The sequence below is a fragment of the Tetrao urogallus genome (assembly GCF_951394365.1).
Source record: "Tetrao urogallus genome assembly, chromosome: 7".
NCBI classification, from domain to species: Eukaryota; Metazoa; Chordata; class Aves; order Galliformes; family Phasianidae; genus Tetrao; species Tetrao urogallus.
Window position 1 is genome coordinate 10617781 of NC_136820.1, and position 144179 is coordinate 10761959.

Sequence of the window (144179 nt, forward strand, 5' to 3'; positions counted from 1 at the left end):
CTCTTCCGTTATGCCCTAAGCAGTGAAAGGAACACCGATAATTATAAACTCTCCCCTCTGTAAGTTTTCCTTCCTACCCTTGTAATCTATACTGTACTTACCCACTGCTCACTGCACAGACTGGACTCTCCAACAGCCTGTCTACTGTTTATGTTCTGTGTTACCCTCAGCAGTTTCCTCCAGACTCCTCCAGGATTTGCTGACTGGCCTGAAGCAGGCAGCTCAGCACTGTCTTGTTCATTATTTCCCAAACGGTTACCTGCACATCTTACAGCTGTAGATACGATTCTGAATCTTGCAGCTGCTCCTCAAAGTAGAGGAGCTGATCCACCTCAAAGCAATCACTTGCTCTAGGAACCAGTTTCTCCAGGTGTCTCGTTATCTCTTCCTCACTGGCCTTCTGCTGTCTCGCCTGCTTCAGATACGTGTATACCTTCTCAAATACCTCTCCTCCCAGCTTCTGGATGGCAGATCTAAAGATAAATAAAGGTCAAGTCAAACTTATATTATATATTAATACAAGCAATTGCAAGTGCTGATTTTTCTTTTTTAATGTTCTATCTACCTTTGATTAAAATGTGATAATAACACACCTTATTTGTCTGACAGCAAAAGGAACTAAGATTTTCCATGGAATTACTCTATGGTTGTGTTAAACAAAAGGCCCAGGAGTAAACACCTCGCCAAAATAAAGTCATAAGAGACACGGCCATTGCCACTGCTGCAGACCACCATTCCTTCCCACACCAAATCTGACACACTGTTTTATCTTCAGCAAGTCCAATATGCACGCATAGATCATTGCCCCCGTTTTCATCAAAACCAAGAGAAGCATCCCCAGCCAGGCACACGTCAGTGGCATTATATGAGAATAAGCACATAACAGAATGTGTTGCTTCATTTTAGCTGCTATCAAATAACAAGGAAACTGTTGTACCAGATCAGCATAAACCAACTGGCAATTCTGTCTTTTTCTCCAGCACTACCCTTTATCGGCTGACAGATCTGTAATTCAGTGACAAAGAATACAGTCACAGAAACTTAATGTTGATTTATAAAGAGACAACTGAAAACTGCAATACAGTGAGCAAAATTTATTTTTCCAAAGACAAACATCTTTAAATTCATGTGCCACACGTCACAAGTAATAGCATTCCCAACAGTGGAGGGTTCATAATATTTTGATGAAAAAGTTAATTCTTCTTCAGCATATCATCTGCCTGCATATCTATCTGCCTGCTCCTTGTAAGTCTGCTGCAGGGATTGCATTCACCTCACTGTTTAAACAAACCTGCTTAAGCTCACACACCCCACATTTCTTGTTGTACCCCAATGGTGCCCATCCATACAGCACCCATGGCAGGACTGGGACCTGAATGGCATCAAACAAATGGCAGCAAACAGAGTTTGCTGGCACTTGTGAAGACATCAGCAATTTGTATTGAAAAACATCTTATTTTGGTTAGGTGAAGTTGTGGCTAGGAGCCTTTCCTCCTAACAACATTTTGCTAGGATTTCAAGAGTATTCAGGTTGGGGCAACCATTTCTTTTTCAGGAAATCCCTGCAGGTTCTCAAGTCCACGTTGGACTTGACAGGGTTGGGCTGGACTCCCTGCAGGTCCAGGTGTGACTCAGTCCAGCTTCCCATAACTGGAAAACAGATTTTTTCTCCCAGCGGTGATGTTCAGTGGAAAACGAAAACTGCTGGAAGTGATTAAATGTTGGACTCCGGCAACCAAGGGATTAGATCAGCACAGCAAGCTAAATCGGGATTTGTTAGGCAAGTAATAGAAATTCCTTCAAATCTCAGCAGAATTCCCTGAAATCTCTGCAGAAATACTCTATTTCTTCCCAGTGGTTAAAAATCAATCAATGAGAAGCTATTTAGAAATCATGACTGCTTCATCAATGCCTCTAGAGATCCCTTCTTCTTTCTCTTGTCAACAAATTGTTTTTTTTTGTCATTCCTTTCTATTTAAAGATGAAAAATTAAGCAAACACACATCTCAGGAGTACTGTCTTTGCTAATAAATGTTACCTGCAGACTGGAATCTTTTCAGTGTAGCTTGAGCATGCAAATTAGCTCCTCTGTATAAAACCTGATACAATAGAATTAGGGGAAAAGCGCTCATAGTTTGAAAATTAAGGGGTAGGTGACAAAAATTATAACCTCCTTTTACAAAAGCTCCTTTACATCAAGCTCTATTTGGGCTTGAAAGCTGCATTAATACGAGTTTGCTACCACATAGAACATTTTCTGCAATGGGGACAGAAATTTGGGATCTCAGACAGTACATGTCAAACACAGTACCGAATCTTTTATTATACCAACAGAGTGGGGGAAGCGATTTCCCAGAAAGCAAAGTTAGCTCATGACACCCCTGATCTGCACCAGTGGGTATTTTTCCATCCAAGTGGAGGGACCTTCCAATGATGGATTTCACACCACATTTCCATTTATAGGTACTATTTCACATGAAGTGTGGCACACCTGCATTTACAGCTTCGAAATAGCTAAAAGCCTAACTTCTGAATGTGCTGTGAGAACCGGCACAGAGCTCCCATTTACACTCTCATATATTCTGATTATCAGCCATTTACTCTTGTAGCTCACTCACCTGCAAACTCACTATTTTGCCCCACAAATGAGCCATCATCCTTTTCTTAATCAAGATCCACAAGCACAGCAGGACACCTGACATAGAATCATAGAATGGCTTAGGTTGGAAGAGACATTAAAGAACACTGAACTCCAACTCCCTGCTGTAGGCAGGGCTGCCAGCCACTGAATCAGGCTGCCCTGGGCCCCATCCAACCTGGCCTTGAGCACCTCCAAGGATGGGGCACCACAGCTTCTCTGGGCAACCTCTTGAAGTGCCTTACCACCCTCTCAGTAAATAACTTTTTTCTAACATCTAACTTTCTCCTCTTTTAGTTCAAAGCCACTCCTCCTTTTTCTGTTACTATCAGACTGTGTAGAAAGTTATCTGCTCTATGTCTTAGCTTCTGTTTTCTCACTTTCCACCATTCCACCCGGACTGGGGAAAATATTTCTGCTGTGACATCCCCACTAGAGCTGGAAGCACAGGCTGTGACAGAAGACACAAGTCTTCATATCATCATGCACTGCCTGCCTTTGTTAAGTTTTACCCATTCCTTGCTGGGAAGACATCCCATTGCCTGGACACAGGCCAGCTCAAATTTAACTTCTCCCAATGCAGCCTAGCTACATAAAGTACATTTTATCAAAACTAATTGATACAATTTAAGCTGCAGGCCACAAGCCTTCAGGCAGCCTCACTTGGAGACATTCAGTAGGGAAACTCCACAGTTCCTGAATAAACTAGTTCAAGCAGTTCTCCAAAGGACTGAAATCCAGTTCATCATATGTAAGTGAATGCCCAAAGTGCGTGCTTTCCCACTGCAAACTGGAAGAAATTCAATACTGAGTCCAGCCTCCTTCACTCCTTGTAGCTGCAGAGGGCCACCCCAGTGATCCAGGCGAAGGGGAGACAGGGCTGGGCCCCCCCATGGCCCCCAGCAAGCTCTGACTGCCAGCCTACTAGCTGAGAGCAGCTACTGCCAGTCTCTGCACAGTCATCCTTGGCAGCTGTGGTTTGAATAAAATGCCTCATGCTGCCATTATTCTGTGCAGCACAGAATGCCTAGAGAAAATTAACTGGAACAAGCCCCAGAGGCCATGGAGGCAGACAGATATCTGTTTGTGGCTAATGATAGGCTTTTGGCATGAGACAGAGTTGGTTCTGTTAAGGATAAGGTACTTCTAAGCTTCTGAGAAGCAGTATCAATATCAGCTAAATCATAGGCACTTAGTGCTTTGACTCACTGCCAGTGTCGGAGGGGAGCTAAATAGGAGCCTTCAGAATGGCAATTTTATACTCAGGGTGTCCAACTGTGCCTAAAAATGTGCCAAGTCATTCCATGGAGCTGGGTCCAAATGAATGCATCAGGATATCTAGTGATTTGAAATTAATTTCCTACACATCAGTGCAAAATTACTAAAATTTGACAATATAATAATGTGTTCTCGGCTGGCTGAGGAAGCTATAATTCTTTCCCTGGGTGAACAAAGAATTTCCCATTATCCTGCGGGCCTTTATTTTGACTGTAATGCTACTAGCTATGTGTTAATATTTCTTTTCTGGTCTGGAGATCAACTACAATCCACCTACCTTTATGCAGCACTGACAAAAGCCACAAAACAAGATTAATGCTGGAGTTTGTGCTCCTCCATGGGTGTCAGTAGATGGGTTAATATCTCTCAACAGCTTTTCATCGCCTGTCTTGAAGGATGACCATGACACAAATCAGCAGCTGAGTGAGTTTACGGCTTGTCTTTTGGAGATGTCATTCTGCATGATAGTAACTATCATTTAAAACTATTCTGCCCTCTCTCCTCTGGCCCCAGGGGGAATCAGCCTTTCCCACACAGCATTTTCACAGTGCTTCAGGGAGTTGTGGCGTGGGTTATTCCTCAGCCACCACGCTCTGCACAAGCCACTGCTGAGCACACCAGGACAGTACTGTGCAAGCCTCCCTGGACTGGAAAGCAGCAGTAACATCTCACCTCTGCCACAGCAGACAGCAAACACGCAGCTCCTACATTAACCACTGAAAATTTAGGGATTTAAAAATGCTGATCTTACCCATAATTACCTTGTTGTCAACTTTGAAAGTTTTCTGAGCACGGAATATCCATCTGAGTGGATGGAGACAAGTGGATCACGATTAGGGCTGATGGGGCATAAAAGATATGGCTCAGTAGAGTGAGAGAGGACTCCACACTCATGAGGCCCCATCTGGAGTTTGTCCCCAAACAAGTTATTTCTAATCATTCACTTATTAATCCCATATACAACAGAGTGCTTGCTACTTGCAGCTGAACGTTAGCAACATGTATCTTGGTGAAAATGATAGTTAAATTTTTCTCCCAAAATAGCTTTTCGAAAAAGAATCAGGAAATCACATATCTTTGATCTCATACAAAAAAATAGTTTCCTAACAGTACCAGGGAAATCCTAGAGTATCTGCTACAGCATCTCTCAGTTCAGTGAACAAACAAGTTTGTCTCAAGCATAACACAAAAGGTTCCTTTTCCCTCCAGTTATCTTCCCGTCATTCAGGATGGTGACATTACTGATTATCAATCATTGAACCGTGTCTAAAGCTTCAAAGAAACTGTTCTGAGTTTAAAACTGCATTTGCATCAAAGCTTGATGGTTGCTTTGTAAAGAGCCCTGGAAATCTACTAAGAGAGTTGCATTATAAACTTGTTGATTTACTTTTTAGGAACTTACTTCTCAAGGTAGGGCACTACCTTTCTAGTTCTGACGTCTGTTGGGTCTTGGGAACATGATAGGTATGGCAAAGTCTAAGAAAAGGGCATATTAAAAAAAGAAGAAAAAGCAGGATGAATTTTGGTACAAAAGCTGTAAAATGAAATCTGAATTCTTAAGACTACTCTACAATCACCTTCAAGCATCAGTGGACTTTGACTTTCATTGTAATATCACTGAATGAAAATTTCTTCACTTGATGACAATGATAATTTTTATAACTCATCCTTAATTACTTCGTAACTCTTGAATTAAAGCACCTTCATTTCATTGTAAACAAAACTCTGACACCCTACTTCAAGGATATGCAAAATTTAAAGCATATTTAGGACATGTTTTCACTTGAAATAATAAGAATCTTATTTAAAGCTGGAGACACAACTGAAAAAATATCAACAATGTTCTCTATGCATTTCATTTTTCAAGATAAATCAATAAGTAAAAGCTAACATCAGCTCTTGGAAGAACTGTGAATTAGAATTTAGAGCTGTTGAATTCTGTCTCCAGAAATCAGAATAGAGTTTGTGAGAATGGGAAATGGTGGGGGGTTTTTTGTGCTTTATGAAAAATACCTGGCCCCAGAACTCCAAGCAACCTGTCCAGTGAGTTAATTTGCACTGAGCGCTTAAGTCTTCATTGAATATGAATGATTCAGCAAGTGGAATACTATCATAAATCAATCACTCAGGGATAAAATCTGTCTTCTGGGAGAAACTGGTAGAAATTACAGGCCAAATACTCATTACTCTAAAGTAGTCTTCATTGTCTCTATTGGGAGACAGCAGGAGTTTCAGCAGAGTATTTCCCTCCCTCTGGAGCTATGTGTATAACCAATTTCCCATAAGGTAGGAAAAAAAAAAAAAAGAAAAAAAGCTCTGATTTTTCAGAGAAATAAGTGGGAAAAAAAATATGCGATGAACAAAGAGGTTCTCTTTGAGTCTATTTTTATCACAGCAGCCTGCACTGCTAACCTCTTTCCAGAAGGGTTTGCTGAGTGCCATTTGAGTATTCACTACCCTTATTACTTCCACGTACCTTAATAAACCTCCCAAGGTCACAATGCTGCATCTAGCAAATACTGTCATGATTTTTTAAGTGTATCTATACTGAAAACAGACTATATAATTAATGGCATGTGAGAGCATTCTCACATTTGGAAATGATTGACAAAATTAAGGCACTAGAAAACTGAACAGCTCAGTCTATGTATGATGTATCACAGCATGACAAACTAGGGAAATCATGTTTTATGTGCAAAACAAAAAGATGTATTAGTCTAATTGTAATGTTTTGAATGTTCGGGGCTACTTGACATTTTAAAATGGATGATTCTACATCAATAATTATGTGTTTTGTAACTGGAATACTATTTTCAGGCTGGATGAAAATTCTCTACTGCTAAAGCAATTGTGACATTAGTATCCATTTTAAAAAATCCTTAAAAATTCAGGATAAAAGAATGGCACACAGATCTATGAAATGCAGCCCAGTAAAGAAGGTGAAAAAGTCTGATTTTTTTTTAACATATCCAAGTAAATTCATAAAATCTTACAGTTCATTTTAAGTGCTGGACCTGAGGCTCAACAATGTGTAAAATGAACACCAGGATGAGCATCCCAAGAAATCACATCAAAGCTTAATTGTGCTATTTTGTATAGTGGCTAATAGACCCATTACCAAGTTTGCTCCCTGTACTTATTCCAAGTGCATCATAATGCTGCCCATGGGAGGGGGTTGGAGCTCAATGATCTTTAAGGTCCATTCCAACCTAAGTCATTCTATGATTCTATGATAACAATACTTGTGGACATTTTTATACTGACATGTAGCAAATAACACAGTATTGATTTAATTTAGGCTACATGGCTGAGGGCTTTGTACCAGAGTCAACACGTCCTGTTCTACAGACTGGGTAAAAATCCAAGGACATTTGGATTAATGACCTGGGACTTCAAATCAGAATCCCATTTTCCAAAATCATAAAGGTGGAACAACATATATATACACACTAACTTCAAAGGAAAACAAGAAAAAAAATGGGGAAAAGCACAGTTCTTGCCAAATACTTTTCAATAGCAGCTGGTAAATTCTGACCTTGCTCATAGCTGGCAGGGTGTCCTTTGAGATCTATATAATCAGTACATCCCCACCTAACAACTAAATAATGAATCACTTGCAAGATTTGCTGAGCTCAGATATTTTGGAGAACCAGCACAATTTCTGCTATAGTTCTCTCTCCCCTCCTACAGTACATCAGGGTGAAGGCCTGTTGAAAAGAATAACAGGAAAAACTGAGCAGCCACTAAAATTGAAGGCAAATAGCTATAATACTCTGGATGTGCATCTTAATAATTTTAAAGATACCATCATTTGCAACTCAATAGTACAGAAATTCTGTTACATTACAGCACAAAACACATTCAACCTGAAGATGTGAAACATGAGCCTCACAAATTCCTTTGCCATTGTTCCCTGTGTGACTCTGGATGTACTGGGCAGAAAAGGAGTAGCTTTTTCTTATTATAGTTTTCTAGTTATAGTAACAAACTATTTCTTGAGAAAATTGGATCTATTCAAGTATTGTGATTTATTTCCTGCATGGGAGGGCCTAAATGAATACAACAGATTTTCCAAGATTTACACACTTTCACGTCCCTCCTTACCTTCCACTCTAATCTTGAAGATGTAAACTGATGAATCTAGATACCAAGGATCACTGTTCTAGTTATAAGGATAAAAGTCTATGTGCACTCAGTTTGAATGAGAGGGATAGTACCCCAGAAGTACTAGAGCAAGTAATCCTGGAGATTAGGACACTAACATGCCCTTAACACTAAGAGATGGAGACTGGCCTTTGAAAATGAAGTGCAATAAAAACTGTGACAAGGAGGATGGATATGCAGCTAATATTTTGGCTTAGCCCATGGAAAGTAAAAATCTACATTTATACTGTAAGCTGTTGTGTGATCACAACACTGAAATTACTACTAGAAAACAGTGTTAAACAGAATAACTGAAGTATGTATAAGAGGAAATCTCATGCTCAAAAACATTAAAGCATCAATATCCTCAAGAATAATGTCCTCTACCTGGCTGCAAATATTAGTCACAGCTCAGACAGCAGCAATACTAAATAAGTCTCTTGTCTGCAAGAAAATACTTTAGTCCTGAGGTACATTTACGTCATAATACTTTCAACATGACATTTAATAGCAAACAAAGTTCTCTGAGATATTTTTTTTAAGTCTAAAACTCCAGTTAGATTTTCTGTATTTCTTGCATTTGGCTTCACCTAAAGACGTCCTCAATGATGTCAATAACAAACTCATTTTCAATAGGCTCAGAGTCGGCTCCGAAGAAGGTCCATCCAACATCTAATAAATCACTAAATCAAACAGCCAGTCTCTTTACAACAAGAGTTTTAAAATGTGCAGAAATAAATGTACACAGAGTCTTCTGCACTTCAGGCATTTTTAGGACTACTAATGTTACAGAATATTCAATCACTCGTGCCACAGTGCCCATTCAATCACTTCAGTATGACCTTTCTTTATGAATTTTTAAGATGAACGATACATTTGATGCCAATGTCACAAGCAAAAGAAGTATATATGCATACTGTTCATGAGTCTTAACCAGTAGTGTTACGAGCAGTCACAGGAATAGAAGAAAAATATCACTATATGCCTTTTCTTCATGACTTCTGAAAGACAGCTTCACTTACACTCAGCAGGTGATGATGAAGTCTTTTGCGTGATCATGGCAGACTGCTGTGTGTAAGACTTCAGGGACTGACTAAGAGGTGCTTACTGCTGTGCTAAAGGATTTTAATTTATTTAAAATTTGGGGCATAAAAGCCTTTTCCTTTTACTGACATATATTTTATTGAATTCTAAATTGCATATTAAAGTTCACTGCTATTAAAATGACTCACTGTATGTGTTCATGGATACCTCCACAAAGGAGCACAAAGTACTCTGTACTAACAGCTTTTTCCTCATTTTTTTCATTTTTATTTATTTTTATATTGTAAGTGCAGAGAGAACAAAATACAACTTATATTCCATAGATATTACATTATGAAAAACAAACAAACAACCAAACAAAAAACAGCCTTACTCTGTAAAACACAAATTCTCATTTTTCAAAGCCCAAAAAATAAATTTTCAAATGAGGTTTCAAAAGGAAGCTTCCCCTCACTGGACAGCCAGGATGCAAGTACTACATAATAAAGGGAGGTGCAATTGTGAATACAAGCACCAGCACCAAAGCCCCAAATAAGGCTTCTTCTTTTCCATAAATTTCTGTAAACACTTGTCTTATTTCTCACCTTTAGATCATGAGGCCCTTTAGTGATTGACTTCAGATCTCAAGCACATTGTAAGATTTTTCATACGCTTGTGAAGAGCCATCTGAGATAGTCAGCTACATGGAAAGAGGGGCCTCGTAGTAGGATACACCAAGATGAAAAGGAATATCAGAGAATCACAGAGATTGAAAGGGACTTTGAAAGATCATCTAGTCCAATCACCCTGCTGGAGCAGGAACACCAAGATCAGGTCACCCAGGAATGCGTCCAGGTGGGTTTTGAATATCTGCAGAGAAGGAGAGCCCACAACCACTCTGAGAAGTCTGTTCCAGTGTTCTGTTACCCTCACCATGAAGAAGCTTTTTGTTGCATTTATGTGGAACCTCCTAAGTTCCAGCATGCACCCATTGCCCCTTGTCCTATCATTGGATGTCACTGAGAAGAGCCTAGCTCCATTCTCCCTTATGTACTTATAAACATGAATGAGGTCACTCCTCAGTCTCCTCCAAGCTAAAGAGACCCAGCTTTCTCATCCTTTCCTCATAAGGGAGATGCTACACTTCCTATATAAAATCTTTTTTCCAGTTATGTATCTAAACATGATGGGCCTACCTCTTTTAAAGTAGATTTTGACCTCCATAGCTTCTTAAGGGCTACAACAGCTATCAGTGCTGCTGAAGAAAGCCATCAGTTCATCAGTTCTACCTACCAAGCTTTTCAGAAGCAGAAAACAAGCATTTGCTACAATGACTATTCTGAAGTTTTCCCCAGGGACAACGTCAATCTTTCAGGTAATGAGTATTGACAAAGCTTTGGATATCTTGTAAAGGAGGCTTTGACAAGCTTTATGGACATCAGTGGGGGGGAAAGAAAAAAAAAACAACCTTACAGCTGGTATAACAATTTGATCAGATGGAAAAAAGTGCTTTAGCTTCAGGGGTTTTCTGAAGAACAATGTGGCTCTCTTCTGAGATGTGTAACTGCAAAATCTCTATAGGGTAGCAACAGTGAAACTGCCATTCATTTTTCCTCATTTCTCTCCCTGGTGAAGACAATTTGTCTCTAGAGAACATGTGAGAGTACAGCTTCTTAGACTGCAGCAGGAAATACCATCTGGGATAGCGACAACCATGAGAATGAGAGTGTGGCCAGGTTAGAAAATACTCCTGTTTCCTACATCTAACAAGGCTCCTAAGCATAAAAACTGTATGAGTCACAGAACTCTGTATACTTGGCTTACTTCCTACAGTTAGAATGCAAAGCTGGGAAGAAGCATAATGAGAAAAAGCTCAGATAACCTTTGCAGCTAGTTCAAGAAATTGAGATTTCTTATAAACACCTCAGAAGATCCTAATATTAAATGTGTTAGCATTGAAGTAGAAATCTTGCAGACAGAATGAACTCCACTTGAAAGATAAAGTTAAATCTATGCTGCTATAAACTTTATAATGAATCCTGATATGAAGTATAATAAACTAGAAATTGTTGTCACTGAATTGGGTGACTTTATCATGGCTTTTACTGAGAGGATAACAACTCAAAATGCTGAAACAGGGAATGCAATGGGATTGGTAAGATGATGTTGGAGGAAACATTTGGGGACTATAGTGAAGGAAGCTGGTGACTAAAACAAACAGAATCAAGCTGTCTATAGGTGAAGCTTTTTTTTTTTTTTTTTTAGTTAAAACAGGAGAGAAAGGACACCTACCTACAGTACTTCAGAACATCAATGTCTTCCTCCTTCTACACTCCTGTAAAGGCTTTCAGCACAACTTCATGATGCCCCCTCATGTGAATATATATATAAAGCCCTGCACAAGATTACAGCAGATGCTTCTGAAATTGGCACTCTGACAAACAGAAGTACAACACACCACGTGTTTGCTGATGGATGAACAGAGCAGATGAAGATTCACACATCATTTTGAATAAATATACTTCCTTCTCCCCACTGAAAACTCTCTCACTGTGCTCTATGTGCATTCTCTCATGTATGTGAGAATTTGCAAGGATCTCCTTTTGCATGTGTGTGCTGGATACTGTGCTCACTTACTTGTTCCTTAATACCCTGATATTCAAGCAATGAACATGCTTTTACATACTTAGATATCTAGATATTCAGATATCACATGGTCATACTATTCAGGAGAAAGCACAGTAACATGAGTACATATTTAGGCAGACTTCTTTAAACTACCTGTTACAGTTCACAACAGGGAATCTATACCCTTATTTTCCAAACAGTCACAACAAGCAAAACCAAAGCAACCCTCCCCTCCAGTTTTTCTCTTAATGATTCTTACTTTAAAATGGCTTACGGTATGGCTCACAGATACTGTCTGTTGGTTATTCTCAAGACACCAGCTGAGTGAGCAGCTGACCATTCTCATTCAGGAATTAGATGACAAGGACAGTGTTCCAAAACAATGAGGTCTGATGCATTGAATGTAAATACTGAAATTAATCAAGCTTTTCATAAGCATTTGACTGTTTTATAAACTACACTGTGATGTGTAATTTCCAAAGGACAATACAACAGCACTTCCAATTTTTTCAGCATTTAAACACCATTACAGGCTGATCCTATCAGAACCAACAAACTGTGAAAATAGAGAGACAGCAGTGAAAAGCAGAAGTGATTTCAAGACGTGAATTAATTGTACTTCAGCCCTAGAGACAATGACCATGAAGCTCAAATAGTTAAGGTTTATCCTGTAACTGTAAGAATACAAGGTGAAGGCTAGAAGACCAGTGAGTATTTTGACTAAACAACCTCACCTTGCAACTAGTCGCTGCAACATAATGCATTTTGGATGTTTTTTTTAAAGGACTTTCTACGAAAAGAGAATGGAAAGGAATCAGATACTGTGAAACCTGCTGATTAGTTTCATAATAAGGACTAAACCATGAGGTGAAACCCAAGGAACAGCTGTTTATCAGAATATCATAAAACGGAGAAGCTTCTAACTGGAGTAAATCAGATTATTTCTCTTGAATATACAGCACATTGTACACATGATGTGTTATAAACAGTGATTGGCATCAATACAGTTACAGTTGCATTCATTTTCTTTAGTGGAATCATGAAAACAGGAGCATTAACTGTCTGGACTCTGATAACACACAGCATATTACTGATACTGTCCACTCACACAAGATAGAAATGCCCTTTTTTTAAGGAGCTTAAAATCTGAAATTTGAATGTTTCAATACTGTAAAGAAAAACTGAATTCAGAAATAATAAATAGCATAATGATTATCAGTTCAGTACCTAGATTAGGGAGCAATAAAACTTAGAAAGCAACAAATTACTGACATTTTACTGGAAGAAACTCAAGATATGTCAACCAGTACACTTCAGAGTGGAAGCACAGATCTTTTTTTATAAAGACATTGAAATCTTTATGAATAAAGTTCAGGTGATGGTTAATGATGGTGAGAGCAATTGAGTTTCAAAGGGAGTTGTGCACGCAACTTCCCTTCTCTCATTTGAAAACCCAAGGCAACAGCAATGACATTTAATTTTAATCATTGTATTACTATAGGAAACAAATTTTAACCTTTTTTTCCTTGCTAGAATGAAGTGCAGGTGAGGGAGCAAACCTGGTGGGAATATGAAGATCTGCAGCTCAGTGACTCAGCAGCCAAAACAAACTCGATCTTGGAAAAGATGACAGTGATAGTGCAGATTACAAGAAAACAATCAGATCTGACTGTCAAACTTCAACCTCTGTGCAGGCAAGCAGGTATCCAGGTTGTAAAACATACCTTAGCATGTTAGGGATTTTTTGGGGTGGGGAGACAACACAGTTTCGTTTACGTTCTGCCATTTTGAAATGCATCTTCTTTGCCTAGATATTGGCAACACAAAAAAAATGTTACTTACTCCCTCATGCGGTTCAACTTGGTCTCAGCCATAGTGTTGTTGAGGGCTCTGAATCCCTGGGGCACCCCTGGAGCCATGCTGGTGACAGTTGCCGAACCTACAAATCAATGCACAGACATACAACCTCATTCACCTTCATCCCCTGAGCACTATTTCAGAGTCAAGGGCAGTCAGGAGGAGGAAGACTACTCCTGTTCCTCACAAGGTAGTGCCATATTAGGTAAAGATGAATTACATTATTAAACACACATTAAGGGCACTCCTTTTGCAGTGACATGTAGATTTATATCTCAAAAGCACCAGAATTGTAACATGAATTTTCCTGCTGTGAAGGAATTATTCTATTACAGTAGAAAAGACAGTTACTAAAGGAAATGCTGGGACAGACAAATACTCAACAAAATGAGATTTACTTGGACAATATTTATGCTCTTACATTGTTCTTGCTCTTAGTTGTAAAAAAGAGCAGAAACTCTCTTCCTAATAGGCAAGTCTCTTCTTTGGCTCAATCATTCTGTAAACTCACAGTGTTTTACCAATCAGACAGTAAACCTACTTATGGCATTGCTTTCCTCTTCAGATGAAAATACTGCATGTAAGTATATCTGTGACTATATATGTATACATACATATGCAAATGCTCACACACACACACTTCCTGTTCACATAGTTCATGTGCTGTTAAAATATTTAATGACCCAAGACCAGAGCTGCTGAATCACAGAAGACTGCCAGAGTTGTCAGTTCAAATATCCCACAATTTTACATTGCCACTGCATCACACAAAGCCCCTGCCCAACCTCTGGCAAGCCCTCAGGTTCAAGTTAGTGATTTATTTACTTATTGCCTCTACTGCTCCCACTGGAAGACGATTCCAGAGCCACACTGTGACCTGCTGGCTAAAATCCCCCTTGATTTCCAGACAAAATTTCTTTATTTGCCAGTTTGTTCTCATTATTCTCCTGTTTAGTCCCTCTTTTTGGCTTACTCAGTTCTTCCCTTTACTCCCTTTGCATACTCCTCTCATTTATTTGTAACTGGGGGAGAAAAAAAAATATTTTGCTTTCACCCAAGCAAAGCAGATATGTTAGTTCTTTCCTGCAAAACTATTTGGCATTAGGATTCCAATTCCCCAAAGAGGAGAATGTATATGATGGTGGAACTTCTCCTCTGTAAATCTATGGACCGTGGCATACAGCACGTAAGCTCTGAACAGCCATGATAGGGTTCTGCACAAGACATGAATAAGCCAAAAGTCACACAAAGAAGTTAAAGTCATGCCTTGGCTACATAAACAATCTCCTCTCCAAGCAGGTGTTTTTAACTTGGACTTAACTGGGTTTTAGCTTGGATTACATTAGCATTGATCATGTACAGGCAGAAGGAGCCTGCAGCTACCCTTCTACTCTGAGCAGTATAGACATCCCCAGACAGTACAGAATGCTTCTCCTGAATGCAGAATCGTGACTTTCCCAGGAGTTAGGCTCCTATGTCTTACATGATCATAGATTCTGATCATGTAAATTTGAATATTGAGAGTAAATTTTCTACCATGGAGGATTCAGCTGAATTGTTCACAGTGAGCATCTGAGCACCTCCCAGATTCAGGGCTTTGCAAGTGAACATAGGAAGCAGTCATGGAGATAGATGAAAGAAGAAATGGATCACTGACTTCATTCTCTGGCTATGGACAAACCATTTGACTGTTTAAAAAAGATATCAAACTTCTCTTGCCATCTAATGGCCAACAGTTATCTGGTGCCTACATATTAAAACTGACAGACAGTTAACACAGTTCACAAGATGAAAATTTACAAGCTCATTTCTCACTAGCAACCAATAACTTCATACACTGAAAAAAAAAATCCTGATGACTTGCTTTAACACTACACATGTATATCCATCTATTTTATCCTGTGTATCATGTGATCTCTAAGCATTCAATTACTTCAGCAGCACCAAAGAATTCAGGTATCCAGAGTGGACTTGAGGATGATCCAAGTGCTACGAAGCAATGCTTATGACTTATTGGGTGGCTCACTCCTCTTTTCGTTGGCAGGGAATTAAGGTCCAGATGTAAGGACTTGGGCTTTGATATCATTGTCAGACTGCAAAAACAATTACTTTTTTTTCTGCCCTGAACATGAGTGGTCTAAAGAAAATGTAAACCTTGCATTCTTTCAAGACTGAGTACATTTAACCACAGGTCCCAGCTAAATTCTGATATTTTTATTATTACAGGATATATCATCGTGGTAAGAGCACAGCAAACTCTTTCTATTTAGTGGGTTCAGTCTATTTATTGCTACAATACTTTATCTCCCTTTCTTCTGACATTTCATTATTAAAGACATCCTTCTTGTTTGTTGTTTTTTTTTTCAGGACTCCAGTCTAAATAATTCTTACTTTGCCTACTTTCAACGTTGGCAGTTGGCCAAGAAATGCTTCCTCTTTAAACACAAACTAATATCTATCTTCCTCTTCATAAAATATGATCTTCTGGGTACTGTGAAGCAGCTGCGAGGACTACAGATTATAGGATGCTGTAAAGGTACAGCTACTCATGAAAAAAAAGAGCTCTCAGTGAAATCCACTAACAGCTTTTCACAGTGCTACTATGAAAAGCCTCAAAACTTTTCCTAGAGTGATTCATAACCCACACCAAATTCTATATCACAGGGATTTTCTTAGAAGCACTTACTTGATCAGTAATATATTTTGCACACAGCTTCCCAGCTTGCAACAGTCTGCCTACCCATACATCTACAGAACAAATAACTATGCTTCTTCAAAAGGTGGCCAAGTAACTATTTGCATTGTTAAGCAATTTACTGTTGCTGAATAGTTAAACTAAATCAAATGAAAAAACAAAAACAGTGACTTTTCAAAGCTGAGTACTTTCATTTCCTGTATATGTTTTAAAGATGAATAGTCTTCCAGTCTCTAAGAGAAAACAAGAGGCAAAATTGTCCTCTTGGGTCATGGAGTATCAGTTTTGTTGCACTCACTGCATCCTTCTCACTCTGTCAAAGGGAAAAAAGAGGAAAGAAATATCTGCTCACATTTACTCATAGATACTTACAGTAAAAAAAGATGATTATGATTAGCTGATGAGACGTCTGTATGTTATGTATTAAAGGAATTCATACCTACACTTCTGCTGAAACCCCAAGTACTGGTGTTAGACACCTATTGCATCTCTTGATAATTCATTATGTGTTAAGGAACAGTTATCTCCACTGAATCATAGACTACTGGTTTGGATCTGCTTTTTCAGCTTTCATTTCTACATGAGATCCTCCAATGCCTTTTTCTCTAAGATTGAAAAGTTCCTCAGAATCACAGGTATTTTCCTGAGTTTATAATGTTTTAAAAGTACAAACTGACCAAATTGCCTCTAACTTTCCCTTTGCTTAAGCCAAGACGACTCAGTAAACCTTAGAGGTAGTCTTTCAAACTTCCTTTCATTTTGTAGCTCCTTTCTTGTATGTACTCAGATGTTCTCTAAGATATGCTTGAAACTGTACTTTTTTTTTTTTTTTTTTAAGATTCCTTTAACAATGAAAAATCTATGATAAATTCAGACCAGTCAAACTTCTGCAGCCACCCTATCACAGCCATGAAATTCCTACTGTTTTAAGGAGCCGTTATTACAATAATGTTGCAGGTCTGCAGCCCAGCAACATGGTATTGCCAGTGCTAGTGCCAGCCCACAGGCTTGGGTCTGGGTTTGCAAGACTTCAGCACTGAGGCCTGTCAGGTTTTGCCCAGCTGGAGCTTCATTTCAATAGCTTAAGTTGTAACTGCAGTTCTAAGGACCTTGGGGCTATTAGTTTTATTTCCACTTATCTTTATATTCTTGGTATCACAGAACGATAGAATGGTTTGGGTTTGAAGGGGTCTTTAAGATCATCTAGTTCCAACCCCCTGCTATAAGTAGGGACACCTCTTATAGCAGAGGGTTGCTCAAACAAGTTGCTCAAAACCCCATCCAGCCTGGCATTCAATGCTTCCAAGGAGGGGACATCCACAACCTAGCTGGGCAAAACAGACTTCTCTTTTCTACAACCAGACTTTTTAGATGGATAGTAGAAACCATTAGTTACTCATGTGGAATCTGCCTGATACAGAAACTTTGAGTTGTAGAGACATAAGATGAGGCTATGGGCAAGGAACTGTAAGAAGTGAGGCATAAGCTGGGGACCCTATGTCTACAACTTTCTACTTGTTAAAGAAATGAAGACCTGGAAATGGGCAAAACTAGCTATAGCACTTAAGGTTAACAAAGAAAACATCCAAGCTATGTAAAACGCACATAATGCTTTTGATATGACAGGAATCTGAAGGCCAGTGAAGGAAAAACAACATTGGCAAACACAAGAAAACTCCCCCAAGTGGATCCTCGAGTGAGGAAGAAGCATTCCTGGTGAAGGACTGCATGTGCTGAGGGCTCCACATCCCCTGTCACGCTAGGCTGAAGTTACCAGCATCAATATCAGCGGGAAGGTGACACAACAGCAGGCAAAGCAGGAGTTACAAGAAGCATGGATAAAAAAAATTAACTACATTACTACAGAGAGCCCTTTTTTTTTTTTAACAGCTGTAACCATTTATTCATTTTCTTTTTCTTTCTTTTCTGTAATTATTAGACCTGGAGTAACCATAATTATTTGATTCAATTGTTAAGAAAACGGTCACCATGCATTTTTAAGAGTTCCCTGTAACAACATAACTGAAATATCTTTTCATATCATAAATTGATTTTTTTTTAATGAAAAATGATTAAATTACAGTGAGAATGTTGGAAAACAAAAACAAAAACCAACAAACCAACCAAACAACATGATACAAGCATTTCTGGTTAATAAGCACAATGCTTCTAGGTTTTACATCCTGACATAAAAATAGTCCTGGCTCATAGAGTTCTGACTAAGATGCACGTTAACAAGATGAGATACAGATTAAGATTATTTTAAAGACAGTTTGCAGTCTCTCCAGCTTTGTAGCTTGACATTGAAAGAACATAAAAGAGTAAATATTCAAAGCTCTTCTGCAATACTGAGCTTACAAAGATAAAAGGGACCCTAGCAGATTTCTGTCATATTATCATCACAGGTATTTGTTTGCAACTGATGATGCAAATCTAATTGCTAGCTCAGCTTTGAGAAAGGCTTTAAGTTTCAGCACAGAGTGGCCAGATGATTTTTAATTATTAAATCATAATTTAATTCTTTAATATCATAATTTTAAAAGGCATCTTCTTTTTCTTCATATTGAAAGAAAAAGAGGAAGCCAAGAAACTCTTTAAAACTAAGATTTATTTCTCAAAGAATGCCATTGTTTGGCTTTGGACAATACTCTGGATTATTCCCAGAAGCCATTAGGGCAATTCCTCTCTTGCATTAAGAAAACAAATTATTGAAGTAGAGAGCAACATTTTGTTCCCATTACCACTTCTGTAAACCTCCTGCAGACAACAGGGCTGCAAATTTATTAATAAGTGCAAAATTTGAAAACCATGGGATCTATTAGTGTGAAGGCAAACACATGATAACAGGCTTTCATTCAGTCATAAAGATCACCCTGATGTGGAACTCCAAAGGTGACCAGAGGGTGACTATGAGTGTGATGCCCACACCTTTGACTACTCCCTTATATCCCTTTTTTTCTTAGCTTTTCTCTGCTATCATTCCATGCTCATGAGTTGGGGTGAAACAGAGATCAACAATGGAAGAACAACTGCAAGGAGGATATCCCAAGCTTCCCCTATCTTCTCATTTCAAAGTCACAAGTTTATCATGACTGAGTGTAAATGAGGCACCAAATCAAGGCTATCCACACACAGACTGCTACTGGCACAGCTTAACTTGTAGTCTTCCAGTGGCCACACCACCTCCAGTAGATAGCCATCTTTCATTTATAGCTTCTTTTTAGCTTTTGAGTATGAGAAATAGAGTTTGAAACTCTAGATTTATAGAGAGAATTTGCAGGAGACTTTAGGATTAAATTGCAAACTGAAATTCTCAGTGATTTTCCTATACCCATACTGAAATAATGTAAGGTAGAATATACATTATCCAAATGTGGATCATCTTTTTTTTTGTTTAAAAACAATAACAAACTTCTAAAAATTCATTTTATCTTATTAGTAGTACATTAAGAACGCAATTTTCAGGAAGATCACATTTTTGAGATTTTTTTTTGCAAAATGGAAATAATGGAAATGTGATGAATAAGAATATTTAATAACTGCTGGTATTACATTTAAAGAAGAAATATCATCTTACCCAATGAGCTATTATTTAGGATGCTCTCCAAATGCTTGACCATTGCTTCAATATCACTGTCCTGAGGATAAACGAAATAACAAACAGCATTAGTGTGACCAAAATCCTAAATAAAAAAATACTGTACTGGTGGTATGATCTTACAAACATAAGGAATATTACTTACACCAAAGAGTGTCAGTGCTAGACAACAACAAGATGAATACACTTCTCACAACTTTATAAATATCTTCTTCCTCTAAAACAGTAGGTTTGGGAATGGTGCTATGTAAAAGCAATTATTTAAGTCAGATGTCCAGCAGAACACAAACATGTAGGACAGTTATGCATGTAGCTTAAAGAATATGTTTATTGCTGAGGTTGGTGTGCAATATTTCAAAATATACCAGCATATTATTATTGGTTATCCAAGAAATATCTATAACAGGATTAGAAAAGGAAAGTATAGATTTCATAACTATTCCAAAATTTCTTAAAACTTATATTTACCACTACAAAGTAATACTTATGTTTCATGTAATTGCACCTACTCACATATCTTCTAACAATGAATAATTGAAACTTTAATTGGAGATGGTTTTAGCACTCTTCTATTTTAAGTTTTCTATTGCAAGACAGATAATTAACAGTTTTACTGTGATATCTTTCATGTGAAATGTCATTCGTGTACATTGATGAAATTTAAGATCTGACCATTAGGAAAATATTGTGCTCTAGGAAGCACATCACATTTCATTGGAATGTAAGAGAAAAACCTGAGTTTTTAAAAGCTGTTATCACACCTCATGTGACAACAGGGTGACAACACGGCATCCCTTCACTATTTAAAAATGAACATCAAAAGTTTGACCTCGCTGAAAAATCCACCAAAGATACTGAGAAGCCTGTGGTTTTAAAAAGCCTACAGAATAGGAAAGGGAATTTGACAGAAGCACAGAAGAGAAGCACTCGCATACTTAAGAGCCAACATGGATGAATGCTTGGACATTTCAAACTCAGAATGAATGAAATAATTTTTAATAGCAACAGGCAATACTAAGGATGCCATGTCAGGCACTAGGAACCTAGTGGAACAGCTTTGGGGTAATAATGCACAGTCTGATCCACTGGATCTATAATTCAATGGAGATGTGATGATAATTCATACTCTATCACTGGAGCTACGATAATTTATGCCAGTTGATTATCTGGCTTGCTGATCTCAGGAGCAGCCTGGAAACTGAAAATAGTCAGCTAATGTACTGTATTACTAGAATTTGTAATAATGAAGAGGGCTAATTTGCTATTAAAATTATCACTAAAAGAAAACACAAAGATCAAAGCGATAAACTGCAATAAAAAGCATCTCAGCTAAATCAAAGCAAATGTGAAACTTTCATGGTTTGCTAACTTCTCAAAATGAAACTCCTTCTATGTTTCATATTTTCCAATTTATTTTTAGAAATAGTTTGTTATTCTCTTTCATGTTGTTTCTCATGCAATTAGAAACGTTCCTAAAAAAAAACTGAATGATTAAAAAATGGAAAAGAGCCACTGGCTCAAGAAGCTAGAAATCTGGAAACATAACTGACAAATTTTTGCTTGAAATCTGGCAATCTGTATATAAACTGCAAAAGAAAAGGAAAAAGGACACTGAACTCCAGTGTTACAGCCAACACAACCAAGATGAGATGCTCACATGTGTGAGGACTTAACACTGGTGAAAATTCCACATCTACAAGCAGACCATGCAGTTGAGATCACACAAGCTGTATTGAAAATTACCAATAAATACAAAGTAGATGTTCCAGCTCCATCCTCAAACTTTCAATTATACCGATTAAGTGCGTGACTCCACCTTCTTATATGAAAGGTATCATTTCATAAGGCCACTACTGTGACTGTCATGACATCTGTGGGAGTCTCACATAGCAGGAATTAAGAGCTTCAATCCCTTTCAACATTACGCATCCCAGTCTGTTATTCAATTAGATTACTTGTCTGACCCCCTGCTACTGCTTGAACTACTGCACATATATCAGAGGTTTTTCTTTTAGTTTTCAGTTGAAGTAAGTAATGGGGTCACCATTAAGCACTGCCAGACATAGCATTTCTGGACTCCATCTGCACAAAATTAATCAGTAAAGCAATCTTGACACTGGATAATTGAGAGGTTTGCAATGATTAAGAAGGTAAATACCTTACAGGTCCTTGTCCTGTATTATAGTGGATTGACTTTCAAAAGCTTAATTTGTGGAGGTATTTTTGAAGAAAGATTTAAAGAGTATGAATCCTATCATAGAAATAGGAGTGGGAGTTTTGGTATTAAGTAGATGACTGCTGAAGCAATGCCATGCTATATACTAGCAAGATCAAGTCTATTCTGGTAGGATTTGAAGCTTACTATTAAAGTTGAGCATGATACCACCTACCTTTGAGTGGGATTCATCTCACGTAACTGTTGACATCCAGAATGAAGATGCCTCATGCATGCTAATAACTGCGAATCTCTTTACAATCACCAGAGAGAAAGAGGTACCTCTCAGCATATTCTATCTGACCCACACATTAGGTGTTTTTGCCAAGATAAAATTATTCCCTAAAAATGTCTATTTCTCCTAACTGTACAGAGTTTATATCCAGTTAGGTCAGACACGGGCGTACAGCTAAGTCCAACCTGCTTTGTCTTCACACTTCCTGCATAATTTTTTATTCAAGAAAGGGAAAAGTGAAAATTTTCTCAATTCCTAAGAAAAAGAAAAGATGATTGTGTCCATACCCCCAGTTTTGCCTTATTTAAGTTGCTGGTCAATAGGAAGGAAAATAAGGTCAGCCTATTTGCTTCTTTGATAAAAAGTCATGAGAGACAAATGCTCTGAGGGGGTATGCTTTCCAACTCAGTCTGGGGAAGCCAATTTGCAGAGGACCAATGCATGGCATGCACACAGACTGCCAATAAAGCAAAACCACACAGCCTGGAGGGGCTGGATCCTGACAAGAGACATGAGTGGGACAGATCTTCCAACCTAGCATCAATTCTTGTCACCACTAAATTCTGAATCACTACAAAATGACTGAATGACATTGCTCAAATCTAGCTGCCAACTCCCAATTTATTCTGCGTTATTGAGAAATCTATTTTTATCTTCTGCCCTTTTAATTCTAAGCAGCAGTCTGCCTGTTCAAAAACAGTATTGATTGACACTTAATGATATTGTCAATGAAAGTTGAATGAAAATTTTGAGCAGCTTTCTAAAAGAGAAAAATGGAAAAAACAACACTTAAAGTCTGATAAAAGTGAGCAATAATTTATTTTTAAGATTCCATTGTGGTAGATTTTTCAAGCAAGAGAGTTTTTGTATTTTTGAGTGTTGTGAGTAAACACAGACACAGCAAATTGCAACAACAAAGCATTGACTCGGATATTCCACTGGTTTCCAACTATTTCTTTAGATCACTATTGAATTTGCTGCTAGAAATTGCAGTGTGTTTAGTTTGAAAGCTAAGAGGACATTTCTAGATTGAATGAGGTGTTTATGACTAAACTTCAAGTTTAACTGGTTGAGAGAATTTCAGGATTCCCAACCTATGTGGCAAAAGTAGCATTCTGATTTCTCACACAGGTATTTAATTTCTGCCTTAAAAACTACATCTTAAAGAACCTATTAATTCAAAAATTTCAAACAATATTAAAAATTATTCATAATTTAATGAAGAGTTTTAGCAAACTTGGTTGGTTTCCTAGAATGTAAACGGCGTCATACTCTACTCTGCAGATTTTGCACATTAACTCCACATAACAGTTGTCATCCTAAGCAAAACCAGACAGTACTGTTCAGAAGCACTGCAGCAAAATGTTTTAAGTTGATGGCCTAGGGTGGAAAATAATTGTTCCTGAATGCCTTAGGAAGATCCATTTTCAGAACTGACTTGGACATTTAAGTTCATCAATTTCACTGAGACTTGATCACTGAAGACAGGATTCATTGCAATTCCTTCTGATCAGACCTAAATTAGGTGCCTTTTCCAATAATCCTCAACCTTCAAACTGAGATTTTCTTGTGGCAACCTTACCTGATAAAGCTACTTTGAGTCCTTCAATAATAAATTCTCTTTTCATTGACTTTCTAAGATTCTTGGAAAATTTTACAGATGTGCTGATCGAGACTTGCTGATGTTAATGCTCACAGTTATCATACTACACTAGAATATGGTCAATACAGATAAGAGGAGAGGGCATCTAGAGGTGCCAATCTTTCCCCAGGAATTAGACCTAGAATTCAGATCCTGTGCTTGAAGTATTCTTTCAGCTTTAACTTAACCTAGGTATAACATTACGTTAGAGAACCCCACTCTGTGTTTATGGCTACAAGAAAATTTACTAATAGCAATCCATTTTAAGGCATTCATGGGAGTATGATTCCTAATCTTGAAGAAATGCAGGAGTCTTTCTCAGCAATGCATATGTATAATTGAGACATACTCCTACAGCTAATTCATGATGCTGATATAGACACATATTCCTTACAAAAGCAAATTTAAGTAATATCAAAAAGACGAAATCTTGGAAGGGGTTTCATTTTCTCTAAGAAAACATCGAATGTGTACTGTTTCCCCAAAGGTCACACACACCTGATTTGTCTTTGATACAGTCTGTGACACTTCCACATCCTCTGTTTCGCTGTCTTCTGAATAGGATTCAAACTCCTCATTATAATATTCTTCTGCAAGTTGCGGGTCTTCAGGGATTTCTAGAGGAAATTAAGAGTTTATAGTATTACATAGACAGACAACATTCATGATCTTAGAAGGATGCAATGAATTTTACATCACTCATGTCAATAACAACGCATTCTGAAGTTGAAAATTGTTGGAGAAGTTATCAGATTAAAATGTTCATCTTTGATAGCGTGATAAATAGTGCTAAAACTGCCTCTGTCAAAAGGTCGCACCCTCATCACATAGAAATTAATGAGGATCTATACTGAGTTTCGGATGAAATCACTGAACCATAGAATAATTCAGGCTGGAAGATACCTCAGGGGTTCATCTAGTTCAGCCTCACTCAGAGCATGTTCAGACTTCAACTGAATCCAGCTTTTGTGACCTGAAATTATGTCCCAGTTTGGTTTTTCTCTAACATACATTACTTTCCTAGTCCTGCTCACCGCATCATGGCATCCTGGCTTGTATCAGGAATGGTGCAGTGGGCAGGACTGGGGAAGGAATCCTGCCCCTTACTCGGCACTGGTGAGACACCACCTTGAGTGCTGTGTGCAGTTTTGGGCACCTCAATTCAGAAAGGACATTGAGGTGCTGGAGCAGGTCCAAAGAAGGGCAACAAGGCTTGTGAAGGGCTTGGAGAATATGCCCTACGAGGAGAGAATGAAGGAACTGGGGCTGTTTAGCCTGGGGAAGAGGAGGCTGAGGAGAGACCTTATTGCTCTCTTCCAGTATCTGAAAGGTGCTGGGAGAATGGGGCTGGTCTCTTCTAACTGCTGACAGGATGAGGGGAAATGGCCTCAAGTTGCACCAGAGGAGTTCAGGTTGAATATCAGGAAAAACTTCCTTACATAAAGGGTGGTTAAGCACTGGAATAGGCTCCTCGGGGAGGTGGCTGAGTCACCAACCCTGGATATGTCTAAAAACCATTTGGACGTGGTGCTCAGGGACATGACTGAGCCAAGGGTTGTTAGAGACAGGATAGTATGGTTAGGTTGTGGTTGGACTTGATGATCCTTGAGGTCTTTTCCAACCAGGGCAATTCTATGACACATATCCTGTGATGAATTTAATGGCTAGGTTAAATTGGAAATTTAGGCTAGGAAATTGGAAATAACATATATCAGAGTCCACTGCACATATCCATAAGCAGTGAGTTAGTAAAACGGCTTGAGGCCAGATTGCGCCTTCTTCAGCGAGCGGTCTTTTCTCAGCAAAAGCACTTGTTCATTTTTAAGCAGAGACTAGACTGTGGTGACTATCAAAACAGCAGGATCCCTGTTTTTCTAAAAAGAAAACTTCAATACAAAGGGCTGTCCATTAGAAGCACTGGTCAATGACAGAGATGAGACTAGAGCAGAAGGAAGACCAGCTCGACAGCTTTCCCATTGATATCCTTCAGCATTTGAGCAGGGAGGTGCTCCAGGAAAGCTAACACCTCTACTTTATTCCATGCAGTGCTTACTGAGTTATTATCAAGACAATTTTTGTGCAAGCCCAGGTACAACATTTTTATGCTATCAGTTTTCAAATAGAAAATGTTGGCTAGGCTTCCTTGGCTGCTATTATTATAAGAAATGTTAGCTGAAGATAAAAACAATCTAATATCAAGCTATTGTAAATCACTACAGTCTTAACATCAGATAATGCTGATTTTTCCCATTCTCCCAATTAAATCTACTTCTTTAAATCATAGAACCATAGAACGACTTGGGTTGGAAGGGACCCCAAAGATCATCAAGTTCCAATCCCCCTGTCACAGGCAGGGCCACCAAGAAACATAAACTGACTAATCTTTCTTTAATATTACTGCCTTGAAAGAAATTCAAACAATACTTTGTATAAAATTAAAAATGCATAATAGATGTTGAAAAGATTATTTCACGTGGATAAAAATACCCAAAAGATTTAAATAAGTGAATACAATTAAAAGACGCCCTTGGATTTTGGGCAGAAGGAACCATTCTAATTTTCAAGGCATAAGACACTCAGTGAAAAAAAATGAGTAAAAGTATTTATTGACTGCACTAGGTTGAAGTTTTTCTGTTGAGATTTAAATCTCTACTATTATCTATTGTCCCCAGAGCACTTTCAAAAATACTTCTTACTTTGTACATTTACCTACGAAATTCAAATGTGTCAGTATTTGCTCTCAGGTTTCTCTTTTTTAAGATATTTATGTGAATTCCACTGCCTCGAATTTGTAATAAAAAAAAAAACCAACAATAACTTGTGCTTCCAGAAGAACCTCCAACCACATAAAAAGCTTATTCCACAAAAGAAAGAATTTATCATTGCACCTAATTATTTGAGTTCTCCAAAATGCCATTTGACAGAAAAGTCTAACACTTCATCTTAAAAAAAGAGCTAAATGTCAAACTCTCAAACCTCATTCATTTTTAGCATTGGAAGAACACTGCTGAACACAGATATGTGTTCACTTTCAGACACAGTGAACATTTGTCTTTCTTTCTATCAGGGAGGCTGTCATTCCTGTTATTACTCTAATTTTATTAGGTTCATCTGCATGCTACTTGTATGTCTATAAGCATTCACATAGCTATGAATCAGCCTATTATAATGCAAACATTGCACTACACTAGTGTTTTCTGACCCTCCCATGTTCCTTTGTTTACTGCTGTAGTGAAAAACACAATCCTCCCCTTACCAATTGAAAATCACAATTTACATGCTCTAGATAGAGCTCTACACCTTATCAGTAGCTCACAACCAGATCTCAACTGAGCCTCATACATCTAAACTATCCAAAGATGCTGGCACTAGCTGAATCCTACTTTCACACCAGCTTTTGCATCTTTCCCACAATTTCTCACTTTACCACTTGTGACACTGTTTTGACAGCTACACAAAGATGGTCATTTAATCTGAGTTCAGTAACACAATTTTAAATGCTAGTTCAGACACGAAAGATATTCCAGAATACAGATGTTTACTGTCTCCAGTTCAGAACCTGTTCTAAGTGATATTTCTCCACTGAAAACGGTATGCCCAGTGGATAGGAGCTTGGGAGTTAAATACAACGAGGCTTTAGAACTACTTTTTGTTATGACAAAGGTCTTTAAACAAGACACTTTCAAAACAACAACAAATTCATTTAGAATGCATGATTCATTGTAAGTTTATACTAAATAGAACCAACTCCCTATTGCCCGTTTGCTACAGATGCAGAGGCACAACTCTGATTTTCTGCTGAATTAATCTGGGTACACAAGTGCTTATTTAGTTGAGATCTTGGATCCGTCTAATCTCAAGAACACACAGGCTGGCTATAGCACAGCAGCCAAAAGTCACCATGGTGAGCTGTGCCCATGCTGGCTGCCTCAGAATTTGTTTGGATGTTACACCACAGTGCTGAAGAGCTGTACAGAGTGAGACACTGAATAAACAGCTGGGACTGATTCACCTCTGCTAGAGCTGGAGTGAACAAACCTGGAGAAGTCCAAGTCCGCCTCTTCATAACCACTTGCTGGTCTCAATCTCTCAGTGCATTGCAGATAACTCGAGTGAGCTGGGTTTTTGGCTCAGGAAACACACTACTAGGGGAGGCTGGGCCCAATACTCTGCCATTTTTACATCTGCGGGCCATTCTCTAGGATGTCTGCTACCTGAGTTTTCCTACAAGCCTTGATATTTCATCTCTCCCCATCTACCCCATGGAAAAACTCTCATTACACCATCTCCTGAATGTTCTCAGTGCAGTTCCACATCTCAGTAATGTAGCACAGAAGGAAAATTCTTGGTTTATGTGTTCATAAAACTAGCTTTAATAATGATGTTGCTCTTTGGGCTAAGCCTGTTTGAATCACATATGAACCCTTGCAGAGCCTATCATGGACTCCAAGGCCAGGGCTTTGATTCTGTCCTTTGCTCTGACACAAAACAGAAACTAAGTCTATTTATGCCTGGAAAGTATTTGCAGGGAAAAAAAATTAAAAGATGCTAGCGAGGTGAACACCAAGTCTGTCATATTAAAAGAGGAAACTGAACGGCTGCTGCAGAGGCTGGGATACCCTGCTTCTGTGTTTCAGCATTTGGACTGGGAGAAAAACAGCACTGCATTGCATTTCCAACACCACTTGCAGCCCATACGATGCCCTTGCTCATGAAGCCCTCCTGATCTGCCCAGGATCAGAGCCCCCTAATCTTGCACACAACAAAGCTACTCTGTGCATCATACACATGGCAGGCAGAGACCCTGCCTTCTTCAGTGAGCCTTGGGAAACAAACATCACATCCAGTATAAAGTCCTCTTTGACCAGACATAGCCATGAAAAACCCAATATAATTAGACTTTATTTTAGCAGGAGATTGAACTGGAGACTGGCAGAGGTTTCTTCCAACCTGAATTATTATATGATTCCATGGTTATGCAATGCTGCACCAACAGAATGCTTTGAATTATGACAGATGTATTTATGTGTGTGGACATATTTAACATATACACTTATAAGGTGATCAGAAATATGTTAATTTCCATATCCTTTGTTTTCTCAGAAAATCACTGGCAAAAAGAGATGGTTAATAGGACTGGCCAACACTTCAGAATCAGTTATCTCAAAGCATCACTTATCTCAGAGCTTACTTCAAGAGGGAAAATAGAAAGAGAGGAGTGGCATTGCCTCTAGGATGGAGGTTTGAAACTCTCAGATAAATGGCCTGAGTTACACAATCCTGAATGAGAAAAAGGCTCTGTGACACTACATGGTCCAGGTCAATATTCATTCAATTTGGAAAAATAAGATAATTCCATTATTATAATTTCAGATAACACAGATTATTTGTTTGTTTGTTTTCCATGCAGGACAACATTAGCAAGTCAGACAGAATTGCCACCTATTGGCCAGCTACAAAGGAGATATGCAACTGTGCCCATGGTAGGGGGTTGAAACTGGATGATCTTTAAGATCCTTTTCAACACAAACCATTCTGTGATTAAGATCTGAGCTTCATTGCTAGAAAGTCAATGGAAGCTTTTCTCCAACTTCTGAACTAGGCTGAAAAAGAGTCTCAGAAAGGGCATTGTTTAGGAAATGAACTAAGGGATGTAACAGGACTTCTGTGTCCAAAAATGACTTGTATGATCCATTAGCCTAAATACGAAAGGACTGTGTGGTCATCAAAAGAACTATGTTCTGAAAGAATCATGTAAAGCACAGATGCAAAAAAATGATTTGTTCTAAACGAAAGCCAGAAATATAGTCAAAGTTAAACATTAATATTTGGTAATTCGGTTTTTAGCATCATAAGAAAGAAAAAAAACTTTGATTTACCTGTGGACTTCACTGAGTTACATGATGCCATGTTGCCTTTCAAGCATAGCTTGGATTTCATCAAAACTAGAAGTTTTCAAAATAATCAGAAATCCTTTTAGCGCTGACAGGTGAATGAAGAAAAAGGATATAGCAATATAGTCAATAGCAGGGAGCACTTAGTGAGTCCTGAAAGCCATTTCCTTTATGCACAAAGAGGCACTATTACTGTAAAACTTGCACAATGTCCAGCAGGAAGAGAGCAAGAGCTGTACATTAGAGGGAAAATGACCATCTTACAACATCAATTTAAAACTACCTCATACATTGCTGTATTTTAAACTTTTTGATCAGTCAAATGTACTTTCAAAGAAAAAATTCAGTTTTCCTGTTGAATCTGCCTGACACTTTCACTATCACTGTGATGACAGTGCTGAGAAAGAAAGAGTCCATACATCAATAAAAAAAGAGCCAACCCTTAAGAAAGCCACTTCCTTATTTCTGAGATGCAGTTCAAGAATGCCATTTTCAAGAGATAAAATGAAATGAAATTTTCATGAGAGTAAAAACATGGAACAGTTCAGATCCAAATCTGATATAAGCAGTATGCATATGAGATTCTGGACACAGTAAAGATACATGTAAACTATAATTAATTTGAGTTTAAGCAGTAATGTAAGTTATGTCAGACATGCACAAAACCAATGACTGCAGCCAAGCAAATCTACAAGTATTGAGACCTCCAACATCTAGATGTAATTAACTTACGAAAATAAATGCATTTTCTAGACTGCAGGAGCACCATCTGCAGATTAAATAGCAGAATATGAACTAAGCACCTTTATTGCTGTCACCCTCTCTTTTCCTCCAGCTAGTTGTCTGACAGCCACAAGCACTGAATGCTAAGCTGGTAAAAACTTCAAACTAATTCAGTATTTACAGCTACTTTTCAGAGCAAATTCTCATTCCCTTGGAATTGGTTCCAGATTCTTGTGTCACCAGGTAATTTGGCCCAGCTCCCCAGAAATGCTGCTTGGTTTGTTAGATGAGCCAGAAAGCTGTAGCTGGGGGACACACAGGGATATGCAGTGTTTTTCAATACCGTTCTGCTCATGATGCTTTGTTTGCTACTAAATGCTTGGTGTGTCTTCATTTACACCAGTTTAACCTGAAATTTGAAATGCAGTGTAAAGATACATTGACTGTTAAATAAAACTACTTGGAATAAAAACTAGTATCTTTCTAACAAATATTTACAATACTGAAATTGTACAAATATTCACCATAAGTTCTAATATACAATGTTTTGTACATATACAAGCTTGGTGCATTGGCCTCAAACTGTTCCCAAAATTTATACAGTGTATTTCTAAACGCTTTTTAACAGAAGACTTTGGAATGAGCAAAGGGGCCTACAGCAGAGGCTTTAACAAGACTTGGCCAGAATCACTTTAACTCTAGTCATTGACTGAAGTAAATTTTAAGGTATGATTTATTTATCAAAGCCAGACTAAATCAATGGGAAAAATTAATTTTAAAAGAAAAAGTAGGAACTATAGAGTAACATGATTTTATCCCCCAAACTTTGAACATTCACAGTTTTTCACAAAACTACATATTTTAAGGACTACATTGATATCATTCTGATATCTTCCCTCAGAGAAGCCGTAGAAGCAAGACTACTTGGAAAAAGAAAGTGAATTTTTGTGAAGCAAGTAGATAAGCAAACCAAACCAAAAGTGCATGGCTTTGGCAAGGGCGTCCTGGGGGGTTTATGAGTAGAATTCAGTTCCCAAAGGTCTTCAAAGATGCTAAAGCATTTTATTAAAAACTTGAAGATAAAGGACAATGCTCTTCTACATAAAAAGGACAATGCTACTCTACACAGGGGCTTTTAAACTACCATAAATGCTAAGCATCCTTAAACTCCATAAAATTTCCAAGAATATCTCCAAGAATATTCTGTGGCTGCCCCATGGAAAAAGGGTGAGCATGTTCACCTAACGCTCATATTGCTCTTCCATGGAAATGGAAGAGCATTTTCTTTCTTTCAAAGCAAGAAATCAGCTCTCCAGTGGCTTCCAGAGTTAACAATCACTTAATATGAGCAACACTTCAGTTGATTAAAAAAAATAAAAAATAGAAAACAATTTTCTTAATTGACTATTTTTTCACTTTGTGGCTAAAACCTCTACATTTTGTTAAATCTTACTCTTGATAGAATAAATCAGATTTAATATTTCTTTAATAGAATCTGGGACAAAGTGTGCTTTCAATATGAAACCAAGAAGTGAAAACAAGAGACAGCTGCACATACTCCCAACGTTCCCATGCCCTCAAACTGTGTGAGAGTGGCAGGAATTCTGGCACTCCATGTGCAAAGGACAAGTGAAGGACTTGGTAGGTGCCAGAACTAAAAAATCAAGTTTCTCTCAGCAAGCATCTCATAGTAAGATTTCAGCAAGTAGCAAACTGGGAATACACCTTATGATTTTGGAAATATTCCAGCTCATAACACAGACCTGCACTTTTCCAGCTACTATGACACTACTCTTGTGTGCTTACATACTCGCTAGCAGTTGCAGTCCTCACCTTCCTACAAAATTAACAGCAATGTAAATCGGTGCTCAAGAATATTCCTCAAGAATAAATACACACTTTTCTATCACTCCAATAAACATGTGTGATATGTCTCAGGTTAGTTTCTCCAAATATTTTTATTCTTCTTCTCCAGTCCCTAATTTGCATAGTTTAAATTGGACACGCAAAATTTAGCTTTCTGGCCACCTACTTCAACTATGGTTCCGAGAAAGTGTTATGTAAGGACTTGTCATCTTTCTTGACAGAGGTGATCCATGTCAGAAACTCATTCAAACTTTAATGCTTAGCTCAAGAAAAGCTCTTTTTTCTTCAAATAAGAGCTGCTGAGGACTTACTGGTATGACTGCCTGAGTGATGATACTTCAGAATTATCAATTACCTCATCAGTATGCTTACACACTGTTTTACAGGCACCACAATAAATGTGCATGTGCAGATATGCATAACAATGCACAGAAAAACATAACAATACTTTATTGTGAGTGAACATTTACTATTTGAGAGTCAACTGAATTTTACTCACTTAAAATTCAAAGGAATATGCCTGTAACTTACAATTAGCAATGGAAATAGAGAAATAATGTATTCAACTACTGTAATGTACTTAGCTATTTTGGAATTGTAATGAAATCAGAGGTTTGACAGATGTAATTTATTGCAACATACTAAGCCCAGGAATTGAACATGATGATAATCTCTGGCGTATAAAGAAATAAAAAGGAAGAGAATACAAACCAGAAAGATCATGTAATATGTCCCTTTAGCTTACGTCTTAAGCTTTTACATTCTTCTTCTGTACAGATAATTTAAATACAGCAAGTAGTTAGCTTAAGCTATTTTGCTCCTTTAACTTGACCGCTTCCCACATGGAAACAAGCCTAGTACAAGCAGAGGAGTAGGTTATGTAAAGCTAGTACTCTTGCAGGGAGAGAATGAAATGGATCAGAATGCAGGTGAAGCCCCAGCATATAACGTACTGGCAAACAAAAAATGCAAGATACACTGTTCTAAATACACTGATACACTAAAGTGGCTGTTAGGTCCAGTGTTGTTTTGCTGCGTGGTCTTTTTCATTCTAGCCACTTAAGGGCAGCAAGGACGAGCCCTCAGAAATTGTTATACATTTTCATATATAATTTATTGAAAACTTAAAAATATATATATTTCACAGTCTTGTTTACCATATCTTATTATCTGTGAAGCTGATATGAATAGAAGTTGCCAGTGTGCAACTTCAAGTTTTCATGACCATTAGGCTGTAGCTTGTTGAATTTAATATTCAGTGTAGCACCTGTGAAAAGTAAGAGATTTTGGTAGCTTTCAATCCAGTATCTTTCAGCTGCAAAAACTGGTCCAAATCAGAAGGATCTAAGATTATGGTACAGAAATGGTCGTATTTTTCAAAACTGTAAATAGTACTGAGCATTCTGGAAGCATTTTTATATACAGTTCAAGGTTTTGCCACCAATTTCAAGGTAACTTCTGCTGTAGAAACTGAATCAGAAACCTTGAATGTTTAGCTATTACAGTTGTATAACAGGATTACACCTTGCTCTTCATGCATTATACTACTGCAAAGACTGAGCCTCTCCTACAGCATTTTCTGTGTAGCAAAGTAGAAAAATTTGAATATTCCACACTAATATCCCATGGATAAGTACCTAAGTACATTTCTCTGGGTTCATTACAAGTAAATCCCCATGGCTAGCCTTTCCTATTTATTCAATACATTTGCAACTGTAGAGCTAGTCAGCAGGAACTGAGTTGTATAGAGAGTTGGGAGAAATGCTGTACGATCTGGCTTCATTAGGTAATAATGTAAGCAACGCAAAAGCAATTGCACAGAAATAATTAATGTGATGTAGAAACAGAGCTGCAATTTTCCATCCTAGCCCAGCATATGGTAGCCCACAGAGAAAAGCCACAGTGATCTACCAGTACAGAAGTAATCCATGGAAAAGATGAACATCAGCATCAGAACAACTCTGATGCCAGCCTTTTCACAAATAAAGGGAACAATACACTACTCCAGATTGTATGAGTAAAGACAAAGAACTTCAGAAGATGATTACAGTAACTTAAGAAAGAAGAAATGTAAAGCGCAAACTGTGAGATGACAGCTTGGAAGCATCTTAAGGAAGGAAGGTTCAGGTATGCTGGGAGCAGCCAGTGCTACAACAGATAAAAAATGCAGAAGTATTTTATATAAGTACTACACAAAAGAATATTACTGTTGCCTTTGAAAACACAAGGAGATCAGGAAAAGAGAGGAAAATAATTACTTCAGCTGCAAGGCAATAAGAAATACATCTTGAAAAAGCTGGCTTGAAACAGCCAGAAGAAAAACTAAGGCAGAAATTAAAAAGTTTACAAGCACTGCAGTATTTTGACTCAGGAACAACTTTCTACACAGAGAAGTGGGAAGAACTTTTCAGAGCATACAGAACAGGCTGAATTCTTGAGGAGAGATGCACTACAGATGGTGGTATGCCACAGTCTGGACTCAGAGATCAAACTGAAGTTGGTACTCTTGCCATGGAACAGAAGCAAATTATGGGGAAGCAGTGCCACTGAGAGCAGCAATTCCTCTATTGCAGAGACAGGAAGCTGCCAAGGTAATAGCACTGAAAATGTGTTCTTAATGCACAGCTTCCTCTCCTGGGTCACTGAAGCAAAAATAGCATAACTTGCTATTCATATAATTTTTCACTGTTTCCCACTCCCAAGTTAAAACTAGATCCCTTTCTTCCTGAGTTCAAGTAATGCATAGAAGATTTCTGTCAACAAAAGCTTGTGTTTCTTTGATTTCACCCATCCAAGTTCTTCATTTCAGGCTGGAGTATGGCAGATAGTGCAGAACAGGTGCCCAGAACCCCAAAAGTAAGCAGGGGGACAGAAGGCAGCATGGCAGTGTGCAGTCTCTGCAAAAAATGACTAAGTCTGCAAAATACAGCAGAGTGGAATAATAGGGAACATACTTTAAAAGAACAAATAGAATTTTAATGCTTAAAAATAGCATTTTATACTGCCCACTGTATTTCTCTGCAAGTACTTCAAGAACCAAATTACTTCTTTGTTTCTGAAGATGGTGTACAATCTATGAACAGTCTGAATGGGCCTGTTCTGTAACAGACTGAGTTCTTATCAACATCAAAAGCACAGGGTCTGCTTAGATGTCTTTCATACCCCAAAAAAGAAAACCTGCTTGATGACTAACAGATTGATCAACTATTTGTGATTTCATACAACTCTTTTAAATGTCTGTCAAGTGCACAGAGGTGCTAATTAGAATGAAAAATGTTTTTAAAAAATCATTACATAAAATAAACACGGAGAGAAGCTTAAACTTCCCAGGGAACTCTACAGCAGTTAAAATTTTTTTACTTTGCTAAAGCTCATCCACCAGTCCAAAACTCCAAGCTATCATCTTGATTTTCATTTATCTAACCTTACATAACCTGCCTTGGTTTTCCATGCTTTCAAAAACTGTGTTTACTACTGCTATAACTGGATAAAGATGCCATGGTTTCTAAATCTCCTTACTAAAACTAAACATTGAGTTCTGCATTTGACACCTTCCCCAAACACATACCACCATTTTTCATAATGTTTTAGATAACTGAAAGCATAATGTGCAGTGTTTTATTATCTATGGCTCTTTCTAACCCTTCAGGAGCCTTGTCTTTCAATCTTCCAAGCCCTTCCTTTCTTCCCTTCTTCCTTCCTCCAACCCTTCGCTTTTCATCCTCTTCCCCTCCATTTTCCTTCTCCCTTTGCTTCGTGTTGCAAATTTTTCAAGGGCTTTAAGATATGAGCCAAAGATAGCTTGAACATTCCTCCCTACCTCTTGAGATTGGGTATTCTCCTTAGCTGTTCCCCACCAGCTTTTCCTATTTCTGAGAGGATTTTTAGGAGTAGCTTAAAGGCAGCTGCTGCTGAAACTCCTCGGTATCCATGAGCAGACTCCTTCACCTGCCATTCTGCCTCTTCCTCACCTGCTATTTGTTACTAGTTCTGACTAAGGAGACAGTTAGTCTGGCATTCTCCTAACTTCTGCTAACCTGGTATAGGTTACCAAATTTATTGCATGTCAGACAACTTTACAAAAGGTTTTTATAGCTTTGCTTCCAGTTTTACTGTTTTTCTATTGTATGGCACATTGACTGAGAACCAAATTCTACTGAACATCAATAACTGGAATTGTTTTCACATTTTCAGGTACAAAGACTCCATTAATAACTTAATTAATAGCACATAGAACATGCATGGCTGAACTGAAACGCTTAATGAAAAGAATGAATACTGAATAGAGTTAGTAACAGCTTTGACATCAGCTTCAGGAATAACAAGATATTCACGAAGAAAAGAGAAGCTATGCAATTTGCTTTGCTTATCCTTCAGTCCTTTTTCTCATGAACTTACCACCACTTCAGAGAATCTGACAAAAGCAGGGTCATTAAACAAACATTCATCTTTGTACAGCTTCAGACTGAGCAAACTTTTGCATCACAGATATAATCGCATTTAATTTCCATCATTATAGTTGAAAAACTTAATGACCTCTTAAGACAGAAACATCAATTTCTTTCCTTTCTTGCATGTTGTCCTGTTTCTATTTAAGTCTTTGTATGCCTATCCTCATACATCTCCCTCCCACTCACATTTACTGCTTTCTCTTAGTCCCCTACTTATGAGCTGCTCCACCCCCAACCCCAGGATGTATTTCTAGCAGCTGAGTTCTCTCCTACACAGATCACCCCCCCTTGCACTGTGAAGTAGCAAGTCAACCGTGTGGACGTAAATGAGGCTACGTCATAAGAAAAAAGCCATTTGCTATTAATAAAACCACCTCCACCACATACAAACTGATTTTGATACCTTTGAGCTAACAACATATCCCTTCGTAGATGCGTATAAAACAACACAAAAAGGCAGAGCTACGAAAGTAGTTGCTGTATTTTAAAGTCTATTAATACATGCTAACAAAATTCTAATCTGATTAAAAACCTTCCATCATAATAGTTAAATGTTGAAGAGTATTGACACTATTTCAGTACATAATAGAAATAAAACTTAAATATGGGCTGTGAAAAATATTTTCTCATAAGTGCATTTCCACAGTCAAGCCTTTATTCAAAAGTTTGGCTATTTGTTCTTTTATCTACAGTTAAGTGCAACATAGTACCTAACAATCTCTAGACAGTAGCTAAATATCCAAGGACAGTACAGGTAAGCACTTTTTAAACAGTTTCTGTCTGCCTCTCTCATTGCTATGGGTAACGAAAATGGTATCAAAGTGTTCAAGAAGTGCAAATGCTCTCTATTCTTGTACTCATTTTTGCACTGGAGAGGTAATTTAGAAAGTGTTGTTCTAATACAAGTCATTTTATATATGCAAAGGTTAAAGCTATTTTCTTTGAAGTCTGCACCTTTTTTGGAGGAGGTCTGTTCACCCTCTTTGCCATTCAAGTCACCCCAACTCAGAGAACCCAAGCTGCCTGACACATAACCTGCTGCACATCTAGTCTACACACATCCATCTATAATATTTTCCTTTTCTTTTTGCATCTCTTTTGTCAACTTTACAAACCTAACTGTTTTTCATACTGCAGTTCTTCACCACAGATTTAAGTACAAGGGACAAAATCAAATCTTCTTTATAGGAAGTTTCAATTCAACACCAGATTTTTAAATCTTACCATGGTCCGTAAATTGACTCCATCTCTCATTTCCATTTGGTTCATCACATCCTATGGATGTGGAGTCACACGTCATGACCGGCTGAGAATCGGTGAGGGGTTCTGAAATCTGGTTGTCGGATTCCTTAGTCAAACAAAGCAGCATGGAGAAACAGGAACAGTTAGAGCTTTCAGTAGCACCACAATATGATGGTTGCCCTGACTCACGCGATTTCTGGGACCCATTAAGCAAATATTAAGAAAAAAACTCCTAACTCTTCAGTAATTGACCATCAGTGTGACAACCACAAGCTATGATAGATTTAACATGGCTTTTAATTTTCCAAAGACAATGAGAAATGCTGAATAAAAACAAAGTACTAAAGCAAACCTTGTTATATCTGTGATGCTTCCACCATTTCCAAACTGTTCCCCGTATTATAAGACAAAGTGCTGGTATTGAACAGGACTATTCTCTGTTATTGATATTTTAAAAGCAAAGGAGAGTTTACGCTGGGAGTCACTTCAAGACTTTAATGTTACTAGAGGATTCAGTTAAAATGTTGATATTTGTAACTAGTCAAATGAAAATAAACTGTAGCTATCTCAAATCAGAGTGTTTAAAAGATTACAATTCTAAATTTATCTTGAAATCAAATGTATTTTGAACTCTGGTATCAAACAGACTATTAGGAAGTACATTTCACAGAATCACAGAATCACAGAATTGTGATTCAGAGAGAAGATTTATATCCAAATGTGTCTTAGTAAAAGAACACTGTGCAGCGACTAGGGAGTTTGTTGAACTATGTCTAAATAACTGAATGTAGTGCTACTCATCACAGGTCCACAGGGTTCAGCCAAGGGGTCCAGACTTTGAAGCACATCCAAATAATTAATCTTAGAACAGAACAGTGTCTCTAATGCTAAAGAAAGTGTGTGGCAAACAGAAAAGAGGTACACACTGAAAGTCCATAAATAAGGTCCCCAACACACTGTACTCACATGTAGGACATTGACATTCAGCTTCTGAAAATTACGGGACCTGAATTCTTGCATTCTTTTGACATTCTCTTGATATTTTTCTTCTGCCAGCTGTCTGTAAATACAGAATACTTGTGATTGAGATGTGATATTGGGGATTGCACAAAGGGACCTCCTAGCAGTAGATGTGGAAAAGCAAATTCCATTATCAGAGTACTGTGGCACCAAACACTCTCAGCATCTACGCAAGACAAGGTTAGTTTTACATGAAAAGATCTGTGGCCCATTTTTTTATAACAGTTATCGTATTTATCTTTCACAGCCTGTGTAATGTAATTGAGAAATAGAAAATGGTTAGTCCCAGTAGCTTTTGTCTCTTCCAAAGATCTTAAGCATATCATGCCTTCATGCCACCATGTATTCCACAGACCTTTCAGGTCAAGACAGGCACACAACACTTGTGTGCCATGAACACTTCACCCAGGGCATACCTGTTAATTGCATGTTTTCTGTTTGGGACTGCTTATGCCAGCTGCTACATTAAGTAAATCCTCCAGCTTCCATCACTAAAACCCCTTCCCATTGATGAGTAGATCTGCACTACTGAATGAAGACCTCTTGTGTGAGAAGGTACTATGTTATTGAAGTCAGTAGGCAACAACAGAACTGAATATAGATCAATTTTAAAGATTTATGACTGAGAATAAGATTTGCAAATTAATATGCTGCCTTTATATTATAAAGTAAATATACTCACTTCTGCTGCTGGGGAAAAAAAAAAAACAACATGAAAATCTAAATAGAGAATGCTAAAATGCAAGGAAGCAGAGAAAACAAAAGACAAACGAGAAATATTCTGCAATTAGTATTAATTCCTTACTTCCAGTCATTTATAAAAAATGAAAGAGACAGACTTCCTACTTACAAATTTCATATAAGAATGGGCCTACCATACTGCTGAAAACACCACACACAAGAGGTGTTATATTTTATATAATTAGTTCATTTCAAGTAGCTTTTTTAAAATGAGAATAAATTTACATACCAGCTTGAGTCTCAAATTTAGTGTTTGGTGTCAGACAGACACAAATACTGATCAGATACATTTTCCAAAAGGAAAGGAAGGCTGTTAGCTTTTATTTCTCCCTACTGGGTACAGATGCCATGGGTTTGCACAAATAACACTAGGATACAATTTTACAGAGCATTTTCCCTCAACTACAATTACTATTCATTTGCAGGCATATGTAACAGCTGCGAAGTTACTGAGGACATAAATTCAGGCTTCACGTAACCTCGCATTATTTCTTTGCAGTTAGATATCAATGCCTTACTGAATTGCTAGTGTGCTTTTGCATGGCAAGGTTAAGATACTGATTCTCATAAGGCTGGAGAAATGGGCCCATGAGAACCCAATGAGGTTCAACAAGGCCAAGTGCAAGGTGCTGTGTGCCAGGGCAATCGCAGGTATTTATACAAACTGGGAGAAGAACCCCCTGAGAGCAGCCCTACAGAGAAGTACTAGGGAGTCCAGCTGGACGTGAGCCAGCAGTGTGTGTTTGCAGCTCAGAAGGTCAACTATGTTCTGGGCTCCATTAAAAGAGTTGCCAGCAGGAGACCTCATTGTGGCCTTTCAGTACTTGAAAGGAGTGAAGAAACAGGAGGGGGTGCATCTGTTCATGAGATAGGACGAGGGGGAATGGTTTTAAACTGAGACAGGGGAGGTTTAGGTTAGATATTAGGAGGAAGTTTTTCACACAGAGGTGGTGAGGCACTGGAACAGGTTGCCCAAGGAGGCTGTGGATGCCCCATCCCTGGAGGCATTCAAGGCCAGGCTGGATGTGGCTCTGGGCAGCCTGGTCTGGTGGTTGGTGACCTGCACATAGCAGGGGGGTTGAAACTAGTTGATCATTGTGGTCCTTTTCAACCCAGGCCATGCGTTGACTATGATTCTATTATTCTATCCCTCAATTGCTGTCTACAAGTAACTGAATAAACATTTTTAAATTTACACTGCACTTTGCAACATGCTTTTAAAGAAAACATTAATAATATTATGGAGTTTTTCTGATTTTCATTTATATCACATGAAACACTGAACATTTTTAACTCGGAAAAAAACTCAAGTGTGTTATCAAAATGGTATCTTCTTCCTGTTTAAAAGTGGGATCTGTGCATACAAACATAGCCTTCAAGCTGTTTCTCACATGCCGTTCAGAAATGACACTTCAAATCCCCACTTTTATTATGTTTTTCTTACTTAACAAAAGCTATAAATTTTAAAGCCCTTACAACATGTTGATTTCCCTGCTATTTGATCACTTGACAAGACTATTTCCTCTGAGCTGTTAGCTTTTATTAGCATATCTCTTAGGAAAAAACAATTGACAAAAGCAGTATTGTTACTGAATATATGACTCTTCCAAATGTGCAATTTTCAAAATGACAAATCATTAACAAAATTCCCTACTGTAATGAATCTGAATATCTCTCATACACATATTTAACTAGAAATACTGTGCTCAAAGTATCAATCCGGGCTGACGCTCTGACTTCTTTTCTACATAAACAATTACCTTAATTTAAATCATCCAAAATTCCCATTCACAATGAGTAGCTAAAGACAGTTTCTATTTTTTTAATGTTTTTTTTTTTTAAATATTTTTACCTTAGCTGTTCTAACTCCCTAGACAGACCACTGAAAGGGGGAAACTGCACGGTTAGGGCACAATGCCAATGTTACGCACAACTTACTTCAACTTCTTGGCTTTCTCATCTGCAGCATTTAACTTCCTCAGCCTCATTCGTTCCCGTGGTGTCATTTTCTGTACTTCTGACAGTTGCTGCAGAGTTTGCAAATGAACTTTCCTCAGCCTGAAATTAAATACATACAAGCTTATTTTCAGACAGAAATGTAAATATCAGTATTTGGATTTGATATTGAAACATACTGACATTTCAAATGGAATAATTAAAAAGTTACAGGTACTATAAAGGACTAAACAGACCTCAGTCTGGAAAGTAAATGCCTCTTTTAAATTGAAATATTTAAACCTAGATTCAGGAGGAAGATGAACCAGTTCATGCATTTCAGGTGAAAACAGAAAAAGGTAAGCTCAGCTCCTTAAAAGAATAAATGTTGAAGCACAGTGAAATATTTACCCTGCCAGGATTCATTATTGAGCACATTACAAATCCAATGGCAGTTTTTAAATGAGAACCACAGAAAAAAAAAATTACCAGACATACATTTTGAATTGATTGATAAAAGTTGGCTGCAATGAAAGAGAGTATTAATCTGTCTGTAATGAAAGTCATAATTATCACATTGTCCTTTTGAATTCCTGGTCCTAATCAATAACAATTTGCTTGTAAAATGGTCTCCATGGACCATCTTTGAAAGCTGAGGACGAATTATTGACACTTGTATTTCTGCTGTATTTACCAACGCAGAAGAGCAATAGTGGTTGTATATCAGAAAAAAACAATATTTATCTCAGATTTTACCTCACATTGTAGAGTAATTACAAAAACTGAGCCATAGCTTGCAATGCCATGGCTCTCACCTTTCACTCACACCAAAATTTTGCATTCTTTGTATTCATGATATCAAGTATTCACTTCAAATGGTTATCACTGCTCTTATGAGATAAATTCACTTATTATTTAAGAGTCCAGTTTTATAAGAACATAAATTTTGAAATCAGAAATTTAGAAACTGAGAAGCTTTCATTATGCTTTTCAATTCTTGACTATAGAGGGAAATAGTGTAAAGACAGGAAAATTATGTGTAAATATGTAAAGATATGGAAATATTTCATATGTGAAATATGAAACACTAAGGATAAAAATACTTTAATTATTAATGAAAATAACTCTTCAACTATGAATAATGGAGACATATTTCTTGTCTCCTACCCCCCCACCCTCCCCCCAAAAAAAACCTTTAATTTAAATTGTAAGAATCTCTTGGGAAAAAAAAGTCATTTTTCATGCAAGTTGAAACTGAACCTATACAGCTTTTCCTTACTTAAATATTTAAAATTTATGACTTGCACAGAACTGGAATAAACTAAGCTATTAGAGCTTTTACTGTAAGAAATGAAACTCAAACAGAAATGACAAAAAATAGTTCTGGTGAGGAAAAAAGAATCAGAAATATAAGGTAGTATTGATAGAGGAGGACACCATAGCAAGCAGCTCCTTGTACACACACACACACAGGCTGCAGCAGCTGTGGGTAAATCACTATGCTATTCTTCTTTTTCCTTTTTTTTTTTCCTTGTTTTTGAATGTCACCATTTTTCAAGTATTTTTATTTCACTTTACCTGCCTCGTTGAATCTGTGATTGAAAAAGATATGTGGCATTTTGTTTACCAGTGTAAATACAGGCAGCTAACTTTCTCATAAATGCAATAAAATTGATAATAGAATTATGGTTTTGTACACATTCTAAACATTTAAATAAGAGAATCAGACTACAGCACATCTGAAGGTAATTTACCCATAAGCTTTTCCTAGGACTTTTGATTTCAAATTGATGCTCTGAACTTGAAAAGTTCAAGGTAAATTTCCATCCTCTAACAAAGACAGTTGTTATCCATAGCTGCACAGTTTTCAGGCCTATGGAGCTAGGCCCAGAAGAAGCTTTAAATTGCTTTTCACAGAAGTATAAGAAGATGATGCTTGTAGTTACAACTTGCTCTTCATCTTAAACACTTGAGAATTACTTTTGAACAAGAATATTACAGACTCCAGGATATTACATCTGTGTCCCCTCAAGTGCTAGCTCAGTTAGTATGTGATGTCCTTTTGGAAAGAGATGAGACTTAACGATGACAATGGATCTGGTATGGAACATAGTATTTGGTATAGATAATAGAAAGTGGTTTTAACAGCCTCTTCTAGAAGCAATGTGATAGTTGAAGCCTAGGTAGTACTTTGCAGGTTAAAAATACTGCATCCCGAAAGCTACAATATTTTTATGCATACAGATAATTTGAAATCCTGTACAGATTATAAGTGAAAAAACAAACAACAACCCACAGAGGCACGGATTAAAAGTTTTTTGAAGATTCTCATAGTATATATTTGAATAGGTTTTTAACACTCAGTGTAACATATACAGAATTGGCATAACATTTGCACAAGATTTCAGTTCCTCAAAACTAGTTAAGGTATATCTCAGAGGAATACCTCTGCAGCTAACTACATTTCATTTGAACAGACAGGAATGCACACAGAGTTAATTAAGTCAATACAAACACAGCAGCAATAGACAAAAGATATGTCTAATATTTTCTGAGTACATCAGCAAGTGTGATTCTTGGTTTCCAGTATATTTATAAACGGCTATTTCTAGCAGAATCAATAATAGTGGCATAGTAAGAAGGCCAAAAATTAGATAACATGGCATTATTTGTTACAGCTTTCAACACTTATGCTTGCAAAGTTCAACCATGTATTTATACTAAAGTGGAAACCAAAACAGAGAACTCTTGTCTGATAAAATGACAGAGGCTCATCTGACAACAAGAAAGAGCAGAAATGGAAAGGACAAAGTGGAAACTTAAACCACAATTTCTAGTGATGAGTTTACAGATACACTCCAAGCACTCACACTGGGTAAAAAAAGTGTACAGAAGACTCTGCTGATTCCCAGTGTCTTTATTCCACATTCTTCTTATCACTAATAGTAATCAATTCTTTGGTTTGCAAAGTTTATCTGATCACTCCTCCTGAAGGAATTCTTGCAAGTAGAGGTGGTGGCACCAGCGAAGTGACCACAGCTGAAAAACTGCAGGCCCACACTGATGATATGCAGGCCCACTGTCTATGATATAACTAAATGATGAGCTAAGCCTTCAAAATATACAGAAAATTTAATTACACACCAAGTAGTTATAAATCAATTTGTGCATATACTACGCATGCATGTAATATACACAATTTACAGTTACAGAATAAAAATATTTGATTGTTAGAACCATTTTTTGCCCTAAGTCTTAATTATGAAACTCATTAATGTGATTCTCCTGTATTTCTGAGGAATGGCAAGATCTCTTTAAAAGCAAAGTGTTACAAAATTAGCACAAATGTTCAGAGCAGGATAGCATTTGGCATCACTGTAATTTTTTATAGAGCTACCCACAAAATATTAAAAATACTTACACAGCATCAGAAATGGGAGCACCTCCTTTCTGCCAGTTAAGCCCCTTGTCTTTTGCAGTCATACATGTGAAATTGTACTGTATATTCTGTAAATAAATAAAATAGAAGTGATATTAATGCCTGAGGCCAAAGTGATCCAGACTCCAGCCTATTATGCAAAACAGTCCTAATGCAGAAAATGATTAAACAGTTTCCTTCCTTACCTCCTTAAAAAGTAATTTATTGCATACACTGAAGCAGGGACCAAAAAAGCAAGATGCACTGTCTTTTATTAAAGCTATGACTAACCAGAACAGTTTAAAGATTACATGTCCCCAGGCCCAAATGATCTGCACTTGTTACGCATAAATGTCCATTCTCCTTATTGTTCATGAGATTTTAAAGGGGGGAAACATTTAGCATGTCAAGTGAGAAGAGCTTAATTTCCCACAAACTCCCTGCCTCAGTCAGGTTGTAATTTAGCTCAGAAAGTCTCTTGATTAACGTTCCCAAAGGCTGCTCACTTATTTTTTCACTACACATTTTCTCCATCTGCATTCTACTTTTGTGAAATACAATGTCTACCACTTTATCTTCTTGTTTACCTTTAGCTGCTCATCAACATAAGGGATTTTTAGGATCTCTCCTGCTGCTGGTCTCAGTGAAGGATTCTTATTTAACATGCTGAAACATTAAAAAACAGTAGTGATAATTCGGTCATTTTCTGAATTAACTTAAGAAGAAGCTAAACAAGGGATCAACACACCTGCTCAGCACAGCATTCAGATTGCTTGGATATCTATCAGGAAGAGAAGGTGTATCACCTTCTACAATTTTTAGCACAACAGACAAAAAATTGTGTCCAGAAAATGCATGGTTCAGGCAGCACATCTCATATAAAATGCATCCCAGAGACCTTGAATAATAAAAGAAATAGCACAGATGTTATTTTTACAAGTAGCATGCATAGTGACATTACAATAAGGAATGTCTTATTATCCTCACTATTAGGTTATCTTTTTCATCTGAAAAGATCACTATTTATCAGTCAGATTACAAATAGGTATTGCTGCAGATAGGAGAGATCCTCACTCCCTTTGCATAAATGCAGGGAAAAAAAATCTATAATCTGTATATAAAGTCTTATACATATATACATACATATACACATATGCACATATATATGCACACACATACATATATATGTAAACACTAACTTGGCCAAAATTGATTTGAGCTCAGAGAATTACCAGATTTTAGATGACTGCATTATATTGAAATATTTAAAATCAAAGTTCCTCAAAATTTTACTTGGAGAAGAAGAAACTGGAATACGCATGGATGGAGACCAAGTGCAGAACCAGTGTCAGTTTCGGATCTCTAAAAACCATTAGGAATGATGACAACCAAAGAATTTTAAATGGGCTTCTGGTCTACCATCACCTTCATCACCAACAGCAAAGCAACATTATTCTTTATGTAATATTTGACTGCGGTCATTTACAGAAGCAGTATGAAAAAAAGCATACTGATGATACGTGCAAGTACGTATAGGTGAATAGCATTGGTGAAAAGTGTAGAAATATTATCTTTGAAGTAAATAATAAATACAAATTAGATCATTTGTTTTGGTTAAAGAAGAGGAATGAGATCAGCTCATCTGGCAACAAAAGAAGAGTAAGTAAGAGTAAAGCTGAAATCCAGGCTCCACATACAATAAAATAAAGACAAGGGAGAGGAGGGCTTTCTCACTGGTGCTTTTCAAAGCTGTATCTGAAAACAATTAGAACATTTTTGCTAACAACTGCATAACTATAGAGATACGTAAATAACTGTATGGTGTCTTAAATATTTAGTTGTCAATCTGCTTTCCAATTTCCAAAATCAGTAAATGGTAACACACAGACAAGGTCTAGCCTTATGATGTATGTTTAAACTCTAAAACAAGATAATCACTACCTAAGAAAATACTTCATAACAGAATCAAGCACAAGGCATATGAAAGCAATGAACAAAAATGGAAACCCACCAGAGGGAAAAAAGAAGAAAGGAAAATCCCAGCCTGATAGGCCGTATTAAAACTGTTTTTTGCAGAATCAATCTGTTTTGGATTAATTCTGGCAGCCAAAAAGCGCTTAATGAGACATTAGGAGAACAGGATTTGCCACATCAGGGAAGTCCATTTATTCAGCTAGATGAGTCCTTTGGCTACACCTGAGGCTTTGGAGAAAGATGAAAAGGAACACCCAAGGCATACTGGTAAAGCCAGGGCAGCAAACAGGCTACCCAGGGAAAAACCCATCTGGTCCATCAAAGAAAAAAAAATAAAGGGAAAAAAAATGAAAATAAAAAGAAGGGAAAAAAGAAAAGGGTTTTTACTGCAAGATACAACTCTTTGAAATGTAATAAATACTTCCTAGGCTGAGAAATGCCTTGGATCCTGGAGAAAGGCAACTTTTTTTCCCAGGACAACTGCTAAGTTGTAATTGCCCAGGGGAATTATCAAACTTTAGCCTCCAGACTGCATTTCTCAGTGCAGTTCTTTCAACAACCCCAGCCAAAGCATATTGTAATGAGCACATTCAGCAAGAGAAAATTGCTTCCCAATTTGCCAATGACCCATACACATAATTTAATTACTTTTATAACCTTAGCTCGTCTAACTGCCATTGTTATGAAATACTAAAATGGTTATTAAACTATTCTGCCAGAGTACTTGCTTTGATAGCATCCTATGTTCATGAATACATTCGAAAAATGTGCTAAACAACACTTCATTTGAGCAAAACTGATGTATGATCATTTAACCTTCATGCCATTTATGCTCAGTTACAGAATAAGTAGGAGCATCTGGACAGGTTTCAGTATATTATCTACAACATTGACTGACAGACACCTAATTTCTCCTTCATACTTTTAATACATTCCGATAATTTGTAGAAATACTTCATATTCCTTTAAAGGCTGTAAGACATACATTGGCTTTTTAATGAAACACCAAAAACCAGACAAACTGAATGCATATGCCTTTGTGGCTTGTGTGTCTCAGTCTGATTGTAACAGCAGGTCTGAAGAATTTGCTGACTCCAGGGTCTTTAAGGAATACATACATATGCACATGTAAGTTGCTCCAAAAGTAATGCATCCTATTTATTTCCTCAGAAACCACAATAAATACAAAGAGCACAATAGCAGTATCTGACTGAGCAAATTCTCAGCTATAGAACGTTATTTTTGTACATGGTTACCATAATTATCTACACATTTTTGCCATCAATGAACAAGAGCTTGCATGTCACATCTGTAAAAACATGCTCCAGTGGAGGCGACTCACTGTCACTGTGAGGGTTGCTGAAAAGCACCACTGTGCTCACATCCACTGTTCGGACTCCATAAACGTTCAGCAAGTGTTAATGAATGCCAATGGCTACAATTTTTCTGCATGGAGGAATTTAATTGCACACTGTTGCTTCAGATGCACTTCCACACCAGACACCATGCTGTCGGACTGCCCCTGTGCTGCCATCAGTCACATGGCAACAAAATGTACCAGAATATTAGTGAGAAGGTTCAGCCTTTACTGCTGTACCACCGCCATCTGTGTCTCACACAGCATACAAACATGAAAAAATAGGAGGCATTACTTTCAGAGCAGCTTTTATGTGCACCATCATGACATTTTCTTGCACTGCTTTTCAGGTCTTTATGGCACGGCTTCTCCCCCTCTACATGAGCAGCAGCTACCATTAATCTTCCTAACAATTTCTGGGGGTTATTTGTTGGTGTGTCTAAGTAGAGAAAGTAGATCTGAGTCACATGGCTCAGTCTTTTAAAACCACATGGAAAGAATAGCAGCACACTAATCCTCACAGTAATTAAATTCTGTGAAGTCTTTCTGTGAGAAAGGATCCAGTCAATAAATAACATTTTATATTAAGTGCTATAAAATACAGTTAGCAGCAAACCTGTTATAATGTTTTAATAAACACACTTCCTTGCAATGTAAAAATCCCAATCCAAAGTGTTTCTCACTTCAAGATTAATTCAAATAACAACCTCAAATGATGTGGAAACTATTGTTATCTGGATTGCATATTTTAGAAATAAGCTTGGATACTGCCACACCTTTATATTTGGGTGAACAGTCCTTATATCCACCAATCAGGGTCACAAGCACCAGAAGCATTTCCAGGTTTGGGTCACTGTAAAAAAAGATGACCATAATCTTTTCAATGTAGGAAAGGTTCCTCCTCTTTTTATCTCCCTCATTTGTGGGGTGGGGAGGGCTTGGTGACTTCTGGTACATGTATACAGCAGCAATTAAAAGGTTTTCAGTTGGCCCAGACATTTAATAGTCATAATAGTCATTTAACAGGAAAAAGATCACTTAGACATATCTATTAATTTAAAATGAAATTTTATTTGTGCTTCGCTTGAAGACACATAGCTCGGAAAATCTGAGACAAAATGGTAATATTGTGTCTGTAAAGACACAAATCAGCATGAAATTTTCTCGAATTAAGTTACATAAAGGTAATTTATTTCTGTCTTAAGTTCCATAAATAAAATACAAAGCATGCTAAGAAAAAAAAAGAAGTTGTACTAAAAGTGAAGCTTACATTTCGGAGATCATACAGCTTTTAAGATGCTTTTGTTGTGTATTTATCTCAGAATTAAGAGCAGAGATCACTTCAGTGAAGTTTACTGATTCGTAACAGTGAGCATCTGGCCCAACTTTTCAAAATATGTCGTCTGCTCCAGCCTTAGCTTTCATTGGAAAGCTCTAGGTTTCATACAAAATTACATTTAAAAAAGATCCATCACTAAAACGTTACTCAAAAGACCAATGTATGTATGAACTCTACTGCTGTTTTTGGAAATTTATCTACTTAAATTTGGCAATAAAAAAATAATCAATTTTTAGATTGTTATAGACAAACTGGGGCAGAAGCATAGGCAGCAAGCACAATTAAAACGAATGTCCTCAGATCTGCGGCACAGGGAGCCCAATTCATACAAACTCCACAGAAAAACCATCTGTCAAAATCTGACAGTACTTGGCAGCTTAGTCCAATGGATTCAAATGTGACATTACTTTTTCTCTGGAATACAAAAAAGAAGCTATTTATATCTCTCTTGTAAAGAATTTGCTGTTTCTAAGTGACAAATACGTTTGTTTTTCAACTAAATTATTTCTGCTATCATTTCACCTCTGAGAAAATTTATAATACGCACAAACCTTTTGCAAAGTTCATGGATGGAGTTTGCCATAATATACTCATAACACTAAAAAGAATACAGTCTGCATACACGTTATCCTATCTACTCAGAAGCAAAGATAGCCATGTCGCTAGAAGGCAGACCAAATTTGCACTGGAGGATCTATCCACGTATACCCTTGCCAGACTACAAGCCAGAACAGATTACAGTCTCATTTAAGCAGCTCCAAATTCTTTGGATTGGAAAAACCTGTAAGTGCAATACAGTGCTAACAACTCGTGGTTTGTTAATTTTATTGGGCATCTGAACACAGAAACAGTTTCAGGTGAGATGGGAGAACGATGCTCAATCTGCAAAATGAAAAAAGCAGGACCTGAACCGGCTGCAAGCTGTTGTGCCAAAGGAATCTCCAGTTCTCTGGAATAAAAGAGATCACAGGAAAAGCTACAACAGCCCATTTTAGCTTTAGAGACATTTGTAGGAGCTATCACTGACCTTCTTGGAAAATCTGGGCTTTCTAGGTTGCATGAAGACACTGGAAAGTACAAAGCTCTCTCTGATGTTCAAAAAACCTTATATTCCGGAGATGAAAAGGTAGTGCCTGCTGGAGATCAAGACGGGTCTTAAGAGAGAACTTCACCTCAGCTACTCAGAGAAGACTTGAGTAACATCTTCACAAGTCTATGAACATCTTGCAAAGCAGCACAAGTATTTCATCTCTCCTTTAGTCAGGGCAGAAGCTGGGCTGATTGGCCACACACACACTCTCCAGGCAAGGATGTCCAGGTTGTTCCCAAGGCTCCCTTTACACAAGGCCAGCAGCTACAGAAGACACTGTGGTGGCCATTCTTTCCAGTGTGACTGTGCTCATGGACTGAAATGGATCTTTGAGCTGGCAGCAATGAGTGCTGCACTTCTGCCTGCCCCAGTTTACCTCCTGCAGTCATTAAATGGGAACAAACAGTGACTCTGCTCCTCCTGCTAGAGGGTTCAGACAGTAAATGCAATTACTCAGGACAAAGCCCTTTATCTTGTTCTGTAAGACCTCTAAAGCCCTAACACTGAATACTCCTGAATTCTATCTCAAAGCTGAGCTTTAAAGCCTGGATGCTAAGTCTTCCTTTAGGTTTATGAAGTTCTTATATGGAGTTCACCTTTACTAGGGCTTCTTATGTGTCACTGCATTAAAACTGTGCAAAATGGGAACAGACCGTTTACCAGCTCATCTGATCTTTTAGTCCTTTCCTCTTCTCTTATGTATGGATGCCATATAATAGGCCACAGAATATAGTGTGGTTTGAAGGACACAAGACCAGCCTCATCAAACATAAGCTCAGTCAAAAAAATAAATAACCAGACATAGAATAATAGTTCTTTTTAACATTCCTACATTTCCTCTGCTGAAGTCAGAATTGAAAATAAATATTGTTCCTCAAGTTACAGAAATACCGCCATTTTATCCATTTTATTCATCACCTGTGTTTTACATTCTATAAAAGGAATGAATATTTTGTGCCATATAAATGCCATATGTATGGATATTACTATTAAAAACAATGATGATTGTAATAGTAATATGGATATTACTATTAAAAACAATGATGAAAAATATAATTAGGCATGGTGTGATAAAACTGGGATCACATGGACTCAAAGGAAAAATTCCTAGCAAGTTTAATAAGACTGAGACTTTCTAGTCTTTGCAAAGAAAGAAGCTAAGAATGCTACCTTCCTCCCTAAGGTAGAAACTTGCTATCACTTTTTGAAGGAAACCAATTTATTTAATGAGTTGAAGCTACTGACTGAAAGAAAATGAGCTGTCACTATTTAAAAAAAGCCCCTAAGAAACGAAGAGCCCAAAACAATTGCAGAACTTGACTTCTCATATGTCAAGCAATAAAAAATGAGCTTTCATGAGCTTTATCAAAAGTATTTATATCTAACAACTGGAGAGGCTTCTCAGTAGGAACAGACGTTCAGTTTTACCAGTCAATGTACTAACCTGATAACAAAAAGCAGCAGAGAGACTCAGCTAACTTCAGTTAATGGGTCATGATATGATAAAAATTGGTGATAGGAAAGGAAAGGGAGCGGGAAAGGACAGGAGTTCCTAACGACAGTTAAATGCTGACCTTGGCAACAGATGACATTTTACCTTTCAAGACATCTCCTTTTCACTGGATGTAATAAATGAAATGAAACAGCGTGCTGATTACTCACCAAATATCAGATTTTGTGTTATATCCTTGGTGTTTCAGTGCCTCTGGACTCATGTAGTACGGCGTCCCGGTAAATGTTGTTGCCAGATCACAAGAACCCATCAAAAGACAAGAAACTCCAAAGTCCCCTAAAAGTAACAACAGAAAAATCCACCCCCAAACAATTAAGCACAATAAGATTAAAATTCATACAAACTTAGAGGTTACCACAGCTTTCGTACACATCTCTGTTCACTTCTCATATTTTATATCAAGAGCCATGCCCTCTGCTTGTATAAACTGACAAAACTTCAGAAGGCACAATGCAAAAACCAAGTCTGATCAAGAACTAAGAATATTGATAATCAACTGATATTGAGATAGAGATCTACTTAAATTCCTGATCATCACTTCAAATTCAACAGTAATTTCTTATCTGAGTTGCCATCTCATTTAAAATTAATTGGAAAGGTTTGACCTATTTGTACCTATGACCCATTTAAAGGAAAGGAACTATCCTGTACCAACCATTCTTATATTTGCAGGAAATAGGCCAAAGGATTTAAAAAATACAAGTTTTTGTCCACATTATCTGATAACTTCTACAAATAGAAGTTAACAACACCACTGGGATACTATGAAAGATTTTTCCCTGTCAGTGTGTGTAGTGAATTGCTCTAGGCATCAGAGCTTGATACTTTGGCACCATGGTGATGAATACTGAAAAAAAAATCAGAAATAAGTAACTTAAAATCAAGTTGTTGCAATAAATGCTTGGCACTCTTTACAGAAATGAAATTAATGTGAAATAATTTCAGTGGCAATTAAGTGCTGAGTTGATCCTGCAATTACTGCTTTTAGTAAATAGAGAAAACTAAGATATGGATCAGGACATCCATATTAGATCAGAGCACAAATAAAAACAACAATATACTAATACAATATTAACATTTCAAGAGCGGATATAAACATCTATTTGCATAAACTCTTTATGTTTTACTGTTAGACACAATAAAATGACTGGGCATTAAAAAATGACAGAATTTTAAGTGTGGAGAAAAAAAAATGAGAACCCAGATTTACAGAATGATGTAGATGCAAGAGGCCTCAGGAGGTCATCTGATCATAAAATCAAAGAATCATAGATTCATTAAGGTTGGAAAAGACTTATAAGATCATCTAGTCCAACCATCCATCTACCTACCACCAATATTGCCTGCTAAACGATGTCCCAAAGTAGCACATCCACATGTTTCTTGAACACTGCCACAGACAGTGACTCCATCACTTCTGTGGACAGCCTGTTTCAATTCCTCACCACACTTTCAGAGAAGTAGTTTTTCCAAATATCCAACATGAATCCCCCCCTTGCAGAACTTGAGGCCATTTCCTCTCATCCTATCGCTAGTTACCAGGAGAGGAAGCCAACCCCCACCTCACCACAACCTTCTTTCAGGGAGTTGTAGAGAGCTATAAAGTTTTTAAACCCCTGTCTCAAACCAGGAGCAGTTTAAAGTTACCTGAGGGTGCTCAGGTTCAGGTCTAGTTGTGCTCTGAACACCCTCAAGCCTGGGACATCACCGATTGATTGGACCCTATTCTATTGTCTGACAGAGAAATGTTTGACCACTGAACAAACATTACATCTAATATCACTTTATTTAAATCTCCTTATTCACGGAATGTCTGCTGGATTGTAAATAATAAAATGTGTCTTTAAAAAGGAAATCTCACCAATTTTAAGAAGATTATTCTTCAAAAATATGTTCTTGGTTTTCAAGTCTCTGTGAAGTATTCTCCTGTAATACAAAAAAAAAAAAAAAAAATTAAAAAGATTTTTTTAAAATCTCATCTAACTTGAAGGATTCACAGTCAACTACCAGGTTTCACAAGTATTTATCTTCTTTCCTTGCCAGGAAGGACAGCTCACCATGTTACAGTCTAAGTCTGTTTAACAATGTACAGACAATGGCATTAAGCAGTTTCAAATAACCATAGAGATGCATTCACAGACACCCATATGCAAGCTAAGAGCCTAAGCAGACAGGATAATAAAATGAGCCCAGGAATCCCAGCTAGAGAATACAGATACAGGTTTAAAATGAGCTCCCGAGGAAAGGAGAAAAGCAAGTCTTCCTGTCCTGCTCTTCTTAAAAGTATTACATACTATTTACAGCCAGAAGAATAAGATGTATCACAGTAGAATAAGGGATAAGAAAAACAGCAATAAGCTCAGGGAATCCTCCTTCAGAGAAAATGTATTACTTGAAAGACAAATACGTATTCAGATGAGGCTAGCTGTACAATTTTTTAAAGTAATGGTCTGGAAGATGAAAGAACTTCACAAAGACAGAGATCAAAAGGAAAAGAAAGAGAGCAACCAGCTCTTACAGACTTATGTTTCTATCAAAGACTGAACAACATCACATGCTGCACACCACACTGGGTCTAACTGCATGTCCTCGGCTTTTTGAGATCTTAATGCATGACAGGAATTCTCCACCCTATTAGGGAAAAATATATATCTCTGCAGTACACAAAGCACAGTCTCAACGAATTCATTAATAACAATTCCAAAAGGGTTTCCTACAACCTCAGCTAAACTTGAACTCAACCACTCTGCAGCTCCTCATAGCTTGGGTAATACACAGCATTTGTTTGGAACAGCATTCAGCACAGACTGGCTACTGAAACTGGTACTATAAATGCATTCCTCGTATAGCCATTTAGAATAGATAAGAAAAGCTGTAAAATTCTTGAGATGTGGGCAGAAAAATTCCATGCATAAGTAGATTTTAGTTGCTCTTGAGTCATTCTCAAGTACTATGTCAAACTGTATTGAATTATGAAAGTCTTACACACTGAGACACTTAAACGATTTCCAAAATAGTTTGCACATTAAGACTATAAAATGCTTAGTCTACAGCACAATTTAAATAAGCTGTTTAGTCCACACCTCATTTGAAAACAATTTTTGCAAGAAAACAAACATATTGATTTTTATTTTTTATGCTCTGTTCATAAACAGGAAGGAAAAAAAGGAAAATAGCTACTAGAAGGTACTGTAATGCACACACAGTCAAACAAGAAAACTGTATTTTAATGAGACATTAAAAGAGTTTTTTATACTTCTTATGATTTTTTTTCGTAATTTTTGTCATGAAAATAATACTTGTAGTGAGAAATGTGCACATCTGGAAAAATGAATGCTTTATTCAGCATGCTTCCACTGATGTTTATGCATAATTTATTTTTTACTTTCTTGAGCAATATACGTACATTCATCATGCATTACATCAGTAAGGAAATTAAACTAACAGTATATTCCTTATTGGTTTATAAGCCCACGTATATCTATAGTCATATATAAATCTTGCTCTGTTAATTTAGTTTCATAAATTGCTTCCTTACCATGCATCACACAGAGCCTTTGAAAGAAGTTGATTTCACTGAGATAGATTTTACTTGAGTTAGATTTCTGTTTGTTTTTGTTTGGTAGAAATATAACCATAGACTCCTTGAACAGAAAAACCGGGTAACTGTGATCTGAACAACAAGCGTTTGAATAACAAGCATTTTGGCCACATCAGTTTGAAATAGAATGTAATGTTAATAAATGCTTGTGACATATTGATTCAAATTTGATGCAAATTATTGGCATTAACAATAATTATGAGATCCCTTTATGTATGAATATGATTTAAAAAAAAAAAAGATGTTTCTCGATACCAACCACTTTATTCTGCCCGGATATGTCAGACAACAAACAAGTTACAAGCTGAAACCTTAACTGAAACAACTACTTTAATTCTAGCAAGAAATAAATATACGTTGCCAATAAAGCAACATGATCTAACTGGACCCCAGTAAAACTTAATCTAACTTGACAGTCAGCGAAGTGGTTATTGATATTTTGGGTAGAAATTAACACTTCAGGATAGTTTTAAGTTTGGCCTATAAATATACCTGTGCCTATATCTTCTATAGAGTACCTGCTTGCTGCCTCATAGTAATGATAAAGCAGTGTGGATCACTGAGCAGCAGGCAGCCTCCTTGAATAAAGATTCTCTGCAACCTACCAGCAAGGGAAGCTAATTGAATCTGAAGTAGTTCTTGCTGTGAAACACTCAGAAATGTAATTCTCTTCGCTCTTTCTGAAGAGCTATTTTGAGATCTAAGTGGTTCTGTATAACTGTGGATCCTGTACTACAAAAGACAACATGAAATCCACATAAAGGACTTGGGCAAAGTCTTCTACCCTGTAGATTGAAAGTAAAAGATTTGTTTGCATAAACAGTAACCTTATCAAAATCTCAGTGTCAGTATATTATTCAAGAAGATTAGGAAAGTGATGGATAACATAATGGTCATCTTCGTTCAAGCAGAGGTTAAATGAATTAACGTTCTCAGTCTCATTGCCTGATTGTTGAGGGATCCATTTTGTGCCCTGGTATGCATTGGGCTACAAGCATGCCAGACACCAGATGATGGTTTCATACTAACTCTCTCTGTGTAGATAAAATCACTGAAATTATGTTGCTGTCTTTAACTTCTCTTCTAGGTTACACAAATGACAAATGAGGATTCAATCTATTCAATTCCAGACAATTTAGCTTTCGAGTTTAAATTCAAAAATTCTTCCAATTATGTAAAATAGACAATAAATGGAAAGTTACCAGGAGATATTCATTACTCCTTTGGGATTTATGAAGCATAAGTAAGAGACATGAATGTCTAAACAGTCTTTCTTATTACAGGGGGAGAAATGCAAAGTAGAAGAACAGTTCTTTTTAGAGATAAATCTCCAGCATGAGAGCTTTCAAAAAGCGTAGAAGTTCAACTAAAGCTGTAAAAGAAGCACAATCATATAATACTCTATGTCTAAAACTATAAATAATTATGTTTTGCTGTTCTGGAATAAAAACTCCCATCTACAGCAGGTGGATTTTCTGAAAATTGGCTTGAGAAAGTCCAGCCCATAGAAAATGAATACTTGAAGCTTCTAAATCTAGGGCGCTAAGTTTTCTTTCCATTAGAACACAATTCAAATAAGTATTATATGTTTTTTCCCACATCAGTGTAGAAGAAATAATGTATGACTCCTTTATATATAAATAGTGGACTGTTATTACATGTTTACATTTTTGTAATCCAAATGCATTTCTGTAAGTAGTTTTAAAGCCTACCATTTCCCATCTAAGCTATTGTTTGGCTGCATACAAATAAGATAGAGAATAGGCTTTCTAGTGAATACAGTCAAAAACATAATGAAGTACAGGAAATGCAAATACAAATAAAACTGTCAAGACATTTGTATGTGTCTGGAGAGGTACTATTAAATAGCTTTAATTCAAAGACAGAAAATGAAATGCTGTTTGAAAATCAATTTGTTATTTTCACTGGAGAACCCAGTAATTTCACATACATATGTATATATATATTAAAAAAATCATTCATAGGAATTCTAAAAAGATTTTTTTGAGAACAAGTAAAAGATTAGAAAAATAATGCAGAGAGAAAAAGCAGGCAAAGAGGATGTTTGGGAAAAAAGAAGGTAACAGAGGCATAAGGAAATAAGCTCATGCAATCTATTACTTTGCATTAGTCTATACAATGCACCATCTAAACGCATACATTAAAGAAAGGATTTCATTCCAAATAGACCTTTCAGATTACCAACTTTTTACTGATAAATTATTAAACTAGATTTCAAGAAAAGGGTGGAAAAAAAGCACTAATAGTTTAGTTAGACAATATGGATTTTTATTCCCATTTTCCTATGTCGTTTCTAGCTTAGGTGAACACTGAAAAACACGGCATCCTGAGTTCTCTCCCTGCTGTGCTACCATCACTGCAGCCTGTGGGGCTGGCATGGCACACTGTGTACAAACCCCATGTGTATCACCACAGCAGGGGAGTGAAAAACAGATGATCTTTTAGATCCCTTCCAACCAAAGCCGTTCTATGATTCATTCTGTGACACTGACAATTAGGAACCAAAATGTTCTGAGTCCTAGACAGCAATTTACTCTGTCCTCTACAGCCTGACACTGTAGGTGCAAAAACTCATTAGGCATCTCTCTCTTTAGGTCAAAGGTATCCTACATACTTCAGTTCAACTCAACTCAGGAATACTTGTTCTTGGAGACAAGCGACTGTCTCCATCTACTGCTCTCTTGCAGCTCAAGAGAATTTGGCCCAAGCCCTGCTGTGAAATAGATTTGAAACAGTCATATGAATTTCATGCTGCTTTCAGCCTCAATATAGTGTTCATACAATCTATTTTATACTCAGATTGGAAAAAAAAACCCTGGAGAAAAAAAGAATTCTCATCTCTAGATTATAGGTGTAACCTAACCTTCAAACATCAACTTTTCTCTATCTCCACTAGCTGTACTAATGATTTATGTCATTATTCTAGGCAAATCGGCTCATTTCCCCAAAACAGGCACCTAAAATTGAATGTGGCGTTATATAGATTAATTATTTACAAGTGGCAAAGTGTCATACAAGGAGATTGCAGATAAAGATCCTTAGCCTTTAAGATAGTCCTTGTAGCAAGGACATTTTTAATTCTGAATGTTCAAAAAGAAGAATAATGGTGCAAATGGTTCGTCTTGGCAGGATGAAGCATCTTGGACTCGTGGGCTACAATGGTCTCCAGAAAGGACTCTGTCTTGTTCATTAACATGGTCAGAGCTGCTAACATACAAAAGCAACAGGGAAGAGACAAAGGAGAGGAGAAGATGCTGAAAGCCAGGCTGACTTCACCTGTCTCACTGCTCCTGAAAGGGGCCCTTGTGTTCCTACCTGAGCAGCTGGTCCTCCAGCTCTCTGTGTAGCAGCCTTCTCCTCCTGGCTCAGCACAGCACTGTTTCCCTCGTATCTATAGCTGTGCTAAACAGCTACACCTAGCTTCACGATGACAGCATGAGATGACACAGAGGGTGGACCAAACAGTTTTCATACATGTGACCACTACAATGGCAATGAGGGAACTGTTTAAATCACTGAAATCAGCCTGTGTAAATCACACTGCAGGCACTCACAGAGATGACCAGGTAGGTATTTACCTGTTGTTATCTCTGTTCAGACCAAGTGTTATTTCCACAGTTGTTCAACAGTCTGCAAACTTGGGCAAGAGCTGTGTGTGGAGCATGCTACCAGGAGATAGCTGGAGTGCCAGTTCCCTACAGCTCACATGAAACCTTTAAGTCCTGCTTTGAATCCTTATATCTGACCTTGGTTACCTACAGCAGGGACATTTTTAAACCATTACTCTATGACACTCCATCAGATAACCAACTTGATGTCTGTGATGGCATGGGATCTTGCACTGTTGGTTAAAGAATGTGGTAATTAATCATATGCCACTGTCTGAATGACATAAATGATTAGGTTAATCTTTGATGTGCTGTTAAAAGTAATGTTAGTGCTTAAAGAATATACGTGTTTAACTTCACTGATTTCAATGGGACCACATCAAGCATATAATTTGATTCTTTACATTAAACATTTGCAAGAGTTATTTGCTGAATCCTCTTTAAAATGCTGTCTTCTATTTTAAACCTTAGCTCCAATTTATTCTAACAATACTGAACAAATTCTATCGTCTTAGATTTTTCACTTGGCTATTAGGAACATTAACACTGAAAGACATCCAGTACTGCACTCTAAAAGATATAATACACAATGTTCTTGTACGGTAGCTAATTAATTACACTTTAAATTTACTACGTACGCTCTATAGCAGCTTGGTAAATAGGATTTTATACAGACAGAAAATAATCAATATGGTTTAATTTCTATTTGAACATGTATAAGAAAGTAAAAGTTTACTCACTCCCCTCCCAGCCAAATGTTTCCATGTTAAAATGACTGTACCTTTCATGCATATAGTTGACTCCAAGTAACAACTGTATAAACCACTCTATTATTTGTCTCTGTGTGAATAATTTCCCAGATTCTTTGTACTCTTGAATTTTATAGTCTAGATCTCCACCCTGAAAAACATCACAAAACATTTGTACATTTAAAGTAAGTTTTTAAAATGTCTTCTCCTTCGTGAAAACACAGGACTCTATTTTCTTACGGTTTCAGCACACAGTCAGTAAAATTAATGCTTGTACATGAATTTTGAACTCTCATAGCACCAGAAGCATACAGAACTCTGGACTCAAATGAGATCAAGCAGACTGGCTGCCTAGGGAAAGTAGGTCAGTTCTCGCTCAGTGTCACAAAATGACCAAAGTTCTCTGCTGTTCTCACTTCACATCACCCAGTTTTAAACACGTCCATCTGAGCTGGTCACCTCAAACTCCCTTTATAGTTAATAAGAGGAACAGGCAGTGGTAGTGTGCAATTATCTCTGCCATCTAAGTGTTTGCCTTAGGAAGATTATGCAGTACAAGTGCTGTTTCTCTACAATGGCTTACAAAGACAGCCTACACTGAGTGGCCCAAATAGAAACACCTAAGTAAGCAAAATGATTCTAACCCGACCTGTCTAACTAATGGCTTGTAATTCTGGGGAAAACACTGCCACTTAAGTCAAGCAATGCACAGTCAAGAGACACTCATTTATTATGTTGAAATAAGCATAATCAAATAAACTATACAGTTCTCTCAAAATAATTATGATACCTTGTCCTTCTTCCATACTCTTTTGCTAGAAACAAAGCAGAATTCAAGCACCTAGAAACTGTAGCATGTGCTATTAGGAATATTTCATTAAAAACTACAATTGAATTTTGATGTAACACTTGAAATGAAGCAATGTGATACATAGCATGCAATGCCAAATGAACTGGAAAATATATAAAGAAAAAGACTACTTGAAAACTATAAATGCATGTATGTGAAAAAGTCATTTGAACAACAGCATGATGAAAGAGGCTCTTGAGGAGAGTTAAATGAAAACTGTTTATTTTGCTAAAAAAGAAAGAGATGGTTGCCTGCTGGTTATTTATCCAGTTTATAAAATAAATGGATTTTGTTTACAAGAATGACAGTAGTGGCAAGATCTCTGTTGAGGTAACTAATCCCACAGCAAAGGGGACCGTGAGTCATATTGTATTCTAGTGATAAATTACCTTACACCAAGATAACTTATTCTACATAAATCATTGCTTCTGCATTACACACTCTGCATAAAATCAGAATGTATAGCTGTGTGTGTGCTTGCCATGCACAAGAAAATAGTTCAACCTGTACCACTGTGATGCATATGGAAAATAAATCACTGGTTATGTTGATATATGTCATTTCCCATCATCAACCTTTCCTTGTACTGTTGACTCTTAAAATGTCGAAGTCTGCTCAAAGGTTCCCCAAACCACTGGCTTACGCTACAAAATTAGCAGGTTCTGTCCTTGCACATCCATACATTTCTGAGTGGACATGAGTTTACAATAATTCCTGTGGTTCTTAACTCTAAGAATTGCAACATTCAAAAGTGACTGTTTAAAAAAAAAAAAGAAAAGAGACAATCTGTTTTTTGTCACATATCAAAAATGTGTTCCCTAACAATGTCCTGCCATTTCTAAATCGAAATGTCTGATTCAGCATATTTATGGCTGCAACTCTCCATCTGCCTCCCTACTGTAGTCCAGAGAGAAGCTCTTTTGGGAGCTTGGAGCTCTGAGCAGCTGCTCTCTCTTTGCAACTCCAAATGTTCAACAGCTTCCCCATGGCTGCTCACAGCAGAGCAGAAGAAGGGAAGAAAAGGTATTGCTGGGTACCCTGCCGCATGGCAGCCAGATGGGCTGTGTCTAAGCCTGCGTGCACCTCAAAAGCACTGACTCACCTACTCCAGATGGCTGCCCCAGACCATAGAGAGCCAATAGTAGCAGTAGTCCAAGACTCAGGGACTGCTCCAACCCCTGGCAGCTGGCTACTATCCCCAGGGGACTAAACAGGTAAACAGCTGAAGTGCAGCAGCCTGCGATCACCATTTCTCACTCTCCCAATGTATTCTCTTCCACAGTCATGCACTGATGTGAAAAAATCAAAGAAACATAGGACCTGAAAAGTCCTTCAGATGATCTAAGAAGAGAAAAAGCAGTCAAATGAAGTACTACATGTGCCCTCAAGTAATTGTGTGGCTTTTGACAAGATTGGTCTCAATGTCCTGCAGTTAATTTAAGGTTATTGCTATGTCTAAGAAAGGAAAACAAAAATGCATTATTACAAATTTGTTTAAATTTTGCAACCATGAAACTCTAAAAAAGTTTATTAACCCATTTTTGCATTTTGGAAAGCCAATATAGTGAAGTCCATGAGGAAATTAACAAAGTAGAAACAAAATAGAAAGCTTCCATGCTACAGTTTCTATTTAAATGTCAAGAGCATCAAACACACCACTAACTTAAAACAGCTCAGTACCAGGGACTGATGATGTGAACAGGCATTAATTGCTTTAATTACTACTTCTCCTTAAATTTCCTTAGTATATGTATGTTCACATCATAGTGAGAATGCAGGGAAGAGACAGAAATAATTATCTGAAGAAAAGTGTAACTAGCTCTGATTTTTGATGTATTAAAATGATACAACATTTAAAGGCACTACTTTGTTTACATTTCTAAAAACTGTATTTGATTGAAGTCCAATGTATGCCAGAAAATGAAACCCAAGTTTCACAAAAGCAAAAGCTTGTTTTTTGTTTCAAATTTGAATTGCATAATAATGTTCATCTTGTTCATATACCTAAGATGTTGAATCATTACAGTTGTCAGAAAAGCTCAAGAAAAAGACTGAAACAGAATACACATACTTCTTTTCTATAATTTTGAGAGAATTCAGCTATATTAAAAGATGTCTTTTGTTCATAGGATAGGCATAAGACAGGGCAGCTGCATTGGAGGCTCACTACACAATTCAAACAAGAACGAACAAAGTATGGCAGCTAATGAATGAGTTACAGTTCTTTGGAGAAAAGAGAATAAGGCTGAGAGGGTAGTTCTGTTTCCATGCCAACTTGCTGTTTATTCTTTATTTTAAGTCTGTCCAAGAGTACAAATTACTGCCAAAGAGGTAATTATTCTGTGCATGAGAAACTGAATGTACTAGATTTCCAAACAAGGATAGATCAGACGCACTTTTCTTATTCTCAGTTTAAACATGCATCTTTTTCATAAAAAGATCCAATTCCCACCATATTAAAAGACAGGCTATAGATATGTAAATACGAAAGCATACCTTATAGAAATACTCAAGGTAAAATAGAATAGCAGTATGCAAATATGACAGTATGCAAAACTGTGCTTTGTACTTCCCTTATCTGAACAATTGATTTAATACATCCCAATTGCTTAATGGCAATAATACAACATTATCTGCCCTTCTGGAAAAATCAGAAGCAAATTCTTGTGGACCCAGTGTCATTCTGGCCTGACCTAGTAGACTCAAAAATGAAAAGATTCAGCTGCACAGTCAACACATCAATTTCCTCATGCTTTATTTGCCTTTTCTAATGCATTTGTGTGTGTTTGAGTACACGTCCACTGGATTCTATGGCTACTCTATACTAAAATACTTCAATTCAGGGCAGTTGACTTCATCTGAATTAAAGAAAGATATCAAGGCATGCTGCAACAGGTTTTGATTATTATTGTGATCACTATCACACCCTTTTTATTCACCAATAACTTCCTTTCAGACAGAAAAATAACAGTAAAAAGCAGTGGACCAAAGGCACTAGTTACTCCCATAATGCTGCTGAAAGCGACTCCTTCATTTCTACAGGATCAACTGATCTGGTTTTGGGCTGCATTCTACAGAATCACAGTGCACAGGAATATCTGGATAGTTAGGATAATCCTTCAGTTCTCAGCACTGAATTTCCAGTAAGAGTTGACAATATAAAAATTCCATTAAGCCCCAGCTGTCAGACATTCAGAGCGTGAAGCAAAGAATTTCCGCATGAATATAAGAAGAGTACATTTACAAATGTTCAGATTGTATAACATAATCAAATATTTCAGATATAATAAAAAAAAAATCCCAGCTATAATGTGCATTTAACTGTCATCAAAGAAGGTTTCTAAGGTGGGAATGACTTGCACAAATTTTACTTCTTCAATTATTCACACCGAAGTTGGATGCTTGGAGAAATGTGATTAGCTAATACAAGCCTGATGGTGGACAGATAACCCAGTGGTCCAACACCATTAGCTTTCAAAGTATTTCAAATGTCTAGCAGAGCACAACTGAAAAGTCTGCTTCACAGATTCACAAAAAGAGCACTGTGTGTATAACAGATGTTTTAAGAACAGCACATCTATATTTAACGCAAAAGTAGACATTTGTTTCATATAAACTCTTAAAAAGTTGGCTTAAATATGTTTAAATACTTACTTTACAGCCTTTAGACAGATTTTATCAATATGTTTTTAAACCAAATGCTGCAGTCAAAAAAAAAAAAAAAAATCAAACTGGTAATTATACAGTACTGTCTCCTACTTTAGAATTAGTTGTATCCCTTGCACTCTGGTCTGACTCATCAAATATTCTCCACTTTAAAAAGTAAATACTGCTACCAAACTCATCACCCACATGAAGCTCTTTGTAATCAGCTCCAATTCACAAGACAGTTGTCCCTTACTCATCTGCATCAAATTTCACAGTGCACCTCCAAATTCCCAATCTCATCCTCTCTTACACGTAAAACAGTAAAACATTCCTGGTTCTTCAATCTTTCTAAGTTCATCCAGAAATCTCATAATCTATCTGCCTTACGTCTTTTACTACCAATTACAGTAAACCAAATGAGCTAGTATTTAAATAACCTATTTTCTCTTCCCTGGTTTGTTTTTGAGCTGCAAGTCCATGAGCACACACAAGCAGGTAATACTGTCTGTTTGAAAAATGCCTAACAAGTAGCAGGTGGTACCAAACTTAACAAATAAGAATAAAATACAGAGTGAAACATTAAAAAAAAACTGGTCTGGGTTTCTTTTAAGACCCTATTTTAAAGCACACATTCCATCAAATTTCTTCAAAGTAATCTAAATCTCTCACCTCACAGTACTCAGTGATAATGCAGAAACTATCTCGCTCCACAAAGCTTGCATAAAATTTGACAATGGCTGGATGGTCTAATTTGGAGAGTAGTTGTGCTTCCAGATTTGCTTCAACTGTTTCATTAGGCTTTAGGTCTCCAATAGAGAGTTCCTTCAGAACCTTTCTACAGGAAAAAAATAAATATTCACATTAGCAAAAACAGAAAAACACAGAAAATCTCGTAATGCTTATAATCCCACCATAGTTTCTTAAAATGTAAAACAGTAACATTAGCCAAGTATTTAGCAATATGAAACTAGACAAATGTGGGTAAACAAAGAGCACGTATTTAAATGCCATAAAACCACTAGTCACCATAGTGATCAAGCAACATTTTTAAAATGCTATTTTGAAGGATTTTTCACACTAATTCCCTGCTGTACTGATTTTTATTTTTTTATTTTTTTTATGACATGTTTTCAGTGCTAGGGATTACTGCATAATAATAAATATAAATTAAAAAAAAAAATCTCAGTAATTTCAAGCCCAGTCAGAGTGTATGTTCAAGATTCATACATGGAACAAGGAGCAGCAAGAAACAGACTGGTTTTGCTGCTTCTGCCAGAGCCTCTCTGTGGAAGCATGAGGAAAAAATCTCACAGAGGCCAATATTTCTATGACTGTTTTTCTGATTAAAAATCAGGACACTTTTTTTTTTTTTCTTTTTAAGATCAACTTGCTCTTCATTTGAACACCTAAGTGGAAAGAGCAAATCTAGATTTGAAGCTGAAACCTAATCCTACTGTTCCAAAGAACTCTGAATGTCAGTAGTTAGCAGCAGCAGATAGGCCCTAAACATCCTAGGGTGGAAAACATTAAAGGGACTTTTTTTTATATTCTTCAACTTAAGCACATAAAAGTGCCATGACAGAATCCCTGATTCAGACTCAGCTCTACACTGTACTTGGGAGATGTGCAGTCTACTGTCAAACTGTCCTGAAAAGAAACCTTGTGGTGCTGAATACTCAGAGGAAGCATATTCTGTTGGGATCTTCCTGTTGAAATGTCATCTAAAAAGCATATATCATAAAAAAGCATACCATTTCCATTTATCTTACCAGGCATTCAGACACGGATCAATTGCTCTACACCTGAAGGAGCATTTTGAGACTACTAGAGAATATCACGGTATTTTATTGAAAGAAAGTGATAAATTTTCAGTAACTTGAGAGGTAAGTTCCACACCAAAGGGATATCCACACAGTGCTTTTAATGATTTCCCATTCAATATTGTATGGCTGTAAAGGCACACGAGTTAAACATGACAGCGATAAAACCATGGCAATTCAGTTAATTTAAGGGGAAAAAAAAAAGTGTATTCCTTCATAAGAAAATGTTGTCCTAAATCTCAACCATCAGTTACTAGTATAACAATGCATGCATTTTTGCCTAAACTTGCCTAGTCCTCATGTAGCAGTATGCTGTGCTATTTGATTTGTCAGCATCTCTAGAGAAAAGGCTCGCTGTACAAAGACATGTAATACCTACTACAATATTCTCATCGTCCATTGACACAGGAACATCATACTTTCCTTCATAGAGATCACATCACAAAACTGACAAATAAAATGAACTCTTGTTAAACATCACTTAATGCAACATTATCGTATGCCCAAGACATCAATGGAAGCCTGATGTGTTGATGTGTGGGGATAGCTTGTCATCTTAGTCCCTCAGAGATTTTGATGCTGTCATCAGCTGTCACACTACAAGACAGGTGTTTTTCTTATTAAAATTCATTGCTGGCAATACAAATCAGAAAAATGTGCTTATGTAAATAAGAGGTTGAGTTTCTACTACATAATGCTAATTCATAGCGAGAACTGGAAAACATTTGCATCTATAAAGAAAACTTTTGTCATACAACCAATATGGTAGATATACTGTTTCATGGACTCATAGAATGGTTTGGGTTGGAAGGGACCTTTAAGATTATCCATTTCCAACCTCCCTGCTGTAGGCAGGGACACCTCCCTCTAGAGCAGGTTTCTCACAGCCCCATCCAGCCTGGCCTTGAATGCTTCCAAGGAGGGGGGTATCCACAAACTCTCTGTTCCAGCGTCTCACCACCTTCACAGTAAAGAATTTCTTCCTAATATCTAGTGTAAATCTACCCTCTTCCAGTTTAAAGCCATTTCCCCTTGTCTTGTCACTAAATGCATTTATAAAAAGGCCCTCCTCAGCTTTCCTGTAGGCCCCCTTCAGGTACTGGAAGGCCGCTATAAGGTCCCCATGGAGCCTCCTCCAGGCTGAAGAGCCCCAGCTTTCCCAACCTGTCCTCATAGAAAAGGTGCTCCAGCCCTCTGATCATCTTCGTGGCCCTCTTCTGGATCCAGCTCCATGTCCTTCTTGTGCTGGGGGCCTCAGAACTGGACACAGTACTCCAGGTGGGGCCTTGCAAGAGCAGAGTGGAGGGGCAGAATCACCTCCCTCAACCTGCGGGTCACACTTCTCTTGATGCAGCCCAGGATACGGTTGGCCTTCTGGGCTGTAAGCGCACATAGCTGGCTCATGTGGAGTCTTTCATCAACCCATACCCCCAAATCCTTCTCCTGGGGGCTGCTCTCAAGCCATTCTCCACCCAATCTGTATCTTTGCTTGGAAAACCCATAATCTGTGCTTTCTGTAGGAAAGGTTTGATTTTGCTACATTTAATATGAAGGTGGCAACTGGACCTTACAACTTCTGCCAATCTTTGTCTACCTCAGTAAATAATTTTTTAAAATTATTTTTAAAAAGCTCCCTGTTGGCTAAGTATTGACAAAGAAGTTATGTCAGGATCTCAGAAGTTTCACAGATGGACCACAGTCTCTAGATCTTTCCTCTTTCCTGATAAAAAACACAGGTTAAATGTCTTCAATAAAAAAGCACATTCATGTTCCTAAATTTGTTCTACCTCATCCCACTCTCTCAGAGCATACTCTTTGTGCTTTAAGGCATTCCAATCTCTCTCCAATTCGTGATATCAAATAAGCTGATAGATCTATAAACTGATGGACTTTCTGCCTATCGATAATAATAATAAAATAAAAACTAGCAGGCATAGGAAAACAACAAACTTCTCTTAGCCAGTCCTGAATGCATTTCCCCTCTAGCTAGGGAATCCATCCTTACATCTTGAAGAAACAAAGTATTTCAGTTTACGTGATACAACCTGCAATTTATGATTGGTTTATAATTAAAAGCTACCTCTGCATATCATCTGGTGACAGTACCTGTGTATCATCTGCTGAAAATCTGTACGTATTGAACAGTTTAACAAAGTATAGCTGGGTTCCATAAAACATTGTAAGGAAAACTTTTAAAGCATGTGATAAGACATATACAGCATGTATTTACAGACAGTTGTCCTAAAATTTTGTTGGGTCTCCAGAGTGTATCAGCCCATCAAAAAGCCAACTTTTTCATTTTTTTTAAAGTGTTAGCAGGATTTTAGAAGTCCAAAACTATTTGACTGAAGAAATCATAGATTTGGGTAGCACATACTGAAGAACAGGTATAACACTAAAATGTAGATGTCTTCGAAATGCAATACTCCCTTCAATATAATGTGAAAATGGTTGTCCTATTTTAGATTTATTATTATGAATTTCACTTAAATTAGAATATAGACACAAGGATATCCGATATAACACGGTAATCACACATCAACTACTTAGTAACAGAAGGGCTAGCAGATATCTTAAAGATCAATATTAAATAACAGTCATCATATTTTAAATGTAAATAAGACCTATCCTTGCAATTTAATGGCGCGAAGACACTGAACTTGATCTGGAACTGACTGCAACTGAAGGAGCCTTGTAGTGAATAAACTCACAGCTAAAGAGTAAAAAGCACCTGTCACTGTTTGCATCCACCCTAGAGGATGTGGTACTGATAACAGCAGTGTTATTCCCTGAGGTGGGGAAAAAACAACAGAGATGAGCCCACTCCCCACAATGCAGAAAGCAGCTGTCCCATCTCCACTGTCTTCAGGATCACAGGACATCCCCAGGAACACCACCTGGCTCTTCTCAGCAAAACTTCCTGGCTTGCACTGTCACACTTTGAAATGCAGCCAGGCCAGCACACCATGTCTCCAAGTGCAGTAATGGGCAGCAAATGGGGAGAAATAGAGCAAGATTTAAAACAAGAGAAAATAAGCACGAAGTAGGAATCCTTGAGGATACGGACACCCAGTGGAAAACCTTTTTTTGAGCTTTACTAGTGACTGACAATATGCCACAGCAGTGTTTATTTCAGTCTATTTGCACCGACCTAAAATTAAATGTTTTACAGTCCATCTGGTATTTGTTTACATTGATGGCATGCTTTATTATTATATAATTTGGCTTACTGGATCAGAAGCAATTTTTAAAAAACGACAGCCTATCCCAAAAGGCACTTCACTTATTGAGGGAACTGCAACATGAATTATTGACTAGGTACATTTGCTTGCTGATAACGAAGTATGAGAAATACAACTCCTTTAATGTCGAGAGTAAGAATGTTTAATAAACTACCACAGAGCGGGTGTGCTCTAGGAATAAATGATCCAAATTTGAAGGTTTTAATGAAATAGAAATTTCATTTCATGAAGGCAGTCGTTCAATTAATTGCACCCAGAGATTAGCAAGACCTGCTAGCACATAATCAGTGTGCAAAGCTGGAAATTCATTATTCCATATTGTTAATATTTCTAGAATCACCCCAACTTCAATATGGAGAGTTGTGGAACAATTCATACTTGTACACAGCATTTCCATCCACTTTGATTTTTGTAAAACTACCTCTTCATGCTGATAACTCTTCAGTGCTAGGACCATGTGCAAGTCTATAAGTACTACCTTGTACTGGATCTGTAATTGGATATGAAGTTGGCCATAAACATTAAAATTAAGGGACAGTCTATGCAATTAACAATTTCTTGAATATTATTTATTAAACAGCAAATTGAGAAGGCATGGTATTACAAATAGGGACCAAAGCAAACAACAGGGTACAACCCTCAGTCTCAAGTCCTGTCTGCACAACTGCTTCCACCTTGTTTGGGAAATTCATAGAATCATAGGTTCATTAAGAGTGGAAAATACTGCTAAGATCATCTAGTCCAACCATCCACCTACCATCACTATTGCCTACTGAACCATACATCTAAGTTCTACATCTACACATTTCTTGAACACTTTGGTGAATCTACCACCTCTCTGGGCAGACTGTACCAGTGCCTGACTACTATTAGTTCAGTAATAAGGATACCATCTGCGTACAGATAAAATGAAGTCACCCATCATTACAGCTTCTCAGTCTGTTGCTTTATTAGAATAGTGTACAGTCAATGAGATTTACCTGCTACAGCCATTAGCAATTTTAGATTTCTATTGATAACTGCCCCATTGAAAATATTGCATCACTGGAATGTAACTTTTGATACAATGTCCTGTCTCCAGCTTAAGCTCTCTTTTCTGTACATTTTACATGCAGATATCACAAGTTCCCTTTGGTTTGACATTGTCCTTTGCATTTGAGGAGCTCCACACATAAAGTTGCTTGTCCACTGTCAGGTGTTCCAGTTCCCACATTTCCTTTCAGACCTCTCATTTTTGCACTTAATACACTAAGGTTTTGCCTGCAATTAACAATTACTGATTTTATATGACATCCTACTATCTGGAATCTTCATTTAGGTTGGTCTACATCCACTATCCATCATCTTATCCTACACAGAATACATACAGCAATGCTTTTACTAACAGTCTTAACAGATTTCTCTCCATGCTCTCAGTGACTGCATTTCTTGCTGTTTACAGCTCAGTATCAAAAATCAAAACAATCAATCTTTACATTTTTTATTAGCTATATTTGGAGCACCAGTATCTCTATGGTCAGATAATGTAAAGACAGTCATTCTTCCACTGAGGAAGAAAGAAACTGGTGAAATTATAAAATACAAAAAGTCATATACAAATCAGCTCTACTTGGAAAGAATACTTGATTTTATTTAGGGAAAGAAACTCTTATAGGATGTTAACAGCACTTGGCATCTGGGAAAATCAAGCAGGTGCAAAGTCACTGAAAAACAAATGAGGTATGCTGTTTGCTATTCTGACTTACATGTTTATATATGTCTACACATTAGTCAAAACATTTCAAACTTAAGTATTACTACACAGCTTCTTATATCAAATGCCAGGCTCCTTTTATTGTTCCCCTGGCCATTACTGATATATTAGTCAACCCACAAACCAATTTCAAACCTAAGCACTGCAGCACAACTTCATAAATCAAATGCTGGGCTTCTTTTGTTATGCCCATAGCCAAGATTATTAGTAAAGCCATAAACCCATCATTTCATCAACAACTGTTTTTTTCACTAGCCCCCAAAATAGCTCATTCTTGTTGTTCATGAACATTGCGAAGCAAGCAGCATGAAGAACTAATCCCTAAGTTAACTACTAAGAATTCAAACACTGTATGAGCACCATAATATCCCTAGATGGATTAAACATTATTTTGGTTTCTGAATACACATAGAAAAGACAGAATATCCCAAGTTGGAATGGACCATGGAGTCCAAGCCCTGGTTCCACACAGGAACACCCAAAACCCAAACCCAATGTCTGAGAGCACTGTCCAAACGCTCTCTGAGCTCCGGCACTCAGGGCCTTGTCCAGTGCCCTGGGCAGGCTGTTCCATGCCCACCACCCTCTGGCACAGCACCTGTCCCTCACCCCCAGCTGTCCCTCTCCTGACACAGCTCCATTCTCTTGTGTCTGGTCGCTGTCACACAGAGCAGAGCTCAGCGCTGCCCCTTCACTCCCTGTGAGGAGCTGCAGCCGCCATGAGGCCTGCCCTCAGCTCCTCCGCTCTGCGCTGAGCAAACACATGGACCTCAGTTGCTTCCCTGCGTCTCGTCCCTAAGTCTATCTGTATATCCAGGGTTAACCCACCTCAGGTGCAGAATTCAACACTTGCTCTCATTAAATGTCATGTTGTTGGTGACTGCCAAGCTCCCTTATTTGTCAAGATCTCAAGATCTTAAAGAATTTAACAACGCTTAAGTGTCTTCAGATGCTGACGAGAGAGCTGGAGCACCTCTCTCATGAAGAAACGCTGAGGGTGCTGGATTTACTCAGCTTGGAGAAGACTACTGCCCTCCAGTACTTGCAGGGAGCTTGAAAACAGGAGGGGGAATCAACTTTTTACACAGGCATGTAGTGATAGAATAAGGAGGAATGGTTTTAAACTAAAGGAGGGGAAATTTAGGTCTGGTATTAGGGGGAAATTCTTACTCAGACAGTAGTGAGGCCCGGGCACAGCTGCCCAGAGAAGCTGTGGTGCTCCATCCCTGGAGGCACTCAAGGCCAGGTTGGATGGGGCCCTGCGCAGCTGAGCTGCTGGGTGGCAGCCCTGCCCATGGCAGGGGATTGTGGCTGGGTGGGCTTTAAGGTCCTTCCAACCCAAACCATTCTGTGATTCTATGGTGATGACATTTCACAAGTGAAGTAGATGATTCATTTTCCATTTCTGTCTTCTCAGGAAACTTATTAGAGACGTTATGGGGTATAAACTAAATACCTTGTTTCTAGAGTTGGTTTTTGTTGTGTTTTGTTTTCTTTTATTATTAAATAATAATAAATCTGTGTGTTGCGTTATCACCATCTACTGTTCATTCATCCTTTTTTCTACAGCCTCGTGTTTAAGAATGTAGTTAAATGTCATGCTGTTACTAATCTAGATGGATTTTCAGATTCTAGATGGAACAAGACAAGAACTAAATACTCTAGTTATCCTTTATATCTTTTGCAGATTTAATTCCAGCAAACACCAAATCATCTGAAGTAGGCATTTTTCTTTACACACACTTGATAAATCTGATTTTTAACTGAGCTCTGCTAATTAATATCCCCTTCCAGAAGAAGCAGCTATTATTACCAAAATAAAGTTTGGAAGCAGCTTTTTGTGTATTCAAACATTATAATGGGATTAAACATCTCTCAGTTAACAAGTTACACACATATTTCTTCAACCTGAACTCATTTGCTATAGCATAAGCCATAAAGAATTCTGATTATGCTAAAACTAGTGTGAATTCACATATCACCACATATCACCCACATATCACCTCATCTATATGCATCAGTTTACAGAAAACAGACGATTTGGGAGAGGGAAGTGGCAAAGGAAAACCAGACACACTGACAATCAGGGTAAGAATTTATTCTATAGAAATTCAAATTAAAACATTTTCTAGTGTAAAACATAATTGGTCCTTTACTGAGCATAAACATATTTGTAAGCAGAATTACGTTCCCTTCAATGTTGCAAGGATATTTATGTCAGCAGTATTGTTTCTCCTGTGAAACTATTTCCCATACGTAATTTAAATACTAATTGCTTCAACTTTAATGAGAAAACTCATTCTTCCTACATGTCTCTTTCCAGCAGGCAATTCCTTCAGCGTTTATTTCTGATATGCATTGAATTATCCATAGTACAAAAAAAAAAAAGCAGAGAAGGTGGGGTAGGGGGAGTGAGTAGGGAGAGATAAAAGGACAGCTTACAGCTCTATAAAAGCTTATTACTGAGAAGTCTACAAGCATAGACAAAGCAGATCAAGCAATACTAACTGAAGAAATTAATTGTGTATACATTTATTGCAAGATAAAAATCTTTTAATGCTTTTCAGAGTATGATATTGTGGTCTTAGAAATCCATGAATTATGTGCAAAACAAAAGTAAATAACCATCAACACTGAAATGGTATTTCAGAATGCATGAAGGACACATCAAGTAGGCAAAAGAAACTTTGGATTTATATTTACTAACGTGTCACACAAGCAGAACAACAGTAACAAAACACAGGATAAAAATGAAAGAAAAATACACTAATTGTCAATAAATCCAGATTTCATTTCACTCATGGCAATTGTTTTCTCATTACAATGTGCTGAATGCAACTGAGAACTAGTTCTGCATGGAAGAAACACAATATCCTTGATGCACACTTCAGAGAAAATACCTTGTTGACAAGGGCTGCTCCAAAAGTAGTACCTCCTGTTTTATCATGTTGGCCCCCAACATCAGAGGTAGATGTTGGGTGGTATGGCAGTCGAGAATGAACCTTTCAACCAATATTTTGTTACATATTGCAGACATGTAGAGCGGCAGTCTGGCAGAATGGTGTCTAATGCAGAAGTGCAGATGAAGCAAAGGTGCAAACTGAATTCCTTCATGCAGAAAAAATGGTGCTCATTAACATTCATCAATGCTTGCTGAAGGCTAATGGAAACCAAACAGTGGATGTGAGCACAGTGAGGTGGTGAGTGATGCGTTTCAGCAGTGGTGACAGAGGATTGGTCACCTCTGCTGAGGAAGATTCTGATGAGCACAGCATGCAGCCTCTCTTGTTCATCTTTGGTGAAACTGCACAGCTAATGGTAGTGACCATGTTGAAAAATAGCACTGCATAGCTGAGAATTTCCTCTATCCAACAGTGTTATTGTACTCTTTCATCTGTTGTAGTTTCCATGGAAATAAATTGAATGCACTACTTTTGGAAAGACCTATGTACAGTGAGCTACAATAGGCAGCTATATACAAATACTGCAAAACCACACAGAATCTTTGAGGAAGGTGGTCACAATTTTGGCCTGAAGTAATATACTATAACTCTCCATTTTCTTACTAAATTAGCTTACAACAGCATAAAAATTGAACATCGGTTTCAATAAAATGAATCAGGCAGTGGTGACCTCAAGGCACATTTACTTAATTACAAAATCATTACATTCTGTCTGTGCTGTGCACCTCAAAGCACCAATAATTCACCAACAATGCCTTAAGCACAACTCTGTGCTCAGTGCTGAAAATACTGCTTGTAAACGTTACGAAAAAGAATTAAGTCAACCACCAGCCCTGCTTGCTGCCTGCACACAAGATCACAACCTAGTGAGTTGCGGGAACCTGCAGGAGCTCAGCTTTGTGGGGGTGGTATATAGAGTAAACTCAATATCCATTTGCAGGTACACTGTTAAACTAAAACTCAAGAGCAGAAGCTAACATCAGGAGGTTTCTGTAAGGACTCAGACATTTATCTAGGTCTTGACTCCCCTAGCATTTCTCACAGAATATGAAAATCAGGCTTAGCCACTTGAGTGGAAAGCTTGTGAAGGGCAACTTCTTCAGCTACCCTAGCTAGATCAGCAAGAAGTCCCTGTCCATGTCACGGTGTTACCTCTCATCTGGGGCTGAGGACGGTTTTGCAACTAAGCAGTGACACATGGTGCTCCAAGCCTTACATCCAGCAGCAGAGGCACACCTGGCTAAAATAAGCAGAAGCAGCTCACTGAGAAAAGCTTACATAAAATAAAACGATGACAGGGAAGGTCTTCTATGAACTGCATCTTTGCTCAGTTTCCAAGGAGATCACAAATATCTCTTCAAACACCTAAAATGACCTGAAGGATTTTAACTTCCTTTTCTTACTAAATGAGGGAGTCAAGAAAAGGCCAACAGCACGATTAGATGAACAAGCACACAGTGACTGCGAGGGAGTCATTTGTTATTGTTTTAATCAGTTTGGTTTCAAACGGGCGTTCCCTTGGAATGCCTTCAGAGAAGCAAAGGGGCAGCAAACAGGGATTTAGCGACAAAGCAATCTGCTGGCTGTCACTTGGATATTCATGAGTTACAAAACTCTTCCGCCTTTAGATTTTATTTCATTTGTAATAAGAATTCATAAATAATTGAAAGCCATGTGATAAATTATTCAGCTAAGTTTCCAAGGAATCCTAGTGCGAGCCTGGATTAATGGCATTATGCAAGGCAGGCGCAGAAGCCGGCTGACACCCCACGACTACCACCTGCAGGAGCAGTCCGGGGAGCTTGGCACATCCCTGTGTGCTTTCCACCAAGGGCACCTGTAAGAACCTGATGAATATGGATGAGTCAGAAGTCCCCATCCGCCTACTTCATCTGCTTGCCTATGCAGGGCTATGAGCAAGTGAAACTTAACCCAGAGCTCCAATTCACGCAGTTGATCAGGAGATTCGTATCTGTATGGGCAGCACTGTCCTTCGGGCTATTGTAAATCTCTGTTACAAAAAGGGATTGTGTTTAATCATAATTACCTGTTGTGAGTAACCACTCAGGGGGACGAGCATAAAAGTGACTGCAGGAGTATTATTACCATGTTGGCCAGAAACAAAGGCAAGCACCTCAAAAAACTGAGAAGCACTTTTGCAAAAAATCACATGCCAGTTAAGAAGCCACAAGAGAAACAAAATGCTCTGCACTCTGAAGTCAATTTGTAAATTTTAAGTAATTTTTTTTCTGAATATTCAAGAAAATTCAAAACCATACTGACTCTTTGTTTAAAAAAAACTCATGCAAACTCTTTCTTAGAAACAATATTGAAAAGCTTTGCCAATAAAATTGGTGTTGTAGTTGGACATACAAGCGACTTGAGCTTCCTAGCAAATTAGGTAAAAAAATGCTAAAAGCATTTACCTATTACATGCTGACAAAGAACTGAACACAGAAAACAAAAATCAAGTAAACTGGCAAGTTGGAGATTAATTCAAAGTATGTAGGTTGCTCCAAAACTTTGTACTTATTATCATGGCAACTATGATAGATACAAAGAGCACAATAACACTATTTGATAGAGCAAATTCTCAGCTACAAAACTGCATTTTTCAATGTAGTCAACACCATTAACTATGCATTTTTGCCAGCAATGAACAAGAACCTGCATGCCAGGCTCATCAAAATCTGCACGGCCACCCAAAATCTGCATTCATGTCACTGTCACCACTGGTGAGACACACCACCCAGCTCACTGTGCTCACATCCACTGGTTGGTCTCCTCAAATACTCAGCAAGTGCCAATGAATGTCCATATTAATTTCCATATGGAGGAACTCAGTTCCACATCTTTGCTTCATGCGCACTTCCATGTCAGACACCATTTTGTCAGGCTGCCCCTCTGCTGCCATCTGTCACGTGGTGATAAAATGTAATGGAATATTTTTAACATTCTATACAAAGGAAAGAACTGACCAACTACCAACCACTACTCCACTTGCAGACGTACTGTGCAGTTTCAATCAAACCTGTCAGAAGAACAGCAATTTCAAGCAATTACATAATGCTCTAAGTAGGAAGCGCAAGAATTTTCAATTAGTGACCCTTGGATGTCAGTTCTACACTGTTTGAGCTGCCAAATGGCACTGTGCATAGCACAGTCACCTCAGCTGTGCAAATCTTCACAACCACATCTCAACGGGCTGCTTCCCTAGCCACTAATTAGGTCATACAGAAAGAAAATACAAATACTATCTACAGTACTAGAGGAATATTAGAGGGAAGGAAGAAATTTGAGCAGTGAAAACAGAGGACATTCCAGGAAATTGAGTGTAGTTATAACGGTGCAGTGAAAGAGTGGGGCTTCTTGTAGCAGGACAAGGGGACATAGGATGCAAGACTGTAGGAAACCAGGCTTCCTTTCTGCCATATACAGACAGGTTCCATCCAAACTGTAGAACTGGCCCTCATTACATTGAGCTCTTGACAAGGGTTATGCATCTACAGTGCAGTTAATCTTGCTAAATAGTAGCAGGATCTTCAAAACACCAACAAATGACACAGCAAATAGGGTCCAGTTATTTCCCAGGCCTATCACCATCTCCCTGCATGAATACATGCAAACTATTTAACCTTTCTGTTTCTTGCCCATCTACAAACTGGGTAAAAATATTTCACAGCTCTGAAAAGTGCTCTGAGGTCCCAGAATGGAAAAGGTGCCACATATATGCCAAGAATCATTCTTAATAGACAGTTTTCCACAGCAGGTTTACGTAGGTCTGGAAAAGTGACTGTGTAGCACTATTTCTCCCTTGCTACTTAAAGAAAGGCATAGGCCCAACTTCATTTCTAATGCAACTTCTAGAAAATAAAAAAAGGGGGAAAAAAAACTTATACAGAAGTCATTTTTACCCTTATTAAAGCTACCATTTTTTCTTTCTAAAAGAGTCAACACCAGAGCCTGTAAAAAAATAAAAAACTCCACTAATAGGCAACCAGTCATTTGCATTCCCATCTACCATGCCTAAAATCAGTTCAAACCCTGGAAAAAGATTAAAAAACAAAGCAAATATTTGCAGGAGGATGCAATCCTTACCTGAACTTCAGTTACATATCACCTAAATCAGTTTGCAATTTGAAATACAGATTTATCAAAGCTCATTTTAGAGAGTAGTAGAACAAAAGGGTAGTGTCAATATTAGGCAATTAAATCTCACTTTTAATGAATGTACAGAATCAAAAGATTTGCAAATATCTAACGGTGAAAATATCAAATAATACAGAAAACAAGCCATTCTGTTTAAACTGGAACTAAGAAGCTTGTTTCCTATAAATATCTCTTGTGCCTACCTGAATTTGTGGTCTAAGACGATAAAAACTCTAACCGTAGCTTCTTCCCAAACACAAGGAAATCTATGATATCTCCCATGCACAAGTTGTCTAGTACAGAAGAAACACTCTTTCATAAAGAAGTCTTCTCCTGGTTAAGGCCTTTGTCTTTATGAAGCTATTATTTTATTCTCTTGCCTGCTGTTCAGTTTCCTAGGTTGCAGGAATTTCTGTCTTTGAGATGTGTAACCCTCTATAATAACTGATGAGAATCATTCAACAGAATCAAAAGCTCTTGGAGATGGAGAGCAGATGACCTAACTGGCTACACAAGCAAGGGGACAAAAATCACATTCCCTAGCCAAATATCTAAACACAAGAACCTGTGTTTTTCTTTTTATGAGATTATTATCAAACTCAAGAGAGTTATTTGTTCCGTATCTACACAAAGCAGATCTGACAAGAGGTAAGCGTGATCCCTAAAGCCGATGGCTAGTCTGAAATAACTCCATGGGGCACCATCTCAACCCAGAGTACTAATCACTAGCCTGGTTTCCTCCTTCATTTCGGACAACACTACTTGGGAAAGGAGAAAAAACAAGTTGTATAGGCAGAGAAGCTAAGTAAATGAGAGCAATCCTGTGACAGTGTTTTTAAGATTATATGACAACTAGAAACAATTTACTGTCTAAAGGAAAATGGAGCTCATCAACATTAGAAAATGTGTTGTATGAGTAAAAATTTTCCCTAGCTGAGACATTCGGGTGCTTAGCTATGTATGTAACTGACAGCTGTTTACACTAACATATAATTTTCTAGTTTAAACAGGGCATGGCAAAATGAAAATGATAAAGGTTTTCGGAGTCATCTAGTCAAAAAGAAAGCACACTGCACCATAAACATAAGAGGCTATAAAAAATTACAAGTTACAAACTATACAAATTAGGAGGTTAAAGAGGAAAGAATGAGTCATACAAGGGAATGCTTCAGAGCAGTGCGTAGTACAAGAGCTACATACACCACCACAGTAGCAGTACTTCCTATCCGTGTCATCTGCACAAGACACAACTCACATGTATCACACAAGAGCTCAGCAAGTCAGCTGTGTGTACATAAACATTTTTCTTGGTACGTTCTGAACCATCTCTGAAACAATAAAAACAGAAATCTAATTCTGTTGAGGTCACTTGGGACTTAAGTATCTCAATTCCCCTTTTTCTGCCAAAGCACTTTCAGATCTCTAAAATATATATATATATATATTTTTTTTTTTTAAACAGGTAATAAACATAATACACTCTGACATGTATTACTCTAAATGAGTATGAAACATGATGAAAAAAACCCACAATTTTTCATCTGAAAACATACGTATTTCTCAAAGGAAAATCTAACAAGCAGTAAGCAGCGTATTTTATCACTTTAAACAATGGATAGGGTTAATTAAAGAGAAGAAAGTACCTAAACTCTAAAGCTCGAGCTTTCACATCACTGGGGCCTCTATTTTTGTCATCTTTTAGCACAGAAATGACAGAAAGTTGGGGCAATCTGCTCTTCGACTTACATCCATTGCTCAGAGGAACAGAGAAAAACGGTGATACACGAGTATCCCCTAGTGATAAAATGGTGAACTGCATAATAATATCAGCGCTTCAGATAGTTAAATACTCGTGCAGTCATAAAAACTCACAAACAACATAAAGACTCACAAACAACAACAGCAAAAAAGAATACGGTTTTTGATACTCACAGCCTGGCCTGGGGATGGCTGAGGACTGACAGCCTCAAACACAGGCATGAAATGCTGAAGCAGTAAATGTTTGTCTAAAAAACCATCATTAAGAATTTAAGTTTTCAAAGAAAAAAAAACTGAAGGAAAAAAAAATAGAGGTAATAACTGCTTAAAGGCAAAATACACATTCCCGGAGTTTTGAGGTTTGGCAGTTTGTTCTGTAGCGGGAAGGGGGGAAAAGGAAGGGGGGAAAAGGAAGGGGGGAAAAGGAAGGGGGGAAAAGGAAGGGGGGAAAAGGAGGAAGAAACTGAGGACCCAGAGCTCGATATTCTGGTAATATTCTGAATTCAACCACACTCAGTCAAATTCTGAACGGTCACACAAGCCGAGGGAGTCATCCTATCTGCATGGTAAAGGATGCCAACAGGAAAATAAAATTCATAAATTGTTTCTACTACTATTTTCAAAGTTTTCATCTAAAAAAAAATAAACCAATCAAACCACAGATAGAGCCATGAGAGATCTAAAACCCAGCCAGAAAAATCAAAGAACTTAGCGGCCTTCAACCCCGATCCAAGGAGCTGAGAACCTGCAAATTCATGTTGAAGGGCAACAAGTGAAAGAACCACGTCATGGACACGCATTTATCACAGCAGCATTGCCAAGGATGCCTTGTCATTATCACCACAACTGAAGCACTAAATAAATAAATAAAATGTTCTTTTTATCATGCTAGTGCTCATCGACACATCCATCAGAAAAGACCAGCAGACCCCCAGATTTAAAGGAAGAATGTATTTCTGGCTGTCAACTACATTGACTGGATTTTTCACACCTTGAACAAAAAGCTTCACAAATTTCCTGGATTAAAACAGAGATATTCACATTCTAATTTCATTTGTTGGAAGTCTCAAACCAATACACAAACATTTCTGTACAATGAAGTCCAATGACATCCAGGCACCCAGCTTCCTGAAAATGTTCATCTCTCTTTTATGGCTTCAGAATCCTAAGCGGATTATCAGTCAAACTGATGAGACCTGCCTACCTTCAGACAGGTACAAAAATCAAGATTTGTTGGCAATTAAGAAAAATAATGCTATCAGTAAGGCATACAGCAAATGCACATGCTGTTTACTGGAATTTCTGTAACTACTCCTTCTGAAGTTTCATTTACACAACTCAGTTATTAAGACAAAGATCAGTACTGCAGCGTTTCTTTTTTGACACCTCAGTAACAGCGTCAGTCCTTACAGGGGCATGAAATAATTCCTGAATTCCAATTGGGTGTCACCAAGCATTTGCTAAAAGTAAATAAGAAAACATCAGAAGTAAAGAGGGAAATCTATTTCTACGTTCAGAAATTCTGACATTTTCTTGCTCATGTTTAAAACGTCACTGCTTTAATGAGCGCTGAATGAACCATTACAGAGCTAGACACTGTTGCAGCACGACTTAGTAGAATAAGGATTCTCATCCTCCACATTTTTAAAAACAGAGGTATCATCTTGATGAAGAAGGATGAGCAGGAAATGAAATGTCCAGCATTTTCGTAAGCATTTTTATTAACTTGCAGAACAGGATTTACTTATTAAACGCAAGGCCTCCAAATATAAACCACACACCTGCATTACACTCACACCAATTATATAATACATAGTTATATAATTACTCACAGTTTATAAATTACAATCTTTAAGTCTTTAATGAAAAAAATTCGCTACAAAGAACACAAATTTGTGAAAACTGGCATACATCCACGCCCTGCTTCTTGTTAGGACATTGAAGAAATCTACCTCAGTTCTGGATAAATATCAGGTCCTTCACAGTCTGCATTCTACATTAGTAACTTGTCCAAGGTATGACATTAGGAATAAGCTATTTTCTTGTTTAAATCAGTTGTTGCACAGCTTTAAGTAAACTAACTATCACTATGGAGAGAAGGGTCAGAGATTTTCCACTCACCTCTCCTCTGTCTTATGTAATAAACAGAAGTTAGATACAAGCACAATGACACAGATTTATCACACAGAATGGCCAGGGAAGGGACCTCAAGGATCATGAATCTCCAACCCCCCCACCACAGGCAGGGCCACCAGCTTCCACATTTAATACCAGACCAGGCTGCCCAGGGCCCCATCCAACCTGGCCTTGAACACCTCCAGGGAGGGGCATCCACAACCCCTCTGGGCAGCTGTTCCAGCACCTCACCACTGTCTCTGCAAAGAACTTCCCCTGACATCCTCCTTATCTCATAAACTATTTTAAACAAAGAGTCAGCATAAAGTCTGCTCTTCTGTCCTCACTACAGTTGAACAGTAAATGCTGCAACATAACACCAAACTTAAGACTAGAAACAAATCGATATAAAGAAACATCTAAAATGCAAGAATTATGGTCCAAACCATTTTTTTTTTCCAAGTATGTAAAGGGATTACTTACAATTCATCTCCTTGTTTTGCTTTCTTGTCAGAAACCAGATACACGCTTCCAAAGCTCCCGTTGCCAAGTTTCCTCTGAATAGTGTATCTCCTTGCGATAGCAGCATCTGAGCAAGCAGAATTAGAGCTGGAAACGCTGACATGCTTAGCAGTTTCTTGAAATTTCAGCATTGCTCCGTGTAACAGAAACTACCCAAATTTCTTTAGAATGCAGTTTTCAAATCCTTTCACTCCTCTACAGATGTTCAGAGGAAATCCTTGAGACAGAAAGAAAAAGATTTGTTAATATACTAATCTTAACTAGAAAGCTGTTTACTCTTTCATTTGCCCTTCAACTTCCACCATCTTTCTGCCATCTGTCAGCACTTACATGAGTGACTGACTGCTACCAGCTTCTGCAAACCAAAGCTTCCTGGCTAACCACAAACCTACAGGATTTTTAACAACACTCACTTCTGCCAAAAGTTCTTCCTTTCTCTTTTGCTAGAATAATTTGATTGCAATCCACCTTTCCAATAGTTTAGCTTTGTTTTGCAGTTCTTGAGTTCTTGTCTGCCTGAGGTCCTAATTCTGCAAATGCAGAGAGCGCAGAAGCAAACTTTTGCTGTTACTTTGGCTTGCTATGACTGAAAATGCTTTTGGACTGACTTTGTTTTCTTTTCCTTCCTCATTCCAAACGACAAGGAGCAGATGCTTCTCCTTACATACCAAAACAATACTGGTATTGTTACTTTGCTTTTTTATTTGCATTATTTGTTTCAAAGGATCCTCAAGTGCAAAGAAACGTCCTAATACCCGTTCATCAGCACAGCTATTACTGCTGTCTCATCAGCACTGCATATGAAAATGCTTTGTTTCGTTTGGAAAAGAGAAGCAAAAAAAGCTTTATTTTACCAACCGTGTAACTTCTGGTGCCAAGGGATTGCTTTCCTACAAACAGGGAGCTTAAATGAAGATTATGAGTTTGAAACCTTTTTTTTTTTTTAACAGGAACCAAATGTGCACCAACCTATTTCAACACCCACCTGCTGAGCTGCTGGCACGCTGCCCCAAGGAGCGCGACTTTGTGGCGAAACGCAGCCAAACTTTACTTACTACAGACCACCTTAACAACGACACAGACCTCTTTCAGCTTAAAGCCATTCCCCCCCTCGTCCGCTCGGCACCCTGCCGCGTGTAGCTGGGCGGTTACCTGCCAGCAGCCCCGATGCCGCCCTCCAGCCCCAGCCCGCAGCTCAGCCCGCGGGGCCCGAGCGGCGCCGTTGTCAAGGCGACGCTGCGCGTGCGCGCTGAGCCCGGCCGGAGGGCCGCTTCCGCCGCCGCCGCCATGGGCGTCCCGGGGCTGACGGGCTTCGTGGAGGAGCGCGGTTCGTTCTTCGCGGAGCTGCGCGTGCGGGACACCAAGCTGGTGATCGACGGCAGCAGCCTCTACTACCACCTCTTCTTCGCCTCCGCCGCCGATTTCCGCCGCGGCGGCGATTACGGCCCGTTCGTGGCGGCCGCGGACGAGTTCTTCGCTGTTCTGCGCTCCTGCGCCGTGGCCGCCTTCGTGGTGCTGGACGGCGGGCGCGGGGCGGCCGACAGGAAGCTGGGCACGCTGCGGGAGCGCGCCGCCGAGCGCCTGCGCGCGGCCCACGGGCTGTCCCGCGGGGAGGGCGGCCGCGCGCTGCCGCTGCTGGCGCGCCACGCCTTCGTGCAGGCGCTGCGCCGGGCAGCGGTTCCCTTCGTGCAGTGCTGGGCCGAGGCCGATCGCGAGGTCGCGGCTCTGGCCAACCGCTGGGGCTGCCCCGTGCTGTCCCTCGACAGCGACTTCTTCATCTTCCCGCTGGCGGGCGGATACCTCCCGCTGAGCGCCTTCCGCTGGCGGGACGTCCGCGCCGAGCGTTCGGGCCGCTACATCCCCGCGCGGCGCTTCGAGGCGGAGAGCTTCTGCCGGCACTTCGGGCGGCTGAGGAGCAGCGCGCTGCCGCTGTTCGCCGTCGTAAGCGGCAACGACTACGTGGACGCGGCGGCGTTCGAGGGCTTCTTCGGCAGGGTGCGGCTGCCCGGGAAGCACGGCCGCGCGCGGGGGCTGCTCGGCTGGCTGGCGGGCTTCGCGGGGCCCGAGGAGGCGGCGGACGCCGTGCTGAAGCACGTGGGCGGGCGGCGGAGGGACGCGGTGAGGGAGCTGCTGCGCCAGGCCCTGCGGGACTACGCGCCGTCCGACGTGAACCTCGAGGAGTTCTTCGCGGAGGGCCGCTACCGCTGCGAGGAGGCCGAGTCCTCGGGGCTGCCGCCGTGGCTGCTGGGCGCCTTGGCCAGAGGCGAGCTGGCTCCGCTCGTCGCAAACGTCCTGACTCTGAGGAGCACCTTCCTCCACGTCCAGGTGGAGGACATGCGGCGGCCCAGCGCGCATAGCGCCGCGCTGCCCATCCGGCGGGTTCTGTACGGCCTGCTGCTGCTGCACGCGGCTCCCGGCACCGACGCGCGGCGTGAGGCACGGAGCGGCACGCTGCCGGCCGTCTGCGAGTTCGACCGAGTGCAGAAGTCAATTAAAAAGACTTCTGTCCAAGCGGCGAGCCTCCCCGCGCCTTTTGGCGATGATGGCTTCTCTCTAGACGAGCTAGTGCAGGTAAGTGCTCGTCGCAGCAGGTTAGCAGCGTGGCACGCGCTTAGGAGGTGCGGTGTTTGACAGCGGGGCACTGAAGGTGATTGGCGAACCCAGCGGCTTCAGTGAGCAGATGCTCGGCTATACACAGTCCTGCTTCTGAGGGCTGAGGAGCTAAGCACATTTCTTCACTCCCCACTCTACCAAGGGCACAAGCCAAATTGCATAACCGGCTGACAGCGTGCATGGATAGCATTGCTAAATCATCCCGTGTAAGCCCTCCTCCCATCCTTCCTATAATGTTAAACTAATATTTGCTTTTGTCATTTAGGGAAGGACTCACAGTTCTGTGAAATTTAGAAAGGTTTAGAAAAGTTCAACGCTACTAAATTTAACTTGCATTTGATCAAGTTACGGATATTTCAGAGCAAAGTTAAATGCTTTTTTACTAAAAATCAGCATTATTACTTCATCTGTAAACCTGCAGCTATCCAGCAGTTCCTCCTGCTATGCGTGCTTCCCTGCTCCTTGCCAAGCAGAACAGCACCTGAAAAATACAACTTGTAATCAAAGGAAGTTTGTACTAGGTTAGTTCTAGTCAGCATTAGCAATGTGGTATATTTAAATTCTCATGGTTTCTTATGGTTGAGACTATGCCTTGGAATGGGAAACACCCGGGGTTCATACCTGTTTTTGAAACTTTTGGAAATACAATCAGTGCCTTTCATACTACACATAGAATCATAGAATTGCTCAGGTTGGAAAAGACCTTAAAGTTCAAGTCCAACCACAACCTAACCATACTACCCTAACAACCCTCCACTCAGTCATGTCCCTGAGCACCACATTCTGATGGTTTTTAAACACATCCATGGCTCAACCACCTACTTGGGGAACCTATTCCATGTGCTCTGCCCACTGGCATCAGATCCACAGTAGCACATTTGTGTGTTGTCATCAGCAGGTGGTGGCTGTGAACCTTGCCAGTCCCTGTTGTGGTACAGGTTTATTGTTATTTTGAATGAGTAGCATGCAAATATCTGTGAAGTGTGTGGTTTGGGACTCTGAGAAACGTTAATGATACCTAAATGTGGTCTTGCACTGTATACCTTACTGAATTTGAGTTTTGGTTATTATAACAACTCTCCTCACTAAATATATACAAACTACCAATTCAACAAGTTATAAGATGTGTTCCTCTGTATTCAGAGTACTCTTGGCAAAATTGGCTTCAATTTACCTTCTGTTTGTGGGATTGCTGCTTTGCAATAAGCACAACCATCCCAATCCAGATGTGCAAAACACTCATGTTGCAGTTGAGCACCTTGGTCCAGTTCCACAGTGAGCACTGCATGTAGACAGTTTGTAGTGCTGTGTTTTAAATAGCACAGCAAAGAAGGAATGTGCTATGAGCTCACATATTGCAAATGAGAAAGGTAAGCTGTGTACAGCTGTGGTAACAGGTGTGTTTTTGCCATACCAAGAACAAGCATCACCATTACAGCTCACAAAAAAGGACCACTTTTTGAAGACATGAATTTACACAGACATGTTTGCCATACCAAGGGAACTTCAATATGTTACACCTGCTGAATTTTCAAAGTCAACTTTTGCATAGGAATGTAATGTAAATCACCTGATTTGCAGGAGACACTGAAGCCTGTTAAAATCCAGCTGACCTCAGGCAATTGTGAAAATTGCCTTTTTAAGTGGTGTTTCAAAAATACTTCCTGTTCAGAGTATCTGTGACACTTAACTTTTTATTTTAATTAAAACCACAAAGTATTTGCTAGTTTAAATTATCTTACCTGCCTTCTGGAAATGACTCGCAACAAATAAAGTCTGTTTTTTTTCCTTCAAGATCTTTTGCTTATTTTCAGGTGCCAATGTCACACCGTCAGCTACTTCTGCTGGAGACTTTAGGAGTAAAAATGAGTTTGCTAGAATCTGTCCCTGCCCACTTACAGCTCCCTGTTGCTGTAACCTGTTACTGGACGCGTTGTTCGGAACCTAAAGTGAACTTGCATCACTTAAAGGCTCTACTTCTAATGATAGTAGCTGGAGAACTGCAGAGGATAACAAATGAGCCAGGTATGTCTCCAGAGGATACAATTTCGGATGCAGAAATCACAGTTTCTGTGAGTACTTACTCACAGGTGAGTACTTTCAGTAATATTTCTACGTGTTAGGGGTAAGGTGGCATTTTCTTAGGAAGAGTCCTTGATATGATGCCAAAGATGATGCATGCCAGGGTTATTCTGTTGATTTAGGCTCTGAACTACAAAAGCTGCTTGAAAATGACTGCCACCTGCTTCTTGAGTGGGGTGGAGTGAGATGGTAATCTTCTCAAATGGATTCACTCCCAGAACTGGGAAAGTACTTGACAGAATTACTCTTTTCATCATTTCAGATTCATATGGATAATGATACTCACATTTTTTCTCCACTGTACGTCTTAATGTTGAGACATTTAGGTAGGCTTCCAGAAATACAACTAAACACTGGTAGTTTGTAGGCCCTATACATTGCAGATACTTACTGTGTGTTGACAGAAGGATATTTATTTGTCTGTCATTTTCTATCCATAACCTAGATCTCACAGTTCTCCACCCAGAAGACAACAGAATTGCTTTTAACGAATTTCTAAAATGGAAGGAAGAGAAACTGCAAAATAAAGACTTTGATTTAGATGCTGCACATGGCTTTTGCCAGTGGCAGTGCTGTCTTGAGGTGGGATTGTATCTCAACCAGCTACTCTGCAGTCCTCTCCCTGAGCCAGACTTAGCTAGGTAAGGACATTTCAGAGATCTGCTTTCCACATAAGCTCCCTCTGAAGTGCTTTCACATGTTGCTTTAATGTCTGCGTCATAAACTGCTTTGGCCAATTTTAGCAGTTTGGACTCCTTTCTTTAAAGGTGAGAATACAGAGAAAAGTCTACTTAGAATATTTCTTAGGGGCCCGCTGTTGTATGTAGTTAAGACGTGGTTGGGGTGTTTGGTTTGTTCTCGCCACTACGCTGCATGTTTTTGTACTTCTGCTGAGGTATGATAGCAAATGAGAATTCTCTCCTTCCTTTGAGCAGGCTCTATAGTGGGACCCTCGTGCACGGACTGTATCAAGAGCTTAAGTCAACACCTTCAGTGGAAAATCTGTTCAGTTCTTCTGCAAAAATGACTGAGCTTTATCAGGTTCTGTTGAATGTAGTCGTATCAACTGTATCTCCAGACTTATTTCAGAAGAAAACAGAGGCCAAATCTGAGTCCTGCAAAAAGAAAAAAGCATCTAAAAAGACAAAGGCTGTCAGGTGTGCTGTGTCTGAAACTCAGCGTTTACGTGATGTTAATAGGTTTGCATCACTCAGTGTAGATGACTGAGAGCATTATTCCTATAATAATTTCCAGTGCCCCAGAGACAGAAGAAATTATATTTAAAATATGACTGTATTGGAATTTGCTTGGCTGTTTTCATACAAGCTCCTGATATTTATTTTTTTACCAACGAGTCTCCCTCCAGGATTTAGTATTTTTGTAACAAAGGCTCCTATAAAAGAGGTGCTGCATACAACATGCTTTGGTGTCTGAGTTTTGTATGGGTGGAGAGTGGGGGTTGGCTGGTTGGATGATTAAAAGGTGTCTGTCTAATTGAAAATGAGAGTAAAGAACTTGAGCAGTTCAGAACATTTCTTTTTCTGAACACTTAAAGCAAGCTTACTATCCTTCCTTTTCCCTGACTGCATCTAACTTTGAAAACCCATTTTCAAACTTGTGTCTGAGAAGCAGCTATCTATGCTGCTGTATGATTACAGTTTTACAAATCAAATTGAAATTGAAAGTAGCTGAGATGGTAGTAATGAAGTTGTCAGTACAGAACTGCTACTTTCCCAATTGGCAGCAGGTGGCACTCACACTCAGCTACAGAGCAAGTTATTAGAACTGCTCAACACCTTTCTGACCGTTTACAGCCATCTACAGCCACGTTTCCATCAGATGACTTTAATAGGTGGAAGGTGATATATTTAAGTTCATGATTTGAGAAATTAAGGACGTAAATTCTTATTAGTCCAAATCATCCTTTGAATCATTATCATCTCATGTGTTTCGATTCCCAAGCTTATAATTCTTCATAGCTTTTATAATCATCATCCCATTTTAAGTCTTTAAAACAAACAATCAAAAAAATACGGGCGTGCTTGATTTCACTTTGTTGTTGCTGTAAGAAGAGAGATCTTAACCTTCATCCGACGTTGGGAAAACGCCAGAGATCAAATAATTCTTGAGCCTTGCTAAGAAGCACAATCTTGAATTGGTTCCAAAGACTAGGATAAACTCGAGCGTTCTATTTTTTGGATTAAAACCTGCTATGTTCACAAGACGTTCTGAGACCACCTTTGGGAGTCCTGACTTGGTGATTAAAAATTACTTTACTGGAAATGTGTTCTCAATAGTGTGCCTATTTTCACACTACATGAAGCGCCTGTCAATTTTTGTGGACAGATTTTGCTGTTGATTGAATTGCTCTGAAGAAAAAACATTCTGCTAGGTGATATTGACCAAAAATGGAGAAAAAGCAATGGAATTCAGACAGTCCAAGCGTTTCTCACGAATAATGAGATTGAACCACCAGATAAATTGTTACATAAGTTACTGTTTCACCTTCTACTGGAATACAGCAGAAACGCCTCAGGCATAATTCAATAGAATTCACTTTAAGTGAGTTCACCTTTTGAGAAGGTAGAATTAATAGTTCTTCAGGGACTAAATTTTGTTTCTTGTCTACACTGACAGGTAAATTCAGAAGGTGAGACTTAGGCTAGCAAATGAGCACTTTGTAAAATTTGCTTAAAGCCTAGCAAATAATAATTCCGCCCTAAGTCAATACATTTGTGCTTATCTGCACTTCTCTATGTACTTGGATTTCTAGGACTCCAAGAACAAATGCAGAGCATGAAGCAGTCAAATCCCACAGAGAAGATTATCAACAAGAAGTCTTACTAGGTGAAAGATACAGTTGCAGCACTTTCTCAAAATCCAGGCTGGTGCAAGTGATCCTTCATCAGCATGCATCATCAGTTTTTGCTGCACCTTTACTGGGATTTGAAGAATTTTAAATACTTTACTAATGACGTTTTAAAACGTTCTGAAGTTGCACCAAAATACTGAACACTTTGGTAATACAGACCCACTTGTCAAAGACAGCAATAGTCCGACAGGAAGAATACTGATAAATCTTTTCAACTTCTGAAAAGCAGAACTGCTGGAAATGAGAAATTTGTGCTAAAAAAGATCATTTCTTGTTTGAGGCCTTATCAGCTCAGTGGTTTAGCTAACATCCTATAGTAAACGTGAGTGCCATATACTAAAGTCTTTCCCCTTACACTACTAAACCTCCTGCACATTGGCGCTGCAGGTAATAAGTGCACATTCAGCAGGCTTAGGGTAGGCCAAAGTAATAGATAAACTCTATATGCACAGCAGACAGTGCTATATACAGTTCCTGCATAGCATGTGGACTCAGTTCCCATCTACCACACTCCACTTCCTAATAAAATCTGGGAATCTCTGGGAGGATGTGTGGGGGGAAAAGACTAAGTAGAATAACCTATCAGCAGGGTAATTCATACAATACCTTCCAATCTGCCTTATTTTCTGTGAACTTTCCAGATTCTGAGGATGGCACTTGTGGCAAGCCACAGAGAAATGTACAAAAACATCCCACTGCTCATTTAGAATTTCTCAGTAACCTTACTGACAGAAGGACCATCTTGTGACAGCATGCCTCTGAGCCAACACCAACACAAAATACAATTTTCAGGCTGCAGTGTGGAAGATGTGTATCCACATGCTTTCAGCAAAAGATATTATTACATTCTGTCTTCAGCTCCCTTGAGTTCCTGCACATCATCTTTTCAAGATTCACTGGATGACTGTTCCTTCCATTTCCTCAGGGCATAATTGGTCCATCTCTAACAGCAAGGATGACAAGAGCTGCAAGACTACTTTGAGGAACACAGCTGTTTGCTTCTAAATCACTGAATATCAACATCCAGACATTATCATATATTAAAAATTACTTCTAACATTACGATACTAATCTACCACAACACTTCTTGATCCACAAAAAGTCATTTTGAAGATTAAAATTTTAAGTTACCCTATGAGAAAGCTATTGTAATGACGGGGGAAGAAAAAAAAAAAGAACAGGATGAGTGCAGAAGGAAAAAGATCAGCTTATTTCAAAGAAGGCTGGGATTTTTGGCCATTAGAGTGAGAATTAGCATGTTTGCTTTCTAATTCAGTATACCACATAACTGTAAGTCAGATATTTCAATACTAGTACTGCCTTATTAATCAAGTAATCTAGCATCTGTAAGCTCAAGTAAATGTGGGACAAAGCAGGTATCCAAAACCATCACAAGCCTGACAATCTGGTGTAAATGCCAGTTCCTTTTAAAGCAAAGAGACACCACACTCATAAGAAAAGCAAACATTTACTTCAAATTGCAGTATAGGCTTTTCAATCACAGAAAAAGAAAAGAACAAACAGTGATCCGACAGCGGTCACATCCTGTGCAAAAAGAAAAAACCTCCAGATACAAAAAAAACCTGTAGCACAAGGTACTTGAGCCGCTTACACATTGCAGGATGAAGTAAATAAATACAGTAGCTAGAATATGGCACTCTTGTGACAGACTAAACCCAGTGGAATGCCTCTGAAATATTTTTTTAATCCTTGTATTAGTAGCAAAGTCCCACCACCGTAAAAGTAAAATAGTACAATGTTTTAAATAAAAACAAACTAAAATATTTATATCTAAGAGAAGAATTTTATACAATTATATCTCTAAGTGCAGAAAATGGGACTTGGGCTTAGATCGTTCTTTAAGTTAACCCCCCCACACACAAAATCCCATTAAATCTCAAAAGTAAATTGGTTTGAGGAAAAATGTTACCAAAGTTGCATAATTTCAATTGTTACTCCCACGGTTGGAAGTTAAATTCTAAACAGTCTTGAAACATCAATGTTCATCATTAGCCAGTGAAACAAAGGACTTGTCAAAAGCCCTCGGGACTTCTTAATCCTCCAAATATTGTTTTGCTTTCTCCTACATCTTCAGACAGCAATCCCTAAGTTTGCAAACAAAAGAATGCAATATGCATCATACATCAAGAAAAGACGAAGTTGACGAAGAAGAACTTCCATGTTTCTGGATCTTTTCCTTGCTTCTCTCAAACTTCTTTATGATCTCAGTCACTATGCACACAGAGGAAGTGAGTCCCAGAAGAAACAGTAAATCTGGAAAAGATAATTAGCCGTTTTAAAACTTGCTATTTAAGGTTGAGGGCAGATTGACAAAGGAATAAATGACTTACAAGACCTTCAAATTGCCTGCCTATTACTGGGTAACTTGAGCAGAAATGAAGCAAGAATCATTTTGCAGAACCAGACAATTAGTGTGCATAGTTCATGCACAAATCACAAGGACACACACGCTATTTCAAACTCTTAAAGCATTTCATAACACTGTTTTTATTAATACCTAGAAAAGCAAAGAACACTAAGCAACATAATTAGCTTTATACTGAAACGATATTCTCAGAAATGACACCTGTATAAAATGACAAAGAATTATCTAAAAACACAGAATCATAGAATAGTTTGGGTTGGAAGGGACCTTTAAGATCATCTAGTTCCTTTTTGCCTGCATCAGTACTCATTAAAATTCCTAAAATATACAAGCACTTCAGAAATCTAAGTACACAATCATCTGTTTTGTGTGCAATACGCACTTAATTACGGTTTCCAAACAAAACGTCTGAAAGTATTTTTTCCCCTCTTAAAAAGGATCAGCAGGATTGGTTTTCCTGCTGTATGCAAATAAAAAGAGCTCTTACAGAATCACTGAACATTTAAGTTGGAAAAAACCTTTAAGATCATCAACATAACACAACCAAATCCATCACTAACCCACGTCCCTAAGCACCATGCCCACTACCATAACCCAGTGCTTTTACAAATCAATCCTTAATGTACCATTCTTTGAAAAGGAACATTTCTTACCCAAGACACTCAGGCTCTCTGTTTGGAAAACTTTCTGAAGTGGAGGAAAGTAAATGACCAATAACTGCCCCATTATAGATCCAAGGACAGCATAGCAAAACATTTTGTTACTGCAAAGTCCAATCTCAAACACAGATTTTGTCTGTAAAACAAGCAATATATTACACTGTACATGTAATTTTTATTGTCTAGACAGGAAAATAATTCATAACTTTTTTCATATCAACATTTATAAAAAAAAAAAAAAAAAAACAATTGTTGAATTGCTAACCTTGAAGATAATCCAAAACACGTTCTTGAGAGGATAATTTAATGGTAAACTGAGTGCAAATCTTGCTTTCACAGTCAAGAATTTATTTATTGAGCTCACTTCTCTACAAGTGCCATGCACTAGAAGTTGCCCACTGTACGAGAAGGATGTGTTTTTGTCTACCCTGACATTCACATCAGAAAACAGACTGCAAATTAGATTAAATGTAGTAATGTGTAATTTATTCCACTAACACAAAATTTCAGACTTTGTCTTCCTTAGAACAAAAATTTAAACAGAAAGAATTCTTAAAGCCCTTTTTCTTAGGCTTTCCTAGGGCTGCAAACTTTGAAAGGCCTTCAACAAGTTTCAGATTCTGAAAAAGTTACTGAACTGACAAGATTTCCAGGAAAGAAAAAACTCAACTAAGGCCACGCAGCAATACAAGGGACCATCACACTAACAGTTTTTAGTAAGAGTTTCCTTGCCCTTGTCAGAACGCCAGCATGACTAACAAACATCATTTGTATCACAAACTGAGAACGCTAACCCTTTCACTTATTTTTAAAGCTCTGAAGCTTAACAGTACTTGTAAAGTATATTTGCAAGAAAACACAGCAAGATCTTCCTTAGAAGGGAGGTACTGATGTAAATACTACATAAATGGCAATATTAATCACTCACCTGAGATCTAGAACTCAAAGCATTGAACATATCAAAAAATACAAAACAGGTGAAGGTCATGGTTGTATCTCGAGGTGTTATTACATTGTCTCTTAACTGCCAACAAAAAAAATAAAACTGGCTTTAGCATGCTTTAATTTAAAGCTTCAGCAACTAAATGCAGTTAGTGCAATAATACAAGTTCTACTAAGACATAAAAGCAAAACCATCTGCTTGCTCCAAGCTCATTCAAGAAGTCATAACAGAAATGACACATACATAATTTATAAGAAATTTAGATCCAAGCTGTGAAGACTTGACAAACCTTAATGTAAGCAGACAGAATAGCAAGAATTCTACGATGCACTGCTAAAAGTTCAGCTTTCTTCTCTACTGGGAAAAGAAAGGCAAACAGCTGCTTCCTAACAACCTGGCTGTAAGTTTTTGTTTGGCTGTGATGTTTTTTGTTTGTTTGTTTGCTTTTGCTTTTATTTGTTGTTTTTTTTTTTTAGGGTTACTTTGCATTGGCCAAGGTTTCCTGGATGCAATTGGGATCTGGAAAAGTCTGTATTAAAAACTCTATTTCTCATTTCAACTGCTTTAAAATTCATCCCAATCTTAGTTATTATTAAATAAGCATACATTTATCTTGCAACCAAGTTCATGCAAATTCTGAATTCCGAATTCCAACCACTATAATCAAAATGAGTTCAATATGCTACCGCTTTAAGTTTTGTGTTTTTGTCATACCTCTCTCCAGAAGACGAACAGTGTTCCACACACAATAATTATTGATGACACCAGTATCTTAACAATCAAGTTTTTGGTAAGAATGCTATCCTTCAAATTTCTTGGAGGCTTCTGAATAACATCTTTATCCACAGGCTCCACCCCAAGGCTTAAAATTAAAGAAGTAGCTCAGATTTTTATCATCATAATTTGTTGCTTCTACACAAAGACTAGATTTCACAGGTGGGAAAAAACAGATTTGAATCTTCTCTCTACAGCTTAATAATCACTTCATTTAAATAAGCATCTGTTATTTTCACCTTTAAAGCACTGAGTTATAAGTATCAGTAACGGGTTATATTTCAACACTGCAGTTTCAGATACCACATAATTCTGGGCTCTATCAGACAGTACAGAATTAGTAAACAACAATCTGCAGTATTAGCAATGCCCACCCTTTCTGCTACCTTGATGACTAAGAAATTCTACTGCTAGTTCCCTTTCATTGCTCCCTCCACCGCCTATCCACAGTGAAGAAAGTCAGAGGAAGACTCTGGACAGAAGCCAGAATCTTGGATGCTGTGGACCTTTAGGTATCATGCTGCTCCCCAACCAACCACTGCTGGATACCAAAGAAAGTCAAATGAATGAACACAGAATTACACTACAAACATTGTACTGAGAAGAAAAAAATTGCTGTTTCAGGAACACATCACTGAAGTTAAACACTTCACAGAGTTTCTTCTACAAGCAACCCTCTTCCTTGCTTAAGTAATTCAACCACAAACCTCTAAGAGAATTTAAAGTAAAGGTAAGCAATTACTTACCTTTGAGCTGGAGGCCCATCCATAATAATATTGATCCATAAGATCTGCATGGCATTGAGAGGATTAGGAAAGTTCATTAATGTAGCCAGTGAGATTAAAGTCAATGCTGCTATACTCCTGTTGAAAGAATTCATTTTTATAACTGTCAGCATGGAACATTTTTGAAGATCTACTGATAACTGCTTTGTAAGCAAAACTTGATGTATTTAAGAGTACATATAGATTTTGATTACTTCAATCCCAACTACCATAACTCTAACTTTAAAAGGTGAGAATATAATAGAATGGAACAACTGGAAGGGACTTTGAAAGACCATCCAAGTCCAATTCCTTGCTCACCTTAGGGCCAACCAAAAGCTAAGGCATGTTATTGAGGGCACTGTCCAAATGCCTCTTGAGCATTGACAGGCATGAGGAATCAACCTCCTTGATGGGAAACCTGTCTAAGTGCTTGACCACCCTCAGGGTAAAGACATTTTTTCCCATGTTCAGTCTGAGCATCCTCTGACACAGCTCTGTGCCACCTCTCGCTTAAAGAAGAACACTAAGGCAGTGCTATCCTGTTTCTGTGCATCCTCTCATTTACTGACTTTTCACTTTTTAACAGGAAAAACTGTAATAGAGGTCTGCTTACTGAACTATTTTCTGAACCTTTGAAAATGAAACAAACCACCAAGTACAAAATAATAAAAATCAATCCTAATATTATTTTGCCATTATGACCACTGATATTTTCGAGTACAGTCTATCAGCACGTGAAATCTAAAATGTTCATATGAGTTCATATTTGCTTTGTGAGGCTGTGGTTCAATCACAGTGAGGTTAGAACCTTCCAATATTGTCAACAATGCTTCAGACTTACGTGCTCAGTTGAAATCTAACAAAATTTTTTATGTTATTATAAATTCCTTTACCCTCTTCAATGGCAGACCTGCAATTAAAAACAAAGACCATACCACTAAAGGCTACTGCAACAAAGCTTAAAACAAATGAAGAAAGTGTGTTATTTCTACTAATTTAAGCACAAACACAAACGTCAAGAAAAGAGTGAAGTTCTTTGACAGTCACTGTACTTTACTGTAAGATCAATTACAATGTTCTTATTTTGGCTGCTTTCAAAATGAAATGTCAATAGAAAAATTTCCTCCTTTTAAGACTTGCATCATCACAGATGCTGCCTCCAGAATCAAGGTAGATAATTAAAAAATACAAACAAATGACACACACTTTCCAGAAATGACAAAAATGGAGAATGAGTTCAGAAGACCATGTATTCTTATCGCACCAGAATGAAATATGTACAGACTATTTTTTCATCCTCTGGTACATGCTGCACTTTGCCAACACAATGACAACAGCAAGGAAGTGATTTCTAATACCTGAGACAAGTAAAATCTGCTGCAAAAAGCCTTCCTCCTTTCCTTACTCAGGCAGTGTTTCATTAAAACTACATAGCACAGTGCATCAATACCTACATTATTGTCTGAAAATCATCATCCACGAGGATCATATCTGCTGCCTCCTTACAAACATCTGTTCCAGTTTGTCCCATTGCTACACCAATATCTGCAGCCTTCAGAGCAACAGCATCATTCACTCCATCTCCTGTCATAGCTACAACTGCACCATTATTTTGCAGGGACTAAAGAAAGGGAAAAAACATAAACCAGAAATTGAAATAGCCTATCCTATATAATTTTTCTAAATACAATGGTTTGTGGTTTTCCCAAAAGAATTATTTCAACATAAAATCCTGAAAAAGTACAACTGTTTGTATCTTAACTAATTTCTTATACAATATTTTACATTACATTTTAGATCATATATTCAGTCTAGATTTGAAAGCTAGGATATATAGAATCTTAATGTTATGGCCCTTTCATAATTCTCAAAACATTCTAACTGTCTTTTAATATTTGACTTCCTATTGGTAATTAATATAATGATGGTAATGTTGGTAATTAATGGTAATTTTTGATGATGGTAATAATGGTAAAAATGGTAATTTTTGATGATGGTAATGTTGGTAATTAATATAAGAATTAGAACAATTGGAAAAGCACATTCCTCTTTTTGTTAGCTTTGTTTTTTATCTTCCAAATGGAAGCATTACCTCAGACACAACTTGAAACTCATGCCGTTTTATTGCTTTATTTCTGCTTCTCAGAAGTAGCAGAAATATGGCTCCCTCAAGTTCCCAGTCGATTCAACTGCAATGCGACAAAATCTCCAACTCCCAGCTCCCACCATATAACAAACTGATGCTGCCTACCAGCAGTTGCACAGCCCTCGTGGACATTACATGCTTTTTTCAAGTCATATTTTCAGATATACTTCACTTTCATTCCTGGTTTCAACCAGATGCTCTGCAGCACGTTATACTTTAAGTACGCGCACTACAAACAGTGCTCACAGCCACTGTCCAGCAACGCAGCCACCTGTGAGACATACCTTAATGATTTTTAATTTATGTCGGGGACTGGCTCTGTAAAATACTGCAACCTGTTAGAAGCACAACAAAGAAGGAAAAAAATTGAGAAGAACTGCGTAAGATACAGTAAAGCTAGAGGATAAAAGCGTATTGTCTGAGGCCAACTATGCCCTTGTTTATTTTGAGGTCGAAGCATCACTGAAACGTTTTCATTACAGTGACATCATCTACTCAAGGGATGACTTAAAGGTAAACAAAGTTGGTGCTACTTACTTCAAGACAGAACATGCAATTTTACAGCCCTCTGAAATAATGAAGCAACTGAGATATAATGGCTTGCTACTGGGCTTCTTGACTAAATTAATGAAGACAACAAAAGGCAAGCAGCTCAGGAAATTTTAATTTTACTATTTTATATAGCATAGCATTATTAACACATTGAACTTTTGACTAATGAAAATTCTGTGGGAAGAAATTATTATTTGTCAGTGGTTTTTCTACCTCTCGTGTACTCTGTAAATTAATTTGACTAATTGGAATTCAGTTTTCAAACAAGTTCCACATTGAAGTTAGACTTCTCAGAAGACTCATTAGACTGTACTTTACTGGTTGATTTTACTCAATTCCTAATAAGATTGTAAATACATGCTGGAAATCCAACTGGGTCTCAGGCCAAATGTGCACAAAGTAATTTTGTTGCTTTTTCTTGTTATTTAATGTGAACAGCCTGTAAGAACAAGTATTACCAAATAAACATGGGGTTTTTTTGGTGAGTCATCAAGACACAAAGCTTTCCAGTTAATGTGTTCAAATCATATACGTATTTCTTAATTGTACTGGCTTTTGGCTTAGTTGCATTGCTAAAGCTGCAGCCTAATTTTGCAAACTAAGCAGAATTCTGAAAATTTGTATACATTTTGCAACAGAGACAAGCACGAAGCTCAATTACATTTGATAATGACTATACGTTTACCATGATGACACTGGTTAATGCATTTAGTTACTTAATAAGAAAAAGGTATTGAAGCCGTCAACATAACAAGTAGATCTCTCAAAATTCTTAACCAGTGGCTTCAGATCAATCAGAAATCATTTAAGATTCAGATAGCTATTCTTATGAATTCCAAAAGGACAGACTGAAGGAACAGAAAATTGTAAAGTTATATAAAAGTACTCAAAGAACTAAAATGGTCTAACAATACAAAAATGTTAATATAAAAATATAAAAATGGTGCTCACTGAAAGGTGGCAAAATGGAAGCTCCAATACTGGTGCTAAAAGATTTAAAAACATATATACAAAAGAGAAACTGACAATCTGAAGCATCAAAGAGGAATGAAAGAAATAAAGACTGAACTCACTAAAAAGATAATCCCATGAGTTGAAAGAAATGAATCTTGCTACAATCTTCTGTCAAAGATTTGTTTGACCTTTGACAACTTCCATATTCAGTACTAAAAGCCTTTGGTAATTTACTGTAACAGTATTTCCATTACTGGAATCTCAAAAGTTACATTTCAGCTTTCCACAGATAAAAGCATTTCTCAATATAAAATATATCTTTTACTGCATTTCAGTGCATAGCATATTACTACAAACCTTGGGTGTTATTTGAGAAAGCTGCTGGATATCCAGATCATCTATTTCTTCTCCAGAGATTGCCTGTGAATTTTTGGAATAAAGTCCTAGTCGACTAGCTGGAAACAGACAATAGAGGAGGTATTATAATAACTAACTCTTAAAACAAACATTAAGCAGCCAGTTACTTTTTTAAACTATTATTTTCTGCACTGTTTCAGATTTTAAATGCCCACAGCACAGCATCCTAACACTACTGATTCAGTATGCTGAGGTAAAAGTGAACATTCGAGAAACACCTGCACTATGAAGTCTGTTCTAATCAGGCATTTATTTCCATTAAAGTTTTCAGGTCAAGGTCTGTATCTCGTTGTGTCAGGCACAATCTAAACATAAGAGCCCACTCCTCCCCAGAGAATTTACAATTCAAAAGTAACAGGACAGAAAAGGAGAAATAAGATGGAGATGTGCACAACTCTCAGATGCAAAATCACAACTGATAAAGTACTGCTAACTTCAAGATGTACTTCTATGTGCACAATCCACTTTTTCCACTATTGTCCTGTACAAAAAGGATCTATATTCTGGCTAGCATATTCTATTACAAAAATAAGTTTGTTTAAATATTCATTTAGTTTAAACATTTACTAGCAATACTTAAACTTCAAACTTAGTCACATGAACAAAACTGGATTGGATTGCACTGAAGCACCACGTTCATCCTAAATACTGTCAGCAACTATTTTAGTTTCTCCCTGTTGCTATAAGACAGTCATCCAAAGCCGATGGTAGGGAAGGTCGCTTTGGTGAGAACCAGAAATCAGGCATGTTGCAACAATGTAGTAAGAAAAAAACATATACATAGTTTAAAATAGCAAAACGTCACAAATCACCAAATGAGAAAGACTGTATTTTAAGCAGAAATGAAGGTGCCACACCAGACTAGTTCTATTCTAATTGCACTGTGTCATATGTTAAGGCAATACACAGAACTCAAAAATACTAAAGATTCAATAACCATATTTCATACCTACTAGCTAGGCACTGTCAACACAGAAAACAAGTGAAAAATGGAAAGCAGATGACTATTCATACCAATGGCAACTGCAGTCTCCTGTGAATCTCCAGTAATCATTTTTATTGCAACTCCCGACATAATAAGTGTAGTAACAGCTTCTTTCACACCAGTTCGTGGAGGATCAATTATTCCCACAAGTCCCAAAAAGGTCATCTGCCCTAACTCAGGACCAGAAGCTAAAGCCAGAACTTTCAGGAAACAAAGAAAAAATAAGTTAGGATTTGAAAATAACATTTCCACCAACATCTAAAACAACTGCTAGTATTTGTTTTCCAAAATTAAAACTAAATAGCACGTAACTATATCAACCAAAGGCCTCAGTACTGAAAGCCTTTATGAGTAGCTTCATTCATCTGAGTATTCCACTCGAAATCAACCCAACAAAAGTAAACGTTCACAAATCAGACTTAATTGAATTTCTAAGTTAGAATAAAGCAACAAATAAGGATTGCTATTTCTTCTTCTTAAACACTGGCAGCAATGTCTGCTGTCATAGCACATGGCACAGAAGTCTTTATCAAACACAGGTTTTTCGTGTTTTCAAGAAATCTTTCCCATTTATTCACAGCTTAGAACATTTTCGCTTCCACTGTGTGAAGAGGAAAAGGTCATCTAGTTTTGGTGGTTTCTCTGTACACAAACGGTCTTTTATACAAGATGACAAAGGGAAGATTGGTTCAAAACTAAACAAAACAGAAAATAAACATTCATTTTCTTTATTTAAATAGAGACATATTTTATTGACTACATGCCAGATATTTTCTGGAATGTCTTTTTTACAGTAGGAATCTGAAGAAAACAGGCACAAAGAGATACCACTACTCCTTGTGAAACCTCTCAGTTTCTAATCATTTGTATCATAGGGCTTTCCTGTGCCATAAAGTACCCATACTGCCACATTTAGAACATCTGAAATAACAACCTGCAGGTCTCTTTACAGAAATCAAAGACAATTATGGCGTCCCAAATAATGGTTTGCCCACGACCATTTCCAATCAATCATCTTCTGAAAAATACTTGCAGCTATATTTAAAAATCTAACAGTCTGCTAATATAAAATGTAATCTTAATGGCATCTTCTGACTTGCAATCAATCACTTATGCTAGCCTAACTCACAAAGGTGCCAGGAATCAAAGAGAAAAATGAACACACTCATATTAGAAATAAATTAAAAAAAAAAAAAAAAAAATCTATGAGATATGGAAGCTGCCAAGTGACAATGTGTTTTTCAGTTGTTATGGTTGCAAGCAGCAGCTCCTTTTCTTACCTGCTGGAATTTAATCAACGTTAATATGCAAACCTTAAATACATCATCTGCATTCCACTTCTCCATTTTAATGAAAAATTAACCAACACAGTGACACTTCTTGAACAATAAAAAATCTTGTATCTGAATAATATTTTAATTTGAACAAGCAAGTAGTACCATTTAAAAAAAAATTATCCCCAGACACTGAAACACTCTTACCCCTAAGTCCTGCAGAGCCCATAGATGTCTTCTCTTGCTGGTATTGCTCCCTCTGTTGCTGAACAAGAGGTAGGGTTTGCCCCTTACAGTTATATGATGTACAATACCTAATGACTTGTTCGTAAGCACCTTTCATGAAGCAAACCTCTGGTTTGTCCTAAAATAGAAAGGAATTATGTAAATATGTGTGTCTGCATAAACAAATATATATATGCACATCTGTAAGAATGTTTTATCTATACTTTTCTGAAAAGTCTTCAGAACATGTAATGCAAATGAAAGTTGCACTTATGAGCCCCCAAAAATTTGAAGTATCTGTATAAAGGATAAAGGAGTGTTAACGCCAAAATAGCTAAGCTAATCATCAATAGCTTATTATTTCAGTAGACATCACTCACATGATACATTGTGGGGTCACAGTTTATAAACCAAAGAGGCCATTCAAAGGACAGCATTCAAACCTACACAGTACATTAGACCTGAAAGACCCCTAGCTCATCACCTGACCATCTGTCTTTCTCCACAGGTCATTAAGTATATCACCTTCATCCCTGTACCACAAATAACAGCTCTAGCATTTTCCAGAAAGCAAGCTAGCCTCGGTGGTACAAAGGGACTGCAGATTCACTGTCTATCTTGAACATTTATTCCAACATTAAATCAACTTATCGTTTCCCTTCCTCCCTTCTCCGTTAAGAACTGCTGCTTCAGCTCAATTTCCAATCACCGATTCTCATCTTCTGTTCCCTGTTGCGCTATAAAGGCTCTTTTAATACACTTATTTTCTCTCCTTGAAGGTGTTTATGCACAGTAGTCAAGACAGTTCAATTTTTCTGATAGGCTTAACTGACAGAGCTCTAATTCCACTGCATTTTCTTAGCCTTCAAATAATTTATGCTCCTTTTAAAATTGTTTCCAATTTTTCAGCAATCTTTTAGAAATGCTAATACCAAAACACATCAGACACAGTAAATCGTATAGAAAAAAAAAAATCATCTAGCAATTCCTGCTCACTCAAGAAATTCTTGATTATTCAACACCTACACATTTCTTCTTGCTCTTAATTCTGTATGTAACTGAAACAGCAGAAGTTTAACAGACTTGCTTTAAATATTTGATGAATACACAGAAAGAAGAAAAGTCAATTCAAAGTCTCAGATATCAAAATACTTAGCATTATTTCTCAATATGCCTTTTATGGAAAGAATTTCTTGGCCTTCTTATTTTCCATTTCAGAGCTTGAAACTGAAATTAGATAATCAAACCATATTCCCAGGACTGCACCTTACCACCAGCTTGCCACAATCTCTCAAGTGAAAAATGAGGATGTTAAATAGAGTACATAATGGTGCTACAGAGCCAGTGTGCAAGGAACCTGTGAATCCAGTTTACCTGCTGTGTTCTGTGAACACATTTAACTGCCATCCATTTCTGCTCTGAGCTGAAGGGATATTCAGCCTTCCTTATATAGTCCTCCTGGAGCCCATCTAAACCCATCTGTATAAGATAGAAAAAGCACCATAACATAAGCACCTTTCTTTTCCAAATAGCTAAGCATTTTGTTTTGACTTGTCAGTTAACAGTAAGAAAAGAAATCTTTAAAGTTGCTTATCAGCACACTGTTCTCATTAGACAAACTTCTGAAAAACAAGCCCTCAATGAATCCAGTACCTTCCTTCAGGCTTCAGCATAAGTTAGAACTTTTCTGTTTTCTTTGATTCAAGGACTTTGAAAAACCTTGTAGATTACGTGTATGACAAAACACATTTAAAACAGCAATGCTTTTTTTTTTAATATCTGTATAATTTCTCTGCTAGAAGGGTCTAGAATATTATTATAAAAGGCTGTAGCAGAGTTGGGAGGAGGCAAGACAGTCGTTTAAAGTTCAAATGATCCAATCTGAAAGGATTTTTCAAAAATTATCATCAGTATCTCCCAAAGGTTTAAAACCAACCACAAAGAGTTCAGACAAAATGCATTTCATTCTTCCCACAAAACGCATCTCGCAGAATTTCATGCTCTACCCTTAACCAAGTCTGAGTGCTGATTAAAGAGGCCACCTGCCATAAGCCATTCTCAGTATTTAGAGCCTCACTACTCTTTCACTACCATCCATTCCAGGAACAGATGTGAAACATCTCTCTTCTTCTCTTTCTTTAGGGTCTTGCCATAACAACATCCCATTAGTCCTTTACAGTCAAAGACTGGAGAATTGGAATGAATCTCAGCAAGGTGATAAATCTCAGTCCTCAGTTGCATGGGGAGAAAACAACTGGGACACACTCAGCTTTGAACGTTTCTGAGTTTACTCATCATCACAGAAAAAAAAAAACAAGTACTAAAATGTCTTGCCATGCTTCTCAGAAGCTACAGCACATGTCATAGCAGAAAAACAACATTTAACCAGCATTCACAGTTCAAACTGCTTGCTCCCAGCACTTAAAAGCACTGCAAATACTACAGACACCAATGTGTCCATCATCAGGTTCTTACTGCTTCTGATGACACAACCAACACTCAACAGGTAAACTAGCCTCTGGTGAGCAAAATGACAGCACTGCATACAAAACGATGACAGATTTTACTTCAGCTCCAAATAACTTCCTATTATCTTTCAGAATGCCCAAAAACTTCCAGCAGATAAGAAGCACAGGAGATAAGCAGTTGTAATGCAAATCTAGTAGTCAAAAATGAAGGGAAAATTGATGAAAACAACACCTTTATTTCTACACACCTACATTTCTAACACCATAAACCAAAAATTACCAAACACCCACCTTCATTGCAAGTGCAATTAAAGCCCCTTCAGTTGGCTTCCCCATTAAGGTGTTGTTTCTTATCAGAGCATCATTGCAGACACAGCCAGCCTAAAAGATGATGAAGAAATGGGAAGACAGCACAGCATAAATGTTGTGTACAGTTCTTACTCCATCATCAACTAAAAGTCACCTTTTTGTTCCAGTATCTCACCTCAACAATTTTGCTAACAGATGGGTTGTTATAACCATGAATAACTTCACCATCAAGCATCACATCTCCAAACCTGTTATAACCTACCCCGGTAACCTGTAAGACAAAGAGCCAACAGCAGTACATAAAACAGTTTGTGAACCCAGTGAAAATTACATTAATCCCAGATTTTCACTATGAAATACAGAAAACTGAAAGCAAAGCCATTCATTATGATGGATTTTACCCAATATGGACTCTCCTATTAAGTATCTAATGTAGCAGGCACTAGATCAGGGAAAAAAAATCTGAGGGCAACTAAGTTCTTCCATGAAATATACCAGATGCTAATTTCCAAAAATGTAGCAATTTTGTTCCTTAGCATAAATAAATGCAGTGTATGTTGTCTCCTTACTTAATTAGGACATGTTTTTTTTTTTTTCCTTCCTCCTTCTTTCTTCTGCTTTCTCATTTTTTCCTCCCATTCCCCGCTACCCTGGTTAATAATGCATACCCCTGCAGGGGAATGAAAGTACACATCTTGAGTCCTACTTTCATGATGCAGGAAGAAGAAAATCATACTTGAATGGCCTCTCAGCTGAGACTTAAGAAGTGTTAAATGCAGTTTAATGCAGAACGTTAACGCAGAAATTGTATTTTTAATGCATAAAATGTGGGAATCCAGCTAGAATTCCAAAAAGTCCTCAAGTCTACAGCATTAACAGGTAGCATGTTTAACAGCTACTTCAAATTCTCTTTCCCTTAAGAAAAGGGAAATGATTTAATATCACTATAAACAAATTATGCTAGGAATAAAGAAAAAAGATAATTACAGCATTCCTACAAAATTTTAAGAATGGAAACTAAGTGCCAGGCAAATACAGGTAAGTAACACAAAGAATTAAAAACACCCAGTATTTATTCTCATAAAAGTTAGTGACAAGGTCTCCCCATTAACTACAGTGTCAACAAAACCCTATGCATGAGGAATCTGAAAAGTTTAGAAAGAATAGAATTAGCCAGAAATCAAGGAACTAAGATTTGATACAACAAATTTACACTATCCTAATTAATGCTTTACAAACAGTATAATCAAGAGTATTTGAGCTGATAAATGCAGTGAAGTAAAAGCAAAATTTAGATCTAACAGTCTGACTACATACCTCAGCATGCTGCCCATCTGATGTAAAAATATGAGTAACCGTCATCTCATTCTTTGTCAGAGTCCCAGTTTTATCTGAACAAATTACATTGCAACATCCTAAAATAACCAAACAGCACTGGTAAGACAAGGCCTATTTAGAATAAGTGAGTAGCTAACAAGAACAAATTTCTAGAAATACTGCAGCTGTCTCTATGAAGAAAAAAAAAAACAAGATGTGATTCAACAACGACAGGCAATTTTCAACTGCTTATGAATATCTGTACAAGGTTCCTTACAGATTTGCCTGATAAATCAAAAAAGGTAGTCAAAATCCCAAATTCGCAAGTTGCCTCAAGTGCTTCCATTCATTACCTCCTTAATTTTCCTCCAGTGCATCTCAAACTATTACCAAAATCTCAACTGACACTCCTAGCAGCATTCTTTCATAGGTAAGGTGTGACTTGCTACTACAGCAGCAATTTTTAATGAGACTGAAAATGATTACAGAAATATGGAAATACATGCATGCTGTTTTAACTCAGGAAAAGTACTCTGAAAGAGCATTGCAGTGTTTTGGCATTCCTGGACCCAGGACACAAAATGTTTCTGAAGTCATTTTAAAAGACGAAAGCTTAAGTTTTAGCACGAACACTGTAACAACCTTAAGGTGCATTATTATAACATTTTTCTAATATTTAAACTTGGATTTGCTTCCAGCTGAAAATAACGTTCCCGAATTCACGCCAAGAAGTTGGTTTAACAATCATTTCCCAAGTCTGTTATTTGACAGGAACGTTTTTGAGCAAACTAAAAATACTTCCACTGAAATATTTTCACTGTTCTACCACGAACCAAGAGTTCTCCATACATCTAACTACACATGCACATTCGAGTACTGAATGTCATTAGTTTGACATGCAATTAATCAACCAGCTGACAGCTGCAATTAAAACACAGTGGTTATGGGGCACACAACTCATGTAAAAGGCATTCAGTTTAGAAATGATACCACCATACTGCCAGCAAATAAGAATACTTGCTTTATTTTTACCATTGGCCATTAACATTCTAGTTGATTTCCTATGATTTATGTCAAAATACCATCTCAGAGCTAGTCCTGTCATACCTAAAGTTTCAACAATAGGCAGTTTCTTTACAATAGCCCGTTTCTTCACCATTCTCATCACACCAAGGGCCAGCGTCACGGTTACAACAATTGGGAGCCCTTCAGGAATTGCAGCTACAGCCAAACTGAAACAAAAACAAATACACAAATATCTTGTCTTAGAACCTTATAGATAAACACACGGCACAGATGTATTCACAGCTGAGAACGGTGCTTCTATAGCTATCTGTTAGTGGAAGCTAAAAGCAAAAGGAACCAGCTGTCATTTGATTCTAACCATATACCACTCATTAAGGCACACTTTGAAGACAGTAACAACATGCAATGGCTTAGACACTTCGACTCAAGCAAATGTAGTTGGGGGGGGAAAAAAATTGTACATCTGTTTTGGATATAGAAAACTCGTTTTCTGAAAAGCAGGCCAGGATGTGAAGAGTCAGTGTGGTCAGCACTGGAGAGAACTGGAAAAAGATCACTTCTAGTGCCCAATGATCCACAGCTACCACTTGCAGATTGAACTATGGCAGCATGACAAGTGTTGGAATAGCACAGAATTTTGTTAAAAAAATTGAAAATAATTGACAGTAGTGTAAATGAGATCACAATATTTCACACAGTGCTTGAAGTTGCAGTTTTCGTTGACCCTTTTTATTTAAAACAACAAAAAAAAGCCCAAACACTTAAATGTCCCGTAGATCCTGTTATTTAAATAAATGCTTTCTGTTATTTAAACTCTTCTGCCTTGTGCACCATCCAGATAATTAGCAACTCAGCAACTTTTCTGAGTAGAGAATTAGAGCATATAAACTGTGTTAATTCTTAGCAAACAGTATCCTAGGATGAAGCTTCCATAACGTGCTAAAAATTAACTGAAGAAGTACATGACACAAGGCTGGCATTCACTTCATTACTTACAAGCTTACTCAGTTACACAATTTGAATTTCTGTCCAATAACACTCAGAAATCACTGCACACGTACAGGAATATGAGGAGATGGACCAATAGTTACCATATCACTAAAAATTATTAGCTTCCTTTTCTGCAGCACAAAGTCTATTACTTATCTAAACTTAAAAACAGAATCTGTGTGGATGTACATTATAATATTACACTTCCTGTAATGCATGACCTACACTGTTTAAAGACAAAAATCTTACCTCACGCCAATTGTGAACATATCAAGGATATGTTTTCCTTGCAACCAGCCAACCAGCATAATAACTCCTATAAAGAAAATAGTTGTCATAATAAATACAAAGCCATCATGTACTGTAGCCTAACAGGAAAAAGAACTCTTAAAAAAAAATCTGTTATTTCCTTCAGTGTTGAACATGACTCCATTGTTATGACAAAGATGAAGAAAGTTTTTGCCAGTCAAGTAGCCCAACCATACCTGCAGTGAAGTGCTCACTTCTGCACACCTTGAATTAGAATATAAGACATGCTGCAATTTGAAAGATGCTGCATTTAGAAGATAGAAAACCGTATTTGTGTGAAGAAGCAAGGAAACACCCTTATGATGAAACTTACGTTATTAAGCTTCAGACAATTACTTGCATGAACTCATTAAAGAAGTGGAGAATACAAAAATGATCAAGTCCCTCAGGCCCTTAGGTCAGTCACAAAGTAAAGTAGGTGTTTGCATAGATTTTCTTACCTATTATACCAAAGGAATACAAAGAAAGCTGTTTTCCTAAGAGATCCATGCTCTTCTGTAATGGTGTCTTTGGAGCCTTGGTGAACAACAAACATCCAACAGTTAACAAGAACAAGTTAACAAGTATAATCTATATCAAATATTTCCTCAGGTGTGCAAATTTCAAGACTTTGTCTTGGAAACTACTTGACTAAGATGCAGCTATATAGCATTTTTCCACACATTCACTGAATGAAAAGACAGGCTACTTTGTTCCCTCATCATGTAAAATTCAATACATTTGAAGAACACATCAAGGAAACTAAGTAAAATTCAGAAATATCCTTTAGGAGTTGTGTGATGTTTACAGCTAATCTAATATAAAAACTCTTATCAAAGACTTTGCCAAAAAAGCAAGGTTAACCAAAATCAACCACATTTCTTCCAAACATAAATGCCCTTGATAACAAGAACAAAACAGACTTTTGGAGGCAGAAACATTAAAGCCCTGAAAGACCAATTCTACCTCAATTTGCTAACTAGCTGCAAAAATAGACAAATAGGGAACTACAGGAGTATTCAGTGCCAAAAATACAGTAAACAGGATACCAACAAAAACAAAAAACACATTATATATCAATATGTATTCATGAAAGATTTTTACACTGGATGCCATTTAGTTTGTTTTGTGGTTTTCTTTGTTGCTCTTTTTTTTTTTTTAAATACTATTATATGCTGGATTACAGTATGGAAAGTGTGGCAATAGGAAGGAAACAGGTTAATTTAAAAGTTTCTGCTGCACAAGTCAAGGCAAAACAGTGCCCACACTATGTGGGGAAGCTGACTTAAGAGTTTAATTCACTCTTACCATCAAAATTTGCTTTTAAAGTAAGATTATTATGAAATAAACATCAAAAATAACCGCAAAGTACTCTGATATTTCAGAATGTTGATGGTGCAGAATGCTTACATACTTTTTTTTCATTAATAATTGCAAATGTTACAATACAAACTAAAACCTATGCAATGGATCATATTTTCCTTGCATGTGTAATGAAGTGGATTCCACTTTGGGTGACTGGACAGCAGTATTCCCTTGAAAGGCATAGTAAGGCACTGCAGCTAACTACACGAGGTCAGTGGTGCACTCCCAGTTGACACATCTAACGCCCCACCTAATAGCCTCAGCAGCTCTGTTTTGACACATTTCAGAAATGTAATTCAGGAGAAAATGCTGCCTATACTATGTGTGATTGTGCTCTGACAGCTGGAGACAGACTGTCACCTTCCGACCCTGTGTTGGTCAGGCAGCCAGAGAAGAGGTTAGAAGGCCACAGGAACACAAAGCACTCAAGAGACTGACTTCTGAGTGGATCAGTGCTGCAATAAAGAAAGTTACTACAGGAATTTGATATACTGAAGTCAAAGTGAGCTTCATAACTTCAGGAGGATAAGCGAGAGATCATGAAGCAGCAGACAAAGCACACCACCCTAAAGTGCATGGTACAAGCTTTGAGGGGAAACATCGTCCTGTGCACAAATATGCCATACAAATCCCTTCTGTACAAACTCAGTTCCACTTGAAAAACACATTTGTGCTAAATGCAGTAAAAGTTGTTCCATTCTTGAAAATGGAATATTATTTTCGAATATTATTTTCAAAGATAACATATTTAGGTCACTTAGGGATAATATATTACACTGAATTCAATTATTGCTTTCATGTTCGAGAGCTAAGATTTGTTTTAACTAGAGAGAAGAAAGACATGAAAAGCACTGTAATTAAATCTAACAAAGTTCCTATAAAATAAATCCCAAAAGAAACATGCCATGTTTCTAGATATTCACTCTTACCTCTTCTGCTTGCATCATTTTGAAAACCTCCCCAAATTCAGAGTTTTCTCCTGTTCCAATAACAATGCCCTAAAAAACCCAAATAAATGAAAAAGTCAATTCAGATCTAAAGTTTCATTTTTAACATTGGTGATTGTTCTTGATAGCTTTGACTCAAACACTGGGCAAAAGCCATTTAGTCTGCTATGATTTTGTTGACTGTGTTTGTAAGTTTAACTACTGATACAAATGAGAAGAATTTTTCTTAAAAAAAGAAATATACATTTCAACTCTCAGAAACAAAGTGCTATTCTGTGTACTGCTGAACTATTAAGGTTTTGCTACAGATAGTTACCAAACAGTGCAACACTCCGCTAACACCAACCACAACCACAGGTCTTCACACTGTAACACACCAATGCAGTTCTGCAAGTTTGGGAATACCACATTCTAGATAGAACAGTTTCACATCTGCTTCCTCCCAGTTTGAATACTCTTGATTCTAGGTTTACTTTCAGTGTCTGAAAAAGTACCACTGAGAACAGCTCTGCATTACTGCACTACGTTACAGTAAAGTCAACCATATTTCCAGTAAACATTTCTATTTCTATTCCATTTCATTCCTGTTGTTTTAGAAAAATGAAAATACATGCAGCCAGTAAAGAACTGTTATCAACTGGTATAAGTGAGCACTAAAAATAAGAACCGGGGTTATTCAAATTCAAGGTTAGAACCTGGAAACTATTCTTCCCTATCACTCACAATTTTACCTTTGCTTTTCCACATCTGACCAATGTTCCCATGAAAGCAATGTTGCTCCTTGAAGTGAGGTCTCCATTGGTAGCTGCTGGCTGAGGAGCTGTAGATTTAGCGCAGGGAGCCGTCTCACCTGTGAGGCTGGATTCATCGATAGAAAGGTCCACAGCCTTTGGAAACAAAATATACAGACTGCTAAGAGCCATGGCAATCAACTTTTGTAAGTAGCTAGAAATGGTAACAAAAACTTCCCAACTCTGACCATTAAAAATATATCCAATTTATTCACATGGGAAAAAAATCATATGTCAATATCCACTCTATCTTACAGCCAACAAAAGCCAGCACAGCAACAAGCATTCCTACAGAACATTGCAGTGATGCTCTCACTTTGCAAAGTCAAAGTTTACTTCTCATTTTATGTTCTGGATTTTTTCTGTAACACAGCCAAGAGCTTGTAACAGATGCATTCCGTTGGCAAACAAAATAATTAACTGGGAGTGCAAATGCGTAGACATATTATATCCCTCTCAATTCTTCCTCTGTCCAGTTCCTCTTAGCGTGGCCAATTAGGAACACAACAACAAAAAATATACCTTATAAAGGATTTTTTTTGTTTTTGTCCATAAAGTCCTTACAGGGAAAATGCTACTCAGGCAAGAGTCACAATAAACTGCAGAAATGTTAAAAATGTCCTTCCTTCAGGTTTCCTACTTTTGTTGGAATTTTGGCAGCAAGTGTGAGCAGTTAGAGAAGGAAAAGAAAAAAAGCAGTTATTCCATTAAAACTGCGCAGCTGTCTGATAGGAACAAAACATGTTTTCTATACATAGAATATAAAATGAAAAATACCTTATAAAAATAACAATTTAATGCTCTTTCCCAGTTGACATCAATTCTAAAATCATCTACTGATTTTAAAAAGTATTGAATAGAGCCAAAGCTTGAATCATAGAATTCTATTGACACATTCCAAGTAACATAATTTTGTGTTAAGAGGTATAAAACTCTTATTTGTGACTAGATTTTAATACAATCTTCTTGAGAAAAGCAGTGCTTGATAAAATTAAGTTACCAAACCTCTTTGAAAGGATATCCCTTGCAAAGAGTAAACAAGAATCAGTCACACCACACTTGGTACCACCACACATAATACATCATTCTGAGCTTAAAGAGAATTTTTGGTTTGGATTTTTCTGGGGGGAAGGGGCTTTATTTTGAGTTAACTTGGAAGCTCTCCAGTTCTAGCTGGACAACAAAATGCTGCTAGAGCCAAAATAATTTGATCAATGTGAAGAAGAGAATTGTACTTTTATTGAAGCGCTTTATGAAGAGTCAAATCCCCCTAATTCCTCCTATTCTCTCAAGCAGTTACAAGGATAGTACCCTTTCTTTAAAAGATGGATGCTGAATTGATAAAGGAAAGTGGCACTTGTCAAAAACTGCAGTGAATCTTTCAATCAAAGTCATAAAGAACAATTAGAAGCAGTCTAATTAGTAATTAGTCTATAGTAATGCTTTATTTGCACTGTATTCCTCAGGCTGCAAGATTAAACAAGATGAAGTTATCACACTGCTACCATTCAGATTTATCCGTGAGCTCAGAATTATTTGTCATCTCCACCAAATTTAATTTTGTTCAAAGCCAAAGATGTTGCAGTCACATTAGCTCTTGTTAGAAAACTTGATGGATGTCTCATTAGTCTGCAGAAAACTTAGGCCACAAGTGGTCTTCAAACACCATTTTGAAAAATAAGATAGCCCCACAAGATTAGATTTTCTTTGTGAAATAAACAGCACCTAAATAGCACTTCTACAAATTTCTAGGACAGTATCCATGAGATCATGCTGCAGTGATCGCATTCTTTATCTGAAAAGACAACTTCCCTTTAGTCACCCATCCCCTAGCAATGCCTTCTGAGACAAGATGATTCTTCCAAAACAGGCAACATTAAGGAACAGCTAATTTCATTTGTCACCATATTTGGGGGAAAAAAGGAAAAAAAGGAAGAGGAAAAAAGCTTTAGCAAAAGAAAATGTAAAAAGTCTCAATCATCGACCCATGGAAGACACCACAATTTGTTCTACAGTCATTAAACTCAGCTCAGGTTATGAGTCGTTATTTTGAAGACTTCATTCCTGTACCTTTACAGTTTTACTTGCCATTGTTTACTTTACTGATGTGATACCAGCTTCCAACACAAGGACAATCAAAACGCTAGATTTCATCCAAGCACTTACATCTGTGAGGCAATTTCTCTAGGATATTTTCGTGGAAGAACTTAACATGGCATTAACACAGTAAAACAGTAATCCTGCAGTAACTCTAGTACAGTTAACAGTAAAACTACATTCTTACTTTCTTTGTCCAAATACCTTATTTTCATGTAACAACTTCTGGCTTGCAGGTCCTTAAATAAGAAATGTAGAAAGCAGAACTTACCATTACAGTAAGATTGTGAAGATGTTTTTTACAATTTTATAAACATAGGTGCACATAACAGTACTTCCTTATACAAAAAGAAAAAATATTAATACATCTTCCAGCTAATCCTTATTTGGATTGCTTTCTGCCCAACTCCAGCCACTAAATATTCAGAAAGGTAAGCAAGTGATTTGCTAGGCCATATTCATCAGAAATGCCAAAGTATTTTATTTTATGATTATATATACTATTTGTACTTCCTTGTATCAAGGACTTGAAACTGATCTAGGCTCTAAAATAAAGTAACGCTCACATTCTACTGACTATTCATCTTTTTTCAGAATGAAGAGGAGCTCTACAACTGAAGGGAAAGAAGAAACTAGGCCACATACAAGAGAGACTGGCAGGATGTTATATTTTTGCTGAGTAACCTGCCTAGGCTTTTTCTCCATCTACAGACATGTTAGGCATAGGAGTGACCAGGAAATAGGCACAAGGCTAAAGGCGGGTGAAATCTCATTTACTGATTAAACTGTGCACAATGAATGAAGCAAAAAAAAAAGACATAACAGCATAAATTAAGGTCTTACCAAGTTGGGTAAATAGTACAGGCTTGATCTGTGTTACCGTGGCCAAAAGTTTTTGTCATTCTCTAGTAGTTTGGTGCACATCTATCTTGATTTGGGCTAATCCCCTTTTCTACGAACAGCACCCAAGCCAAAGATCTCTTAGAGAAAGCACAAAGTATGTTCAAACACATCACCTTCACTTTTAGTGCTATAAACAGAGCACTGAAACTAGCACAGTGTGTAGTGAACACCAGAATTATATCCTAAAGACCAATGCAAATAAAGACCAAAAAATCAGTAGCCAACAGCTGCCAAAATATCTTATAATTCAGACTGAAAACACCTCTTTGGCTTTCTTAGTTGAATACTTTTTCTGAATGCTAAAGTTTTCAAGAATGGATTACATACATGAAGTCAGAAAATCCTATTTTCTATAACCAAAAAGAATATATACTACCAATGCGCAATGACATTTGCAAGTTTAATTATTTCACAATTCAATCCAACTAGCTGTGAATTCCAAACAAAAATACTTACTGCAGCTCAGTATTCAGTGCATATCTTCTCTTACTCTCTGTCTCACAAAAAGAAATGCTATTAAATATGAATGCAGTACTACACACCTCAAACAAACGTAGATCGGCCGGGACTCTGTCTCCAACAGACAGGCAGACTGTATCACCTGGGACTAAGTCTCTCGCAAGCGTGTGCTCCACTCTACCTTCTCGCACACTGTAGGTGTAAATACAAGGTCAAAGCGCACAACAACATCTCCTCTGGCATTTTGTCTGGGCAAATCAAAGTGCTGACCATGCACTGCAGTGCACTAGTTTCAGCAAAATACAATTTCAACTTTGCTGTTCATTTCTTCAGAAGGTTTCTATCACTTAACATCATCTGAAGCATCCAATGGACAAAAACGCAGAGTATTAGTTTAGAACCATACAGCGATCTTTAAAACGAGTCAAAGCAAATTATGTTCTTTAAAATCAGAATGGCTTGCTAGAAAGGTGTTTCAAGTAGAGCATTTTTTATTCTACTCCTTTCACGTTAAACTTAACATGACTTAATTTGAGAGAGAGGATGTAATGATTCCATACCAATGGCATTCTGGAGGCACAAGTTTACTAAGCTCTTCAAGAGATTTTTCTGATCGGTACTCCTGCAGAGGCAAAATAGACATTTCATCAGATGTGAACATACCTCATTTTAAAAGTTGTACTAGGACAATTTTACAAAGACTTAGTTAAGATATGCCCTCCAGCAGGTCCTTGTTAGATAGATTTTTAAAAGCAAATATGGTCTAAATGGTAATCCTTCACAGATTGAAGGATTTGCCTACATGCAATTTTTCTGAAAGACTAGAAGAGGTCCTTTGCATTCTCCTTGAATACTTTCAGGGCTTTGTAATACTTAATGGTAATGCTTCTAAACTCAGGGATCAGACGCACAATCAAGTTCTACAGTTTAGTAAAGTGGTACCAAAAATACTGTGTTCACGTTCTTAACCCCTGGAGAACTAAGGCAATACAACTCACCTCTAACTCAATTCACAGATTAGAAAATAAACAGTGATACAAAGCACAAACAGAAGGCTATTTTGCCTCAGGCACACACTAAGTAAAGCTGGGTATTTAAAGAATGAAACCAACTTTTTTTTTTATTATTTAGGAAACAATTTAAAAGAGTTGGGGGGTAAAATTCCATACATAATTGCAGCCAGAGTGATACATTCAAAATACATTTTCTATGAAATTTAATATTTTAAAGTACTTCAACATTGTTTAATCTGAATGTTTCTTTTCACACATTCTTTTATTGCTGATTACATTACCCATATAGATGCATAAAATGTTAAAGTAGAACAAATCAAGCACTTCAGAGAAGGCAAAAGACTCAGATGAAAGCACAGAGCTCTTTAATCAAGCACTGTGCAGCTGCACATTGCATCAGGACAACCACTTATTAAATGTAAGAGCATACATAAAAGCAATAATCTCATTTGTACAACAGATGTCTTACCTGAACAAAAGCAACTGTAACAACAATCAGTATTGCCTGTAAGAAAACAAAAGCAGATAAGAGAATTCCAAACGGCGATGAAAGTAAGTGATATTTGCTTCTGCCCAGCCATAGTTATTACTACACATTAGCAATATGGTTTGGAAACACACTCTCATGCTCAAAATGACTGGCTAACCTTCAGGACTGCTAAAAAAAAAGCAACACCATTGTCTATTTATGTCTATTCAGTGGCATTCATGTGCCTTGGTAAGCTGATATTACTAAAAATAACACTGATAACTAGATGGTGATTTTGAAGTAAAACTTCCAGTGCTTGGAAAGTAAACTGTTCTGTGTTTCTAAAAGGTGAGCAAGAGGTAGCAGTGGAGGGAGTTCCCTAACACAAACAGTAAAAAATGTCTGACTGAAGCATTCACTGCCATGTTAATTGTCATAAAGCATCAGATCGGGTTTAAATCAAGTAACTAGATAACACACTAAGAATAAGCTGAAGACTAGAATTAAAATAGTGAACTGAAGAACTGGTATGGAGCCATAACATATCTCAATTATGAAAACAAGGAGAAGAAACTTGGCAACTCTGCCCAAGACTACCAAGGAGTAAGACAACACACTGATTACACCCTGAACAGCCAAGATCCCAACAAGGAGGTAAACAATTTCCCTGTAGGAATAATCCAAGCAGAGTAGAAAGGCATCAGTAGTAAGCCTTCCCCCATATCACACACAGCTCTGGTCACAGCACTTCAACATAAACATCACGGGGCCTGTACGCATGCAGGGTGAAAATGAGTCAGTGAATGAGGTCTATTAGATAATGAGAAAGATCAATTTTGTTTAAAGTATGACCTCCTCCCTCAATACAGTTTCTAATTGAGCTTTGTTATACTAATGGAATTTGTTACTCAAATTGAGTTGTTACAGTCATTTCTTTTTGGCTGGCCTGTACCTTTGAAGATACAATCATATCTTAAAAGTACACCCTTTGTAATTACTAAAAAACTAAATACGACCATTTTGAAAGAGAAAGACTTCTAGAAATCTTAACTAAATCAAAGATAAACCCAGCAACTCTCTATGCCTTAGCAATGGAATACTAGTAAATAACTATATATACATATATATATATACACACAAAAATATTTTCCCTCTTTCCATTGAATATTGCTACCTGAGTTACACATGCTTCTTTTGGAGGCAATATCACCTTCTACAGTTCATGCTACCTGCCACAGTTTGGCTCCCATCAACATTTCACAGTTTGTGTCTATGTGCATCAAGATGCCAGTATCCTCCAAAAGTAAAAACAGATAAATCACCTTAATTAATTACAGTCAAATCCTTCCCCATATTAGCATTCATGTGATGTTCAAAGTAAAAGTGGTCGCCCATTCTGAAGCATTTTTTCAGAAGATAAGATTCGAGCTCCTTACCACAGTGATACTGACAGCATCATCAAACTGATGCATTAAAACACTGATGACCGCAGATGCCAGGAGAAGCATAATAAGGGGATTTTTAAACTGAAACAAAACAGAAGAGTAATTCAGCAACACTCCCTACAGAAAGACTATTTTATCTACACCTTAAAACACATCTAAAAAGAATCGACTCTGTACAGTTCAGATTTTATTTAAGGGTTGGTTGTTTCCAATATCAAAGGCGTTGAACAGGCCATATTCAATGGCAGCAGAAAAACAGTTCTTGATCCACATTTTCAAAGTCAAAATATCTTCTTATTTGTTTACACTGCATTTAAACACGTACAAAAAAGCCTGAAACGTATTCAAAGCATTCTTGAGGTAACAACAGGCAGATCCCATTCCCAGCAATGTATTATTACCAAGGCAATTTCGGAATTTCCAATTCATGACTTCTTGCTTTCTAAGATACAAACTTTCATTTTAGATCACATGCTTCCTTCAGATTTCTAAGGTTAAATTAGTAAAGGATCTTGTGTCTACATGATAGCTCGTTCCTAACACTGTCAAACAAGAGAACTCTTACAAAAGAAGTGAATCTTCAGTAGAAGCTGAGGACATTCAAGAGCACATATGACAAGAACATCCAAAGCAAATACATATCTTAAATGCTACCTAAAACAGGCTTTGGTAGTATGCTTTAGAAGCATTCTGATGCATCTAATTGAAGCTATGGGTGGAAAAATGAAGCATTAGTGCCAGAGGACAGCCAGTACGTAAAGATGCTCCCACTTCTATCACTAATCCCATAATTAATTATCTATTACTTGAAGGTCTACTTTAGAACTTAAATGTATTGCTGCTTAGACAAGTTGTAGGAAACATCAACCAAAATGTTTAACATAAATTCCTTCGAAATCTCTTGTTTGAGAAACTGCTTTAAATAACTTTGCCATAATAAGGGAAGCAAAATATTGGCGAAGTAGTGGCACTTTCACACCATTCAGAGATGCTGGACGGGCTCATATCTATAGTAAATCCATAGGCTGACTCCATCCACACCTCCAGTTCATAGGCAATGTTTTTGCTTTTTCAAATTATCCTTTGCCTATCTAGTTATTCACACTTCATATTCCATTTAAGCATTTACCAGTCATATGCATTTGTGCTGATTTCAGTGCAATTCATGCTCAAGCCATTGCCTACAAAGAACTTCTACTTCTCCAGCCTTTAAGCTAGTTACTATAAATAAGTTACAGCTAACCAAAGTTTATTCACAGGGTTGGGGCTGCCGGCCTCGAGCACCTGCAGCATCCCAGGCAGCCAAAAGGGGCACGGCTCCACCGGAGGAGGAAGTTGGCAGCCTTCTGCAAGATGCAAACACTTATTCATGAACAAGCCATGTAATCCAAACACTCCTTTCTACACACAAATAAAAGCTTTTTCAATAGGTAAATTAGATGCAAGCTATGGAAGACAGTTTCTCACCTAACTTCACTTTACCCACTTTTATCAGAATGTATTCACGTACATGAAAGCTACAGAATAAAGCATAAAATTACTGACCAAATATTAAAACAAGAAAGCAGAAAAGACAAAAATCTCAACCTGGGAAATATATTTTTTCCAGAGAGGTTCATCTTCACTAATATCAAATTCATTCCATCCATGGAAGGCCCGTCTGTGACACACTTCACAGTTTTTCAAGCCATTCTGAAGATTAGCCTATTAAAATACACAAAGAATAACACAGTCAGCAATTACACTACAAAGACAGACTTCAAAATAAATCTCAACACTTAAATAATGCGCCTTAGATTATAAAAGTTTGGCCATCAGGTTTAGCCATCAAGAAGACGAATCTGGTGCTGCTGTTTGTATGCCGATAAAAGCTAACTACTGTTTTAAAATAATATTTGACAGAAAATATTCAACACAAAATTCACCAAACTAAAGCAGCATCTGCAGTTGTACATCTCTAAATGACTGCTGATCTTCCCTGCAGAAAACTCATCAGCAATCCAAACTGCAGGCACAGCTCAGACTCTTGAGAATTATGTCAGGAATTTGGCTGCTCGGCCAAATGACAGCAATAGCTTCAAAGTCTTGGGTTGTCTGTGGGCAATAGCTATTATGGCGTACTCCTCAAGCAGTCAAGCATACAGAAGATGAAGAAAGATCATCTATCAAGAAAATTAACCCAAATTCAATGGTTCATAAATCTGTCAATGGGTAGCTTTTTCAACCCCATTCCTTCTCTTAAAATGGAAGCTGCCAGATTATATGAAGGGCATTGAGAATTTCATAAAGAACCAGAAGTGATAGCTATGAAAAACAGGGCAGTTTTACAGGAAGAAAATAAATAAATAAATAAATAAATGAAACTCTAGGAGAGCTTTTGTAACAAAAACACGATCTCCAAAGTATTGAGAAGCCCAAACATTTTTAAGTTTCCCCCCCCACTCCAATAACCAATTTTCCTCAAAAACATTGGAGATTAAAGCCTTTCAAGTAACAATGTAAAGATCAACACACTTTTAGAAACGGACAATAATTAATATCAATCTGCTTGGTAACACATAGGCTTTCAGTGGCAAGATCTGTCCTTAAGAAGTGCCACATGTTTTGTGAAATCAGCACAGCTTCAAGAGATGCAGAATTACTCACCTGCAGAATGCTTGCAACTTCATCAACTGGCAATTCACTTGCTTTTTTTGAGGACAGTACAGGAATCATTGTCTCATTGTCACCATCAGGGATTTGTTCAAGACGTGCAACCTAGAAACAAAACCGAAGTCTGAAGGATGAGGAGCACTAACATTTCAACAGCCAGAGCAATGCAGTATTAATGTCACTGAAAAACCATTTTCAATAACCATTTGCACTAAAAAAAAAAATAAGGATCTGCAGATTCACTTTATTTTCATGCAGTATCTTATGTGCAATTCTAAAACAAAACACTGGATGTGCAACTGAAAGAACCTTATCTGTAATTATGTGTTAAGCCACAGCAAAGGTCCTTACAGTTACATATATCATGCTCCTTTAGCTCCCTATCATCAATAACTGGGCAGAAGGTAATAACTCCAGGTTAAATTTCACTCTTTGCCTCTACTTTCTACCTACTGATGAAGTCGTTCTAAGCAGGCATATTTGTGTGTTACTGCAGACAAAGAAAGGAGAAACAACATTAAGAACACCACAAACAAGGACACAGATGCATGTGATGTCACAGAACTTAACTGACTACAGTACAAGAACTTCCAGTCAATGCTATTACAAGAAAACACTGCTTTTTAAGAAACGCAAACATTTTTCTAGTGCAGAATAGTGTTTTAACAACACTGACAGCTCAGCTCAGCACTGCATTTAAAGAAACTGAAGTTTTAGAATCCTTATTTATTCAATATTTGAAGCTCAAGCGATGCTCTCGTTCCACTCCTTCATTACCATCACTCTATCTTGCTGCACCCACACTTAATTCAGATCTCTCTCACCTCGCTGCTGCCACTCCATTCTCTGGAGCACACTTACCACGCAAGCATGCACACCACAGAAAATGTTTTTTGCACAATTTGAATCTGCCATTTAATGCCTTCATACAGTAAAGGTTTTGAATTTCCTCTGCGGATGCTGTAATACAAATACTGGGTATGAAAATGTGTTCAAAGATTACAGCATTCTTATCCCCTAAGAGGCTACGACAGCCTTTATTTTCTATACCACACACAGTTCTGCTGAGTACTCAAATATGATAGCTCCGATTAATTCAACTCCATTCTTGTTCTTCCAGTTGCTTACCTAAGTAAGATTACACCAAGCCTTCATCCCATGGGCCTGAGGGAAGAATGAATGAGGGTAAAAGCACCATAGGTGGAGCACACATGTCACATTGCCATGGAGCTCCTAAACTTCAGCACTGGGTAGGTATTTATTGAATCCTACGTACACACACTCAGGGAGGCCTTCTTAAAAAGCGATGATGAATTCACATTGTATGGTATAAATATAGACCTTTGCAAAAGTTAACTAGAAAGTTAGCATTTCCAAACACTTATATGCGTCAACTGAGACAAATTGAGTTAAAACGTTTCAAGGGGAAAAAAAAAATCACATTACTTCATGCCATATCTTTCTCTCAACATTTGTTGAGGTTCTTTTAAAAAAATACTTCAAGTACACACCAACTGCTTTTGACATCAGGGGAAAAAAAATGTATAATTCTGTTCCTAGCCAGGCATATCTTTATGAGACGTAAAGACACAGTAATTCAATGCTTTCCAAAACCACAAGTGGTAACAAGAACTTGCACCAGGCAGGTTACATTATTCTGCATCAGTGGGACAAACGTTTGTCACACAGCCGAAGGCCTCTCTCACAACACAGCATCCCTCTGCAAAACTGAGCTATATTAGAGCAACTTATACTAGAGCAGCAGAATGATAGGTACTTTGGCTAGGAAGAATGCAGACATTATGACTCTCAGCCTTACAAAGCACTCTTTGGTACATATTCTCCAGGACGTCACCACTGAAAGCGATGCAACACCACGGTCACCCAGTGTGCCAAGCAGGCATCCAGCCTTTGCTTAGCCATAGCACTATTTGTACTAGTGTTCACAAAGCACTTGATGCTTGAGAGACTCAGTTCATAGAAAGAAACAGCGTCACTCAAATCAGCCTTGCAGAATTTTTAGTATATATTGCATCCATGTTCAGGCTGCAAAGACCGAGTCGGGCTCAATGACCCTTACGGGTCTCTGCCAATTTGGGAGATTCTATGATTCTGTGACCTGTTCTGAAATAGGAACACACCCAGTTAAGGCTGTTGAGCCTACTGATAGGAACCAATACTTCATTGAAACACTTCAAACCTCAGGAAATTGCCACTGGAGACGAGGCCTTTTCATTCTTCAGAAGCTTACACTCAATTTACTTTTGCTTCTGCTTCAGTTTTCTAGGATCACACGCTCTTTGAACCCAACATTTACCCAGAATTTTGCCACAATCTCCCCTCTTTGATATGACACACTACTGATCTACTAGCTCATGTTCTTTTCTTTACAGTTCCCACTTCAAATACTGGCATTTGATTTTTGTTGAAAGGAACGCCATAGATGATCTGATATCTGGTTACCAAACTCCACAATTTAAGGCCGAAAACAATTAAGCCTAAGTACTATTTCAAAACAAACCCACAAACACACGACTTTGACCAAGATGACCACATGCTCAACTAAAACTGAGCAACCAAGCTTTCCCAGTAAGAGCAAGCCGAAACGTGAGCCAACAGCCATTACAAATCTTAATGCTGAGAAATCTTTTTTCTGCCTATAGTAATGGACATGACTAAGAGGCTTTCAAGACGTGTGTGGATGTGGCACTGAGGGATGTGGTATGGAGGTGACAGGTTGATGGTTAAACTGTATGGATGGTCTTAGTGGTCTTTTCCAGACCTAATGATTCCATGATTCTATGATCGTAGACTCAAATATCAGTTCCAAGAAGGCATGCATTTACCTGATCATTTCTCTAATATTATCAACAGGACTTCAAAAAAGACTACTAACAAGCTCTTTATGAATATCTTTCAAAGTTGACCTATCCTTAAACACAAGTGTTAAAATGATGAGGCTTTTCCAAATAAAGCTTCATTAGCATGGTAGAATTGTGCTACATCAAAGCCTATGTTGACAACTTTTTCACGTCAGATTAAAGAAACAAAAAAAACAAAAAACACTTCCTACTTTTAAGAACACTGTAAAAACTTTAGGCCATAAATCTTGCAAAGGATTAGAAAAATAAAGGCTCAGAACGTCTTTTTACAGCCAGTTTCCTTCTCTAGAGCAAAATTAGTTATTTTAAGACAATTCTGGATGGATCCCCCAGTTAATTTCTCAAGAAGCTCTACAATCTCTGTGTAGATCGAGCTCTACTTACTGTTCAGAAAAGAACAATTTTACATCCAACACTTTGCCACCAATTACTGAGCCAGTAAGAAACTGATCATTGTTCCCTTCATCACCATCTTCCAAGATACTAAGTGGGTTAACACTGACAGATTTAAGCAAAAAAAAAAAGTTGGAAAATCACTTCCCATCTGCTAGTACATAATAACCATACGCAAACAAATAATTTTGCCTTTATTATGCATGACTTCTACACTGCAAAAGAAACACTTCTTATCATAAGAGTTATTGGAAAGACCACTGAGATCATCTGTCTAGTCCAACCTATCACCACCATACCACTAAACCACGTTACTCAATGTGGCATCTATCCTTTTCTTGAAAACCTCCATACACGGTGACTCCTCCACCTCCCTGGGTGGCATTCAATAGTGTCTGCAGCATCTGTTATTGTACCCAACAGAAGCTATCCCCAAACTCACATAGCACAGGAGTCAAGCCACATATGGTAAAATCTCTTCCCATCCTGTGATGCAATTCTTTTTCAAACATTTATCTGTTGGTATCTTAGAATGCTTCCTATTTCACCACAGGCAAAGATCCTGTATGGATAAAGGAGCTAAGAAATGGTGCTAGCTAATGCAGCTGTATCAGTTGGGCAGCACAGCTGAAGCTTCTGGAGCAATGACTACATCTTTCCACTCCCCATTCACAGTTAAACCTACCACAGAACAAAGAAGCAGGATGCCAGCTAACAAAAGCAAGCAGTTGCCCCAGGAGGGACTTTTCCTGGACTAATTCCAACGTACACACCACCATTTCTATGGCAAGAAACACACATTAGTTTTATGACCACGGAACTGTGACTAAAGCATGTTTATCAAAATTAATGTAAGTTTGTCTGGAAGGTTTGCATTACTGGAAATTGAGAGTTCCTTTCTATTCTTTTCTGAAGGAAAACATGTAATTTGCCTACCAGCTAACAGTAACGCAAAGAAATTCTTCCTCCTCATACACTACAAGATTCTGTCTGCCTTCTTTCTACCACCACTGGAGACCGAGTATCAACATCCTACCTTTGATGTGTGCAGCAGCAGCTTAGCAGGGATACTCCATACTCCATTATCAATCAGCAGGGCTCACTGACACACAGACACTTTACAAAAAAATGTAATAGGAAAATTCTAGCTCTGCATGCTCAGAGAATGCAAATGGCAGGACCTACATTAACTGGGTGGTCTGAAAATTTTTCAGAGCACTCTCACAAGAAAACCTATTTTTAGATAATCTTGTGAGCAAAACACTTCGGCTAATTAGCTAATGCAGAGTACTTCAAATGTTACATGTGTTTACTCAATTGACCTACAAGTGCAAAATGCAAAGGCCACGGGAAGCAGAACTACTCAGAACAGTAAAGAGAAAGAAGAAACAAAACCAAGATGTTTAAAAAAATACAAAGACATTTAAGTCACAGAAATTAAAAAGAAACGTGGATCCTTTCCTTGAAAAGTTCCATTAGAAAGGCAAGAGAAAGAAACAGCTGGGTTTGGGGACTCTGCTCCTGGCAAGGACTGCTTATCCAACCGCACGAGAAGTCACAGTGGCAAGCTGCAGGTTGGTACAGCCAGCTCTTGGGAACAACTGCAGCACAACTGGAAATGCAAAAGGATGAGAGGAAGCACTGCCTCAGCAAGCTTTCCAGTATTTGCCTGCTAACCATACCAATCACCTGAATGTTTCCCCCCCTCTCATCAGCTCCTTCAATCCGCCTGCATCTGGCCCATCAGTCCCTGTACAACTGAATCCCTTTCAATTATTACAAAGCAACAGTGAGTTGCTCACAAATTCTTCAAAGCTACATTCACATTCTGGACATGATTGCTACCAGCGCCTGATGAATCTGTACTATAAGCAAAACCTCACTAGAGTACAAATGAACTCAGGCCAGACAAATTCTGTACAAACTCTGCGCCATGCCCTGGCCAGAGGTCTGACCAATGCCATATCATACTGCATTCCCCATATCATAAAGGACATATGCTTTTACACCTTACTACCACCTTTAATGGGTTATTAATTAGTGATTTGCCTTGCAAATGCTTGTGCTTTTCTTACTAGGTTGCAGAAAAAGTCAGCACCTCTTCAGTGTACAACATTCCTCCCATCCCACCCTGCCTCATGAATCAGCTTCCTTTTTTTATTTACTTTTCCCTCTCCACTGAGCATTGGTCAATCTTTAACAACATGATAAAAAGGTTTTTCATTGAAACAAAAGCTTCCATTTTCTTGAATATCCTATACGACCAAACTTTTAAGTAATATGTACCAAGTGATTTAGAAAAGTCGGATCCTATTAAGCAAGTTCTTCTCCTGTCATGCAATGCAGAGCAAAGTGCTGGAGATGACAATGACAGATCAGTATTGTGACAAAGAGCAGAATTCAAGGCCCAAAACACCTAGTGGAAGTGAGCATCAGGAGCAAGAGCGGTTTTAAGCAGACATCTGCATATGTAATATAATTAAATAACAAGTGCTTACCACTTTTACACTGTCTGGCAACCTGAAAGCTCACAAGGACAGAGAACTACCAGCTGTCAATGAGCACAGGAGCCCAAGTGCTGGTGCAGAGACTTTGGGAACAGCCCCTGCTAGGCAAGGGCTCCACAGTTGTGAAGCATAAGGAAAGGCACTCCATCCAGAATGGATATAACCCTCTTCTCTGTCAGTTCCATCAGGTATGAAGCACTCATGCAAAGTCTTGTCCTATTCATCAGCACACAGTAGTCAGAGGTTTTGGAGGTCCAGAACTCTGACCATCTTATTATTCATCTTCAAACTCTCAGTTTGAACAGGTATCATGACTATGATCACACAGTTACATTTTAGCAATGACATTAAAAATCTTTTCCACTGGACGTTTCTGCAGCTCTTTTCTAGTAGACAAGGTGCTCCTAGAACCTTGAAAGACATCCCAGTCCAATGGCCACATGACAGCAAAACACAGCAAAAAGCCAATTAAAAAAAAAATAAAAATGCACTAGGCATGCTTAATAGTTACAGCAAGTCCTAGGCTGACTGCACACCCAGAAGCAAATCCCAGATGCACAGCAGGGCTCCAAACTGGGAGGCTGAATGCAGAGGAACACAGTAGTTCTCAGACTGCTTTGGAAAAAGCAATACAAAACATGGTTGTGACTGTGATGCAATTTCCTATGAAATTCCTCCACATCTTAGGAGGAATTAAGTCTCCAGAGGAATTCAGTAGTTCTATTAATGTAAGGAGTAGGTGGAAATAGTTGAGAGTGATACATACAGATTTAATAAACTAATAAGAATTGGTAAAAACCAAGCTCACAAACCATAACTGCAGATAAACTACAAGTGCACTTTGATGAAGTAAATCTCATTTCTAACACACTATTATTGGCTTTTGAACTAATTTATCTATATTTTATTGATGGAGGTAAAACTGGAAGTTATATTCAAGGAGATTTCGTCCATGCAGGCTGCAATGACAGAGCCGGTTGTACCTCATACATGATTAAATCATGAAGATCAGTACTTTCCTGTATTCTCAGCCAACAATTTCTCTAATGATGGCTCAAAAACCTGCAAATTTAGCTATGAAAAGAGCTCAAATACTGTCTGATCAATAAACCCCTATAATGGAAGAACAATCAGAAGAGATGGGCAAGGGCGATGTGCCCAAAGCTCAGGAAATAATATTGGGTGTAACTGACCACAGCTGTTGCAAAACAAGCCGACTTCATCAGTAACACAAAGGGAACCGAGTGTGGCCTTTGTTTCAGATAAACAGCTCCATCAGTTGAGCAGATCAACTGACTACCATTGCTGAGTGGATCAATTGGCAGCATCAAATGTTTTCTCCCCCTGTTCATTAGAAGTGTGATATCTCTCCGAGTTCACCGGCATTACACAGTCCTCATGTGGAATACCTAGAAGAACCTGGTCAGAGTACTGGACTCAAATACCTTTGCTGGAAAGAGTGCTGCTTTCTGAGAACAACAGCTGAAGTGCCAAGGCTCCTTCAACACAGAAACATTCACAAGCAATTTGCAAGAAGCGAACTTTGCACTGCCAAGAGCTGTCCCTTCCCACCCCCAAAAGGTGGAAGTCTGCAGACTAATGAGCCGTTTATTTTCTACCAGGCTCTGTTTGCTCAGGATACCAGCATTACTTTGTGAAGGCTTTGAAGTTACTGTGCACTATCTTCAATTGAATTGAATCTTTTCCGAAAGTGTGACGATTTTTCACTTCTGGGAAACAGCTGCAGCAGCCCTGTATTCTAATATTCAAAGAAATTTGTTCCTATTCAACAGCATTTTAGTTTAAACGTCTTACCAGGAGTCTCCACATCAAAGGAAACATATGCAGAAAAGTTCTGTCTCTAAAAAAGCTAGAAGGGAAGAGGCACAACACACTAATTTGCATTAATGAGTTCTCCCTGCAGAGCAGATTTCTGTCCTGGGAGGTCACATGCTTTCAGCCCATCGCTATTGTGTTATTTCATGGGACTTTACAGAAAAAGGGTGGTATTCAACCTGGCGCAGAGACCACCCATTAACAGGAGGAATACAAATACCCAAACGAGAACAACCTGCTAAGCAGCTCTGCAGCCTGAAAAAGCCTGTGCCGCAGTCCAGTGCTATTTCAGCAGCACTTCAGGCCCTCCTGAGGCCAACATCAGAAATGTACCTCTTGGTACATGTTACTTCTGGAATTCTGATCAATTAAGCAACAGGAACCCGAATTCTAAAGCTGACAGGCTAAATCAAAGTTTGCACAACTGAAAAACTCATAAAATATTTGCTATCTACTTCAGTTAGTCTAAAGAATACCACAGTGCCCTGCATAACATCCAACCGATTTGGGCAACTGACAGGGTGGTGCCCCATCCCTGGAGGGGCTGGAGGCAAGGTTGGATGGGGCCCATGAGCAGCATGACATGGTGAGTGGCAGCCCTGCCCATGGCAGGGGTTGGAATTGGTTGGCTTTAAGGTCCATTCCAAGCCAAATCATTCTGTGATTTACCCTACAAAAGCTCAATAACTATGTAATAAAAATACTGAAAAATTACTAAAAATATTTAAGTACCAAAACTATATTATCAAAAAACAACTTGTCCAAGAAATACATCTCCACATCTGAAATGCATCTTACTCTCAGGACATTACATCTTTTCTTTAAGAAACAGAAAGGAAAGTAGGGCATTAGTTCAACTGAGGATACCAGCACAACACCAAAATTGGGCAATTTTCTGTAGTTGCAGTATATACTCCATGGGGTTATCTTGCAAGCCTTGTGAATGACAACTGCCTGCTCTCTCACAGGCAGAAAACATTCCACAGATATTTCACAACAGTAACGACACCTTAAGCTGACTGCAATGCTACAGATTCCACAAGGAAGACTGGCCACAAAGCTTCAGACTAAACCACTCCACCTCCAAGCAAACTGCCTTACCTTCCTTCAGCCCATTTGTGTACTATACATTTGAATCTTTTAAGAAAACCAAATATTCAACCTTTGAATACAGCCAAAGAGATATGCTGGCTGGACTGCTTCTGGACACTTTGGTGGCTGTACAAAGCAAATTCAAATTCTCATTGCCCCAATCATTGAGCTGCCAGCAGAGTTAGCAAAAATGCATTGACAAACACCAGAACAATTTGACTACCAAGATATTGGCCAAAACATTCTGTTTTGATTCTTCCTGTTTGAAAAACTCCTCTAACACTGAAAAAAAATCTCCTTGAACATTTCATTTGTTTCTCATTACTTATTAATCAGAAGAAGAAAAAAATGCAGTATCCTAAGCATTCACTGAAATTCATCAAAACAATGCCTGTAGAATCATAGAATCCTTAGAATTGGGAGGGACCCCTGAAGACCATCTAGTCCATCTCCCCTACAGCGAACAGGGACACCACAGCTACATCAGGGTGCCCAGGGCCTGATCCAACCTCACTTTGAAAGTCTCCAGGGACGGAGCATCAACCACATCTCTGGGCAACCTGTTCCAGTGCCTCACCACCCTCACCGTACAAGATTTAGGTTAGATATAAGGAAAAAAATCTCCCCTCTTTGAAACCATTTCCCCTTTTTCTATCACCACAGATCCTGCTATAGAGCCTGTCCCTTTCTTTCCTGTAGCTCCCCTTGATACTGAAAGGCCACTCTCAGGTCACCTCACAGCCTTCTCCAGGTTGAAGAGCCCCAGGTCTCTCAGCTTCTGCTGAGACCAAAGTCTCTGTAAGACAGCACTTGGTCAGCCCAGAAACTCATTACCCAAGAGCCCAGCTACCACACCTCACTTGGCTCCAAACAGCACAAGCCTCCACTTAAATCCTGATTCACATGAAGCATTTTAGAAATTCAAGGCCAGAAGACTTTGGGCAGAAATACCAGTCATTAATCTTGCCACAGTTGCTAACTTTCTACAAGAGAACATTTCAGCTTAGAAATAAGATCATACGGCTCCCCTCCAACAGCCTGCCTCCATCTCTCATAGCTGAACTTCTCAAAATGAAGGTTGGCACTGGAACAGCAAACACCAAAACATTTTAGTATTACCCTGTGGGATACTACCAACATCCCCACAGCATGTACGGACTTAGCAGTCGTGGAACTGTAACTAAACAGTCACAGGCACGTTTGCTCAGTATTTACAGTTCAGATTTGTTTAAAATAATGAGTGAAACTCCAGGACCTAACTGCTGGTTATACACCTGCTATGGAGTTACTTCAAAATGAGACAAAATAATACTCTTAACAAAAACCAAATCAATTCAAACTTACCATTTAAAAGAAATAAGACCAAGCTGGTGTCAATGCCTTTTAAAAGACAAATGTAACTCACTGCCTCGATACTCACAATAAGGTTTCTTATAATCAGTATCAAGAAAGCAGCAACATTGTATTCAAGATTTGCTGGTGAATTATGTACCTATGGGAAGAAAGTGCAGCAGAAAACCTATGACAAAACCTTTTAAAACCCTTTGTAGATTCTGCAACCTGCATCTGCCAACCCATTATCCACTCTATCCCTTCTAATTACTTAGACTAGGATATTTACAAAACAAATAAATAGAAACAGATGCTTGGCCCATATTTACACCTTGATGAGTGTACTTTATTTTCCTTCTCTTCCCTGCATGGCAGCTCTGTCATTCTTTCTAGCTGATCCTAACCCCACTGCAAATGTCAGTTATTCATCATCTGAACTTGTTCACCAACGAATGGTGCACAACGAATGAAACCTACTCATCTTTAACTTATTCCCCACGGACAGCCTCAGCCTGATACACCAAAGCCAAGGCTACAGAAGAACAGAGTCAATCAAACATCCCACTTGCACTAAGCAGTGGGGGCTCTCACCCCTTATGCCCTCCAAAGATCCATATGCTCATTGCTTCTGACATGAACTGGACTCTCCACGAGCCCATGCAGCTCCCTAACTCAGCAGCATGCTACCCAGCATGGGGCTGGGAGGACAAATGGCTGGACAACAGTCATAGTGGCCTATGGAACCAAGATCAAACTCATTTGTCAGACTGGACATCAGAAAGAAACAAAAACGCTCGTTTCTCTGTTAAATTAGGTATCCTAATTTTCCTTACACTACTGCATTTTGTAACTCACTAAGAGCCTGATGCCATATATCCCAATATGAAAGGGCTACAAAGCCAACAAAACAACTAATCACACATTCCGCAGCACCTGATCTCAAACAGATCCCACGTTAAACCACTTCCAGATTATCACAGGTTACTACTGGTACATCTGCACGGAAAAACTGGGGACGGATGAAAACCACGTCATGATCTGTGAATCAAACACACAGCAGAGTCAGAGGTGACACCAACCGCAATTCAAAGAGGAAGCCTGTATTTCTAATGCAAGGCAAGTGCTACACTGGCAGTGCTATGATAACTAAATGTGTAACAGGTAGGAAATTATCTACTAGAGTTGGCCTTCAGTGAAGACTTCAAATAATACGGTTTGAAAAAATAAAACCCCTCCCCTCACTTTGTCCTCCAAGTTAAATGGAACAGATGTCATTTATGCCAACATCGATGTAAAGTACTGCATTCTAATTTTCTCATAGCGAGCCATAGATTGAAACAAAGTGCAATCAGTGAATACAAAAATTCTTGTTTCACCTACGCAGATGATTTATTAAACAAGTAATGCCAAAAGACATGTGAACTGCTGTGATAAGTCCAGCTCCATTTCAGAATTTGGAACATTTTCCATCACAAGATTCATACTCATTATTTTGGATGTTACATTCAAGTATAATTGATGACGCCACTCTGGAACAGCGTGGATTGTTTTTGAGTCCCTGCTGCTCCAGGTCTCCACCTGGCCTCCACCCCTCCATCAGCCCTTACAGCTGCACAGCCCATGGGCAGCTGGTCCACAATGTGACCACACTGCCCCCAAAAAACAGAAGCTGCCCACTGATCTGAAATTGGTCACTTTTCCAAAGCAGCCTACATAAGGAATACAGACAAAACTCACTAGGAAAGCCAATCGTACTCCAATGGGTTAAAAACAACAAAAGCCCATGTTGTCTCAGCAGCATGTAACAAACTTCTCTGCTTCAGAGAAAGAAATTGACTCATCTCAGTACTCATCCAGTTATCAAAACTATCCAGAAATTGCCATTGCCAGAATACAGATCGAACTAGCAGTCTGTGATGATCAGCTAGAGCTAAGTAGGCCTTACAAGAATGAAGACCACAGGTTTCGAAACCACCATGCAATGTTTTTATTATTTACAGTAAATCTGTGCTTGTAACAATGTTGTGTGTGACTTTAGGAAAATCTACAGGTGGGAAAACGCAGTCCTGACCTCTTCCAATAGGCACAGAGCGATCTGAAAATGAATGACACCAAAGGCCTTGGTAACAAAACAGCACCACTATCTCACAACTGCTATCAGAGCTGTTTTCTCCAAGCAGCTGCAAGTCATCTCGCCTATCCACAAGTTAAGGAAGAGCTCCAGTTCTGAAGCCACAAAACTCCAAACAAAAACACAAACTTCAGTCCTCTAAGTCACAGCCTCACTGGAAAAAGCAAAAACCTTTCTATGATGGAAAATTCATTTCCCCATTACAGATACATGAATTTTGGGGGAAGTTTAATTAGCTAATTCATCCCAATACAAGAGACAGAAACCACAAAGTCTTGGGACAAGACATTAGCTAGCTTACAGTGACTGTGTCATACTGCTTATGAAAAATGAATTATGAGATGAAAACATCAGTTTTCCAAATGGCATTATCAATTCTGTCCTTGAATATTACTCCAAATGTAGGAAAAAAATCTCCCACTTCTTGCTCAATATTCAAACTTTCAAACATACAAAAAAATATACATATAACACATTCTATCTTCCTGCAATCCTCACTCTATAGTTCAAACTCTCACCTGGAGAAAATACATTAATGATTCTATCAGGGTTGCTGAAACGATCCAGATGAAAGCTGCTGGCATCTAGCTGGCTCAAAATGTCAAATGGATAGAGAAAGAAGAGCTCAAAAACACCAAGAGGACAAAACAGACAGTAGACAGTTATAAATATGTCTGCCCAGAAGCTCAATTATGGTGGAAGTGGGGGAGAAAGAGTGGAGAGAAAGCAATGCTCAAGAGAACCAAATCTATTTTTTAATTTGTGCAGAAAGTTAGCTTTCCTACAATACCCAGGAAACTCCCATTTTGCAAACTTTCAGTAAAACACAGCAACTATTTCGTCCTTTGAAATACGTCTGATCATCTTATGAAGTATTTTTTCCCCTTAGCTGTATTTTGTCACTCCTATCATACAAATCTTACTCATTTTGAAATATAGTTTATTTCTTCCAAAAGAAACATAAGAAACACCATCTCTGTGCTACCAGCCTTCAGCAGAATTAGAATGGACCATAGTGCACCACACAAAATATGATTATACACAATGTCATATTTATTTGCTAATAAAACTAAAAAGGCATTAGAAGCCTTCCTGCTCTTTCAGTTTAGGCACACAAACATCAGATAGATACTTTTTCCCTACGTGTATTTCTTTTCAATTGTATTCGATTCATTCTTCTCCTCCTGCCCTGAGATTCAGTCATTCAAAAACCTTATTTAAAACACAGCAACTTCAATGCAAAGGCACTGACACTCCTTCTGTCAGCTAACTGGGCTCCCAAAGCCAAAATCAGTCTTCTAGAGATGTCCCCCCCCACACACAAACATCACAACTTCTGACAAGTTTTGTGTTCCTTATGACAAATACTCACTTAGAAGATGTGATCAATAGCACTGATAAAATTCTAGCATTTTTCAAGTTAGAAAAATGTTCTGAGATGCAAGACTATAACAACCTATGGCATTTTCAACATAGGTTGGACTTTACAACAGCTTTCCAGTCACCAGAAACAGAATGATATCCATCATGGAAACCCACAAGTCGACACCAAGAATCCAATCCAGGCTACCGAGTTGGACCCTTAAGGAAGCATCCCACTGCTTTAAGGTCCTCAGGTTCACATCCATCCACAACAAACAAAAAACAGTGGCCACCAAAAAATTCCATCCAATATCTCCAAAGAATAATGACAACAGAGATCAGAGAGGTTGTGGATGCCCCGTCCCTGGAGGTGTTCAAGACCAGGTTGGATGGGGCAGCCTGGTCTAGTATTAAATGTGGAGGTTGGTGGCCCTGCCTGTGGCAGGGGCAGTTGGAGATTCATGATCCTTGAGGTTCCTTCCAACCCAGGCCGTTCTGTGATCTCTGATAAGGGGGACTGCTATTTCATAGAATCATGGCACGTCTTGGGACCTTACAGACCACTGAGCTCCAACCCAACCTCAGGCAGGGCTGCCACCACTGGACCAGGCTGCCCAGTGTTCCATGCAAACCGACCTCGAGCACCTCCATCTTACATCCATAATAAAGAAAACTGTAATTTCAAGAGATTTACAACAACCCCAGTCAATTCAGAAGGAAAGCAGCCAAGCTCACAGTCAGCATCAGCAATGCAAACTGGCTTTCAAAGCTCCCAGAGCACACACAGAAACCCAGCATGGACAACATGAAATAACTCCCCCGACTACACCAATCCCAAACCAGACGAGGAGAACACGTATCACAGCAGTCCAAAGGAGCGACTTCCCGCATCGCATAGAGATGGCAGCACGTTAAGCTTCAGTCATGCTTTCAATGAAAAAAGAACTGCAAAGAGGGCAAGATTAAGTAAGCAGAGAAATATTTCAACCCAAGTGCGATTAACGCTCCTCGATATAACCACGAAAGACGAATTTCATCCCATCATCAAAACAGCACCGAGCTCAGAGGCCCCTACGGAGGTGAAACGAGGCAGGCTCCCAGCACGGAGATCCTCTCGGCTCCGAGGAGGCCGGCGGCTCCGGGGAGAGCTTTACCTTCATTTTCCATCGAAATCGTACGTGAGTCGAGAGTTACAAAAGTCTTTTAGCGACAGCGGCGCCGGAGCGGGAGCTGAGAGCTGTTGAGAGAGCCGCCCCGAGATCCCCGGCAATCACACCGCTCCCTCTGCCCCCACCTGCAGCAACATCTGCAAGAGAAACCAGCGCTGGAGAAGGGCAATCAAATTAAATAATCGTAAAAATAAAAATAAAAAATAAAAAAAAAATACCGCCGGACCCCGCAGGCCGCAGATCCCCTCACGCCGGGGAGCGCGGAGGCTGCGGAGCGCCGCGGCACGCAGCGCAGCACGAAGCGCAGCACAAGGCGCAGCGCAGCGCGCAGCCGCCGCACCGCACCGCGGCCGCTCCCGCCGCCGCCAGCGCCTCCCGCAGCCCGGGGAGCTAAAAATAGCCCAGCGCCCGGCCCGAGCTCCCTCAGCGCCGGTCGGGAGGGAGAGAGGCGTGAGCAGAGGGGAGGGAGCGTCCCCCCGCGGCTCGCTCGGCCCGCCCCGCCCGCTCACCCGACGGCCGACGGCGAGGGGGAGCCGAGAGGAGCGGGCTGCAGCCCCCGGCCGCGCCTCTCACCTCCGCGCCTCGGGGCGGCAGCGCGGCCGCATCCCCGCTCCGCTCACTTCCGCGGGCGGCGGACGAGGCGGGGCGCGCGGCGGAAGGGCGGGCGGTCGCCTCCGGCCCCTCTGCGTGCGCCTGCGCCCCGGAGGCGGGAGGCGGCCGGTCGGGATGCGGTCGGTGCTTCGCCGCCTCCCGTCGGGGTGTGCGCGGCGTCTGTGGGTGCCCTCGTGGCCGCGGCAATAAACGTTTCCAGCGCTGCTCTGAAGAAAAGTGGCCCCGGCTTGGGCTCTGTGTGAGGCCCCTGCTGCCCAGGGTCGTGCCGGGCTGCTGGTGGAAGCTCAGCGCTTGCTTTTTGCAGCCAATCGCACAAGCACCAGCCCTCGTTAGCAAGTACCACGGAAAAGCTTGGCTGATTAAGTTAGATGTCACTAAGAATCTCAGAGGGCAGTGAGGCCCTGGCACAGCTGCCCAGGGAAGCTGTGGTGCCCCATCCCTGGAGGCACACAAGGCACGGCTGGATGGGGCCCTGGGCAGCTGGTCAGTGAGCAGCAGTCCTGCCCACCGCAGGGGCTGCGGTTGGGTGGGCTTTGAGGTCCCTTCCACCCCAAACCATTTCATGATTCTGATTCGATTCCCTTTACCAAGACCTGCAGAAGAACGTTACTTGAAGCCGCAATTCCAACACTCAGCACCAAAGCACTGGAAAGGGTAAAATCATCCCCGCTCAGATCAATTTATATTTAAGGGTAATGAATGTAAGGTAGGATGCACAGTGCTAGGAACAATGCTGGTAACAACAAAATGCATTCAGACTCTCAAGGTCATAAATCGAATGCAGACACACTAATTGCAGGCTTTACATTGCTTCTAAAGGAGTGCAACAACATGGATGGAGAGGCACAATCCCATTGACAGCTGATGATTAACGACCTGTCGCCTCTCCTTTGTTTTTCTTAAGCAGCAGAAAAAACCAAAATCCATCTCTGTCAGTTCATGAGGAGCATTTAACAGAACATTATAATTTCAAACATTTTAATTAAGCCTTCTGAACCGCAGCAGCATGTTTCTCAAATCCCTCAGCCAAACATGGTCAAGTTAAATAGCTTATTTCCTCTTTTCAAGACCTTAAAGCTCAATTTTTGGGTGCTAAAATAATTTGTCTACATACAGTGATCGGTAAATAAGAATCAGAGCTGCTGATTGTAATGTGGGCCCTACATACTTGCTTTTAGGAAAACAAGGAGACAACAAGCAGGTCAACTGAGATTGCCTAATGCCTAATTTTAGACTTGTCCCATTTTTTTTGCCACTCAAATATCCCTGTAGTTACTCCATGAAATATTCCATTACAAGTAAGTAGCATTGTCACTGTAGGTAAGGCTCCAAAAGCACTGCTTCCATTGACTTGTTTGTGATGCCAACAAAGAACCATGTTAGCTACCTGTGACAATAGTACCATTGGCACGTACAACAAATTTGGACTTCTTAGCACTATGCTGGAAGTTTTGGGGAGGAGAATGGGAGGGAGATGTTGGATCTTGGTTAGTGAGCTTATCCAGAACTGAAGCTATTGAGAAGTACTTGGGAAATACCTGGGACAAAATCTGACAAGTAAGAAATATCCTTCTTTCACTTAAAAAAAGGAGAAAAAAGTCAAAAGCAAGCACTATGGTATAGTAACAACTCAAAAAACTTCATCTCTGGGACTTAATCTCTTTCATATTAGTGTAAATCTGCCAATCATGCGCTCCTAAGTGCAGCCGCTTCTGCTTTATCCTAGGACTATATCCATCCTTGGGAGCTGTATGACTTTTCCTGCTGTACTGTGCTCCTAAGTGGCTGTTTAATAAACAGGACTTGTATTTTATCTCCATCTGCTGCTGAAGAAAAAGAAAAGCCTGACCTTAAGGTGAGCTTGATACACAAGAGTATTAGGAGAGCCTTAACGTCCTCCAAGGAGATGGCAAAGTCATTATTTAGCAAACCAAAACATTGTTATTATAATGCAATTGTAGAGATAAAAGTAAATAATAATAATAAGAAAGGCTTTGATTATAGTAACCAGCTAGTTGGCCATATTCAAACTGCAAGAATTTGTGTTAGATTTTTTTAATCTCATGTAAAAAAACAAAAACAAAACAAAAAAAAAACTGCAATAAAATGCTAGTGTGAATTATCCAATGAGCAAATGTGTCTCTACCAACCCAAAACATAAATAATTCAAATGAAAATACAGAAGAACATATTAAAATATTAAAGGCCAGAAAACCTCTAAACATCACTGTTGAAATCTCTTTTAAAAGAAAGGTAGTACTTGAAAGGATACACAGTACTGAGGGGTTGGGGGAAAAACAGACTGCTCACCCCAGTGGTGATTGTGTCAGCATTGGCCTCTCTTTGGCTGCAGACCTGAAAATGCTTTCTAACAAACAAGTGAACCTGCTGACAATAGGTTCGCATTTATGAAATCAGTTGCATGAGCGTTCAGTGCCAGTTTAAGCAGCCAAGTGCTCTCCTTGCTGTGCCGCTGTGGGGTTTCCGTGCCACCCAGTTCCGCGTAAGCGTTCTGTGTCACAAAGAAAAGAAGAGTTCTGTCATCCTGCCACATACACACACCCCTCTTCATCTTTTTCCCCCCAAAATCTCACCATTTACCTGCTGTTGATGCCAGTGTCAGAACTTTGCTTCTGCAAGCGCCTGTCAGCGGCAAGGAACCACCAGATAATCTCAGAAGGACAAACGTAGGTGTTAATCAGAGTGAGGTTATGTGAGGACTGATTCCCGTCGGAAATAGCCCAGCAAATCAGTAAGCAGAGGCGTCTCTAACTGAATCAGAAGTGGTTTTGCTGGCACAGTCAAGAGGGTGGTGGCACTGCCATGGGAAGCATAAATAGGTACTTTTTATGTTCCTGTCGGCCTTCGGAGATGAAAATTTGATAGAATGAAATAAGATATGAGTTTTTTTTAGTGTAGCTAGCCAAAAAAAAAAAAAAAAAAAAAAGCATCCTTTTTTCCCTGCTGACTGAATCTAAAGGTAACCCAAAAAGTTTCAACTGCCTTTCTATTTACTCTGAAGAAAATAAGAGCCTCTGAAAGTCTTGGAAAAATTAATAAATGACATTCCAGATAGTATCATTCATCATCTGGATGGGAAGAGATTTCTGTCTTAATGTCATTCAACGGATAGGCCCTCACCTGCAGAAGTTCATATGCAAGCTTAACTCAGTGTTTGAGTATTCAGGATCACGGTCAATTCATCTTGGCAATGCCCTTGTGCTACATATAGCACTATCAGAGGTAGTAAAATGTATTTCAAACACAGTAAGGATAGCTATAATGGCATATTTACAGTTTGGAGATCTGCTAAACGCAATTCTTTTAAGGCGTAATTTTTCTGCTCTGAAGTGAGCTCCCAGATCCTCTTAAAAGATCCTTTTAAGATACGTTTGTTTAAGTGCTGTCAGAGTTGAGTAATGCTAATGAGGTCTACTACAGATTTTGTTAATCTTATGGAAAGTTTCTTTATAAGATGTCATAAGAGATAAGCATTTTTCTGAGCTAATTAATAAGTGAACCTTCTGTCAAAACACCTATATTCTTACTTTGCTTTAGGCATAATTCAACCTTTGCTCAACAGAGCAGAAATTAGCTTTTCTGGAAGAAAAATTACTTTCTGGTAAAAATGACTTTCCTTTGATTTAATCTTACTATTTGTCTTCTTTCATCTATATGTCAAAAACTCAGCAGCGTTTTTACAGTTTTCCGCACAGTACCTGCATGACTAGAGTCAGGCAGGGGGAGGGTGAGACCACATCTTCCCATTTTCATACCCTAATAATCATTTGTCACTTGTAAAGCCTGCATTGCATATTTCCCCCCACATCCTTTCCATGAGCACTGTCCAATTGATAGCTACTTGCAAGTAATCATCTTTTCTCTGAATAGAATTCTCTGGGGGAAAATCCATGCTGACTCCAGCTCAAGTTTGAATGCTTCATATGTGTTTGTGTATAGAATCATCGAATCAAAGAATCACCAAGGTTGGAAAAGACCTCCAAGATCATCCAGTCCAACCATCCCCCTATCACCAGTATTTCCTACGTCCTTCAGTACAACATCTGAAGACTTCTTGAACACCTCCACGATCAGTGACTCCACCACCTCCGTGGGCAGCCCATTCCAGCACCTGACCACACTTTCAGAGAAGTATTTCCATTAGGAAATACATTAGTCCAGCCTGAATCTCCTCTGGTGCAACTTGAGGCCATTCCCTCTCTTCCTGGGAAAGGCCATGGGAGAAGTATGTATACATATTTTCAACAACAACAAAAAAAATAAACTTTACCAAATGTAAAAACAATGAAAAAAATGAACTGTATCATTCTTTCAGAGGAAATAAATACTCATTTCATTTTATGAATCTGAGCATGTTGAGATGTAAGAAAGGTAGTTATATTTTCAAATTACCTTAACTCAGCCTTATCTTGACACCATGCAATTATGATAATCAAAGAACTTTGGTTTATGGCATTCTTAAATTAGCTTTCACTGACTTTTAAAGCATCATAAGATTTAATCCTCTCTTCCCATCCTTAAATCATATCCCTGCTGGTGTCCCACATTCAGGGAGGGGGTGCAGCCACACCACATTTTAACTTGGCATTAAATCAGGCTTTTGGGATTCTCCTTTTGCTGATTCTTAGTTCCGTGCTTCTTCTGTGCTGGCTTTGTTGATTACCTGGTTCAAAGAGAACCGTCCAGCTCACAGGCAAGCCAACCTCAAAGGAGGCATTACTGCTGAACTCCCAGAACTGATGAAGGAAGGCAAAGTGTGTAGAGTTTCCACTTTAAACCCATTTACATTGTAGTGAACATACACTGTAAGTCAGAGAATCTAAGAAAATGGGGTTTAATCTATCCTGTTCAGAAAGACTAAATGATTCCTTTTCTCACTATAGGGCTTAACTGCTGTCTCTCAAGCCTGTATTTTGTCATCTGTGTTTTTCTTGATACATTCAATTTATCCCACATGCTCTGTACTCACCTGCCTGTCTCTTCCTTCAGCCATAGTCTTTCAAAATAGTTAAAATATTGATTGTGTATTTTTCACAGAGGTTTTCCCTCCCTTCATTTAAGGCTTTTCAGCCATTTCTGTTTCACTCTGTTTCCAGAGTTGACTACTCCAATAACAGCTTCACTGCCAAAGTGTGAGCTTTCAGGACATGTGCTTCTATCCTATCTATTTTGGCTTCAGATTTCTTAAGATGATCCTACTCATTTCATGAAGAGCTAGTTTTCTCTTGCCTGCAAAAGGCAGCCAAGAGATTCATCTAAAGAGATTGTGCTCTGTAATTGGAATATGCCATGAAGCAAGTTACTACTATTGGAAATATTAGCTGAGGCAGGCCATGTTGGGTGCCTGCTATGGGACACTTGCAGCACAGCTCTGCAACATCAGCTGCAGCTACAGTCACATTACAGCCCATGTACAGCAGAGGATGGAAACAACTGCTCCCTGGTAATGTAAAACTCACATGTCTATACAATGGATTATTGCAATCCGTTAAAGGGGAAGGAAGAACAACCCATCTACTCATGAAAAATGCCATTAAAGTAAGATGCCTGTGGTGGAGAGTAAAGACAATTCAACAGTGCAACAGTAAAGAGTTAAATAATCAGTGGTAGTGAGGTGGTTTAGCCTGAATTGATTCAAGGCTAATGTGCCAAGAAGTTCAGAAATGCTGCATATATTATGAGTGTTTCAGCACTTGTAAGTTCTTTTTCAAGATTATCAGTGAGGTAAAATGGGGTGAAGGTAATAGCAAGGAGCTGGCAGTTAGTAAACAGATGTTTACCTACTCAGATGATTTCAGCTCCAGGCAAGAACAAGATAATTGGCTTGATTACTGTTAAGAGTAACATGTCAGGCTGCGTAATTTTATTCAGACTTGGAGCCAAAAGTTTTATTAAGTGAGAGCATCAGACAGCATTTCAGATTGGGAGAAATTCATTATAAGTTTCTGTTGTACAGGACAGCTTACAGCATTCTATTTTCCTTTTTGCTTTGAGAAGTACTATGTGCATGTAAGTGAAAGTCTAGTCCTCAGAAGCTTTTTTTTCACTCCCTTATATCTTGCAAAACCACGGTCTGAGGTCACATTTTTAATCTGGTAGTGGTTACTGATAAAAGTGACTAATGTAGCATGCCTCTAGAGCAGCTATGTGCTCTAGCATAACCCCATAGCCTTAAGGTAACCCCTAAGACTCAATCTGTATTCAAATGTGTTCTCAAACAACTCGAGCAATTAGCTTTGTGAGGTGACAGTAAAAAGCTGTATGCACAGGGTATGCAGCACTTATAAACTGAGTAAAGTACACTTGGTGAAACACGGGAGTTTAACCAGATTGTGTGGACCTGGTACTCTATCCAGGGACACAAGTTCGTGCCAGGATGGACCAAGGTGGGAGTAAGTGCTCGGAAGCACTTCTCTCCCACTGCTGATGGATACTGAACTTCAGCACAAGGAGTTCTAAGATGGAACTAAAAAAATTAACCCTCATTTCTGAGCAGCACAAAAAAAGGGCTTGGAAATACGGTGCTGGAATATCTACCACCATTAAGTGAAATGACATTGAATAGTAGATCACTGAGAGTTGCATACAGCCCCAGGTGAAGTGGGACCTGGGAGGGATAAACCCCGCAGTTATATCACTTAGAGTGGGAGCATATATTCCACCAGCCTGTTACAGTGGGAGGGGGTTAAAAGGGCCGTGAGGTGCCCCTCTCCTTTCCAGTAAATCAGTGAACTGACGTCAGCTGCATTCTGTGCATCTGCAACAAGCCAAGAAGCACCAGAGGGGGATTTAATTTTAAAAGAGTTGAAACCGGTACCATATGCCCTCCTCCCTACCATCTGGCTGGGGGGACATTTTGTACAAATTCAGCATGCCAGCTGCCTGTTTGGGAGGAAAAAAAGAAGTTTCTCTTTTGGTAAAAATATTTGGCAGTTCCCTTTCCATCTTTAGTGGCCTCCAACGTAATCCAGATCTATGGAGGAGTTCTACAAATGCAGCCCTATTTATGGGCCTCAGAAATAGGCAGCGATAGATAGTGAAAAGCTTGTTTCACTGTTTTAAATTCTTCAGCCCAAAGTAAACTGTAATCCTAAAGTTGATATATGACGTTTGTAAACTGCTCAGAGTCTGTTTGTGTCTAAACAGACATTATTTCTATTGTATATCTTATATATCTTCTGTCACACTTAAGGTCAGAAGGTGATACAAGTTGGCATTAATTTATTATGATTATGAGATCGCACTAATCATAACACACCAGGTAGAAATAATTTAAATAGATGATGTCAGATAAGGTATTTTGTCATATCGATTTGTGGTTAGGCAAACCAAATGTATGT

At 38.5% G+C, this 144179-nt stretch overlaps 3 protein-coding genes across 3 annotated transcripts in view; 1 reads left to right on the forward strand and 2 right to left on the reverse strand.

Moving 5' to 3' along the window:
• Nucleotides 1–268: 268 nt before the first annotated feature.
• On the reverse strand, nucleotides 269–83445 carry NEK11 (NIMA related kinase 11; the record flags this gene model as incomplete). Its single annotated transcript, XM_079538461.1, has 15 exons — nucleotides 269–473; nucleotides 13553–13649; nucleotides 19840–19900; nucleotides 24451–24569; nucleotides 38111–38234; nucleotides 39095–39188; nucleotides 41828–41947; nucleotides 45246–45331; nucleotides 45830–45908; nucleotides 45991–46140; nucleotides 52665–52791; nucleotides 54377–54441; nucleotides 60527–60645; nucleotides 65662–65827; nucleotides 83276–83445. The coding sequence occupies 15 exons, from the start codon at nucleotides 83443–83445 to the stop codon at nucleotides 269–271; spliced, it is 1782 nt and encodes a 593-aa protein (XP_079394587.1).
• Nucleotides 83446–84601: 1156 nt separating this feature from the next.
• On the forward strand, nucleotides 84602–89236 carry ASTE1 (asteroid homolog 1; the record flags this gene model as incomplete). The annotated part of the gene is made up of 4 exons (XM_079538503.1): nucleotides 84602–85885; nucleotides 87742–87952; nucleotides 88455–88650; nucleotides 88945–89236. 4 exons carry the CDS (start codon nucleotides 84602–84604, stop codon nucleotides 89234–89236), a joined length of 1983 nt encoding a protein of 660 aa, XP_079394629.1.
• Nucleotides 89237–93018: 3782 nt separating this feature from the next.
• Nucleotides 93019–144179, reverse strand: part of ATP2C1 (ATPase secretory pathway Ca2+ transporting 1) — a gene marked incomplete at both ends in the record, with an annotated part of 61319 nt that continues 10158 nt past the window's right edge. The window contains 26 exons of the mRNA XM_079538252.1: nucleotides 93019–93155; nucleotides 93921–94062; nucleotides 94855–94950; nucleotides 95584–95731; nucleotides 96390–96506; nucleotides 97252–97320; nucleotides 97865–98031; nucleotides 98841–98891; nucleotides 100420–100517; nucleotides 101494–101664; nucleotides 102946–103102; nucleotides 104338–104442; nucleotides 105723–105812; nucleotides 105916–106011; nucleotides 107058–107155; nucleotides 108165–108289; nucleotides 109323–109389; nucleotides 109823–109898; nucleotides 111656–111724; nucleotides 112405–112560; nucleotides 116007–116115; nucleotides 116484–116545; nucleotides 117406–117441; nucleotides 118842–118931; nucleotides 120438–120554; nucleotides 121497–121607. Of these exons, the coding sequence (XP_079394378.1) occupies nucleotides 93019–93155; nucleotides 93921–94062; nucleotides 94855–94950; nucleotides 95584–95731; nucleotides 96390–96506; nucleotides 97252–97320; nucleotides 97865–98031; nucleotides 98841–98891; nucleotides 100420–100517; nucleotides 101494–101664; nucleotides 102946–103102; nucleotides 104338–104442; nucleotides 105723–105812; nucleotides 105916–106011; nucleotides 107058–107155; nucleotides 108165–108289; nucleotides 109323–109389; nucleotides 109823–109898; nucleotides 111656–111724; nucleotides 112405–112560; nucleotides 116007–116115; nucleotides 116484–116545; nucleotides 117406–117441; nucleotides 118842–118931; nucleotides 120438–120554; nucleotides 121497–121607 (2760 nt within the window). The remainder of the gene's footprint in view (nucleotides 93156–93920; nucleotides 94063–94854; nucleotides 94951–95583; nucleotides 95732–96389; nucleotides 96507–97251; nucleotides 97321–97864; nucleotides 98032–98840; nucleotides 98892–100419; nucleotides 100518–101493; nucleotides 101665–102945; nucleotides 103103–104337; nucleotides 104443–105722; nucleotides 105813–105915; nucleotides 106012–107057; nucleotides 107156–108164; nucleotides 108290–109322; nucleotides 109390–109822; nucleotides 109899–111655; nucleotides 111725–112404; nucleotides 112561–116006; nucleotides 116116–116483; nucleotides 116546–117405; nucleotides 117442–118841; nucleotides 118932–120437; nucleotides 120555–121496; nucleotides 121608–144179) is intronic.